The following is a 144,179-nucleotide window of genomic DNA, read 5'->3' as shown; positions in this document are numbered from 1 at the left end:
CACAGCATCTGCATTGGCCTAGTTTAGGTGAAGTTCCCCACCCCGACCCCAGATATAATCACATCTCAGTGGAGGAATATGTGTGTGTAAAAGCTGACATCACCAAACAGGAAATCAGAGACAGTGGGGTCGCAAAATTCCTTCTGAGGTCACACCCACACACACAATAGCACAGATCTGGGGATCAAGCCCTTCATCAAAACAGACTCTTGGGGATATGATTAAACAAACCATATCTAAAATTATAGCCGTGGCAAGAAGCAGAGGAATGTGGACAAGCTTCTCCAAGCTCAGCCAGGCAGTGAAGAGTCCACCCTAGAGCTTCCAGAAGGAAGGCAGTTCTGCAGAGCCATTTTGAACTTCTGACCTCCAAAACTGTAAGGCAATAAATTCGTGTTGTGTAAAGCCAAAAATTTGTGATAATTTGTTACAACAGCAATAAAAAATTAATACAGACGATATTTGAAACAGTGTATCAACCCAGTTTCCCTGCACATATTATTTTGCCTCTAACCTAATGGTGTAATCAATCATGAATTTCTAGAATTCAAAACTCCCTCACACCTAAAAACTTTATTTGCCTACACCTACAAACCCCTTTTCTTCAAATTAAGACTTCATGCTCTCTGAAACTTAGTTTTCCTCCTGTCTCTACGTGCCAATATCTGTTTCCACCTGAGTCTTATTCCATGCTAATCTCCTGGCTGGGGTTATAGCTCAGTGATAGGGCACACTTGCCTAACACCCTAAAAGCTAACAACGTGTGAGGCACTGGGTTCCTAATTCCTCTCTCCTATTTCTTTCTTAACTTTTAGTATGTCCTGTCCATAGGTCTAGAAATAGGATTAAATAATAATCACAGAAAGATTTACTGAGTCTTTTCTATAGTCCAGACATTAAGCCTTCATTTTAGCATTTAATCCTCTGAGTTTAAATTTTATGAGCAGGGGCAGATTTATTGTGAGACAAATGAACCCTAAAGTTCAGGGCATTCAATTGTACACTTTCGAAACACTGGATCCTAAATTTATATCCTATTTTTACATTCATATTTATTCCTTTTCTATAAGAGACCCCAAAATTATATGAGCTTCAGGGTTCTCCAAAACCAGGATCCATCCCTGCCTATGAGATAAATATTATTAGTATTAATTATTATTATTGTCATTATCATTACTACTGTTATTATTATTCCAATCTTACAAATATGAAAACTGAATAGTCTCAAGGTTTTACAACTTGCCTAATGTTATAAAACCAGTAAGTGGCATAGTAATAATCCAATCTGAATTTAGAGTCTAGACACTAATGTACCTATTACATTTTTCTGTCTCTTTGGGAATTTCTTACCTCAACATGCTCCTTCCTTGCCAGCTTCAGTTTTTTTAGTTAATATTCTATCTGTCTCTTTCATTTACTACCTGTACTTCCTTGCCTCCCACTTACTTTTCAACTTGCTATAATCTAATTTCTACCCCCACCACTCCATTAAAACTCTTAGCAAGGTCACTAATAGCCTCCAATAACAAAATCCAATGGATGCCTTTTTAGTCCCAATTGTGAACTCAAATTCTCTGAAAAGGTTGCATTTATATTAAAGATACCGTGAACTGCTTGACCTTGGCTGACTTGAACATTGTGATGATGGTGAGATAGAATGTTGCAGGTCCAGAGCCCAAAATCAAAATTATCTTGGGCTATCTTAATCCCTTGAACAGCCATTTGCCTTAACCTAGTTTTGTTTTCATGTTTTGGACACTGTGGTTTGAATCCAGGGACACTTTACCAATGAGCTATATCCCCGGCCCCTTTTATTTATTTATTTTTTATTTTGAGACAGGATCTCACTTATTGCTGAAGCTGGCTTTGAACTTGTGATCTTCCTGCCTCGGCCTCCTGCATAGCTGGAATCACAGGTGTGCACCACCACACCTGAGTGACTTAATGTTCTTATAACTAATAGACTTCTTTCTAATGCATCTCTGGACTCAGCAGAGCTCTAGCTTTCACCAATCCTAAAGCTATGAATGCTATAAGATAACATCTGAAACCTGTAGAAGAGCCTTCCCCACCTTGCTGTAGACTGCAAGATGTAGTCTACACGATGTCTTGACCAATGATTTGGTAAATGCATTGATGTACAACTTTTTTTTCTGTGACAATTAAAAAAAAATTCATGTAATCTCTTCCACAGTGGAACATGTGATTCAGGGTAACTTGAATTGATGTTCCCAAGCCATGGTCACTCAAATTTGATTCAGAAAAAAACTATTTTAAGGTCATTATTTCATATCAATTATTAATCATACTTGAATGTTCTATATACCACTTCTTCCCTTCTAAAGCTTTCTCTTTCCTTAATTAATGATTTCAAATGCTTCTTTTTAAAATTTATCTCTTCTTCCCTTTTATTAGTCCCACTCATTCTACTTTCAAAGATCAATGTGTTGGGGCAGGCCCAAAATGGCTATACTTAGGCTCTCTCCCAGAGGCTTCTAGCAGGCCATGTTGTTTTATATTATGTTTTTTAGTATGTAGCTAAGGCCCAGCTATGTTGTGTTTAGTATGTAGTCAAGGTCAGAAACACTCGGATTCAGTGCATGTACTCAAGGTCATAAACATTGCTTGTGAGCATGCACCCACTGATGTAACCTGTTGGTAGTGTGCCTTGTTTATTTGGACTATATATTAAAAGGGGGCTCTATAGAATTGAGGGGGGCAAAATGGAACTCGCTAGGGGCTGAAGCTGAAGTTGGAGACTGGAAGCTGTTGTCACCTCTGAATAAAGCATATCTACTATCATAAGTGTGTCTTGCTGCTTCTTCCACCTGCCAGGATCCTGAATCTGCTTTCTGGGCCTGGGCCTGGGCCTTGCACAGTGCAATGAAATGCATGAGATTCTCTCTTCAATTCTCTTCTCACTCCAAAAATTTCCTTGGAGCTCTTATTCTTTTGCCTACTGCTCTATGTAGACAGTAATGGTCATAAATTTCTCTCTCTATCCAAGTCATGTATCACAAACTACAGACCGAACTAGAAATGCAATTTTCTACTGGATTTCTCCATCTAGAGATCCCAACTCCCACAGTTATAATCTGTTCTTCTTTCTGCTTAATCCATCTGGTCAATCAAGCTAAACCCCAGCAACCATCACTGAATTTTCCCAATTCTTCATCTTCTGCATTTCATTCCCCCTTCTCCCACCCCATGATGATGGCTTTATCTCAGATTAGCAGTGTATCTGACATCATTCTTTATTTAAAAAAAAAAAAACTCTCTGACATTATTGGTCTATACTTCACCTCACCCCCAGTTTCCCCTCTTTTGTCTCTCTCTTTCTCTCTCTCTCTCTCTCTCTCTCTCTCTCTCTCTCTCCGCCCCCATACATACACACCCATATATGCATGAATTTAAGAAGTCAAATAGAAATATATTACATGAGACACAGCCATATTAGCACAATTCACAATAGCTAAACTGTAGAGCCAACCTAGATGCCCTTCAGTAGATAAATGGATAAAGAAAAAAGTGTGTCATATATACACAGTGGAATTTTACTCAGCAATAAAAGAGAATACAATCATGGCATTTGCAGGTAAATGGATGGTATTGGAGAAGACAATGCTAAGTGAAGTTAACCAATCCCCCCCAAAAACAAATACCCATTGTTTTCTCTGATATAAGGAGGCTGACTCATAATGGGGTAGAGAGGGAGAGCATGGGAGGAGTAGACGAACTCTAGGTAGGGCAGGGGGTGGGAGACAAAGGGAGGGGACAGGGGGTTAACAAGGATAGTGGAATGTGATAGATAGACACCATTATCCAAAGTACATGTATGAAGACACAAATTGGTGTCAACATACTTTATATACAAGAGATACGAAAAATTGTGCTGTATATGTGTAATAAGAATTGTAATGCATTCCGCTGTCATTTATTTTTCTTAATCAATAAAAAAAGAAATATATTACATGACAAAGATCTTCATTATCTGTCCCTAGCTACATTTTTTCTTAACCTCCTAGGTCTTTGTCTCAAAGTTTATACTATAACCATTCTGAATTTTTGTAGGTCTTAAACCATGTTGTTTTGTGTTTCTCATATACATGTCATTCTCTTGAGCCAGCTTCCCTTTCTATGGTCCCCCACACAAATCATTTGCAACCCAACATATGGCATTTCCCAAAAGCCTTCCTTCTCTTCTCACAAAGTAAAATTGATTTCCTTCCTCTATTGAGATGTTTTATTTTACTGTGCATATTTTGACTTCTACCATGAAATACAGGACCTTGAGCTTGGACTTCCCTGCTTCCAGAAGTGTAAGAAATAAATTTTTGTTGTTTATAAGCTATTTTGGTATTTTTTTAAAAGCAGTTCAAATGGACTAAGATGAGAAAATAATGATATGTTGCCTAAAAGAAACTCATTTTAGATACAAAGGCACAAATGGAACAAAAGTAAAAGTACAGAAAACACAGACCATATTAATACTAAATCAAAAGAAAGGTACAGTGACTGTATTAATATTAAATAAAGTAGACTTTAAACCAAAGAATATTACCAGAGATAAAGATTATTTCATCATCATAAATGTAGGAAGTCATTAGAGAACAACTCCTCTCTCAATGATTGACAGAGGAAATACAATATCAATAAGAGTAGAGAAGTCTGGAACAATATCAGAAACCAATTTGACTTAATGGATACACTTCATCCAACAATACAAGAATGCATGTCTTTTTCAAGTTCACAAGGAACACTTACCAGGATAGATCATATTCCATGCTGCATAACAAGTGTCAGTACATTTATAAGAGTTCAAGCCATACAAAGTTGTTTTAACACCTTAAATAAATGATATTAGTGTTACCGCTGTTGACCGGTTTAGAGTTCTTGCTCCCCGATGTTGAAGAATAACACCAAAGAAGCACGCCGAGGCAAGGTCAGAGTAGAAATTAGAAATTTATTAAAGGACAGAAGAAAAGACTTCTCCCGGAGGAAGAAGGGGACCCAAAAGGTGGAATCCAGTTAGCGGGCAATGTGTTCCCCTTTTTATAGGTTTGGTGATGGAATGTAGGTGGGAAGGGTTTGGGACAAAGGAATAATTTGGTCATTTCCGAGTCAAGTTTGCTGTTCATTAACATTTCTTTGGGATGAGCTATCTCCAAATCTGTTGGGGGCTGTATCCTGGGCTTCATTAACATTTCTTTGGGATGGGCTGTCTTCGAATCTGTTGGGGGATGTTCATTAACATTTCTTCCAGGTGGACTTTGGCCTAGGGCCTTTTCGGAACTTTATTAACACTCCATGAGTTGTCCTGTTTTCCCTGAGTCATTCCCAGCATGGCCTCCATTTTAGATTTCACTCGGTATTAGACCCGATTTACCTAACTACACTGACTACCTAACTTTAAATCTGGCTTCATTAGCATTTAGTAACATAAAGATACCTGGGGCAGGGGGGACATACGGGGGAAGGGGAGAACTGAAACGGGTCTTGAAAAAAATCAAAGGGGAAAATATATTTTGAGTTGAATGAAATCACAATATATAAAATTTTGTGAAATACAAGCAAGCCAGGAAAAAACAGTACTAAATGCCTATATTAGAAAAGGAGATCTTAAATCAACACTTTCAATTTCCATCAAAAAAAACAAATAAAATCCAAAATTAAAAATTAATAGAGAAATGACAATAATCAGACAGAAAGCAATGATCTAACAAACTAACATAAAGAGAAAATTAATAAACCCAGAACCTGGTTCTTTGAGAGGACACTAAAAATGAACGATTATTTAGCCATACTGATCAGAAAGAAGACACAATTTTCTAATATCAAGAATGAGAGAGGAAAATATGCCCTTTTTTATATAATTAAAAAGAGCTAGTCTCAAAAAAAAGAATAAAAGAGGAGACATCACTACAGACTTCAGAGAAAATAAAGGAATCATAAGGAAATTATATAATCATTTTTATGTCCATAAATTCAACAGTTTGCATGGAGTAGATAAATTTCTCTGAAAAACACAAACTACCAAAGCTCATTTAAGAAGACATCTTAAAAATAAATAATACCAATTTTTTTCAACCTCATCTAGAAAACTTTGGAGACAGTATATCCTAAGTTCTTCTTTCAGGCAGCATTGCTCTTTTACCAAAATCAAGTAAGAAAAGCGAAGATGATAGACCTCTGTGGTCCAGCCATCTGACCTCTGGGACTCAGGTAGGTGCCCAGGAAGCCAAGCATGTCACTTGGACCATGGAAGGGCTCCTTATCACACAGGAAGAACATTTTCCTGAGATTTAGGTGCATTTATATTCATCTTAATACAAAATGCTGAGCGTGGCAGGTATCTCTATGTTGTCTTCTAGAACAGGTAGTCCTGCTTCTTTTATCCACTGTCCCAGTTGAAATGTAGATATTTTGCTAAACATTGCCTCCAAGGTTTGGAATGGAAAAGGCTTTTGCTTTTGCTCCACCTTTCATATTCAACACACAGAGCAGCCCTTAGGGTGCAGTTATCCTGCTGACCTGTTCAAGAAGGAAAAAGCAATAAATAGGTGTCTTCTGCTGCAATTTGGTCAATTATCAAGAAACTGTTTTGCGGGGCTGGGGATGTGGCTCAAGCGGTAGCGCGCTCTCCTGGCATGCGTGCGGCCCGGGTTCGATCCTCAGCACCACATACCAACAAAGATGTTGTGTCTGCAGAGAACTAAAAAATAAATATTAAAAATTCTCTCTCTCTCTCTCTCTCCTCTCTCACTCTCTCTTTAAAAAAAAAAAAAAGAAACTGTTTTGCAAGCTGAAGACTGAAACAGATGCTTAGGTCATAGTATTTGTGCATTCTTTTCCTTTTGTTCTAAACAAGAAAACTAAATAAATGGCAACTGCGGATTGTTGGGTGCAGAGCAGGCTGAACTGTGTTGTCTTCAGGGCCGGCTGAACAGATGTTGGCTGCAAGATAGCCCACGCACTCAAACCCCCCTCTATCTGGTTTTTTATCACCTGTTTGTGTCAAGTCCTGCTCAAGGCTGAGCACTCAACCCCCCTTGAGCCAACAAGGCAGCTTGCAGACCCAGAGGCCCCATTAGATTTGGGCTATAAAAACTCCCTCCTGCCAGGCCCCCCTCTCTCTTGCTCTCTCTCTTCTCTCTCTCTCTCTCTCTCTGTCTCTCTCTCTGTCTCTCTCTCTCTCTCTCTTTCTTTTCTCTTTGTTGCACTGCTGCAATAAAGATCTTTTGGTTGCTCCGAGTGTTGTGGTCACTTTCCTTTCATTGGTGCCGAAACCTGGGAGAGGGTTAAAACCCACTTTTGGGTCCCTCTTCCTTCAGAAGTGCCACTCACCGGATGGCCTGAACCCAGGCCTGAACCCATTTTCTCGACTGCCAGACCTCCATCCACCCCTGACCTTCGATTGGTGAGTTTCCCCTTCCTGGAGTCCTAAACCCAATGGTGGTGTCAGGAGGATTTGACGGTTGATTGTTCCGCAAACCTCTTTGCCCACCTGCGGGGAGGAAAACACCCCACCACAGCCTTCAAGGCCACGGTGGCCCTCAGGGACTCCTTCCTAGGGCAGAATAGCCTTCTGGGTTCAAAATTATTCCCTTCCCTTCCCAGCTGGTAGTTACCAGCATAGGCTTTGTAGGTCTCCCTACAAAGATGGATGAGTCCTCCAGGGACACATAACAGAGAACTGAACATCACATCCCACCCAGACCTTCACCATATTGGTGGCTCTCCTAAAATCCTAGTCCTCAGACGCTTACCCTCCCCTTCCTCCCTCTTCCTCTGTCTCTCTCTTTCCCCTCTTTCGGGCCCTGGGAGTCTCCGGCCTCTCCAGGAGGGGTCCCAAAAAGAAAAGCCTTGGCCAAGGTCTCCCCACGGCTCCAGCTCCGTCCAGGATGAGAGCTTCGACTGTCAGGATTCGGTGATGACCAATCTCTGCAGCTCGAACCTGCCACTAAGGCACTCCTGATTTTTGGCTCTAGCGGGGACGCCCCTTTTGCCAATAAATCAGTTTCCTCCTTCTCTCTTATACTACGGTTGCATCTCCTTCCTTCTCCTCTATACCAAGTTTGTGTCCCCTTCCCTCCTCCTTATACTACTTTGCAACATGGGTAATGTGTCCTCTCTGCCAGTCGACTCTTCCTTACACTGCCTCTTGGATAACCTCAAAACCCTCTCCTTGACACCAGACATCAAATCCCCAAAATTGATCAAATATAGCACCCAGGCCTGACCTACTTATCCCTTAGACAACCAAAGCAGATGGCCCTCCTTTTGGGTCCCTGGATCCCTCTATTTTAAGGGATCTCTACAATTACTGTGTCGTTCAAAAAAATGGGTAAAAACTGCTATATCAAAGCTTTCTTCTTGCTTGTGCTCTCTGCACCTTTTGCAGACCTCTGCAAATTTTTCTAGCTTGCAAACCAACACCCACAACCACTGATCCCCAATCTTCTCCTCCTCTGGACTCATCCACTACTTTTGACCCTACTGATGAATTTCCACCCTATCATCCAGCTCAAATAGGTTCTCACCCTCAATCTTCTGCCCCAGCCCCTCCACTGTCTCCCCCACCTGAACAACCTGACTTCTCCTTTCCACCCACTAGATCAAAAACCTAAACAACCACCTTTCCTCAAACCATTGCCTCTTTTCTGAGGTAGCAGGTACTGAGGTAGCCCTCCACCCACTCACTCCTCTTTTCTTCTGTCAGTGCCCACACCAGGTCCCACCAGGTCCTCTTACCAGCTAACCCAAAGCTCAAATGAGCTGAGGAGAGCCTTTGGACCCCTATCAGAGATCTGGTGAAAATGGCCTTTAAAGTTGCTTTGTCATCACTGAAAACAGGTTACTAAGAATTGTCCCTTACAGACTTTTGGGGATATGCACTCCCATCCTCCCCTCTGCTCAAGTTTTCCTTGCTAGGGAAAATCCTGTTCTTTTACTTCACTCCTTCCTCATTCTCAGATCCACCGCAGCTGCTCTCAGCCCCGCCTTCCTGTCTTCCCCTCCTTACCCAGGCCAACAGAAAAGTCTTAACTGACCTTCTCCAGAAATCTTCACCATGGCTTATTTTAGGATTTTCAGCAAAAGAATCCCTATAAAAGAATTTAGTGTAGATAAACTTCCTATTTTCCTGTTGCCCTGTTTTACTTGGTCACTGGCTGGAAAAATCAGCACTCCAAAAGCTAGACACCCCCTTACTAGTTTTTCACAAAATATGTGAACAAGATCTCTGGCTTTGAGCTGGGCCTTCACAGAGAAGCCTACATGTCTAAGATAAGGAAGTTACCAACTGGGCTCCATGATAACAGCTGACAAGGCGGGGGGAGGGTGGAGGGAAGAGGAGAGAAAGGGGAAAAAAAGCTCTCCCTCTCCCAAGTGTCCTTGAAGGGTTAACTTGCCCAGAACAGAGGAAAAAACAACAACAACAACAAAAAAAAAAAGAAACCCTGCTTTTTGTGAACTTCTGCAGACTATGAACTTCTGAGCCCCTTCCCTTACATGTTGGGTACAAAACTCTGAAACAACCTAAACTTGGGGTTCAGGGGATTCATTGATTACAACAGAAGCAGTGCCCTCTGAATCCGATTGCAACCAAATAAGACTGTTTCCCTGTCTTCAGTGCTATCTTAGGTGCCTTGCCTTGTCCGTCCCTACAACAGTATAATTCTATATACTTAAACATTGTTCATGTTTTCATGAAATGGTCAACAGATGTGATTAACTGCGTGCTGCAAATAACAAAATATCTCTTATTAAAATGGAATAATTTGCCTAAATTCAGAAATTTACAAGGATTGTTTCAAAGTGTGAATAAAGAAGGAGTTAACAGATAGGAAAGAGAAATTAGAAGGTTCTAGGTATGGATTTAATAGAAGGAAAATGTGTTTCTGGATAAGAGAGTCTATTAAGTAAATAAGAGGGTTTAAGTAAGTGCTAAAGAAGGTCTGTATATACAACTATGGTTAAACAACAACTGTTATTTTGCAATATTGTAACATGTTATTTCTTTAAAAGCTAAACTTGATTAATATAAAAACATTAATAATAATTGTGGTACTATTACTCTTATTTGTATATTAAATGCGTTCATATTTTCCAGGTATATGTCATTAAGATAGAAGCTTAAAAAATTATTATATCAAGCTGGTGTTCTCCAAAAGGTTGCATGGTTATTTTAGGCTCTTAAAAATAACATATTGGAGATTTATTTATATCATTTAATGTTCTATAACTAGACCTGTTATCGATAAGATTAATATAAAGTTCTATACACTGGGTACAATTTAAATGTAATATACTGTATTACCTAGTATTCATGTGACATCAAGCAACAACATATATAAACTTTATAAAATGATATTTAAAAACAAAGATCAGCTTCAATACTAGAATAATTTACCTAAGATTTATAAATCTTAGCCTTACCTGAGATAAGGCTGTGCTTCCCATCTTATTACATGTCAGAATGACTCCAAAGTAGGCCAGACTTCAGCTAAAAGCCCAATACTCTTAATTTAGGGTGAAACTGACTTTGCTGGATGTTTATGATCAAGACTTAAAGTTAAATTAAAATGGCCAAGAAAACCAATATTTGGCCTCTGGCCCTCTGAGTCAGTCTGAATCCAGGGAACAGGGAACTTCTCTAAAGAGCTTTGCAACTCTGGGCCACATAACCCCCTGATCAAGGAGATTAATGAGACCACTGGATAATGAAAAGCCAATCAGTGCATTTGCTGTGAATAGGAGGGTCATTGGAGACAGGAGACATCCCTGATGCTTCCAAGAGAAGCCACATGGTCAAGCAAGACCTGGACCCATCCTAGTGCAAATGGCACTAGCAGAACTAAGAAGCTGCTCTCAAGTTCCCCCATGAGCGACCCCTATGGGAACTCCACTGACTCTTAACAATAGATAGAAACAAAGTCAATTTTGACCAGCTTGATCTTAAACACCAGGAAAACCAGTTAAGCCAAAACACAGTCATTCCTGGGGGGTAATAAAGGACAAGAACAGCTAGAAAAGAGGAGACAGCAACTAAGCCAACAGGCTCCATGGGGAATGTTCAGTCAGTATGGCCTTGGCTCCTCCCCCTCACAGGACCCCTATTAGTCCTCTCTATGTTTCTCCTAATAGGACCATGTCTATTAAATTGCCTACAGAAGTTCATGCAAGATCAGATAAACAAATTCACCAACAAGGTGATCAATCAACTACTTCTTTAAGACTACCAGCCCTGATGCCCAAGATGGACACCTACGACTCATGACCAACTCCTCTGGCTCCAGAGACACTGTGCCCATCTAAACCCCTCTCTAACCCCTTTTTCCAATTTTCACAACCCCTCTTTCACTTCCTAGGAATGAGAACTACTCTCCAGCACGTCCACTCTGCTTATTCTGTCTGCTCTACAGTATTCCCACAAGGAAGCATCAAACCTACCTAAACTCCCCCTGGTACCATGTCTCCCACCTCAAAAAGGCACTTGTTCCAAATGTCCAGTCCTGGACTTCCACCATGCCCACCAAACTCAAAATTTCTCACCAACCCTCTTCTTCTTTTACTAATCATTATTCTCTCTCAAGTTTTTATCTCAAACCACAGATACCGCTTCTACATCCAAGCGACATGACACCAGGATGACACCACCCACTCTCAGTTTATGGGTCAAGGCAATTGCCCTTCCACTGGCTGCAATTGGGCTGTTACCCTTAACATTACTGGATTCAACCAAGCCACCTCCAATACTTCCTACAGGACCAGTGGCTGATACCAAGAATCTCCTCCATCCAGGACTGGTTTGATGCCATCCAGGACTTGTGGCTTCAAGGAACTTTTATGGACTTTACCCCTACCACAGTAGTTGTCTGTGGCCACTGAATGTTATTTCTGGCTGCCCTGGTATTCTCAGACCTGTCCCCCGAACATTCCTCCACTTCCCCTTCTAGGTCCAACGCTGCCCACCATTAAGCAGGAAGTAGCCAGAGGACTTTACGCCGACACCCATGTCACTTAGAAAAACAAAAAGGGAGGAATGTTGGGTGCAGAGCAGGCTGAACTGTGTTGTCTGCAGGGCAGGCTGAACAGATGTTGGCTGCAAGATAGCCCATGCACTCAAACCCCCCTTTATCTGGTCCTTTATCACCTGTTTGTGTCAAGTTCCCGATCAAGGCTGAGCACTCAACCCCCCTTGGGCCAACAAGGCAGCTTGCAGACCCAGAGGCCCCATTAGATTTGGGCTATAAAAACTCCCTCCTGCCAGGCCCCCCTCTCTCTTGCTCTCTCTCTCTTCTCTCTCTCTCTTGCTCTCTCTCTCCTCTCTCTCTCTCTCTCTCTCTCTCTCTCTCTCTCTCTCTCTCTCTCTCTCTCTCCCTCTCTCCCTCCTTCTTTTCTCTTTGTTGCACTGCTGCAATAAAGATCTTTTGGTTGCTCCGAGTGTTGTGGTCACTTTCCTTTCACGGATTACTTCAGGGTTTTGTTTGTTTGGTTTTTAATCTCTTCCAATTTGGGCCACTATTATAATAAGCACTTTTGAGACTGCAGCAGGAAATTCCAAGTATTATTGTAATTTGAAAAGAAAAAGATGTTGGGGCTGGGGATGTGGCTCAACCCTAGAGCACTCTCCTAGCACATGCAAGGCCCTGGGTTCAATCCTCAGCACCATATAAAAATAAATAAATGAAATAAAGGTATTGTGTACAACTACAACTAAAAAAATAAATATTAAAAAAAGAAAAGAAAAAGATGTTAAAAAGTTACATATATCTATAAATCTTGGTTCATCTTGAGGCATAGATTTACTGGACATAAATAAAGGTCCAATTTTGTAGTTAACCCTTGATATGATAAAGAAGCAGAAAGACAAGATCTTCAGATTGATTTCACATCTGAATAGACCATCGGAGTTTCTGTTCAAATATACATTTTTACATGGACAAATCCTTTTTTTTTTTTGGATGAAAGGAGAAATTTTTCTCCTGGAGAAGGAAATCTATCGTTGAATTTTTCAAATTTTTTTTTTACTATTTTTAACTTTTTTTCATTCTACAGAAGGATCGGACTATGCAGCAGCTAACCCTATGAGGGCATGCTTACCTTTAGTTGAAAGAATGATAAAAGCAATTAACACAGTTTGAGTTCACTGATGGAACCCTATACACCTCCCTTAGATGAGAGGCTGTGGTATTACAGTTTTAGTCATCTTTTTTTGTGGAGTCATATGGCATATAAGACATGGTTGTCCATGTGGCCAAGGCTGGAAGACTAGTAGTATGAGTGGGTTTTTAGTTAAGAAGATGTGATGGACCCTATAGTACAATCTGTCTTCAAATTCATACATAGAGAACTGGAAGGAAAAAAAATGAGACGTTTCCATGTAATTCCTTTCCCCTAAGAAAAGAAACAAAAATGTCTTATGTTGCACCATCTGACTTTTGGGAATCTTATAAAACATAGTTCCACTTTTTTTTTTTTTTTTTTTTTTTATAAAAACACAACTCTTTTCCTTCAACCAAGATGGTTTCTTGGAACAATGTTCCCAATCATGTGGTTAGGTCATTGCAGATTTAGAAGAAATTCAGGATCTGAAAAAAAAGGAAGAGGTTTTGGGGGGTTTTGTTTGTTTGTTTGTTTTTGTTTTTACTACTAGGGATTGAGCCTGGGTGCTTAACCACTAAGCCACATCTCCAGCCATTTTAATTTTTTTTTTTTTTTTTTGGAGGTAGAGTCTTACTAAGTTGCTTAGGGCTTTGCTTAATTACTGAGGCTCGCTAATTTGCTGAGGCTGACCTCAAACTTGCAATCCTCCTACCTCAGCCTCCAAAGTTTCTCGGGTTAAAACACATGAACGACTAAACCTGTCCCTTTTTTTTTTCTTTAACAATTACATTATATGATGAACAAATTGTAGTGGAACACTGACCTTGCTTCCAAATAAACAGAAGACCACTGTATGAGATGTCATGCCTTCCCTAAGCAGCATGAAACTTTTGTTTATGATGTTTCGTAGAGAAAGAATTTTAAGCTTATTAGATGAAATTAAGAACAGATAGTATTAAATCATCTCTGTTTTCTGGAATTTTTACCCAAGGCCATGGGTTCTATGATGCTGGGAATACAGAGCAGATTTACCAAAAATTAAGAGTGAAAGAAATGGCCAAAACTGGGAAATGCTTAGCATTCTTATGATTAGATTAATGAGCCAATATGATTTGGAATAAAAGAGTCTTTTTCTAAAAAAAGATATTATGACGAAATAAACTTACAAACTAATATTTCTCATGAATTTATGTGCAAACATACTAAACAAATTGTAGCAAATTAAATCAATGTTATATTTAGAAGGATAATTTATCATGAAGAAGAAGAGTGTCCCACAAATGCAAAATTTGTGGAACATTCAAAAATCAATTAATGATTACATAATTTAAAATAGCCAGAAGAGAGGACTTCAAAAGGTTCTCATGACACAGGAATTATAAATGTTTTAGATAATGTATAACTTAAGTATACTTAAGTAATCAATACACAGTGAAAAAAAATGTACTAAAACATCACATTTACCCCACAAAGATAGGCAATTATTTTCTATCAATAAAAAAAGGTCAGCCTTGAGCCTGGGATTGTGGCTTCAGTGGTACAGCGCTTGCCTTGCAAGTATGAGGCACTGGGTTTGATTCTCAGCACCACATGAAAAAAAAATAAAAATAAAAACAAAACAAAGGTATTGTGCCCATCTTTAAAAAAAAAAAAATGTCAGCTTTGAGAGTAGTGCAGAGAATTCTTTGTCCTTTTCCCCAACAATATCTCAAACCTGTGAATGAGGTCAGAAGTTGTTTTTAAAAGAGAAAAAAAAATTAATTCCAAAGTTAAAAATAAAACTCTAATGGCATGTCATGAGATTAATAAGTTTACTCAAACTGACCCAATAGTCAGTCACATAGACTGAAACTTTCTTCCACAGTCCCCACTTGAAAGTAGCTTTGGAGAAGCTGAGAGATGTGAGGGAAACTGGTGGGTACTTCCAGAAGCTGCAAAGCAGGGAGGGAGTGCTAACAAGGGGGCCAGGAAGACCAGATCAAGCACAACAGAGAAATATGCACATATGTTATGTACACTTCAAAAGCTTGGCTACCGCCAGCTCCTCGTCTGATATTTTATTTCTATGTAGGCAGCAACCATCTTTCTCACTTCAGATTTGCCTGCCTTCGGAGCTGGAAAGTGAAACTATCCTTGAGATTGTGCTTGAGGAAGGAGAAGGCTAGAGAAGAGGGAAATCTAATTTCTAACTTCCTATAGGAATTGTGAACTGGACATTTGCTAATTGATTTAACTAATTCCTATTCAAATTATAATTATCTGACTCCTCAATAAAGTATAATATTCCTTGTTGAAAAGTCAATTAATGTGATTCATCATACTAAATAAAGAAAAACATATTAATCAATGTAGAAAAGAATTGAACAAAATGTTAAAAAGAAAAAAAAGAAGAAGAAGAAAATGTCTTGGTAACACAGTAATAAAATGGAACTTTTCTTAACCTAATACAAGCCATCAATAAGAAATCTACTGTTACATTCTAAGAACATTTACAAGAACATCATGAATATGCTCTAGTGATAAATCTGACAAAACGTGCGCAAGTCCAATACACTGAAAACCACATTAGCTGAGATAAATTAAAGAAGACCTCTTAAAAATAGATACATTCCATTTATGGATGAGAGACTCACTATGGTTAAGATGCCCATGATCAGAAAGTTGATGTATTGGCTTAATGCAATATCACTTGAAATTCCAGAAGGATCTTTTGTGGAAGCAATATGCTGATGCTAAAATTCATATGGAAATACAAGAAGTTAGAATAGCCAGAAAATTTTAGAAAAAGAAGAACAAAGTTGAAGAATTTCCACTACCTGACTTTAGAACTTCCTGTAAAACTATACTAATCATGAAAGTGTGACAATGGTACAAAATCAGATAGATCAATGAAACAGTCTAAAAATGAACCCACGTATACATGGGCAATTGGTTCTTAACAGTTTTGAAAGCAAATCTATGGACAGAAGTCTTACAAACTGTCTTATCAAAATGGCATTCATATGCCCATGTGACTTTGTCCATGCCCCCATTATATAAAAATAACTCCAAGTGGATAAAATATTTAATATAAAACCTAAAACTATAAGCATGGAATAACATCTATGTAACCTTGGGTTATATAAAGATTTTGTAGACATTACACCAAAACCATGATCCACAAAGTAAAAATATTGGTCAACCAGACTTCATCAAAATTTAGTCCTTCTGCTCTTGGGTAGATAGTATTTTAAAAGATGAAAAGAGCCACAGAACAAGAGAAAATATTTGCATGTCATGTGCCTGATAAGGATATATATATCCAGAAGACATAAAAACTCTCAAAACGCAATAATAAAAACCAGATAATCTACCAAAAAATGAGCAAAAGATTTGAACGTAAGTGTCCTCAAAGCCTTTACACAACATCGTAGGTCATTAAGGAAATGCCAATTAAAACCAAAATGAGATACCACTACATTTAGAAGATCTCAAATCAAAAAGACTATACCAAGTGTGGTTGTGGATGCAGAATAACTGGAACATTCACATATTGCCAGTGGAGTAATAAAATGGTTAAACTTGTTCTTGGCAGTTTCTTAAAAAGTTAAATATGCATATCGTATGATCCAGCCATTCTACTCCTAGGTATACGCCCAAGAGAAATGGAAACATATGTTCATGCAAAGACATATACATGAATATTCATAGTAACTTAATTTCCAAATGCTGTGTGAAATAAATCAGACTAAAAATAGCATATACTGTAGAATCCAATTTATATAAAATTCTAGAAAATGGAAGCCAATATATAGTTACAGAAAGCAGATTAGTTATTGCCCAGAATAGAGGGGAAACAGGAAGGAGAGAAAGAATACTCCAAAGGGGCACAGAATACTTTTGGGGTGATCCACGTGTGTGTGTGTGTGTGTGTGTGTGTTTGTGTGTGTATGTGAGCGTGTTTATATGTATATTAAAATTTACTTACAAATCATCGGGCTGGGGATATAGCTCAGTGGTAGAATACTTGCCTTCAAACATGAGGCCCTGGGTCTGTTCCCTAAGATGAAAAAAATAATAATAACAACAGTGTAAAAGTATATACTTTAGGGAAATTTATTATATTTCAATTAAGCCTCAATAAATATGTTTTTAAAAATGAGTAAAAACAAAATCCATGAGCATTATTAAAAATCCAAGTAAAAAACAATTGTTAACCAAAAAAATTGTGGAACTAGGTACCCATTGTAGACTGAGTACTATGCTAGTTACTCCTGAGGAATATAAAATTAGTAGAGTCCTGGCCGTTAATCACGTATCACAACCAAAATATTTACAAGGAAGCATATATTGGGTATCAAACACAAATTCTGCTAATTAACTTTCATTAGAGTTAACTATATATACATATACATGTAGATTTAAGGTATGGATAGATATAAACATTCCTGTGTAACAGAGAAATTACAAGGACATTCATTCCCACTTTAGAGTTCACTATAGTTCTTTTAAATAAAGATTTTTTTCCCATGCATTCAAATTCTATAACCATAAAGAAATCTGCAAACATTTCAGAAATCTACCTCTTAAATAAATAAATAAATGCATCGCCTTGTAAATATCATTATATACAGCAAAGCTTTTAAATCAGAGAAAGTTCCCTGAAATAGGTAAGTTTTAGCTGAATTTTTAAAGACTATTAAGACTAGAATGTAGAGGAGGACTTGGATAAATTATCCAGATGAATAAAATGGAAAGCAGAGGTACACTAGAGAGTTTGGCTTGAAGGCCATCAATTTAAAAATTTGTTTAAATAAGTTAATTTTTAAAACGTGCATACCTTACTTGGAGAAGCCATGGTTGAGAATCATTGGGTCTATTTCCACAAGAAATGTTGACCACCATTTGAGGAATTCACACTATAAGGTATTGATTTAACATTGGAGAACCATCTTATAAGCTTCACTATCCTGTACTCTCTCTTACCCGAACTCTCCCCACCCCCTTTAGTGACCTACCCTAAGCCAATCCCAGAAGAACACGACCCCTTGACTCTGGAAAGCTCCATGGTGCCATTGACCTAAACCAATCCCATGCTCTTCCCCACCTGCCTCGCTCTGATGCAAGTACCCCCAGCATATCCCACAACGCCACAACTCCAACTCCAAACCCCTGCCCCACAAAAGCTGAATACCTGAATATCTCCACTCTGTAGAGGGATGGCCTTGACTTGTCAACTTTGACAAATAAACCTTTGTATGGATCTCTGCCTGGTCTCCATCCTTTATTTCTCCCTTGCCCATCTCTCTCTTCCTCACTTTGCTTTCACACCCCAGCATCTCCCCCTCTGCCTGGCTCTCTGTCTCTCCTAGGGGCCTCACCTCCACCCCAGAGGCATTTCCTCCTGACCCTGAAGGAGAAAAGAAAAATGTCCACAGGCTACCAAGGGGAGAGTGGTAGTTGCACTACGTTTAATCTGGGAAAGTATTTCCTTCTAGCCAACAAGATGGCCTTCTGCCCACGTTCAAGGGGCCTGCTCAGGGAAGTTAACAGTGCATCTGCATTCAGTGAAGGTCTTGGAGGAGACCCAAATCACCACATTCGGCAGAGTTCCAGGAACTCCGAGAGGATGTACGTTCCAAACAGAGAGAAAGAACACAGAAATCAAGGCTTGAAGTGGAGCCCAGAAAGGAATCTAGTAACAGGAGGCATGAGTGGGGAAAATGAGCATTTTAAATTCAAGTTGCTTGGGAATTCTCAGAAACAAGATAGTCTGCATGGTTAAAGTTTGTGAAGTAAGCTTTTTACAGCATTCCTTTTTGTTCATTAAATGTTTGACTGTGACTCTGAAAAAGAGTGCTGACGAAGTCTTGCCTATGGAGGAGAACCCTGGCTGATTCAGGGTAATAAATAGTCCCATGTGTACATATACCAAAGTGGAATATTCAGAAGGAACATAATATTACCAACTAGAGGCTGCTTTCTAAGCACATATGTCACTTTAAAGTTACTACAATAACAATATGCAGCAATAAGGGACATCATTATTTTTCAACAGGTGGTGAATTGAAAAATGAAAAGAAAGCTCATTTTTAAAAAGTGAAGTCCACCAGGGAAATTCCGATGCACTGCAATATGGATGTACCTTGAGGACATTATTCTAAGGGAAATAAGGCAGCCACAAAAAAAGAAAATTTTGTGTGATTCCACTAAAATAAGGTATCTAGAGACAGAAAGTAGAATGGTGGTTGCCAGGACCAGAGGGGAAGAGGGGTTGGGGCATTGTTTAATGGTCCAGAGCTTCAGTTTTGTGAGTTAAAAAAATTCTGAAGAATAACTATATAGCAATGTGAATAAACTTAATGCCAAACTACACACTTTAAATTTGCTAAATTGTAAATTTCATGTTATATTATCTTATCATTTTTTAAAAAAAATTCTATAGAGAGGATGGGGAGTAAGTTTGTAAAGTAACCACACTCATCTGAAAAGCAGTTGCAGAAAGACAAAAGCAAACTTGAAAATCTGTGAGACTGGGGGTGTAGCTCAGCAGGTAGCCTACCCTGTTATATTCTTTTACATGTGTTATTGTTTCAAATTCTCAAAGTAAGCCTGAACATAGATACTCTTTTCCTGACTTTGAAAATGAGAAAAATTAGGGGCAGAGAGGACAGTTATGTTGCCTGAGTTCTCACAGTTGATCAACAGCAGAGGGAAACAACTGATTGCCTCTTCCTAGAAAATAAGAGATTCTTACAATGAAAGTTTGGAGCATTAAGGGAATAAGAGAGGAAAGACCTTCTGCCCTCCCCATTTTCACTTTTCTTTCTAACTTAACTGAATGCTGAGAAGAAATATAAAAACTAAGCCTAGCACTTATGGAGAAAATTGCAGGGGAAAAAAAAAAAAAACTTTGTTTCTTCATCAGCATAGGATTTAAGAACCTGACCAAAAAAGAATCTCCTGAAAATGGTGTCATGAGCCTGAATATGGAAAAAAAATAGCCTCCAGCAGAAAAAAACAATTAAGGTTGGCAGCCAGGGTTCACTTACATATGTTTAAATTTTCTTTTGATACGGAGTGTTTTAGTCAGAATGCAGATTAAATTGATTTCTGCCACTTAATAAATACTTTTTATATAATTTAACCAAGAAAATTGCATCAGGCAAGGACACAGGGGGAAATGGATAAAATGGTCAAACTGAAGAATTTGTAGAACATTTAATAAAGGGCTCTTTTTGACTGTGTAAGCAGGGTAGATGCAAACCATCAAGGATAGGTTAGTTCCTGGGGGCTAGTGACCCCAGGGCTTAACCACCCCAAAAGATTAACAAAGGAGTGAGCTACTAAAACTCAGAAAGAGGACTGCCTGATACTGTGGCTTTAGGCCATGGAATGAAGCCAGTTTCCAGTGACCCAGCAGGATGAGAGCCCAGAAACTGAATCTCCTAACCCTGGTCTCCTTTCTTTCTCTTTCCAATCTTTCGCCCGTGTCCCCATTGACCAATTCCTACTTCAAGGTTCCTAAGGCACAGAGAAAGGTAGAAAAGAGTGGAGAGTGAATTTAATAGGGCAAACAGAATGTGTCCAGTTATAGAGACTGGCTAAAAGTTTACAGGTCATATGCGAAAATAATTTTAAGGATCAATTAACACCTGAAGCAAATCCTCTAATTTTTTTAATAAAAATATATTAGACCTAGGCAGATGGCATACACCTGTAATCCCAGTGACTTGGGAGGCTGAGGCAGGAGGAGCGCAAGTTTCAGACCAGCCTCAGCAACTTTAGTGTCTCAAAATAAAAACTAAAAGGGGCTGGGAATGTAGCTATGTGGTAGAACACCCCAGGGTTCTATCTGCATTACAGCAAATTTTAAAAAGAAAGAAAGAAAGAAAGAAAGAAAGAAAGAAAGAAAGAAAGAAAGAAAGAAAGAAAGAAAGAAAGGAAGGAAGGAAGGAAGGAAGGAAGGAAGGAAGGAAGGAAGGAAGGAAGGAAGGAAGGAAGGAAGGAAGGAAGGAAGAAATACTGCTAAATGTTGAGAAATGTTGTATTAGTAAGGTTTTGCTATAATAATACTGCATCACAAACAGCTCCAAAAATTTCAGTGGCATATAATAATAAACTTTTTTTTCTACTCTTAAACTCTGCTTAGGATACACTTAACAAATCAGAGTGTAGCCTCAATCTGAAGGATAGATTCATGTGTGCTTCACATTCTAGAATTCAGGTTAAATGATCACTGATTACTGTGAGTGTGCATATGATAGGAGTACAAGGAGAAATATAGAAACCATGACATTTTGAAAACTTCTACCTGAAATTGGCATGCTCTCACTTCCACCCTATTCCAATGGGCCAGGGAAACCCTTTGACCAAGCCTAATTATTAATAGAGTAGAAAAGTCAAGGGAGAGGGTATTAGAATAAATATTTTCTGAACAGTTATTTACCTATTAATCTTAGTAAAATTGCTTCTGGAAATAAGTTTTACATAGAAGCACCCAATTATTGTCACTACAAGCAGATTTTACCTCATTAACTATTTTTATGTATACATTTTTTCTTAATAAATCTGCCTATTATTATATATCTTTGGCCAATCACATTTATCATTCACTTAAATGGAGGTAAGCACTGTCAACAGAAATATCAACCTGGACACTCATAGTTGTCTTTACATTCTGTTCTTTTGCCTCTCCAAATTATCTGGTAATATAGAACAAGATCTAGCGCCTAAAAAGCACTACAAGATTATACATTGTCCTCACTCAGTATTTCCACAATATTGCATCGTCTTTTCTAAATCATTAGCAGAAGAGATCAATTTTTAAAACATATTGATGATTTTCCAAGATTTTTATGTTCAATGTTTTCTCACTGCACATCTACAGTTAAAGTGTTTTTGCTCTACTAATTGATGCAAAAGAAAATCACAAAAAATCTTAGAAAGGATTTAAGCAATTACATTACTAAGCTTCTTACCTTGTTTAGGAATTCTTCTGCAGTGTGCCTGACAAAGGGTTGTCTCACCTCTGCTTAGATAGCTCTGGTAGCAGACATTAACCATCTAAGAGGGTCTCTTTGGGAGGCTCTGTTTGCTGGATTGTTACAGTCTGCTGGTTTTTTTGTTTTTTCCCCAGTTGATCTAAAATGTTCTCTTCTGCTCCCTCTAATTGTTCTTAGGAATTTTCTTGGGAGTAAGCGAAAGGGTGAAAGGTGCTCAGTATTTACAGCAGTCAGACTGTGTGTGACCCTCCCTGATCCTACTCCCATCTCTAACTAAGCATTCTAGACTTTGTCCCAGGGCTCTTTTGAGAAGTCCTCCCACATCATCCCTCTAAAACACTTCTTGTCTCCGTTGAACTCTTTTGGATTTTGTTGAGAAAAAAAATAGATTCAAAATAGACTTAATTCCATATTTTAAATACTAAGTGAATTCATGTTCACTATGCCTTCCTCAAACAGCCAATCTAAAACAGAGCCTTTTTAAAGCAGGTGTGCATAAATATATTTTGTCAGAGTATTTTGTTCTATGCCTTCAGGACACTTACCATGATGTATATCTCTACTTTTAATCGCTTTATTCTTATTTAATTTAAATTATATCAAACATTATTAAATGTACACTCAGTAACTTAATCATACATATAATATCTATCCCCCCCTACTGATCTATAAATCATGAGGGATCTATCTTAGCTACCACTTATTTCTTATTCTCAGCATAATGCCTGACATATGGTAGGTATTAATAAATGTTTGCTGACTAATTTAAAAGTGTCGAATAAAATGAAATTTTTATATAACCATAATTCAAGGAAGCAGAGCAGGGTGGTCTTTCTAGTTATAAAATGTTTCCTGGAAGAAATGAAGTTTAAGGTGAATTTAGAGAAAAACAAGTGTCCCGGATTGATGGGGGAGTGGAGGGGAGAGGCAGGGGCGGGGGGCGGGGGGCAGGGGGGAGACTGCTGAGCTCGCAGCAGCATATTACCTAGAAAGCTGGAGACAGGTAGCAGTTGACTAACAGTCATCTCCTTCCTAGGCACATGATTCAGGCTACACTGCCAAGCTCCCCTTCCCTTTAGGCAGCTCACCTGCCAAGTTCTCACTGGAGGGATGTGAGCATAAGTGTTGGTCACCACTTCTGAGCTTCTGTCCCACTGATTCCAACCAGATAGGGCTGTGACCCGGCCACAGCAATGCATATGGCAGCAAGATCGTAGGCGGTGGAGCCAGAGTTTGAAAGGAGGCCCAGTCACTTGTGAGAGTTCAGCATTCCTTGAAAGAGTCAGTTGCTCATACACACCCCACCCCCACCCACCCCCTTGCCTGCCACCACAATTTTTGTGTGACTTGTCTTTCAGCAGCATGGAACAAGAGTTGTGTTTTCTTTTGGTTTTGTTTGCTTTAAAGGGCAGAATGGGTGGGATTGGTCAATGATGACAGGTTGCCAGAAAGTATAATAGGGTCTGGAAAGTAAATTCCATAGAGGTGTATGTTTCCCATTTATGTATTGCATAAATATATTTATATGTAAATCTAAGAATACAAAAAAGTGCATTAGGCCATATACAAACCTGTGAACAGGGTGGAGGTAGAGAGTTTTGTACAAGAAGAAAAACAGGAACAGGGAAGACAAGTGAAAACAGTAAAATATATTTTTGAAAAAGAAGAACACTAAAAATCAACATTGCCCATGAGAGATGAGACAAAGACTGGACTTGGCTAAATTGGTTGCATAGGGGCTCAAAGTTGTTATATTTTTTTAAAAAAAGGAATGTGAACTTCTTTTGTAGCCACAGGCTTGTGAGGTCTGGGAATATCCATGTTATAAAATGAACATAAGATTTAAAGCCTCTGTGCAAATTGGGGTGGAGGGAATGAAGGTAAGTCCTCTATGGCAAAAAACAATGGCAGGTTGTCCCAAGCCATTCTAGAGGACACTATAGCAGTGTCTGATCCTTAAGAACAAGGAAAGGAAATGCTAACCAAGGCAGCTTTGATTAGAGATCTTGGAACAAAGCAGGTAGCCTATAGTAACTTCACTTTCTGACTGAAGACTTCTCCACCTCAGGTACTACACCTGTGTTAATATTATGGGCAGGAACACTTATCATTTGTATTATAACAAATGATGAAGCTGAGCCTTGAGAAATTTCAGCAACTCTCCTGAGATCACCCTCTCTGAATTTGGGCCTTTTACATAATTTCAGAGCCTGTGTTCTTCTCTCTATAGCATGATACATCTATACTAGGAATGTGAGATTCACATCTTGCATTTGTCCTGACAATGACATCTGTCTCATGCTCTATGGTAGTGCCACCTACATTTTATCTCGCTTTGTCTTAATTCAATGGGTCTCTGCGTTTCTTGATCCAGTTTACAGATCCTTAATTAAATCTTTTTGTCAGGTTCTGTGAACCTACACAATCTAGACACACACCATCTCTCTTGACCTCCTTTCTTTTCTCACTCCATTCCAGCCAATCTGACCTGCTGGTTATTTCTCAAAAATGACAATCATGCTCCTGCCCCAGAGCCTTTGCACATGCTTGTTCCTTTGTCTGGGATATTCTTCCATTAGCTATCTACTTGCCTTTGTTTTCCTCTTTCACAGTGAACCCTTTCCAGACCAATTTACTTAAAATTGCAATCTCCATAGATGATCTAACTTTCTAACCTTCTACCCTGTTTTATTTTCTTCTGTACCAACCATTACTTAATGTTTTATATTTATTTATTTTATGTGATTCCCCCTGAAAGGAATTTAAACTTTAAAGAGCAATGATTTTCTCCTTGTTCGTAAGTTCCAAGTACCTAAAATAGTAGCTGGAATACGGTAAGTATTCAGTGTATACCTATGGAACAAATGGAAAAACACACTGCTATTCTCCTTCCCAATCTTTTAGATCTGATGTTAATCATTCATAAGTCTTTTAATTCCAGTTGTGCATCTCATCCTACTATTCCTATAACTTCTAGAGATTGAAAATGGAGGAGAGAGGGCTGGGGATGAGGCTCAAGCGGTAGCGTGCTCGCCTGGCATGCGTGCGGCCCAGGTTCGATCCTCAGCACCACAAACAAACAAAGTGTTGTGTCCGCCGAAAAATAAAAAATAAATATTAAAAAATTCTCTCTCTCTCTCTTTCTCTCTCTCTCTCTCTCTTTAAAAAAAAAGAAAAGAAAATGGAGGAGAGGGGTTACAGGTGAAAAAAGTGATTCATTAACATTGTTGAAGAAATTGTTACTGTATAAATTGAAAAATATGTTTAATGTATGCTCAAACCTACACAAAAATGAATAGCTAATATACATAGCATATTTTTAAGTGGTGCAAAGCCACAGAAAATTGAATTTTGTCTTGTCACTAGAGGGGCACTATATAATATCTGTATTATAAAAATAAATCAAACAAATTTACAAGAAGGAAGATTTTAATAGACAAGTTTTGGGGATGTAGTTCTGTTAGAGCTTAGAGTGCTTGCTTAGTTTGCAAGTTCAACCTCCACTACCACACATGCGTATACACACACACACACACACACACACACACATTTTAGTAGACAAATGGGCAACATGTGACTAGCCAATATACATAATGGGTATACAACTTGTAAACAAATACAGAAGAAATCTTCAAGTTAACAGATAATGTAAATGAAAGCAATAATATGGTGTCATTGTTTTGACAACTATGTAACAATATATATAATAGTCATAAAAATGTTAAATGAAAAAACGTCAAAATTGAGCATTATATCTCACATTTATGAATACACAGGCAGTCATGAACAGGAAGGGAACTTGTAAGTTGAATAGAATTTGATCTGCTGGGTTTGTTCACATATTAAAATTTAAAGTTCACTTTATTATTATCCCTACTTTGAATTTTAGTATTTTGACATCTAAGGTCAATACTCACTGACCAGTTTTGGTTTTGTTGGTGTTGCTGTAAACTGAGAAACATTATTTTTTGTGTGTGTCTGTCACACAATGTTTTTTATTTTTATTTTTATTTTTATTTTTTTAGTTGTAGATGAACTCAGGGCCGCACACATGGGAGGCAAGCACTCTACCACTGAACTGCAACCCCAGCCCATACCCACAATGTTTTTTCCTTAAGGCATTAAGCTTTACAATTTTGAAAGACAGAATAGCACTGAATAATGCTAGCTATTACTAGTTAATTATTTCTCTTTCTCCTTCTCTCTCTCTCCTTCAATATTCAGCTTAAAATCCTCTTGATCAGGTTGAGTCTCTTTCCAAACATCCTTTTCAACCTTAACAGGAAGCACAGGGTCACTTAACAGGACTCTACCATTTTTAAATTATAGAAAATGTTCAGGTAATCAGAATCTGATCTCCAATAGCACCTTGGAGCCTGTCTAACCACAGAACACAACCAGGTAAGTCACAGTTTCTCCCAGTAGCAGAGCAGACTGGAAGAGGTGGGATCTGTAGCTAAACCACTAAGTGTAGGGGGCACGCAATGGAAGAACAGTCCTCAGCCTAAAGGCCAGGAAATTGAGTCAAAATATTCATTGAACACTATCCTGTTCTAGGTATTATACTAAGCCTAGAGCCAGAGTAGTAAATAAGACAAGTCGTTGCTTTAGAAGCTTCAAGGCAAAGACAAATATCAAGTAATAACAAGTGCTGTTAAGAACCCAGTGTCCCACGGGAGTTCACCGCCTGGCGAGCCTGTATTCTGATGACACGGTCACAGTCAGCAGATCACAGGGCTGTTCAGCCAGGGCTGTGGGATGGGTGGTGACACTGGCCACAGGGAACACAGAGCAGGTCTTACTCAGGTGCACACTCAGGTGTGCAGGGACTCTTCATTCAAGTACTCTGCCCCTGCACTACCTCTAGTGCAGGGGGGAACTAAGAGTAAGACAGCATGCCACATACTTAGGGGAGGGGCAGGAGATGAGCCATGTTCTACAATTGCAAATATTTCATCATCACTAGACCCTACAGTGGTTAAAGTTAGAGTGGCAAACTGGGACTAGAACTTGAAAACATGGTGGGCATGAGCCAGGTAATGCCTGCTATCTGTGGAGAGCTTCTCTCGCCCCTTTCTACCGATTCATAGCACCAAACCTGAGCCTCAGCAAGAGCCCAAACCCACATTCAGAAGGATTTATAACCATTTTAACCTTCATCTTTGTATCTCAGTGTTCTAACAAGAATAACCCTCTATATCCCCCTGCTCTCTCTCTTCCCCTGACTTTTAAGTTCAAACTCCAATAACATCTTTTCTATTGAATAAACATCCTAATATTTATTAACCTTCTCCCCCACCATGTTGAAAGGGAATGACAATATGATAAATACAGGGAGGAAAGGAGGAACAGATGCCAATAGTTTCATCTTAAGGCTGCTTGAACGTACATTCAAAAAAATAAAATAAAAACTAAGAGCTTAATCAGAGGCAAGAGTTTCATCCTACTACCACATGCCAGGTAGGAAAAGAAATGGAGGGTCTGGTCTGTATTCAGCTGTGTGTGCCTCTTGCAGAAACTCAAAGTTTCTGTTCAGTAACAGGTGCTAAGTCCTGTGGAGGTGTTTCCGTGGACTCTGGTTGGGGATGAGCATACTGCTGGCCAGTACGGCAGAGGCACCTCATTAGTGTGCCATAGTTTTATTTCCCCAGTTCACACTTCCAGGCTCAGCCATGATCAGCCACTTAGCCACGATAGCTGTGTTTAAAAGAGCCCCTTCCACGGTGTCCAACTAACTACTCCTTCCCCATGGAAGAATTTATATTCAAATTTCAGATACTTCGGGAACAAATATAAAGGCAAAAATATAATAAATGAGTTATCAGGTCTTTTTTCCTCTAGAAAACATCTAATATTCTTTTTTTTTTAAGTTGTCAATGAAGATTTACTTATTTATCCGTTCATTCATTCATTCATTCATTCATTCGTATGTGGTGCTGAGAATTGAATCCAGTGCCTCATGCTAGGCAAGTGCTCCACCCATGAGCTACAGCCCCAGCACAAGGCCTTGGTATTCTTTTCAGAGAAAAGCAGTGAGAAAGTTTGTCTTTTTCAGGGTAGTGACAATGTAGAATGGGCCCTGCAAATTCTATGGCACATATAACCCCACATAGGGAGAAACAGACAAATTACCTTTAGGCATGTGTGGAGTAGGAACATTCAGTTATGATTAGACGACTTCAGACTTCAGCAGAATCTCAAAACATGAATAATATTCTTCACTGTCTCTTAGGGAAGTCTTAGCCAACTCTAATGATAAAGTGAATCCCTCTTTAGATAGCAACTTATTCTTTATATAAGTCATTGTCTACGTGGCACTAGACTTCCTCAACAACATTACATCCAAGAAAACCTTTAGAAATACTCCAGTCCCAAAGCCAGTATTTTGGACCGACTCTCTCCAACACAGGATTAAAATGACTTCCAACTGTCTATTAACAGAACAGATAAATAATATCAGATAAATAAATAATAACTGAATATTCCTACTCCACACACATGTGGGATATCCAAAGGTGGAATACTGTATAACAATAAGTGTGAATGCGACATGAATGAATCTCTCAAAAAGAATGTTAAGAAGCCAAAGGTGAAAACATACACTGTGTGATTCTGTTTATAAGACATCCAAATATGGGAAAAAAACAATGTATAGTGTAAGAAGTCAGAGCAGTGGTTACCTCAATTGGAAGAGGGCACAAAGGAGATTTCTAGTATTCTGATATTATTCTGTGTTTTGACCTGGATCCTATAACATTTTGGAAAATTTCATTAAGCTGTACACTTGTGATTTGTACAATTTTTGAGACAAGGTCTTGCCATTTTGCCTAGGCTAGTTTCAAACTTGGGATCCTCCTGCTTCATCTCCCTGACTAGCTGGAATTATAGGTACCCACTTTGATTTATATAGTTTTAAATATGCATTTTCTGTGGTAGTCAGTTTTCCATTAGTGCAACAAATACCTAAAATAAATAAACCTTAAAAGAAAAAGAGTTTGTTTTGGCTCACAGTTTTAGTTCATGGTCAGGTGACCCCAGTGTCTCTGGGCCTATAGCAAGACATCACATCACAGTGGGAAATCATGGTAGAAGAAGCCCATTCAACTCATGACCTGAATGAAAGAGAGAGGAAGGGGCAGGGTTCCACGATTAAAGGGTTAACGTCATACCCCCAATGACATAAGACTTCCCACTAACACCCATCTCTTAAAGTTTCCACCAACTCCCAATAGCACCACTTTCAGGGACAAGTCTTTGGAGCCTTATGACTTTTACATGGGTCTTGCAGGGGAAATTCTGGATCCAAATTATAGCAGTATTAAATTCAGTTAAATAAGAATGCCTCAAAAGACTTCTCAAATGAAAGCGCCATTGATTCTTAAGGATAACCAGAAGTTTTCAGGTAAAAAAAAAAAATACATTCACAGGTCACTTTTCAACATATTCAGTGAAGGGCAGAATTCTGCATATCCCCTGGCCACAGCTGTAGTTTGTTCCTCTTTCCCAATTCCAGCTTACCCCAACTAGCCTTAACTCTGTATCTTTGAACCAGCTATCTCCTAGACCATGTGGGTACCATTCTGAGGCTAGAGAAGTTTTGGAGATGAGGGAGCATCCTTCCTTATACCAGTATTTCAGAGGAAGCTGACTCTTACCTGGTGGAACTTGCTAATATGTGATTGAGAGCCTACTCATCATCAAAGCACCTTCAAGATCTGAAAATACTGGTGTCTAATTATGATGTATAGACACCTCCAGAAGGCAGAAAGATTCAGCCATCCTCTTTGAAAAATTTTAATTTAAGCCAAAGGCTCAGGAGGCTGAGGAAGGAAATTGGCTAGTTTAAGGCCAACCTCAGTAATTTAGGGAGGCCCCCAAGCAATTTAGAAAGACACTTTCTCAAAATATAAAAGGGCTGGGGATGTGGCTCAGTAGGTAAGCTTTCCTGGGTTCACTCCTTAGTACCAAATCTGAAATCTTAGTTTAAGATTAAACTCAATCACCCAGAATTGCTAAGGTTTTATTCTATCCTTTAATCTTAAGGATCAGATCTTTTTGAAAGCCCCATAACCTAGAAATTCTGACCCTTCCCAATAATGTCAGCCTACAACCACTGGTTATATGGTACCTAAATTGGCAAGGGAAAATTGTGGTGCTTTGAAGAGAAAAAGAAGAGAAATAAAATGTATTCATCTCTTCTTTCCCCACAGGATTTTTAAAAATGTTAATCACATACAAGTTTTTAAACCCCCATTTGGTTTCCTAGGGAATAATTTAATTCTAAGGTAATAAGTACTTAGCTATTTCCTAGATCCATATTTAACAAAGGTATACAGCTACTTGAATATATTCATGTAGCATTTCTCTATAATAGAGTTCAAGGTTGCTGGGCATCATGCTACACATCTATAGCCCCAGCTACTCAGGAAGTTGAAGCAGGAGGATCACAAATTTAAGACAACTTGGGAACTTATCAAGACTCTCTCTCAAAATAAGATTAAAAAAAAGAAAGGCTATTCACACCTCATGTCTTCCTCAACTGATTTAAAGAAACAGTCTTTTTTTCCATTTCTAATATTGTCATCTTTGGAGCTTTTCACTTTTACATTTATAAACACATCTTATTCTCAGCCCAGTTAATTGAAATATTATAATATCTAATCATTAATTTTCATTTTTGCTTCATATATTTCTTCTAAAATGAACCACAACTTGCCTCATGCCTAAACCAAGCTATGTTCTTTCATCATTGGTAGCTGAATCATTGATACAATGTCTCTGGCAATCATTCTTGGGTCATTTATAGTCTCCAGTTACTTCCTGAAATTGGTACAGGAGATCTCTCCTCTTTTCCTCACAGATAATGGACTATAATGAAAGTACAAAATAGTTTTAAGGCATTCCCAATGGGAAACTTATGGCACAGAAATTTATGTTGCTTGCACACTGCTCTTGTGTTTGAAAAGAATTTAAAAGATTCATCTTATCATTATATTTGGCCTTAATATTATCTTCAATTAGTAGTGACCCTGTTTTTCCATTATTGTAGCAGTAAAAAAAAAATCTCCCTTTAAAATAATATATTTAAGGAAAAATTGTCATTAATTTAAAGAAAAATTAAGTAAATAATAGTGAAGATATCATGAGGATGTGATGAAAATTCTGATAATCAAATGACAAAATTTGAAAAGCATCACTATTTGGGAAAGACTTAAAACTAGTCTAAATCAGCAACAAGGAAATTGAAATACAGGAGTCATTTATTCTACTCTCTGGTATTTGTGGATACTTTTCCTGTGCTTTGGTTATGGTTCAGATGTTAAGTGTCCCCCAAATGCTCCTGTGTTGATGCAGGAATGTTTGGAGGTGAAATTACTGGATTGCAAGAGCTGTAACCTAATCAGTCCATCCTAGTTTGTGCTAGGTAGTAACTTTAAGCAGGTAGAGCGTGGCTGGAGAAAGTGGGTCACTAGGGGCTGCCCTGGAAGGGTTTATTTTTCCTGCCACCTCTTCCTCTTTTTTTCTGTTTCCTGCCCACTAGGAGCTAAGTAGTTCTCTTTTCCTACTGCCCTTCTGCCATGGTGCTCCACCTGTCCCAGGTCCGGAGCAATGGAGTCAGTCCACCATGAAATGAACCTCTGAAACCATGAGCCCAAATAAACTTTTCCTCTTCTAAGCTATTCTTGTCAGGGGTTTTGGTCCAGTAAAGAAAATATGATTAACACAGCCTCTTAAATACAGGAGGTCACAATGGCAAGGGACAAATCCATGCTTTCTTCTCTCCTTCAATCCAGTCAGTAGCTCACTTCACCTCCTCCTCCACTGGCTAGCTGTTGAAAGAGGAATTCTATCCCAGGGCTGGATTAGCCAGGGACTATGCTGACAGAAGCAATCTGAGCTTCCAGTCTTGTAAATACCATAAAACTGAACCAAACAAAGAAACAGACAAGCTGGCCAGGAATAGAGAGAATGGTAAAGTTTGCTCTTGGCAAAGTCAAGAGGAAAAGCTCACTTGGTGGATGGGGATTCCTGGGCCATGGGAAATACAAAGATCTGGCCCTCAAGGCTTAATAATAGGGCAGAATTTAGAAGAAGAAATTCATACTTTTGCTTAAAAACCATTGTTTAAACCAGAAATTGGAAAAATATTGTATTGACCTTCATCTGAAAATGAGGACAGAATAACTGACCTAACCAACACTAATTTATGTGCAGATTGCATGATAGAATACACATAAAACACCAAGTCATACTAGGTACTCGATAATGTACATGAAGCAGATTATAAGGATTTGAAACAATGAAAAAGTACACATAAAATTTCAGACACCAGGGAAATTATAAATTAGAGTAGAAAAACAAGACCAGAAGAGAAAAGTCTAATGTGAATATCCAGGCCAATAAGTCCTACACAAGTACTAATGTGTACTAAAGTATAAAATTAGCTCTGGGCTTCCTGGCAACCTAAAAAGAAATGTGGAAAATATTCAGTAACAAAATATTCATTCATTCTCCATGAGGGAAAAAAATACTAAATGCTCTTGGCAAATATATGTTTTTTGAGGGCATATCATTTCAACTGTTTAAGCTTTAATCACCTCACCTTTATAACAAGAAAAAATATTACCTGGCTTTCAGGGTAGATGTTGGAGTTTAAATGGAATAATGAATACTAAAATGTATTTCATAAACTTACTGTACTATGTAAATGTTACTTAATATTCTATATACCTTAATTTACACAATAGAGCAGTCTTCTCATATTTATGGGTATTCGTATAAATTACTGAGCTATATTATTTTACCATTAAAATACTAAGCATTCCAAGGCTGTGTATTTTGGACCTGGAATATATCCCCAAGTTCCACATGTTAAAAACTTGGTCCCCAGGATGGTGCTTTTGGGCAATAATGGAATTATTAAGAGATGGAGACTAGTGAGAGGACTTTGTGTCACTGGGAGCACGCCCTTGAAGGGGAATGGAATTCCAATCCTCTCCTTTTCTATTATTTTTTATGCTTCCTGGCCACAAAGAAAGTGGTCTTGCTCCACCCTGATGTGCTAATCATAGGCTCAAAAATATCAACCAATTATAGATAAAACCTCTTAAACTGAGCCAAAACAACTATTTTCTCCATATGAGTTGATTATCTCACATATTTATTGCAGTGAAAGAAAGCTAACTCACAAGCACTATTCTAATAATTAATGTATTCAACTATTACCCTCAATAGGTACTATCATATTCATTTTGATGAAGAAATGGGTAACAAAGAGTTTAGGTAATATTCCCAACATCACTCAGCTAAGAGTTGGAGGTGCTAACATTGATATCCAGGAAATGTAGACCCTGTATCCATGCTCTTTAACCATTCCTGTGCACACTTTCAACCAGGTATAAACTTCTTATGCTTACAGTACTTGCATAGCTATGAAAAATGCAAATCTATAAATTGGAATTAAGCCTAGCAATAAAACCAATGCATTTCTATTAAAAGCACTAATTTTATGTGGCATACAATATTGTTGCCTCATCAGTAATTATAGCATGAATCTGATACAGTTACAGTCAGGTTACTACCAGATACTATGAGAGAACAATTTCCCACTACTTTTTTCCACTTAAATTGTTGTAAACTACTTGTTCACACAGCTTGTTGTGATATTACACAGCCTCTGCTTAGGATAAATGGGTCATTTACATATTAGGTCTCTGATTCTTTTCTCATTGGATCTCGGGTTAAAGTAGAAATGCACTGTGCTAACTCAATTAGAAACACAAACACAAGCCTAAAATCTCCTGGGGGCTCTTGCTTACTCAGAGGTCATCTAGATGATTAAGGATATGCTTATATTGTTTTTAAAATTAGTATTAAAATGAAAATATAAATTCTCACATAAAGTTCACAGACACCATATCTCTAGTTTGAGAAGTCCACCACAATCTAGTCCTACAAAGGGAATAACCAGACAACCTCTCTTTAAAAAATGTTTTTTGCAGTGCTGATGACAGTACCCAGGCTTCATGCATGCTTGGCAAGCAATCTACCAATGAGAGCTATAATCCCCAGTCATCTCTCTGCAATGTAATAGGCAATGCTTTCCCAATCTATTGCCAAAGAGGTAGTACTGGAGCCCTCTGCCCCTGCTAGTGACAGCAAAGTCTCCAAGTACTGTCTATGTAAGGTTCTGTCCATTCCTACCATGTCACCCAGGGTTCTTTGGTCATCTTGAGATAGGGATTCCAGCTAGTCTGTGTCCTATTTTGATACTGACCACTGGGGAAAGATGAACATTAGGAGGGATTTGGCTATAATAAATCTGTTCTGCTGGTACCAAGTGTCACATGCTAGTCCAAAACCCTCAGAATGGCAGATGGTCTTTCTTAGGAGTTCTTTGGCCAACAGCTAATTCCCAGCTCCCACCTCTTAAATGTTGCCGCTCTCAGTGAACAATTAGTTCAGCCCTATGCATCAATTTCCCAAAGTGAAAGCTGGCCCAGAAGCATTGCTTCAGAATTGGTTCAAAACAGAAAAGAATTTGGCCTGTTTCCTTGTAAATACCTCCTAACTTATGGTTTGCAAATTGAGGTTTGATGTATGTGTTTTACAAATCTGTACAACAGACACAGAAAAAAACTATATTTTAAGACTTCAGTGATGACACTGAATATATTGCAACAAAGAGACCAAATTGTCCAGTATTTTAGCTTAAAATGAACTGCCATTCATTGACACAGATCTTGCTAGCAGTTTTGGGAGTGAAGTCTGGACCCTAAAATAGAGTGAAGCTAACTCACTTTCAGGATGACCGAAACCTGATCAGGGCCTCATTAACATTGTACACTAACTCCTGGATAAACAATCTCTTTAAAGAACCCTCAAAGAGGATAAATAGTGTCCATTGGCATTTACTGTTGCTAGCCAAAAGCAATAAGAAGTAAATGGTGGCAAGACAAAAATTAAGGTTGGTAATATTAAAAAATTATCAAGTAATATGGAAAAGTATCCACCACATCTATAGACTTGTTATTAAAAAGTGAATTTAAGGGAAGCAGATTTCATGATGATCCCTGAAGGTAAAGTCAATGATTTCCCTGATTTTTAAAACCCATTGTCCCAGGAAAGGTATTGAAATGTTTGAGGGTTTTTTGTTTGCTTGATTGGTTGTTTTGTTTTGTTTTGCAATGCAAGGTCTGAACCCAAGTATCATGCAGGACAGGCAAGCACTGTAAAAGTGAGCTACACCATTAGCCCAATATAATTATTAAAAATGCCATTTTCACTCTTGAAAATATCCTGGATTTTACTGTAAATTATCTGATGTCATTAAATGTGGCACCACCCCTGTTCCACCTGTTTTTCTCTGATACTTCAACTCCTTCATTCATTAGGAATTCCATATCTGCATTTTTACCCATTATGTATCTTTCCCCATGTGCCAAGTATTTCATGCTCCAGATTATTCAACATTCACCCCTGTGTCACTCCATTTATTCAGCTCAGACGGCCTTGGAAGCCAGAAAGCAAACTTATTATTCCACGTAAAGTTGTCTATATGTGTGCTAAGATTTCACAAATAATTTGAAACTACAGAGTGGGACAGTTTTCTAATGCCACTTGCAAAATCTCTGCCCTTTATCAAAGTTGAGTGCAATTGTGTTAATTATGTAATCACTCCTGTATGAGTTATTTTTGTGGCTGCTATTATATATACTTGTTCAGTTACATAATAGGGATCGCTGACTTGGCACCCTTTATTCTGAAAGTTTGCCAACCCAAAATAAGTACAGGAAAAAATATTAGAAAGAGATCCAGAATAATGGGATTCAAATAATTAGTATACTCTTTATTGCATATTTCCTTATTATCCAAATATCTGGTAATAAGTTTATTTCACTAAGTATCTGGAAAAATGAATATAATAGAAGAGAATAATATGCAAAAAAAGTAAGTCATTTAGACTCTAGTTACTTTTATAAATAAAAAGTTTGAAAGCTAGGTTTGGCATCAGTTAATATCTGCTGACTATAAATAGATAAAAAGATGTTTGTATTACTCACACACACACACACACACACACACACACACACACACACTAATGCTGTTTTCCACGGTTAAAATTTTGAAGTCATTCATCACTCTGGAGACCTAGCTTCTCAGGAACTGCTTCCCTTTTACTAGCTATCCTTACTGGCAACATAAAGGCCATGCTTTCCAGTGCGTGGGCCTGTAAGGTGTTAACCTAGCCAGACAGGAAAGCCTTATAAAAGCACATTTCTGTTAGGTATGCTGCTTCTCTGCACCACCTACTCTGAGCACCAAAATTTTGATTGCAATTGTCAGCTGAGGGCTATTCAGTCTCAAAATCTAGGTTAAAACAATGCTGAAAGTGTTCTTTTAGTGCAATACAGTACAACAACAATAGGGTTTGTTAAGAATAACTGACTAAATATTAAGAGCACAATAGACCACCTGTGTAGATTCTGACATCAATATCAATCTCATCTCCTTTCTCCCACGGAGGAATTATAAGAACCCTTAGCTAAATAGAGCAAAGGAAACTATTTATGATTTGATCCTATTAAACTCTTTTTCCTTTGTCATCCTAGGCCTGAATCACTTGCTGACTATCTTTTTGTTCCAGTAATGATTTACATTCAGTAACAGCAAACCATCTTTCTTGTATGGAAGCTTTAATGATATCCTACAGAAACATTTTCAGTTTCCTTTTCTGTAATTGTTTAAGATTCATAATTTAAGCAAGAGTCTTTACCAACAGGAGCTATTTTAATTCCTCTTACTTCATAAATCCATGCAATGATAAAATTTCAAGGTAAGGTTTGTCAATTTTTTGCACTTTTAATTGGTGCATTATAGTTGTACATAATGATGGGATTTTTGTTACATATCCCATCATGTGCACACAATCCTCCCACCCCCAACCCCAAATCCCTTTCCTGTGCAGATCTCTCTTTGATTTTCATGAGGTCCACCCCGCATCTTTCTTTTCCTTTTTCCTCTCCAGCTTCCTCATATAAGGGAAAACATAGGACACTTGACCTTTTAAGTTTTATTTATTTCACTTAACATAATGGTCTTTAGTTCTATCCATTTTCCTGCAAATGTTATAATTTCAGTTTTCTTTATGACTAAATAAAACTCCATTGTGTATATCTTGTGTATTTTCTTTACCCATTGATCCGTTGATGGATAGCTAGGCTGGTTCTATAGTTTGGCTCTTGTGAATTGTGCTGCTATAAACATGTATGCAAGTATCACTGCAGTATGCTGACTTTAATTCTTCAGGATAAATGCCAAGGAAAGGTCTAGCTGAAGCATACGGTGGTTCCATCCCTAGTCTTTTGAGGAAACTCCATACTAATTTCCATAGCAGTTGTACTACTTTACAGTTCCACCAACAGTGTAACAATGTTCCTTTTTCTCCACTTCCTCTCCAGTATTTATTATTATTTGTATTTTTTTAATTCCTTTTAGTTATACATGACAGTAGAGTATAATTTGATTTATTTATACAAACATGGTGTACATCTTATTCTAATTAGGATCTCAATCTTGTGGTTTTACATGGTGTAGAGATTCACTTTGGTGTATTCATATATGTACATATGAAAGGTAGGTCAGACTCATTCCACTGTCTTTCCTATTCTTCTGACCTCTCCCTTCCCTTCATCTACTTTGTCTAATCCATGGAACTTCTATTCTTCCCCTCCCCCGCCCCTTTGTGTGTTAGCATCCACATATGAGACAGAACATTCGACCTTTGGTTTTTGGGGATTAGTTTATTTTGCTTAGCATAATAGTCATTAGATCCATCCATTTTTTCCAGCAAATGTCATAAAATCATTCTTTTTATAGCTGATTAACGTCTATTGTGTATATGTATTCTTGAAGACTGCCATTCTGACTGGTGTGAGATGAAATCTCAGTGTAATTTTTTGGTTTGCTTTTCCCTAAAATGTTGAACATTTTAAAATACATTTGTTGGCTCTTTGTATTTCCTCTTTTGAGAAGTGTCTGTTTAATTTATTTTCCCATTTATTCATTGGATTATTTGATTTTTTTTGGTGTAAATTTTTTGAGTTCTTCAAATATTCAAATATTAATCCTCTGTTAGAAGAATAGCTAGCAAAGATTTTCTACCATTCCATAGGTGAAGAGAGAACCTCTGTTGAGAATATTGTTGGCTATAAGCTGGAATGTGACCCTATATTTTCTTCTAGAAGTTGCAGAGTTTCTGTTCTAATTCCTAGGTTTTTGATTCATTTTGAGTTGATTTCTGTGCAGGTGAGAGACAAGAGTCTAGTTTTTTGTTGTTGTTAGTTAGTTAGTTTGTTTTTAACGTATGAATAATCAGTTTCCTCAGCACCATTTATTTAAAAGACTATCTTTTAGGTGGAAGCAACAAGAGGAAGGAGTTCTATGTAGTCTTGATTTTTTTTATACAAAGAGAATAGACTGCTTATTGAACACTAGGTGCAGAATTCTCCCTTGTGTTTTTACTGATATGGTCTGTCTAGTACTTCTAGTACCAACCTAGAGTTTTGCTGCTTTAATCACTTGACGTCCACTAGTTTCACAACAGATCAGTTACCACACAGCCTAGAATTCTAATGAGCCAGACCAGTGTGACTAACTTAAGTGACAGCTGAGGTCACCCAAGATATAGGACTCATACACTGAAGTTAGATGACTGCTGCCAAGGAAGGCACATGGATAGTGTAAAATAAGAACATAAAGAGAAGAACGTGGAGAGGACAGTAATGTAACACGCATTTCTAGTCCTGAGTGGCAGCAACAGGATTACAGGGAAACCCAAAGATTAGAGAAGCACCACTTTTTTTTGTGGAAAAAGTGGGTAGTCATCTTAGTTTCTCGACATAATAGAGCATTTAGAAGAAAGAGAATATCAAATACTTTTAAAAAGAATTCTTTTACAATGTCTTTGTTCAAATTATCAAATCCTATCATTCTCTGTGTATATTTCGATAGCTTTAAGAGATAATGTATTTACAATAAAGTGCAATAATCTTCATGTTCATAAATAATCTTTATGTTTAATAATCTTTATTTACAATAAAGTAAATAATAAAGTGCAATCATCTATGTTCAGTTCAAGAATTCTCACATATGATATGTGTATATCATGACATATATTTACATATACACATATGAAACCACAACCCAGATCAAGACCCAGAAGATTTTGTGTGTGTGTGTGTGAAATTCATTTTTTAATTTTTTTTTTTTTTAGTTGTCAATGGGCCTTTATTTAATTTATTTATATGTGGTGCTAAGAGTCAAACCTCACACATGCTAGGCAAGTGCTCCACCACTGAGCTACAACCCCAGCCCCCTAGAAGATTTCTTATTTCCCATAAGGTTCCCCTGTTCCCCTTCTAATACTACTCAGCAATTAAAAAGTAGCAGACTGAGGTGGGAGTGTAGTTCAAAGGTAGAGTGTTTTCCTAGCTTTTGCAAGGCCTTTGGTTCAATCCTCAGCATTGCCAAAAAAAAAAAAAAGATAGTTCAGAGAAAATACTTTGAAGATTTACTCACGCTGATTTTATTATGAATTACTTTTAGCTATGAAGAATAGACACCACTGGGCTGGGGTGTAGCTCACTGGTAGAGTGCCTGCCTTGCACGTGTGAGGCATTGGGTTCAATCCTTAGCACCTCAAAAAAATAAAGTAAAGGTATTGTGTCCATCTACAATTAGTCGTTCTTCTTTACTCTCATGTAAGAAAAACCTAGAGGTAGGCCATGGCAGGCCCTCATGGAGGCTCCACATTATCTGTTTTCTGTTTCTCCCCTTAGTCATGAACTCTCTCCTTGGTAGTCACAGTATAGCACCTGGCTCCACCCAGGTGTGGGATCCCCCCCCCCCCCCCAACTCCCCAATTCAAACAGGAAGAAAGGTGAGGAAAGAAAGGCAGGGCCTGATGAGTCAACCCTCTCTAATGCGTGCTTGGAAGTCCCACCAAATGATTCCTGCTCCATCTCACTGGTTAAAATTGTGTCATATGACACAGTTTTGGGTGGTGAAACTAAAATAAAATGGACAAGAAAGAAAGGGAGGAAGGATATTGGTTAGTCAGCAGGCAGTCTTGGCCACACCAATGATCACAAACTGCTCCATGAATGACCTTTCTTGGAAATGCCACCTTGCTTGTAATGTATAAACCTTACAATGAATAAATGCAATCTAAACCCATCCCACAATAGATAATGAGTTCTGTTAAAAAAAAAAATACACTTACCATCTCTGATAAAGACACTAAAACATTTAGAAAATAATGAAATATTAAAGTATAACTTTTTATTCTTAAGAAGGAAAATATGGGAAAAATCATAAGGGTAAAATTAATAGGATTTGCCCAAGACCTTGCAAAATTTAACAATACATTAATTCCTTAGGGCCCACAAGTAAAAAGTTGGCCATTTCCAAATTGTAATTGTTCAGAATGATCAGGATTAGGAACTTTGATTTAAGCTAAGAATATTTTTTTTTCTAGAATCATCTGAATGGAACTAAAATCTACAGATCTACAATCCCTTATCCACAATTATGAATACCAAAAATCTTTAAAAACTGAAAGTGTTTTGGCAAGTTTCAGTAGTCTGTTTAGTGGCAAAAGCCTACTTGAATTGATAGAGGTGGGGCAATTATAAACTTTAATATAACTGGCCATATGTATTTCACAGCAAAAACATTAATAAATCTGTGGAGTCTGTACCCTATTACGTTTTTAAAAATAAAAAAATTTGATTAAAAATATTACATTTTATACATGCTAAACAAAGTTCAACATTTTAAAGCTAGAATTTAACATAATTAATTGGAGTAAAAACTTTTTTTACTCTTTTGAAGAAGAAAAAAAAGTTGTTCTGAACTACAAATATCTTCTCTCACTTCACTATTCTGTGAGATTAAAGATCTTCTGAACTAAACTAATTTGTTCACAATTTGATGTGTTTGGAGATTCCTGTTACTATCAAAGGTCATTCGCGGAATATGTGTCATTGATTTGACCTAAATTTCAATTTTTTTCTAACTTTGATCTAAGAAACTGAATATGTTGTTTCTGCTCATGTACACACAGAATTTGGTTTGCTAAAAGCCAGATACCAAATTGAAAACGGGGAAAAAAGTTTTTACTACAATTATGTTAAATTCTAGTTTTAATAATATCTTACATCATTTGTAAAAACTGTTGAGCTTTGTTCAACATGTCCAAAATATAAGAATTTTTAATTAAAAAAATACCAAAATCAGCACTATTAAAGGGAAGCAGAAAATTGAGGCAAATAGCTGCCTGAATTCCTCCTCCTTTTCCTTTCTCTAGTAATATAGATGGTCTTTGAGATTTGTTTCTCATTCATAGTTTTTATGAACTAAGTCATAACAGTTAGTTATGTGGAAGAAATGTGGATTTTAAAAATACCAAAACTCTGTGATGTCCCTCTGTAAATTAAAAAATTAGCACTGATTTTTTTTTTCTTTCTCTCTACTTTGCCACAGCTTCTCTGGACATTATCATCAGCAAAACCTTTGAAATCTCAAATTCTAATGTTTTACTTTGTAATTCACTTGCTCAGATAGTGGCTCCTTTCTATGGCTTGCGGTCCTTTTCAGAGTCTCACTCCTATCTACATTTCTGCCTTCATCTGATGCAATTCTCCTTTTTTCTTGACATGCTGTGGCCACATTGGCCTCATTTCTTTTCCTGGACAAAGCCAATCTCCACCTGCCTCAGGGCCTTAACACACATTGCAAATTTTTCCCAGACTCCTGTTTATCAGGTATTTTTCAAGTTCCGTTCTTTTACATGCTTAGAGTTAAGTATAAGTGTCACCTGCTTAGAGGCAACTTCCTTACCACCTTATTTAGACATTTCTCTCCTCGATATTTTCTAAAATTGTTCTGTTTCCTTAATAGTATTCAGCATAATTTTCAATTATACATTCCTTTTGCTTGCTATTTGTCTGTCTCCCCTCTAGATTATAAAATTCCACGAGGAAGGAGATAAATCATCTGCTTGTTCATTAGAATATATGTAGCGCCAAGCCCTATGTAGGCATGGTACAATACTAAGTTTTGAAGAACTGTGAGAATAAATGACACAAAATCATTTCTCCTGTGTCTTTCTGTGATAGTTTTTAAAAACATTTCACTCTACATTGTATCTTTTCAAAAACAAAACAAAACAAAAAACTTAAAAAAAAATCAAATCATGTGTATCATAAATATGGTCTCAAAAACGCCAAAGAAATTATCCCATAGGAAAGTATATCATTAGAAATATACATATTGCTCAAAATATACAGGATGATCTAATATGTGGATAATAAAAGTATTTATATGTATGTATAAATATATGAATTTATGTATCTAGATGTTTTGCTTACTATTACTGTTCATCAAATATAACTGAATCCAAGTCTACTTGTGTTATCTACTTTGGATGACAGCAGATCAAGCACAGTACATAGAGCCAGAAAGGGGGTCAGGTCTCATTCTATCTGACTTGGCCTGGGCCCCATGGCTGTAGGTGACACCTCTCTAAACACATAGTGATTTCTACTTTCTGGTTTACCTGGATGGGCTCTGTTTATTATAGTCATTCTACAATTAATAATATGTCCCCCATTTCACCCTCAAAGTATCCTGTTGAACATGATGAATTGTGTAAATGATATAGCCACCCCAGCTTTAAGAATGCTACTTACCAATTAAATGCTAGGCAGGAATATCAGACAATATCAGGCAAATCGTGTGTGTGTGTGTGTGTGTGTGTGTGTGTGTGTGTGTGTGAGAGAGAGAGAGAGAGAGAGAGAGAGAGAGAGAGAGAGAGAATGTGTGTGTGAGAGAGAGACGTCCTGAAGAATGGACCCCCCCCCCCTTTGTTTTTGTTTTGTTTTATTTTGTTTGACATCAGGGATTGAGCCCAGGGGCACCTAACCACTGAGTCACATCCCCAGCCCTTTTTCTTTTCTTTCTTTCCTTTTTTTTTTTTTTTTTTTTTGAATTCAGAGGTCCTGGACCATTGAGCCACATCCCCAGCCATATCTGAGGCTGGCTTTGAACTCGTGATCCTCCAGCCTCAGCCTCCCTAGCTGCTGGGATTACAGGCATGCACCCCCACTCCTGGCCCTTTTTCATTTTAATCAGGGTCAAGTCTTCTGCTCATTAGAAATTTGGTTGGCAAAAAATTTTATACCCAATGTGTTCAGATCATACACATATGCAGTACTTGACACATTTTGATATTTTCTGACTTTTGTGACTTTACATTTACAATCATAATGTTGTATTCGTTTAACATTCATTTCTTTTAGACTTTGCCTTTATTTAAAAGGCCCGTTGCAGCCTCTAAATACCTGACTCTGCTCACGACCAAGACACACAGCATCAAATTTCCCAGCCCACTTAATTTGAAAGCCTGCCAAGATAGGTGAAAGACCTTATAAATATGTAAAGCAGGAAGTTCAAATTACAGTCAAGTAAATCTCTAGTGATTGATCTTTTCAAAACAATAAAAAAATAAAAAAGAAAAAAGAAAAGAAAAAGAAACTAATAAAAAGCAGCAAACCCCCCTACCAAAGATTTGCCCCGAGTTCAGAGTCGACAATGTACTTTTAGTACTGTATTTATTTTGGAATTTTACCACTTCCTGGAGGCCGGGAGGAGGCACAGTGGGAGGATCCAAAAAAACTCAGTACCACAGCCATTTTGTTTGTAAGGCAGAGTGGTAGAATTCTGTCAGCCAGAAAAGGTTTTTGAAACACAAATTGTAAGCGCGGGGAGAGAGGGAGTATGCCTATTGTATCTAATTTAACCACTAAAGTCATTATTTTTATTTACTTTTTTTTTTTTTTTGTACAAATGGTAACTATTATGGCTAACAAATCTTTTTTTTTTTTTTTTTTTTCCCGAATTATTAAAGCTCTCAGGAAGGAGCTGAAGGAGTGATGAATTTGGTGCGAGGATGACTGGCCTCTTTACCTACCTGGGTGTCCAATCAAACCTATTTTGATGGGAAGAGTTGCTAAATGGCCATGTTTGTATCCAGATTATACATAGGTGGTTTTTTTTTTTTTTTTTTTTTTTTTTGAAACCATCCACCAATTTGCTTAAGACCAACAATTCTCTTCCATCCAAACCCACATTGCAATCCAGACGAGAGTGTTCCTGGAGATGTGCAGAGGAGGGCATTTTCCCGAGCTAACCGGCCGTCATGGGGGCTATTGTTTTGCAGTGTCACTTAATAGCGAGCTTCGACTTTTGTCATTCGGGTGGCTGTGCTTTTAAAAGCCCAGTGTAAAATGGCACACACACTGCATTTTTTTTCCGAGCTGCAGGAGGCGGGGGCCGCGGGGGATAGTGCAGACTGTAGGGACACTGCCCTCCCAGCCAATCAGCGCGCGCCTGCTTGCCATCGCAAAGTTGTTAACCCCAGAGTCTTCTGGCTGCCGCTGCCTCCTCGGCTTTTAATCTTCTGTGGATATTTCTCCGATTTTTCCCAAACGCCCACAGATCCTGGGGGAAGCCACCCCGTTCAGCCACCGACCATGGAAGAAAGTCTGACTTTTTATTTTCCAAATATTTTAAAGATGTTTGAAGATCCATATGCTGCCTGGAAGCTGTTTTTTCTAGAGACCCAAGTCTCCTGCCTATATTGTTACAATTTTTTTTCAAGAACTGGTTTCTTCCTTGCCTCCACTAATGGTAAGTTTGTCATTTTAAACATTTCTGTGATTAAATCTTTGAAGGAGCCACCAGATTAAAAAGGATTTTCATTGTGTTTCTTCTCCCCAAACCCAATCTTTGTATTTTTTTTCTTTAGCTTTGATCTCTGCACGTTCTACCTAATCTTGTGTGGTTAATTTTTACCAAAAGAAAAAAAAATTAGTTTTTTTTTCATTGTTAAAGCTAAATATGTATAATGGAAATTATGCTTTAATTGCTGGGAACTACAGGGGAACTCAGATATTTCAAGATGGACTTGTTTTGTGCCAGCAATGTTGGTAATGCCAAATATGTGCATATCCTCTTTATAAAAATTATGTATTACCTAATTTGTCCAGAACTATATTATCAGCAAACTGTGGATGTAGTTTAAAAAAAAATATAAAAGGCCTATTTTGGTTCTCCTGATGGATTACTTGAATGCAAACTACAGAAAAGCTGCCCTTGGTTTAATGAAGGTGGAGATTGACATAACCGGGTTTATATTAAGTTATGGCTGTTACTAAATAGTGGTTCTTTTATTTGCTGATCAGATCGAAACTTGTAGTCTATGATGTTATTTCTTGGAAGCTCTTCATTAGGAAATCTTTGGAAATCTATCTTGTTTTCCTCCAAAAAGGGTACATTTGGGAGACATTTTGTGATTTTGGGCATTTTTCTAATTTTTTTTTTTTCTTTTTGCACACGGTGGGAGATCTTTTTTGTTTTGCATTGATCTGTGTTGGTGGCGCTGTAGTGCTCCTTAACAATTTATGTCAGTTTCACTAAAAGAAAAAAGGAAGGAAAAAAAGAGGTGGGGCAAGATTTTATCTGTTATCTTATTCCTTTATTTTCTTAAAGAAAGTTCAGTTTGGTCAGTGGATCTATTTGGTTATGTTATTTAAATGTTTTCTGTGAACTGTGAACTAGGGTGAGAGCAGACATGTCGTCACAACCAGTCCAGGGGACATGAGGGACGGCATGCAGTTTGCAGTTGTGTTTTATCTGATCTTATTGATTATCTCTATATCAGCTTCTTCAATAATAAGGTGTCAGGAACATTTTTATATTTTCCTTGTATTATAAAATTATACGTGTCTTTTCATGTAACAGAATGTTTGAGTTTTAGTTCCCTGAACGTTGTAAAAGTTGATTTTCGTTTTGAACCAAGGGATTTCTCAAATAACTATTCTGAGTCTCTCCTGAGCATTTTCTAGTAGTTTGCCATGTAATAATGCTGACATTGTTGCTTATTTGCTTGATTTTGAAATGATACTTCAATTGAATTTACGTAAACCCTTGTTTTAAAAAGAGCAAATGTTTTGGAATAATTTTTTTAAGAATATGTGCACAAGGATTTTTAACTTTTAAAATATTCCTGTTCCCATGTCTAAATTCAGGATAATATCTTTTCCATCTTTGTTCTTATTGGGAGTTATCTCATTAGAAAAATGTGGCATTTAGGCCCAAAGCCTCCCAAGAACAAAAAATGTGTTACAGTATGGCATAGATTTTACTGGTCTCAGTAAACATTTTAGTTGTTTATGAAGATAGTAAGTATGCCCTTAGTTCAAAAAGAAAGTGGGGGAATCAGTGATTATACCTTGAACCATATTATTTTGTCAAATAAAATAAAAACAACTGAAATAGTACTCTAGATCACCTTCTCCATATGACTGAATAGATTATTTCTTCAAAGAGTGAAAATTTGAGGAATTAAATGTCTTTATTCATATTTGAAACAATATACATGCTCTTCTCATTATTTAATCATTTAACAGTTTGAAGTAAAAGTGTGTTGAAAAGACTAGAAATAGTATTTCTTATCATCTGTGTACCTCTTTCCTTGAACTTCAAAAATAATTATGTTACTCCTCTATTTTGTTTATACTCTGCTATAAAGATTTGAAAATGTTCCCTGTTACATTTTATCTCTTTATAGAATGTAAATGTCACTTCAAGACCGGTTTTTGAAAATTATAGATTCTTGATAGGATGAAATATTGCAGGTGTAAATATATTATCTAACCTGGTTAAGCTGGAGAGTTTAGTTCCCTGAAGTTGATCTACTGAATAAAATATACTTTCCTACACATTTATTGCTAAAATATTCTGTTATTCAGAATGGTCATATTTTTTCATTTTATTTAATCTCTGAAAACTAAAAATGCTTACATGAGGCAGCCCCCCTTTTAAAAAACAAACTGATACCATGAAGTCCATATGCTCTTTGTTCTCCTACATCATTGACTATTACATCATTGATTATGAAGTAACCATTATAGTGAAACCTTCACTTTTAAAAATCATCCATAGTTATATATATTAAAGATAATCTTCATATGTGACTTTTATATCACTATGCAAGTAAGGAGGCTTAAATCCAGAAGGCAAAAACAATGCACTATTTTATATTATTCTCCATTTTAAAATCCACCTGTGCTTCATTTTAGCTCTTGATTCTTTGGAACATTAATTCTTTTTTTAATTGGTAACATTTAGATTGACATTTAGTCCATGAGTTTAGTGTGATTTTGATTAGAATTATAAAAACCAATTACATTTTTAGTCATTAAAAATAAAACCTTTATTAATTAAATAGAGTCTATAGAGAACCAACTCAATCTTTCAGGGTAGCAGTTGCTAGACCATGGACAATAAAAAAATCATATTTAAAAAAAATCCTCAAATGTCATTTTGGTCAACAAGTACACACTTATTTATTTCTTATACAACGTTTTATCAGTCATAGTAGCAAGTAGCAGAATTGACTATATTGAAATGTCATGTCATTTTTTTCATCCTGCCCAGCCCTCTGCTGGAGGGAGGGGTTGGTAAAGAGTGGAGTGGCCAAAAAACAGGTTGCAGAAAGAAAAAAGAAATGACGCCAAAGAATTTTTAAATCGAATTCTAAATAATAAACCTCAGAAAATAGAATTTTAAATTAGGTAGCTCGGTCAGTAATAAAAAATAAACTGAAAATTATATTAAGACTTAATGTAATGAACAATATAATTTCCTAATTTATATACCTATATTCATGAGTATTGCTAAATATTAAGGAAATTTCAGGTTAGCCAAACCTATTAGGTAACAGGTAATGGCGGGATGAGGTAACAAAGAAAAAAACACTTAAGAGACATTAAGATGATTTAACACAAAATGCTGAAAATGTGAGCCAGGACTGATCTAATCTTACCTTGGCATGAACTTTTTCAGTAGAAGGAAAAATAAAAAATTTTACCCTTTCAAAAACAAGTTAAATACAGATCTGAAATTGTATTTGCTTCCAATTTTATTCATTTCTTGTGTGTATTTCCTACTTCTCTGCTCTTTCCTGGACACATTGTTGCTTTCCATAAGACTATGCAGATATCCTAGAATCCCCAGCATGGTTTTGCAAAGGAAGAGGAAAATAACATACAAAATGGTGTTTGTGCTATGACTTTCTTGTTGATCTTTCCAAAATGATTCTCAAAGGGAGAATCTAAAGGGAAAGTTAAGCAAAGATAATGATTTCATTCTGAGAAAAATAAAAACATGCTTTATACTTTATTTGTTCGACATTTATCTTTATTTGGGTGTTTGTTCTAGATCTACTCCTCCTCCCACTTATTGTGTGATGTTTTAAGATGCTGGGTTACAAGGTTAAGGGGAAAAAAAAAGAAAGAAGGATGCCTACCCACAGGCAGTTCATAACCCAGTATGGTTCAAAGTTCTAAAGATACTTTAAATCTAAGGGCTTTGATGTGTTGGGTTCCATAAGGGAATAAAGGCCAGGTAAGATTTCTGTAGAGGATAGGTTGTTTCAAATTTAAATCTGTTTACATAGGGTTTCACCAGTGTCCTTCCATTGAAGGACCTAATTTGTGCATCTGAGAGTCATAAACTGAGTCGGGGAGAGGGGAGTTCTCATGTTTAATTCACAGTCCAAATAAACACTACATAAAGAAATGGTTACCCAATGCAAATTCCTATTGCAAAATGAGAGAGAGAATATTGGCTTATTTGAAAAATTTCGAGGATCACTCTGGCAATAGGAGTTTGGGGCATACCTCTCTGAGGACCATTTGATGAACACTGTTTAATTTCTATTTATTTATTTATTTATTTAGGTACTGGGAATCAAACCCAGAACCTTGTATATGCTAAGGATATGCTCTACCAGTGAACTATACCCTCAGTCCTTTCTTTAATGTACATTTTGTTCAGATTGCCATACAATAAGCATCCAAGTAAATATAAACTATGAAGATAAAACAGGGAAATACAATTAGTATTGAAGGATTATATTAGAAATAAAATATTTTTATTTTGAAATATTCTATAATAATTTATGATTATATGTACATAATAGAAACTTTTAAGATGGATTTTTAAGAAGTAATTTATTAACTCAATAGACATTAAACTAATGGTTAATTAATTAAGCATATCAGGTATGGAGCAGGAAACCAAGACCATTATTTCTATAAAGAAGAATTGAAGGAGAAGAAACTATTTTTTAAGGATTCTATATATGTGATTTAAGATGACCTCAGGAATAAAGTCCCAGGTTGTTATGTGTTATACTGTTTAGTTTGTTTTCATACTAACATAAAATTCATTGATAGTGATATAAAAAGTAAAGACATTTATTATTTCAACTAAAGTAGTAATTAGGAGGCAAGCCAGTTCTAGATTTATCTTAGTAGCTCAACAATTATGCAGTTCCTCATTAGATTCCATTATTTTACACCATGTCAGTGATATCTTTCCTCATAGTCACAAAATGGCTACTGCAGATCCAGGCATCATACAGTGATATTGCAATTTTAGAAATGAGGAGTTTCTCTTATTCATCTTTTTTTTAAGGGAAGAAATCCTTTTCCAGAAACCCTACAACATAATGGTGTTTTAGAACTCATTGACCAGATTCACAGGACATGCTCAAATCTAAACCAATCACCGTAAGGAAAATGAAATTACCATGTTTGGTTTGGCTAAGGAAGAACACTTGGAAAGGTGGAACACCTGCTGGGTATCTGATGTTCAATATGGTTAGCTCTTATTTACTTTGTATAAACTTTAACAGCTTTGTATAAACATTCTTGCCTGATGAAACATTGAGATGTCTTTTCATAGTGATCAGGCTAGTCACAGGTTGGGTAATGTAAAAAGCAACAAAACAACAACATTTAATTAGAGCTTGTTATGTTCTAGTCTGTGGCCTAAATGCCACCTCTATTTATTTCTTAAATCCTCACACACAGGAAAAGGGATAGGACAATTATTCCCATTTTACAGATAAGGGAACAGAGACTGGCACAACTGAGCCTTGGCCCACGTTACATAGTAGATGAAAAACCTGGTGTTTGAACCTGGGAAGTCTGAGATCAGATCTTGCATTCTTACCTCCTCTTCTCCCTGTCACATGAGGTACTTACAAATTTGTATTTTGTAAATTAATGCATTTTAAATGCACCATATGATATTACTGCTAAATCCTCCAGTGAATTTATTCATTATTTTATAAATCTAATAATCTTTTCATGGAATGAGTAAGTAGTGTTCCTCCTAGTTTATCTGTGTTTGCATCTGAAATTTTGTAAGTTGAGTTGACTTAAATATACATATACTTCATCTCATCTGTTCAGTAACATCTCAGGAAATTCAGAAGCTAAATTTTTACAAATTATAAATTTCTGAAATTAAATGCAAAAGTATCCAACAGGTTCGTCAAATCCTTGATGAAGTAGGTTAAATTCATGATTCTTAACATTAGATCCAAATAGAATATTGACTTGCACTTCATAATTTGTAAGGCCAATTTTATGTTTCAGTCTTTATCAACTTTGGGATATGAGGGAGCTTTTCCCCCTGGGCATTTTGGGGGGTCTTACTACACTCTAGATCAGTGGATCTCAATCTTTAGCGTGCATGGGAATTGCCTGGAGACCTTATTAAAACACAGGTTGCTCCCCTGGTTCTAGAGTTCCTGGTTCAGAAGGTCTGTGGGGACAGGTGAGAATTTGCATTTTTAAGAGTTGCATAGGCCATTGTGCATATTGCTGCAAATCATATCATGTTAAGTGAAATAAGCCTAACTCAAAAAGACAAATTTTATGTTTTCTCTCATGTGTAGAATTTAGGGAATAATAATTTAAAAAGGACATAAAAATAGAAGGGGAACTAATGAGGAAGGGTCATAGGGAGCATAAATACAATCAAAGTACATCATATGCATGTATGAAAATATCACACAGAAAGCCATAATTTTTTTTGCAATTAATTTGCACCAATAATTGATAATAAATAGTGTTTTTAAGTCAAGTTCACAGATACTGCTAGTCCAAGGCCCACTCTTGGAGAATATAGCTCTAGAGAATCAGATAGTATCTGCCATAATGAATATATTTCAGTATTCATACCACATTTGAGATTTATTTGCCAACAATTCATGTAGGTTTTTGTTTTTAACTTAAAAAAAAAAAAAGGAATGGCGGGTGGGATTCTTAACCATTTTGGGTCTGGAATGCTGCCTGGTTCTAAAAGCTTTTTTTTTTTTTGCATAACTGGGGATTGAACCCAGGACTTTGTGCATGCTAGGCAAGTACTCTACAATCCCCAGCCTAGAGACTTTTTCTTGCTCTCGTAAAGTCTTTTAAGTTGAAAAAAATGAAAATTAAAAAGCAATCCATAATTTACAAGTTATTTTTAAAAGTAAGTAAACATATGATTTAGTTTTGCTAAATAGAAGCTCCATCTGAAAAGGACTTCTGTATCTGAGTCATTTTGCTGTTTTTTTTTTTTTTTTCCCCTCAAGATTTTATCCCACCAACTACTGATGTCCCACATTCATCAACAGGACATGGCTCTGATGAGACTGAGGAAGGGAGGCTGCCATGCCCATGACCTATATTTAGCTTTGAAACACGGGCCACTGCCACAACCCACTGGAAACTCTCCATCTTCCAAGACAGATCACAACCCTCAATTGAAAAACACTAGAATATGCCAAGGAGTGAAGAGGGCTCTTTCCAAGAGTGTAATTGCTTCTCTGCTCCATTATTAACCCTGTGAAACTTAAATATTTTTAGTTCTGAAGGCCTTCGCTCATTTTTCAGTAAATAAATTGTCAACATGAATGAGGGAAAACCCAGCAAATTCAGTGTTCTTATGTTTCTCTATAAGCCAATACAAGCTTCAAGCTATATTTCCACACTACTGGAGTTCTTGTCAAGAAACTGGTATGTACCCCCAAAGAGGTATGAGTAGCAAGTTTGGGCTGGTGTCTGCACCTATTTAATAACAAAAGAATCAGTCAGCACCTATTTAATAATAGACTCATATAAAGTGGCCTAAAATTCCAAAACTTTTTTTTTCTTTTTTTTTAAGAGAGAGAGAGAGAGAGAGAGAGAGAGAGAGAGAGAGAGAGAGAGAGAGAGAGAGAGAGAGAGAGAGAGAGAGAGAGAGAGAGAGAATTTTAATATTTTATTTTTTAGTTATCGGCAGACACAACATCTTTGTTTGTATGTGGTGCTGAGGATCGAACCCGGGCCGCACGCATGCCAGGCGAGCGCGCTGCTGCTTGAGCCACATGCCCAGCCCCCCAAAACTTTTGTTTTCCAGTGCAGTAATCATTTGCCACATGTGGCTAAATGTTTTTAAATTTGAATTCATTTAAAATTTAGAGTTCAGTTTCTCAGTCTCACTCACCACATTTCACCAGGCTGGTGGCTACCATATTGAGCAGCACAGGATTATGGAATGTGTCTGTGATTGCAGAAAGTTCTATTGGGTAACATTCACCTAGAATGGCCCTGAGTCCTTCTGAAGTGGGTAGGCTCACATTCTTGCACCAGTGGTTCTCATCTCTGCCTGTGTATGTGTATGAATTTATTCATATTTTATGGTGCTGGAACTCAGACCCACAGCCTAATGCATGCTAGGCAAACACTTTACTACTGACCACACCCACCCCTTCTGCCTGCACATAAAATCACCCAGAAACTTAAAAACAAAATGCCTGTTCTCCACCCCAGGAGATTCTGATTTATAAGTGGTCTGGATAGTTTTGGCATAAGTGTTTTTAAAACGCTGTCCTTGAAATTCTAATCTGCAGCTAGAGCTAAGAATAGCTGAATGATATAATAGATTAATGACAATTGAAGCTAAGCATTAGTACAAATTTGGGGAGAGAGGGTCAGTAGACATGTGCTTCTATTTCGTATCCCTGTCTTTCAAAAGCTGCAATTCATCTCCTAGGAAGTGAGTGAGGTCCAAAACTAAGTAGAGAATAACTGGCTGGGCACAGTAGCACATACCTGTACTTCCAGAAGCTCAGGAGGCTGATACAGGAGGATCCCAAGTTCAAGACAGCCTCAGCAATTTAGCAAGGACCTAAGCAACTTTGTGAGACACTGTCTTAAATTAAAAAATAAAATTTGGGCCAATGTTGTGGCTCAGTGGCAGAGCGCTTGCCTAGCATGCATGAGGCACTGAGTCCAATTCCCGGCACCACATAAAAATAAACAAATAAAATAAAGATATTGAAGGTATTGTGTCCATCTACAACTAAAAAAAAAATTAAAAAAAAATAAAACATAAAAATTGAAAAGGTCTGGAGATGTAGCTCAATGGTAAATTGCCCCTAAGTTAAATCCCTAGTACCCTCCTTCTCTCTCTCTCTCTCTCTCTCTCTCTCTCTCTCTCTCTCTCTCTCTCTCCTACTAGGCCCCCCCTCTTGAAGTCTCTCTCTCTCTCTATCTCTAGAGATAGAGAGAGAGAGACAGAGAGAGAGAATGAATATAACTGGACAATCAAAACCAGTAGGTGGAGTGAAGCAATAAAAGAAATGCCTAATAATGAAAGAAAAACAATCCTATAACTTCTGTTTGATTATAAGTTATTTGATGGTCCCTACAGTGAGTCTTGAGCTGGGATATAGCTTAGTTGATAGAGTGCTTGCCTCACATGCACAATCCCCAGCACCACAAAAAAAAAAAAAAAAAAAAAAAAAAAAAGTGAGTCTTATATATTGAAGGGCTACTCTAAAGTTAATTTGAGGTTTGTTTTTTGTTTTGTGTGGTGCTGGGGATCGAATCCAGGGCTTTGTGCATGCAAGACAGGCACTCTACCAACTGAATTTGAGTTTTTGAAGAAATAATATAATTTTTTAAAATTTTCATATTCAAAGGCATTGTATTTTTAAATTGAGTTTCTGGCTCTTGCCATATTTCTAAATCTTGCAAGTTTTAGAAGCCATAGACCTTTTAAATAATAATGTGGTTTAATTGATAGCATTACTTAATTAAACACTTCCCAACTTTTTATATTGAATTCATAAATTTACTTTATACAGTTGCCTTCTTTGGTACTTAGGAAAATTTTTCAAGAAATTAAGAAAATTTTATATATCTAAGAAATTTAACTTCTACACATGATGATTTCTGGGTTCTCTTTAATGTTCCAATATCATGCATAAACTTAATTAGAAGGTCTACTTAAAAGTCTCATGGGCTGACCTCTTACTCCATTCAATCAAGTGTTCTTAAACAGTACAATTACTTAAAATTTTCTTTAAAAAGTATTTACTGTGCTTTCTACTGTACACTTCAAATTTTGCTGAAGTTAAAGTATACTTACCTGAAAGGAAAACAGTTTTGTCCTCTCAAACAATGTTGAGTGCTGCCTCCCCAAAGTGAATTTTTTGGTCTGCCTTCTCATCTTGATGAGCAGTTTGGGCTTGAAACCCCAACCAGGTCCTTGTCTCAGATACTGCTGAGATGTGCTGAGACTTATTTTTATTCATTGTATTTTTTGTTTAAAAGGTATTCTCAAGGTCTGTTTGACTTAGATATTATGTCGTATCTTTACCTATTTTCAAGTCAGGTTAGAATCAACATTCAGCCACACAGGTGAGTACAGTAAATAACAAATATTTGGATTTTTCATCTTTTAATCTTTCAGAATATGTAACTTTTTTTTAAGTCTAAATGTGAAGAACTTTGAACTTGGCAAAACGCTGTATTCCTTTACATTTGGTCTTGTGGGAAGATCAGCTCTTAAAGATGCTAGAAGGCCTCTGATCTCCCTCTTGGCCTTGTGAGACAGTGTGGTCACAATTTCCAAGATTCCTCTGTTGAAGAAAGTTTTTCAGCATCTAGAATAGCTGACCAGAAGTCCCTCCATACACATTCCCATTGAAGACATTATGAAAACACTTCAGGTTCACAGCTTTGGAACAACGTCCTTGTTTTTCTCTTTACTTGTTGTATAACCTTGGGCCAATTACTTAATTGTCAAGACCTTTGATTTAAAAAAAAAAAAAAGGTGATGTTACTTACCTCACATGACTATTTGAGAATATAATAAGTTAATATATCTCAACATATGCTTTATACTCATTTTTTCATAGATACTCCTGACTTCAGAAATCTCAATACACCTTATGCAGTGTGAAAATGTGTTCTCTTTCTGACACTATAACAAATACCTGAGATAATTAACTTACAAAGAGAAAAGGTTTGTTTGGGCTAACAGGTTTGGAGATTCTAGTTGATGATTAGGTAGATCCATTGCTTTTAGGCTTCTAGTGGAGGTGCTGGATGGCATTGGCAGGGAGCACGTAGCAAAGTAAAGCTGCTTACCTATGGCCAGGAAGCAAAACAGAATGAAGAAAGGGCTAGGGTTCCATGATCCCTATCTAGGGCATGTCCCTCATGGCCATAGACCACCTACTAGGCCCCACCTCTTCAAGTCTCTACCACCTCCCAATAGTGCCAGGCTGGGGAGCAAAGCTTTAACACGTGAACCTTCAATGGCCACTTAAGACTCAAACTATAGCACATGGCAATTAAAAGATCACCCCAGGCCTGGGGATGGAGGTCAGGGGTCGAGTACTTGCCTAGCTAGCATTAATGACACATGGGTTTAATCCTAGTACCAACCAAAAAAAAAAAAAAAAAAAAAGCATCCATTCAGGTATATGCATTTTGCAGTATTAAAGAGGTTTCCTAGACTGGTTCATTCTTTTCTCCAGTTATTGACTCTATTAAAAGTCAATAACTCAGATAACTTTCTTTATTATCTCCTTTTCACTCGTTAAAAAAAAAAAACTTTATTGAACTTATACCACATAAAAAACAAATAACATGCTGAGCCTTAAAGGATTCATTAAAGTGAACAGAGAAGAGGAGATTTGGGGAAGGGAGGCAGATTTTGACTGGAGCCTTGGAGGATGGGTGGACTTTCCACACATAGAACTTCAGAAAAGATATCCCAAGTGGAGAAAGCAGTGTGAGAAAAGGCAAGGAGGGGAAAACAGGAGACATATGGAGACAGCTGGCACTCCAGTGTGAGCAGAGTAAGCAAGGATGTGAACCAGAATGGGGAGGGTTTGGAATCTCAAGTCAGGGAATCTGGAAGTCACTCAGCATTCCTAGAACAGGAGCTCAAATGCTTGGGCTGCCTGGCCAGAAAATTCTGGAAGGATAACTAGGAAGGAACTGCCTCTTTCTGATATTAATCTGTCAACCCATTGGCCTCTTAGAGGAAAACTCCTGCCTTCTGAATCTCTGGCCAGGTAGGTTTTGATGGGGAGAAGAAAGAAGTAGGAGTTTAGGACAATTTTCTGTAAGTGTGGACATTGGACAGCAGGGGGCAGCACGAGGGCACCAAAAACTTCAAACAGTGTAAATTTGCTTCTGTAACATTTCTTGACAACTGTTTGTTTACATTTATAAAGCAGCTTATGTTAATAACAGTATTCTTTCCCCCAAAATGAATAGAAATTAATAGAGAAAATAAAAATAACAGCTACACTGTTATTAGATTAACTAGTGGCCGAATGCTTTGCTATTTATTTGAAAGGATAGAAACAGTTGTGTGTTTATTATTTTCTTTCAAACGAACAGGAATTCAGAGTTCAATACAAAAGCCTCCATTTCTATAGAAAACATAGCTTTATATGATTTTAAGATTTGGCATTTCTTAAAAGTGCACTTGTTCAGCTATATTGTGCTAAAGGAACTAGTGAAAAAATGGGGAACTCTTTAAAATAAAATTATAGTTAAATATTGAATTGGAATTTCAATATACACTTTATTTGACATGGAAAATTCATGGGATTTAAAATTTAGGGGTTTGTGATTATGAAATCCTTTGGACTTTCAAATGAAAAAATATTAGTTTCTAAATTCAAAGCTATTACACTACATTTAATCAGATTTTTTTTCCTGGTAAAATTCACCTCCCCCTAACCTGTTTAGGTGTTTGAATGCTTAGTGATATTAAAAGTGGAAAACCAGAAGTTTTCACAAAGATTTTTATTTAAGCTCTAGAACTGCCCATTGTAAGTGCTACATTAAACCCACTTGAAATCTCTCTCTTTCGGTTTCCCTCTCTTTTTCTCTCTTTCATTTTCACTCTTCCCCTCTCACTCGCTCTCTCTCAGAAGATGTCATCATACAGCTTCATACTCTGCACCATTAGGAAAAAACCTCTATTTGGCTTCATGATTCTTTCAGTGGCCATCATACATGTTCTGCAGTTTGTGATCAGTGTATGGATTGGCCTTTGTGTGCTGGTCTCTGTTACCGAGTTTCACTTTATAGAAAGACTTCCATCTGTGTATATTGATACGCTTCATATTTATCACTTTAACTAGGCAAATAAACTGATGACTATTCCATAATTATTGAATATGGATTCAATTATTAATCAGAAAATATTGATCTGAAACAATAAGTTTTTTTTTGTTGTTGTCTTTAAGTTATACATGACAGTGGATTGTATTTTGGCAGAATATACATACAAAAAGTATAACTTATTCTATTATGTTCCCACTCTTCTGGTCACACATCATGTGGATCAGTTTTTGACTTAAGCTAATTAACATGAAAATGAGTTCTTCAAACCATTTCATCTCTTTCATCGAAAGAGATGAAAATACTTTGTAAAGTAAATTTATGAAACATATTTTAATAACTAAATTGATAATTTTGAGAATATAGAGATATCAAATTATACCTTTCAGACCACAGTATACAAATAGGGTGCTCCCTGTTTGTGTTTATGGGAACTAAGTTTATTAAGGTCAATAACATCTTTTTCTTTTGTATGATTCATAATATGATTCTTGCACAAAGGTGAGAGCAAATAAACAAAAGAAGGTTAGGAAAACTTATAAAAGCATATGAAACATAATCAAGTTTTTAAAATTTAGATTTAAATGGACTCTTCATATGTCTGTCACATGTTTTGAATTGTTAAATTGGTTAAAGCTTTACTATTGTTGTTGCTTTTGGCATTTTTCCTCAGTGCCTAAACAATAGTATTGTGTTAATTATTTTCTAAATTTATTACATAGATATTCCCTGTATGTTTCCAGGGAGAATATCGCACTAATTGCAGATATTTTATTTCTAAGCAATTATTTTGATCATTTTGACTTCAGCCTTTATTTTGAAGTTGACTCTTTCTTGTTTTCCAGTTTTAATGATATATTTACAAGCTACATGGATTTCTCAAATCACAATTGACCATACTTAAGGCAAAGCTACTTACTAACCATCCTTTAAGGGCTGAGTGGGTTTGGGGGGGGCGTGTAGCTTATGGGTAAAGTGGGTATTTAGTAGTAGAACCCCCCCCCCCAAAAGAATCTTTCAAGTGTTAGTGTTACTAATTACCAATGGACCATTATCTCTTTGACTCAGGCATTGAAATTACACTCCCTAGGACATATCTCCCAACATTTTATTTGCTCTTAAGTGTTCCCTATACTACGTAAATGTATAGTTAGGAAATACTAAAGGCATAGTTTCTTTAGAAATCACATATTTCAATTTTTTCTCAGTTTTTTACATTTAAAAAACTTCATTTATCTCCATTTTTTTTTTTTCTGCCAACTGGGAGAAAATAAACATAACAATAAAGTTGTAGGGTTGAGGGGCTGGGAGTGTATAGCTCAGTGATAGAGCACTTGCTTAGCATGTGTGAAGCACTAGGTTTAATCCTCAGCACCACATAAAAATAAATAAAAATAAAATGAAGGTATTGTGTCCATCTATAACTTTAAAAAAATTAAAGTTGCAGAGTTGAAAACAGTTGGAAAGCAGCAAGTTTAGTCTCTCTCTCTTTTTTTTTTTTTTCTAAATTGAAGAGAGGGAGGCCAAGATTAAGATCAAGTTGGTTGGTGGTAGATCCAGGATAGGAACTTACATCTTTTAAAATTAAAATTAAAAGATGCTTGTGGATTACTTTCACATAGGTAAGGTAGCCCAGCATAGATTTTTTTTTTTAGATCATTGATGACTTTATTATAAAATCATCACATGACTTAGAAAGCTTTCTGCTTCTTAAAAATTATCTTTAAAACCAACATGAGGAGGAAATACCTAAAACTAGACGCTATAAAATTGTTTTTATTCCTACTGAGAATTGGTAGAATTTTAAGAAAGATCATTATACAAAGCCTCGCTCAAAATTAATGTGGAAGAGCCATTGCTTTTTGAGCAGACCACAAATGTTTAGTTATTTGCAAAAGCACAGATATTGGAACAACTCAAGGAAACAAAGGCAAACGGAGTTTTATTAAAGATAGAAGAGAAACTAGATGTGGGAAGAACACATGTAAAACCTGGTGTGAAGAAGCAAGTGCGGATGTGTGTGTGCACTGATACTTTTCTGAAAGGAAGCGATTTGAGAAATTATTAAAGAAGGGACACTTGCTAGGGATGTAGCTTAGTTGTAGAGAGCTTGCTTAGCCTGAATGAGATCCTGGGTTCCCTTCCTAGCACCAAGATTAAAGAAAAGAGTGAGGGAAGGAAGAAGAGAAAAAAGGGAAAGAGAGGAGACCAGAGGAGAGGAGGAAGGAAGGGGCAAAGAACACTTTGTAAATTTAGAATATTATTTTTTGTTTTAAAGGCTTGGGTTTTAAATGTTTTCTTCAAGGGAAAGAAGGACTGAACAGCCAATGTAAACCCAGTTTGGCATGTATGTTAACGTGAAGATACTTGGGACCTGGTTTAGCTGACTTCCACCCTTCTCTCCTTAATCTTTAAGAAAAATATTCAGTTTTGGAGGGATTAATAATAATAATGATTTCTAATACTTACTAAAATCTTACTATGACAGATACTGATGATATCTTAAAAGACCTGATGTATTTAATGAGATAATATGTGTAAAGCACCTACTCCAAAGTAATATCTCAGTAAGTTTGGTTATGTGATGATTTATCTCTATTCCAAATTATACCTGGAGGTAATATTATCTCCGTGTTACAGGGGAGGAAGCTAAAACTCATAGATGGTAAGAATTTTCTTCAAATATACAGTGGTAGGAGGGAGTTGAGATTCACACCCACAGCATATTGTACTTCAGAGCCAAACTTTTAGCTACTACATTACACTACATCTTTTGGGCATTTATTTTCTTAAGACTGCTGCATATCTTCTGCTAGCAGCATTTACTGCTGCTTTAGAAATGGGAGACATTTTCAGCAGAGACAATTCAGGAAGAAAGTGTTTTTATTTATTTTTCTGTTCTATAGTCAGTGATAAGAGGCTTCTTGTTGAAACATTTTTATTAGTAAAAATTATAATTCTGGTAAATTTATTCCAACATAAGGCAAATTTATCACAGATTCCCTGACCTTTAATATACTTTAGAGAATGTACAGAACATTCTCTAAAGTATATTAAAGAAATATGGCAAAATGCATCAAAAGGAATGAAAAACATGACTATTAAAAAGTAAATAAGATGAGTGAATTTTGGTTTTGTCTCAGAGATACCTATGTAAGGAAATGTGCGGAGGGGCCCTAATCGAGCAATAAATCTTCTTTGATTTACTACATGAGTGGAACAGGGTCATGGAGGATGTGTGACATTCCCTACCTCTGTAATGAAATTGAAATAAAACTATTCTTCCTTACATTTGGAAATTCCAAAGATTTTCCACCATTATATCTCCTCTGTTCTTCCATAAGGCCTGAGAGGGAAGAGAACAAGTGTTTTTTACACAGTATGTAGTTAAGGCCCAGAAAGTGAACCATTTCTATAGGGTCATACAGCTGGTAAAGGGTAGATGTCAAATTGGGATCCGGATCTTCAAACTTGGAAGCCAGTGTTCCATGCAGTACCTCATACCACTCTCACTACACTGTGTGGCTGCTTTGAATGCAAATTGTTACTTATCATCTGACTGTTTTTATTCAAAGCACTCACCCTGAGGCAAACAATAGCAACCTGTGCCAAGGGGCCCTAAACTCCTGGGGAGCTTGCTTGACCAGATCTGGAGATGGAGCAGAGCAGTCACTGAACACCCATTTGATGATGATAATCATTTGCTAATGAAGTGAAAAGAGGCAATACATTTCCTTGTGGATGTAAACATACAGATGATCTAAAACTAAATGGAAACCAAAATATTCTGAAGATGAATAATATATATTTTTTTAGTTTTATAAAATCTTTCAGGTCCTTGGTTTCATTTGAGGATTTCTCTTTTTCCTTAGCTAAAGTTTTGAAGCATTTACAAACAATATTATGCTTTATACCTTACATACATACAAAAAAAAAAAATGCTCAAGACTAGGGATGTAGTTGAGTGTAGGACACTTCTCTTGGGATCCTGGGCCACAAGGGAAACAAAACAAAACAAAACAAAGCAAAAAAAAAAAAAAAAAAAAAAAAAAAAAAAAAAAAGTAGGAAAAAGTAAAGCTCAGAAAACAAAAATGATCTGTTGAAAGGAATAAAGTACAAATAACATTAAAAAATAGCTTGTTTTTATTGAGCATGACTTTTTTTTTTAATCAGGCTTTTTCATGCTCTATTCATTAATTATTTCATTAAGTCCTTGTAACAACTTACCATTCTTATTTTATGAATGGGGAAACTACAGCTCCAAGAACTTTAATTAGAATCAAAACATCTTTAATCAAAGTTCAACATGTTCTTTTCATTAGAGAAGTTTTGGGAATGAAGTAAGGTTAAATATTTTTAGATAATTTGGTGTTAAACAGGAAATATATTGCCAAGGTTTAGCAATCTGCTCAATGCGAGCTGCCTCTCAGAATTTAGTTCAGTTTTATATTTAAATGTCTCTTTTACATTGTTTTTTAGCAGGGTAGAAATCTTAATGGCAATAAATATAGTACTCTACATTTATTAGATCTTTAGACTTCTTCAAGGTTTAGATAAACAATTTGATTAGAAAAATCTTCTGTTTCCTTAAATTCTTTTGACTAGAATTTTCCAAAATGTGCTCTTATAGAATGAAAGGTATCAATTAATCATACATATAAAAGGGGTTCCATGTTTAGATAAATTTGAAAAATAATGTGCTAAGCATCAGTAAATGGCAGGACTTCTCTGAGCCAATACCTATCCTCATGAGCTTATACCTATCTTAAGAAGGAAGATATAATAGGTAGTATTTCCCTAACTTATTAAATTGATTGATTGGTTGACTGATTGATGTGGTGTGGGAGATCAAACCCAGGGCCTTGCATCTGCCAGATAAGCACTCTACCACCAATCTACATCCCCAGTCCTTACTAGTTTTATATATTACTCTTTATATAATTTCCATCTCAGAACATGTGGGATTAGTGTTATATGAAATATACTTATGGAAAATGCTAAATGAATATCAGGAAGAAATACTCATTTTTAAAACCTAGGTTTTTGCCAACTACTCAGATGGATAATAAAGTAGCCAATATTTATTTGTGTAGATTTGACACAATCATTATTCAGAGAACAGGTAAAACACGTCTCTTAAACCATGAAAATTTAAATCATTTTTATTTTTAAAATTATATCAAAATTATAAGTGTTGTTTATAATAAAAGTCAGTATTCCTTAAGAGAACAATGTATAAGTAAATTATGGTACATACACAGGAGAAGTATCTGTCAAAAAATATTCTTAGGGCTGGGGTTGTGGCTCAGTGGTAGAACACTCACCTAGCATGCATGAGACACTGGGTTCGATCCTCAGCACCACATAAAGATAAAAAATAAAGATATTGTTTCCACCTAAAACTAAAAAAAAAATGTTTAAAAAATATTCTTAGAAGAATATTTAATGAGATAGGAACATACTCAAATGATATTGAGAAGTAAAGGCCACAAAATAGAATATATATAATATTTATCCTGGTATTATAAAATAAGCACATAGAAAAAAGCAAAAATAAAAGCTAAGAAAGCCAGAAAACACTGACAGAAATGAAAATATCAAAATGTAAACCCTATGAATGAATCAATTAAACCCAAAATGTATCATCACATCCAAACACAAACTTCTTGTTTTGGTTTTTGGCTTTATGAGTCTCATGTTTGGGAACTTTCATTCAGAAGAATGTTAAGACAAGAATGCGGCTCATACCTTTGTCAGTAACTCAGAGACACAACAGTGGGTCTTTGGGTGCATTAGCTTCTGCAACTATAAATATACAAGTATGTTTTACTGTATCACCAGGATGATGGAGAGACTCATGAATTACTGAAATGTATTCTCATTTAATGTGGGAGGTGCTGATGAGAGTAGCCACTCTGCCTTCCTGGCTGGGTCCTGAAGCTAAACCCATCTTTACCCTCAAGGTAGTCTTACTTCTCTAAACAAGCATCTACAAAATTACCATGGGAGGTTACTGGAAAATCACTTCAAATTTGTACTTGACATTGATGTGCCAGGTAAATGATTGACTCCTCCAGTTCACCTCTGGATGCTTCAATCTATCTTCTGCCCTATGTAATCTATCTTACATCCTATGTAAATGTGGCTTGCTATGATCTTCAACGACCTCATTCTTTTTGCTTCTCCTTGTTGGTCCTTGAAATGCTGACCTTACTTGGATTGTGTCCAAGCTTCCCCCCAGCCTCTTTTCTCTGGCTGTCTCCTGGATGAGAGTGCTCCCTGGGGCTCTGTTCTCCAGGCCCTCCTCCTCTCACTGCTTGAGTCATTTTCACACCTATAATCTCACTCCATGGTTTGAAATGATCACTTTCTCTTCCCTGATCTGCAAGGAAGAACCAGATTCGGAATGCTCAACTAAGCAGTGGATACAGTGTTACTCAAAAGATCAGTGAAAATAAACACAGTGAGAGGAAACATTTTATTTCACCAATACTGGCTTATTTGATGGTAAGAAAGATAATTCTGTGTCCCAAGTTTCTTTGCCCCAAGCAAAACTAGAAATAATTTCCTTCCTTGGGACATAGAAGCAACAGTCCAGTATAATCTTTCCGTCAATCTTCCTTTGTCTGCCACCCATTGATAAATTTGACTTAAATCTTTCAATTTAAATTTTTGTTATTACCAGGTTTTTTTCTTGTTCCTAAATTTCATTCCTTCACCCCTATGTACCATTTATATCATACAGGTTCATATATTTATGTCTTAGTAAAACTAATGTTCAAGTAGCATGCTCCATCTACCCACAATGAGTAGGCATCTAAAGGTCATTCTGTGATTTGCTTTCTTCTCATCTTCTCTCCCTTCCTGCCTTCCTCCCATTCTCCCACTATTTTCATCCTTTTGCTCCTCAGAACCTTGTTCTTGCACTTGATCTATATCCAGCATTGCCAGTCAGTGGTTTAATGGGTTAACAGTAATCTAATATAATTCAATTTTAAAAGCACACTATCAAATATTTTTAAAATATGTATGGTTTAATTCTTAAATTTCTAATTTTTCTAAGATGGACTTTTATTCTTCTGGAAAATTATTGTGATGTATGACATAAAGAGACAACAAAATAATTTCTCCATTATTATTGTTCAAGGTCAAGTTCCCAGTGGTTTTCTATTTATTCTGCCTACCACTCTTCAATTGTATCTGGTAGTACCCTCATTAAAATGCCATTACTTCAGGGGTCTCAATTATCTGCCTGCATGATGAGGGAAAGATCAGATGATTTATAAGGATTAAAGTAGTCAAGTCTTAAAAATAGTCAAACTTATCCAATTACCCTTTGGGATTGGAAGGTTATTCTAAATTTTGGCAAAGTCCTTACTGTCATCAGAATAAATTTTCTTTAACTTTAGGGTTTACATCACACAATGAGATGTACTATATGTCTCTCTCTCTCTCTCTCTCTCTCTCTCTCTCTCTCTCTCTCTCTCTCTCTTAATTCCAATATTGCAGAAACCATTTTATAGATTTTTAAAAATTCATTCTCAAAGTTTAGGTCTTGCATATTTCTTTCTCTTTTTTCCCCTTTCATTTATTTATTGTTTGGTTAATATTTATATTGAAGATGAAGTTAAACTGAAAAACACTTTGAATCCATCCTGCCACAGTTTGCTGGATTGATAACTTACTTGCCCATTATTCTTTTTAAGTTAGAGACAGATTATTTTAACGTATATATTGAATGATTATATTTTATATCAAATGTCATTCCTAAGTATTATGTACACTAATCCATCTATAAATCACAGTATAAAGAAATCAGTATCAGTTGTGCAAATACTGTTTTTGTTAAATATATTGCCATGCAAATTGTAATATTTTGTTAGATGAAAAAAAATACAATAAAGGGCTTCCAGTTTCCTAGCTGTTATGTTGCAAAAATTATTTACTATCATTTCTTTATATAACTTATGAATATAAAAAATACAGAAAAAATGATTACTTTGAGTGAAATGGACTAATTAGTATTACTACTTTTTGCACAGTGCTTTCAATTCTAGCATTCTACCACTTTTTATTGTTGAGATTGTTCTGTAGTCATTAATTTCACATTTTCCCAATTAAATATAAACACAGTATATTACTCTGTGAAATAATAAGACATCATGTCTTATTATTTCTCTGAGGTTGCATAGTTCTGAATAAACATTCAGTAAATATTTCTTGAATGCTTAAAGGAATGAGGAACCTAGATTCCAGCTACCAAAACCGGTATTATGGTTTTTAATCTTGTAGTCTCATCAAAGGAAACTTAACTCTGAGCAACCGTATCCATTCTTGCCCTCATTCCTTCTTGCCTTAAAGGAAGAGGGTCCTAAAGTTAATCCATTAAAATGATTTTTGCTTTTACTACAAACATGCCCACATCACTCCCACCTAAGAATTTGACCCAGATAACCACCCTTTGTCTGTCACCGTCTCTCTGTACTCCCTTCTTTGACAAGCCCCTCAAAATCTCTCTCCCTTCTCACATTATGTTCTGTCTTCTGACTTCATTTTAATCAGGTTTCTTAGGCTCCCTCTGGATTCTCATCTCAGCAATGCCCTTCCTCAGTTTCCTGAATATAGGCAGATCACACAACCTCTCTAAACCCAACAAGACATACATAATTGGGCTGGCATGAAAATAAATGAAATAAGGCAAAGTTCTTCTGCATCTCCTAGCATGTAGTGAGTGCTCAATGAATAGTAGGTATTACTCTCACTGATCGAAAGTTTAGTAATCGGATATCAGCGATGAGGAAGTTTCTTGTAGGTTTGGGAATTATTTTGAATTCATCTAATTGTTCCCTTGTTCTTCAGATTAGGGAATTAGAGCCCAGGCAGATTAAATAGTCAGTATTTCATTGAAGAGGTGATATCTGGGTTGGATTTTGAAGGATAATAACAGTAGCTTACATCTACTGAGTACTCACTGTGGGCAGGAACCATTCTAAATGCCTTTCATGGATTGTTTTATTTAATCTCCAAGACATTCCTGTAAAATAGGAGTTCAGTAGCTACAAGTAGATGGGTTATAGTCTACTATAACAGAGGAGAGAAAAGAACGAATAAAAATCAGGAAGCAGGGAAAATGTGTTGATTTCTGAAGATGTTGATGAGATGAACTGAACATCTAAAGACTTAAGCAATAAAGAGAGATGATGCTGGAGAGAGTAAGGCAAAATTATAGGAGGACTTTAATTTGAATTTGGCTTTACTAATAGGAAAATAAATAAATAACAGTTATAATATATGCTTGGGGAAAGGGAGATACTGAATAAAAGTAGGGTTTGAGGTATACTGATTTGGTGACATGCACTATGAAGCCCTGCTAAGGGCTGTGTACTGGGTTCTTCATATAAAAACAAATCACATTTCATTAGGATAACATGGTACATAATTATTATTACCATTAAGACTATGTCTCTACTTTCTTATCCTACTCTGTCCACTCAAATTCTTACCTGTTTCATCATACAACAGCATTTTTGTTGAAGTATCCTACTGAACTCTGGCCATCTAAAACTCTCCATCCTCAGTGCCACCTGCCAGTTGCTCCTCCCTCCAGCTGGATCATACAGTTGTGTTTTCTCCCTTTTCTCCTACTCTTTCATTCCTGTTACTAGCTGGAATCTTTGCCATCTTTCAGAACCAAATTTCATGCTGCCTTCTCTATAATGTCTGATCCATTCATCTGGAACTTCCAGAGCGCTGCATTTCACTACATTGCTTGTCATTTGATTAACTGGCTATCCATTTACCAGTACCTTATTTGTATCCCTTGCAATGACAGTACTGTGTACTTCGCTATCATACAATTGTGACATGAACTGAAACTGTTTAAACATTGCAATTCCTTTTTATGCATATTTCCTTTTGAGGAAAGGTTAGTATACTTGGGGTTAACCCTAGTATACATTCTTGCAGCGTTGAGAATATTAAGTCACTATTGTTGGGACACTTAGAAAAAGGAAACTTTAAGTTGGAAATAGAAAGGAAAGTTAAAAATAGAGCAGGATTAACTATTTTTTCAAGGAATGTTTGGGTTATATAAAGAAAGTTGAAGAAAATTAAATCTGAATCTTTATAGCTATACTCCTGCCCTTTAGGAGGGAAAGACATGTACTGGATATAGGACAGACTTGAGGCTCAAGCCTCTGGGTCCTTGGAAACTTAGAAGGAACTGGGAATGGGAAATCTAGGGCAATGAGTAGAGATTTAAGGGGAAAGAGAATGTCCCTTTGCTAGTATATGATCTGCAAAAGATCTACTGAATTTGTAAGCATATCTCTGAACTTACCACAGAGGATGATTTGAGAATTTCTAGAAAACAAGGGATTTATTTGTAGAGTGTCCATTATTAACAACTGTTCAAACATTATGTTTTCCCAGGAATACCTTTTCTTCTACCATTTAATTCCCATTACTAGTGGATTCTTTGCCATCTTTCAGAACCAAATGTGAAACAGTTTTCTGCATGCTGTTATTTTAGTGAAGTTTAAAAAAAAATCACTTCCTTGGTTCACTCATGACTTAAGACCCTGTTTTGTCCTATAAAATCCAAGTTCCTTAATCATAAATTCCACTACTAGGATTTTCAGGAATCTAATATTGTAGGTTGGAGAGGGCTGTTATTGTATTGTTATAATTAGCCAGTATTTTCAGAATGGTTAAATCTGGCTAAATAGGTGTCATATTCCACATTAAAGCTGGGAGGTTCCCAGAATGTGACATGCACTCTCTGCTCTGAGGTCTTTGCTACTGTCCTTGCCTAAGATATCTTTCTTCCCTTCATATTTTGCTACATTAACCCATACTTATCCCACATAATTTGACTCAGATATCTTCTCCTCCAAAAAGTCTTCCCTGAATACTTTATTAGAATCACTTCCCTGGATTGGACACCACTCCAGTCTATTCCCAGTCTATTCATCAAAACACCCCTCTGCTTGTGGCAATTAGAATTCACCTGTATTGCTCCCCACTGTGTGAGCTCCTCCAGGAGTCCTGTGGTTGACAAGTCAGCAGCAACACACTAAGAAGTCTATAAGGACTCTAAATGTTTGCTCATTGAGTGAATAAATAAATGCATGGTCTCCATGTAGCAAAGGTAGGTTTAAGTTCCTCTGCCTTATAGAGGTGAATTTTCAATATTGGAATTTTAGAATAATCTTGGAGAACAGCAATCTACCTCTTTATCATCCCCCCACCTGGTGAAGTGTAGTAAAGTATGCTAGAATTTCCCCAAGTGTGCTGTTACAGCACACTTGGTAATAAGGGTGATAATTAATGGCACCTAGAAACCAACCTGGAAGATAGCAGTTTGCCTGTATGTCCTAAGCTAATAACACCTCATATGAAAACCAGTATTTAACGATTATTTTTACTACGTAGCCTTTAGCAGGAAAAGCGGACAATTTTTTTCTTTTTTTCTGGGTGAACATTTGAAATTTTGCTGCCAAACTTATTAAACCCACTGGAAGGAGATCTCTGGATACCCATTTTCATATGTAATATGAACCAAATAAATGTTAGTAATCTATCATATCATCTAATCTCTCATAATAATTCAGCCTTTCCTTATGTGGGGAGTCGGGGGGATTGGCGAGTGCATTACAGGTTTTATAAGATTAAATTTTATCAAGCTGTTCAGAGAATAGATGACAAGTGTGAATCCGTGGCTAGGTCGAAACAGCATTTGCTTCCAATACAAACACCAAGTAGATATAAAGAACTCGCTCTAGAATTGAAGGCCGTGCTTCAAATGTTTTCTCTAAAGATTACATCGTATCCTTTGCATCAGTTACAATAAAATAGTATACATGAATAGTTAAAATGTAAAACTGGAGGGGAAAAAATTACTTTGGAGCGGAATTAGAATAGCATTTATAATGAGCGGGGTGGGTGGGAACCTGACCAATGATCAAATGTCATGGATACTTAAATGATACTATAAAATGATCCAAAGTTTCATGACATAAAAATAATTGCTGCTAAAAAGTTTACCCAGAGTAACGTTTTGCCCTTGATTTCGTTTGCATTTTTATTTTAAAGTCCTAAATTGCCGCGATCAGTAGGATGTGGGCAGCGCCTCCGGAGCGCCCCTCGGACGCCCGGCGACGGCGGCCTCGACCCCTCGAAGCACCAGGCAGGGATGACACCGGTGCCCGAGCCCGGGACTCCGGGGCAAAAGCACCGCCGAACAGCTCTCCCCCGCTGCCGTTCGAAAAGCCGGCGTGCGGGTGGAGACAGTTTTCCGACACCTTCGCGGGTCAGAAAACGGCGCTGGGAGGGAGCGAGCGTGAGCGAGCAGCTTGAGCGCTGGAGGGCGAGCGGTACCCGCAGGCCGGCTCCCGGCGTCCGAGCGCCCGCCAGCGCCGCCGCCCCCTAGGCCTGCCGCCCCCCGGCCGGCGGAGGGCGGGGGCCGCGGCAGCCCGGCGCGGGGAGCTAGGTGGCGGGCGCCGGGGGTTGGCGGGACGCGCGCTCCGTGCCGGCGCCGGCCTCGAGCCCGCGCTCCCCCCCCCCGCGTGCCCGCGCCGCTGCGCGATGCAGTGTGGGGAATGGCTGGGGTTGGCTGAAGAGCGCACAGTGGAGTTTTAATGTCCGCCATGTTGGCCATGGCGTATTGAAGAGAGCGAGCGAGAGAGGAGCGGAGCGGCACAGCCTCCCACCCTCCCGGCTGGTGTTAGTGCCCGGACGGCGGGTTTTGCGCTCCGCCCCTCAAGTCCCCGGCAGCGGTACGCGAGTGGGGACCGAACCCCCGGTTCTCCATGATCCCGCTGGCCGGGGCCGTTTCCCCAGAGCGGAGAGGTATCTGCTGCGCCTGAGATGAGTAAACTGTCGTTTCGGGCGCGGGCGCTAGACGCCTCGAAGCCGTTGCCGGTTTTCCGCTGTGAGGATCTGCCCGACCTGCACGAATACGCCTCGATAAACCGGGCCGTGCCGCAGATGCCCACCGGAATGGAGAAGGAAGAGGAGTCGGTACGTGTTAACTCCCCTGTCCGACCCACCGCCAGGCCCCGCTCCTCTGCTGCCTGCGGCGGCGGCGGAGCAGCAGACCCACACAAAATGGCCGCCATCTTCTCTTCGCCGCCGACTCTCGGTCGCCGGCCGGGCCTTTACCCTGCCTTCCCCGGCCTAGACCCCCGGCCGTCGCGGCCCGGCGGGCCCTCCTCGAAGGCCACCCGCCGACCCCGGTCACTTGTACCCGGGCCCCGCGGAGTTCGGGGGCCCGAAAGGCACAAAGGGGTCACGTGACAAGGCTGCCGGCAGCCATTTTGTGGTCTCAGTTCTTGGGTTGGGCCTTGTGCATCCGGAGAGGGGAACAGGCTGGGTGGCGGTGGGGGTGCGGCGAGCCGGGAACCGCGGGCCCGCCTGCAGCTTTTCCGCGGCCCGCTGGGCGGCGCTCTAGGGCCATTGTGGCCTCCGCGCCGCTGCCCGCGCCCAGGAGCGCAGTTCTGCGCACCGGCGGGGAGTTTCACTTCCCGGAGGCCTGGACAGCGTGTTGGGCTCTGTGCAACCCCACGTGGAGCCTCAGAGGGCCGGGCCAGGCGGACTGCAGGCATTTGAGGCTGGTGTCCTCTCCCTGAATGAGATGTCGAGATGCTCCGTGTTTGCCCAGACGACTTAACTTTCATAGAAAACTTACTATTTGCAGTATCCTCTTTCTGGAACGTGTGCATGCAATCCCTGTGCCAGTTAGTCGGAGGATAGTAAACGACTATCCCTGACTTTTTCTTTGATCCTGAAAAATATGTTGCAGATTTGTTTGGACTAAGTGGCTCTTCCAAAGCCCTGCAACTTTATTATTTTTTATCTGTAAAATAAATTTAATTTCGCCTGCTTTCAGATATCTCAAAGGGAGGGAAAAGGTCTGATTTAAGTAAATGTCGAAGACCAAAGAGGGTCCTTTTTAATTCATAACGGGACTTAAGTGAATTCGTTCAGAGATCTTAACATTGAGATGTCTAAATTGGGTGGGTTTTAATATTTAAATGACTTTACAGCTAATTGACAGTCATAGCTATGGCTTTACCTTGTTGTGGAAGTTGGGTTCAGACACAAGGATAATAGAATCTTCCTCTCATTTCCCCCAGATCCTTGACAGTATAACTTGATGACTTCTAATCCTAAGGAATTGCATACCTTGGTTTTCAGGTACAGCCATTTAAACAGGGTGCAGTGTATTGACAGTTCAAGGAAGTCAAGGATTCGCGTGGACTTGTGTGCTACAAATTTGTTGTGGAAAATTGTACTGTAATACTTCTATTGGTTTTGTAAGAATTTTTAATGTAGAAACTATGCTCTGTAATGTTATCTTTGAAAATAAAACTCTTTAAACTCTTTGGGTTGGTTAACCTTTTAAAATAAAATAGTTGTGACAGTCAAATGTTACTTTTTGAGAGTAGCATCCAACTTTACAGATAAGTTAAGTGTATGTAGTAGTTGAGATTGTCTAGTGTAGTACTGACTTTCAGCACATTACCTATGAGAATCGTACCTTTTATTTTACTTGTATGATCTTAGAGTAGAATGGTGCCATTTGTTTATTTTTAAATAAGTGATTTGTTTTTTTAAAATTAAAGTACTTGTGACTGCAGAATCTTGTCTTTTGGTTTTATTTTTGTTTCTCTTTATAATTTTAACAGATAATAACTTTTAAGTTAGGGAGTTGGTGTTACCTTGCCCTGGAAATTAATTTGTAGTTCTTGTTTTGCAGCCAAGGAATGGGAGAACCTGATTAAAGCAAGACAGCAATACAGAATGCTTTAGAACTTTAGTTAAGTCTTGCTTCTATGAATATTTTGGAGAGTCCCAAGAGCTACAACCTAAAATGAGAGCAGAGTTCAACTGAAGTATCATGCGTGTTAAATTTTGCAGATAATTTTTGCTCACTGAAGTACAGTAGCTATCACTAGGTCATAGCATGTGGATCCCCCATTTTTGAGGGTCATAGGGATTTTTTTCTTCTGTCATGCTGTCTTTTTCCATCACCTGTTTAAAAAGTTTTCACTTCACAACCAACCAACCAAAACTGTGTATGATCAGTGAAGCTGAATAGGTACTAAACTTAATAGAAGAATGTAAAAAGTTCCCGGTAAACAAACTGCTCTACAATCCTGTGGTTTCATGTCCTTAGTGGTAGGTCATATAAATCACAATTTTGAAAGAAGCATGTTATGCATTGTTGAAAATGTATAGTAAACATAAAGGTAATTGAATTCTAAGTAAACCTTAGGAAAAAAAAAACTGTACATAGTTTACTGAAAGTACTTCTTATTTATAAAGAGGAAAGGTTAATTAAAACAGACTTCTGTTTTTCACATATTGATTATGCCTTCTATTAGCTCCCCATAGCCTAGAACCTGAATTGACTGTTTAGCTTAGCAAAAGTGCATATTCTTCCTTTGGTCGTGAAAATGGGGGCGGATTTAGATGAGGATAGTTTTTTACATACCACTTTATTAATAAAAAGCATTTAATTATTGGAATACATCTGCAAAATTGTCATGTGAAATATACCTAATAATTATAATTTGTGGTGAATTTAGTACAAATCTTTAACATATGAAAAGGATTTAATAATTTATACTCCCATTTAGCTTATTTTAATCAAAGCTGACAACATTGGTCTAAATAGTCATGCTTGTTAATTTTAAAGAAAACAGTTTTAAGTAAAATCCCTCATCCATCTTCCCGGCCCATGGCCTTTTGGAAATGAAAAACATTACTCAACTTTAGAACTTATTTTTATTATTGTAGTAGAATTGAAAAATAACTAGATTATAAGCAATTGAAGGACTTACCTGGATCCTGATGTTAGGGTGCAAATATTTAAATTCATTCAATGAAGTAAGTTGTAAGTTGCTAATCCAAAAGATAATTTGATGAAAACCTGGTATTAATGAATTACAGGTACAAATTTTAAATGATTGAGAAACAGTGGACCATCATCACCTCTATGAAATAAATGAGTCCCTTTGAGTATTGAACAAAAAGTTAAGTTGGAGGCAGATGTCCCATTATAATTTATCATTTCTAACTTCATAAAGTTAATTTTATTATCTTTATGCTATTTATTGCCACAGTTTTACATTTATTTGAAAGGATGTGCATTGCTAAAAAGATTAGACCTATGAGATTTGTTTTGTTTTGCTTTGTTTTTTGGTATTGGTACTTGAATCCAGAGGGCTTTACCAATGAGATACATCCCCAACCCATTTCATTTTTTATTTTGAGATAGATTCTCACTAAGTTGCTTAGGGTCTAAATTGCTGAAGCTGGTCTTGAACTTGCCATCCTCCTGCCTCAACCACCTGAGTCACTAGGATCACAGATGTTCACAACTACGCCCAGCTTCAGATTTTTTTAAATTGACTTATTTTGATTAAAATTGGAGCTTTAAGTTAAATCCTCCATTATGATAATACCACTTTGGGATACATCTTAAAAAGTTCTTTTTAAAGTGTTGTTTAACAAATTGGAGTGACTTATGCTCAATGTAACATTTTTCACTGGGTTGTATTGGGTGTATGTTTCCATTTGTGAGGAATAGAGACTTATGATATTTGATGTATTTGAGATGTGAAGTATGATATCAACCAATTCAGAAGCAGGGTCTAGCTATCAAAATGTGACAGCTTACCTTTATAAGGTTCTAACTGGACAAGATAGGCTTACACTCCTACCTTTTGTCTCCTTCATTACTGGCCCAGTATACAGTGTTATTGAGTCCAAGTTAAGGACTTTATAAAGTTGATAGGAGGTTTCTTTTTGTTTTGCTTTTATGAGGGCTAAAGTGGCAATGTGCACATATTCCAAAATTTTTTAAATTTTTATGAAAATCTACTTTTTCAGTTTCATAGAAGCAAGTTTAAATTGCTTTAAGTGATAAGCTTGAAAGTTTGATTTCTTATTTTTAAAAGAAACTTTTTTTTTAACCTTTAATATTCTAAATCGCAGTTTTTAGCTCTTCCATCTGGAGCTATAAAGATCCGTCCAGATTTCTCTGTTCTGTCCACTCTCTTGGAAGTGAAGAGAAATATCTGAAATCTCAGTTATAGTAGAAGGAACGTTTAACAAAGAACCTACAGATACTTTGGATTAGAAAGGAATTGAGAGTATTTAGGATTTTTGCTTTAAAGAACAAACAGTCCAGATAAAGCCAAAGATAACAGAAATGACAATCTGACTTCAACTTTTTACTTGTCTAAGATATTTTTGAGTAGAAGTTCCTAAGCTGGGATTGGTTCTGAGGGTTATGGGGACAATAGTTCTGGAAGTTGGTGGATCGCACAATGTGCATATAAAATTTTGTGATATATTTTTCTAGAGGGAACATTCATACTTGTCCCTCAAGCAAACAGTAATGGGCCAGGTCAGAAAGCTCAAGAGTTAAGATAGTCTGTCCTAGAAATTTCAAATGGAGTTCTTTTGGTTTTGTCTCAATCTGACAGTAACTAGAAACAGGATAATTGAAATATTTTAAAAAGTATAGGCAACACAGGAAGACACTGAAGACTTAACTATAAAAGGGACCTCTTGAGAATCTAAATGTGTAGGTACCTAAAGTATTAGTATTAACTTCCATTTCAGTATATAGTTTAATATTTCAAATTATTTAGGCTTTGCTTTCTTAGCAATAATAAAAATTAATGGGCTTATGTATTTAAAGGTGTTTTGTGGGTATTCATGATCACTAGTGGAATTTTTAATTTTCTCTCACCTCAATAAAATTTAAAAGCATCATTTAATACAGAGTAGTAAGCAAAGGATAAAAAGCTGTGTTTAAAGGTTCATCATTCTGGGGGTAGAATTAAATAGTCTGCCAACCAATCTTATTATTTTATTAAAAACAGACTGAGTTTGTGTTTTACATTTTTCATTTTACTATGTCCTGATATTTAAGTAGTAAACAGACACAGAAGCCATAAAGACACACATATGACAGTGTTTTTTAAGTACTTTCTAAGAGTTCAAGAGTCCTGTTTGTATATATTAAAATGTGGATCCTGACTACATTTATTACACAATTTCCTGGAAAATTAAGAAAATTTAATTAACATTATTTTAAAGGGAACAATATTATGGAATAATTGTATAGTTTGTGATTCTACCTTTTAGAAATAGAGAACCCATAAGGTAATGATAATTTTATATTGTACTTCTGGAATAAAATGAATTGTGAGGGATTGGGAATGTAGCTCAGTGGTAGAGTGCTTGCCTAGCATGCATTCAAGGCCTGGGTTAAGTCCCCAGTATTGGGGGGGGGGGTTCTAAGTACAAAAGTGGACGAAAGCATGAAATATTTTAAAGACAGAACTACAAATTTTAGGGAACTCAATAAGAACTCAAAGTTTTAAACAATTTGATAGTATTGCTTAGTGTGTTTATAAATTGTTTATCGAGTTTCCTAACTCAAAACCAATGATTTCTATAGACATCATCTTTTGAGTTATTACAGTATTTTAAACTTAGTGGACATCCAACTTTAAATGCATTTAATGAATTTCATCCACCAGCCCTGCTGTTGTAGATAGATGAAAAACAAATTTGGTGACCTTAATAAATATTTGACACATTATCTGCATCTTAGCTTTGGTGAATGCAGAAATGATGAGTTATTTTGAAGACGTAATGAAGGTTATCTTTTAAATGTTTGGTGTTTGGTTCAACTGGGCATTTTGGCACACACTATATCCCCAGCAATTCCAGAGGCTGCAGCAGGAAAATTTTCAGTTCAAGGCCAGCTCCGGCAATTGAGCAAGACACTGTCTCAAATTTAAAAAGGAAATTGGTTCAATTTTGATGCATTCTTCCGTAGCTTTCTGAATTTTGCTATGAATTTTAAAAATTATTTTTTTTCATTTGTGACGAATTATCAAAGCAAATTATTTTAATTGAATTCCCTTCAGTATTAGCAAGTACCAGCTGAATAAATAAGATGTGGCCTTTGAGTAAATCCAGGTACAAAGATAACCCAAAGTTTCAACTGTCATATGGATGACATATAGTTGTTTTACATTATAATTATATTATATATGTAAAAGAAAAATAACTCTTGAGAAGCAATTATTAATTGAAAAAAAATCAAACTGGGATTTATGAGACATACGTCCTAGTCTAGCCTCTCATGTTGTGTAGGTATACATACATGTTTCCTCAAACCCAAATTTTCTTTATTCAAAAATGAAGAAATGGTTTTATCTCTATTGCAGTCAGCCTATTGTGTTGATACTTGTCTTTTCAAATGTGTGTTACGTGCTTATTTAAAATAAGTCTTTAAATCTTTAGTGGTTTCCCTTGCATGTTATATGAACACAATTTACAAAGAAGTAAAGATAGTCTAGGTGCATGGGTAACTGGTTCCAATTTAGTCTTTGGAAGCTCTGGGATTTACAAGTGGATGCAGTAGCAGTATTGTAAAGATTTTGAGTTTAGAGATGGAACTCTGTAGTGATGGTTACAGGTTGATGGTTTACCTGTAAGATAATAGTGTGTGGAGGTGAAATAAAATATAAATATAGCTAGTTGAAGACTAAAGTAAAAATTTCATCATTATTCTAATAACTGAGGGGGGAGATTTGAGTGAGGTACATTGTGTAAGAAACACATAAATACGTTTTTTATTGATTTTGGTAGCAAATGTTTATTGCTTGTGATACTGTTACAAGCCCTGTGGATACACCAGTGAATAAAGAGGGATTGTTTCATGGATTTTACATTACAGACTTTGGGCTCAGAAGGTAGAAATTTTTTTTATCTACTTTGTTAACTGATGTTTTTAGCACCTGAAATAATGCCTGGTACATGGTAAATGTTCAATATTTGTTTAGTTGAATAACTGAGTTCTAATGGAAGAATATAGACCAAAAAAAGAAAGAAAAAAATAAAGAAAGAAATGGATAAAAGTATGTGGCAGTAGAACAAGAAGTACATAATTTCAGATAGATGAAAGAGGAGGATTTATTTTGCATTGGAGGTAAAGGCAAATTTACCTGAGACTAAAATGTTTGGAATAAGCCCAACATTAATACCTGTTAACATGGATGGAGAAAGTTCTAGGCAGAGAGCCTGAGGTAGGAACAAAAGAAAGTCCAATGTGAGTAGAGCAAAGTGAGGAAGGGGATGGTTATTATGCCATGAGGACCCACAGGCATTCAGGGGATACCAATCAGACAGGCTACCATAACAAACTAGCATTGCTTGGAAATGAAGTAAGCCATTAGTTTGAGGTAAAGGAGTGATAGGTTCTAACATTTTTTAAAAGATCACTCTACCATGTGGGAAATGAGTCATATTAGATAAGAATGATGGCCTTAAGAAGAATGGTAAAGGTACAAATTAAGAGAATTAGATGGGTTTGAGATCCTTTTGATGGTACAACCAACAGAATTTGCTTGATGGATTTGGATATACTGATGTGTTCAGAGATGGAGAGAAAGAATCAAGGATGAATCCCTGAGATTTAACTTGAGCAAGTGGATAGATGATTGGGTTACTTTCTGAGATAGGGAAAAATTAGAGGAGGGATGTTATACAAAAGGTGGAAGACTTTAGTTTGAAAAGCCTATTACTTGTTCAAATGTAGCTGAGTTGTGAGAATGTTGTACATTAGAGCAATTTGTGCTTAAGAGTATGATTTGGAAGTCATTATCATACGGTTGGTAATTTACACTGTGCTCTATAGCTCAGGTAGAGGAGGAAAATGAAGCTAAAAGTGTCTCAAGAAAGAAGGACATTGGTTAGCTGTGTCCACTGAGCAGATGAGTACTGGAAAGTGGTTGTTTAATTTGATTAGTTATATGCCATTGGCCTGTAACAGTGGAATGGTGGAAATTTCCCTGAGTCTGGCTGATGGCTGATCTGAGCCTATATGGAAACTTAACAGGTCTCTGAAAGGGAGAAAGGAGGGGTGGGGTGGGGGAGGACAGTTCTGGCAGGTCACAGGGCTGGAAATGTTACATCCCCACTTTCCAGAATAGAAAGGGCTGGTATTACACAAAGCATCAAATGAGAGTCCTCAGAAGGGTTATTCTCCAAGAATAGAGTCAAGTTAGTGCTAAACTAAATACTTCTGGACTTGTCTTAATAAAGATTGAACAGGAAACTCAAAACAATCTAAATTTCAAATAGCTTGTGTCCCAGAACAAATACCAAAAACAAAAAACAAAAACAAAAAAAATGGCTAGCAATAAGCCTTATAACAGAATTAGTAAATTAAAATGTTAAAAAGGTTAAAAAGAATCTACCATAACTAGTGTAAAAGAATAGAACTAGTATAATAGAACCATTTAAAAGGATGAAATAATTCCATCCCCTCTCTGATTCAAGGACTTTGTTCTAATAACTATTTCCTGTCTCTCCTGGATCAGTTTTATGGAGGGATCTAATTAGGGAAGAAATACTTTTTTTCCCTTTTGAAAAGAAGGAAGTTGTATGAGAAAAAAATGCATAGTAGTTTGTTGGAGTTGGTAATGAGAGGACAGAATGGTTTATCTTATGATTCTACTTCTCTATGAAGTAGGAGGTGAGGTCATCACCTGAGAGTGAGAACGGAACCTTAAGAGACAGGAAGGTAGGTGTGGGAAAGCTAACTTTACTAGAGAAAGGAGTAGAATTGATGAATGTGTTGAAGGTATAGTATTTGTGATTATTTAGAAATCAGACCAGTCAGCTTATTTGGGCAGTTGAATGAAGATCAGGAGTTCAACTTGATTTCCAGCACAAAGTAGGGCTCATCTAGGGTTGAGCAAGTACAAAGGAGGAATCCAAGGATGAAGACAAAAGTATTTATGGGGTAGATTATTGTGATGGACCATGGAATCTAAACTGGGTAAGCAGGGAAAGAAGGCATCATGGAGATAATGAGTAGTAGAAGATTGACGTAGGACTCTCATAGGATTAGAAGGCTCAGGGGAGTCATTTCTTAGAGTAAGGGTGTTAGAATAAGTTAGACAAGTCAGGAGGGTGGGTGGTGGTTACATGCTTGAGTTAAGATTTCAGAGGTGGTACAATTATTAGTGAAGGCAAGATTTACAGTGTAACCACAGGAGTGATGGCAAAGATGGAGTAGAAGAGATCAGTGTGGGTGTGAAGGTTATGATATTAGATGATTATTCAAATGGATATTATTGTAAAGAATGGATACCAGGGGGTCTGGAGTGTTAGCTCAATGGTAGAGTGCTTGCCTAGCATGTGTGAGGCACTGGGTTCAATCCTCAGCACCATGTAAAAATAAAGGCATTGTCCATATACAACTTTTAAAAAAAATAAATAAAGGATACCAGAAGTGTGGGGTTTGAGAAGATGGTGAGCTCAGTGACTGTGACCCAGAGACTGCAAATGACAACTTGGGAAGAAAGTGATGGTATTGGTTTATAAGGGGTTATATATATTTTTTTCTAATGACAATGGAAGAAATTATATAGAACCAGCAGTGGGAAGCAAGGAAGATGAATGCTTAACACATCTATTAGTTTGGCGGATATAGGAAGAAAAAAGCTATGAGGAGATTCATAGTGTTTATGGGAGACTACCAGCCTTTAGGTAGAGTAAATAGATGGGGAAATATTGAAAGCAGTGATATTTTTGTTTCACAGAACAGAGTGTAAGAGTTTGGGAATGGGGAAGAGTGAAAGATAGAGATCAGATTGGTGATAAGAGCCAGGCAATCCTGTTACATCTCAAGAGTGGTAATGATTATGAAAAATGATGGAATTTATACACCTGACCTCAAGTGAACGAACAGTTTAAGATACCTGAACTCTGAGCTGTAAGAAATAATCCTGTAGCTAGAGATGGTGTGAAATTCTAAAGGGAGGGCAGGTCCACTGGGGAGAAACTGGTGGTCCTTTGAACTCTAGGGAATATCTGCCCTGCTGCTCAGTTGATTAAATATTGTTACAAAAATGAATTTTTGTATAGCACACCTGTTTTACCGCTTGGGAAATGGATTTAAAGGTTGTTTGGAACACCAGAGACCTTTGCTTATTTCTCTACAGTGGTTCTTATTGAGGGCTATACTGTTCTTCCACTCTGGAAACATTCTGTAAATTTGTGAGTGCACTTTTGATTTTCATAAGTATTGAAGGTTGTCAGTGGCAAATAGCAGGAAAGGGCTTATAGTTATACAAGTTCCACTGTGCATTAAAAACAGTTGCATAAAAGGAAGAATTGCCAGTGTGACTTCTGACTATCCCACAAAATATTCCAGTAGATGAAATTCCACTTATAAATTAATTGAGTCTAGGACCTAATTTCATTTTTACAAATGAAGATTTTTTAAAAAGTTTTACATACACTAAAATTTTCAGGAATTTACATTACTATGTAAAAGTACATAGTAAGAGAATAATGTACTTTTTTGTTCAGAACTTCTGCAGGAATTATTTCATCAACATCACCACCATTTGTGGTGTTTAAATAGCCATAGTGAATATCTGTAAAACATATGTTATTTTTAGCTGTTAAGTTCACAGTGAATTCTCTTGTAAGCATCTGTGAGAACCTCATTTTGTCTTCCTGGGTCACCCAAGAATTTACAATTAAAATGCATTTTATGTTACTTTCCCATTTTTTTCCTTCTCTATTTTATAAGTAGGTCCTTGAATTTATTATTTGAACAATGCTTGTATAGGTAGGATAATGAAGGAATTTGAAAAGAGTGAGCAAATGGAGTCTGAAAGGTCTGAGAATAGCTGCTTTATTGGGTTCAAAACATGAGCTATGGAGTTAGGCTCAGTTAAAATTCTGGTTGTGCTACTTGCTTTTTAAGTATGGTGCTCATGTAGTAAGTGCTCAGATCTTTTAAACTTATTTTAATTTTGCTTTTAATCCTTAAAGGATTGAACTGGTGGTGGGTTTTTTTTTAGTATTGGGGATTGAACCCAGGGGAGCTTAACTACTGAGCCACATCTCTAGCCCTAATATTTGGAGCAGGATTTTACTGTTGCTTAGGGCCTCACTAAATTGCTGAAGCTGGCTTTGAACTTGTGAAATTCCTGCCTCAGCTTCCTGAGCCATTGGGATTACAGGTGTGCACCATCACATCCAGCTTAAACTTTTTTTTTTTTTTAATATTTTACTTTTTAGTTGTAGTTGGACACAATACCTTTATTTTATTTATTTTTATGTGGGGCTGAAGATTGAACCCAGGGCCTTGCACGTGCTAGGTGAATGCTCTACCGCTGAGCCACAACCTCCACATGGAACTGTTTTGTTTTTTTTTTTTTTAAAGAGAGAATTTTTAAATATTTATTTATTTATTTATTTAGTTTTAGTTTTCAGTGGACACAATATCTTTATTTTATTTATTTTTTATGTGGTGCTGAGGATCGAACCCAGTGCCCCTCGCATGCCAGGCGAGCACTTACCACTTGAGCCACATCCCCAGCCCATGGAACTGTTTTTTAAAAAGGTTAAGTTTCAACAAATTTTCATCATAACATGATATTTGACTATAGAGTGTCACAATATGAGTAGATACTGATTTTATGTATCATTTAGTGGGACATAAGGTATTGAAAAACATGGCATTTTGTGGACCAGAGAGTTGGTTCATATGGATTGTTTTCTCAGATATACTCTTGGTTTCCAGTGGTATGCAAAGGATATAGAAAATGTTTTGAAGACTGTTGGCTGCAGGTGTGTATGTGTCGTGTGTGGGGTGGGGGGGTTCTACACCTTTTAGTAAGGGCTGAACATTTGTGTAAGGGCTGTACATTTGTGTAATTTTTAAGTTTTTGAGATTACTCTGACACTTAATATATTTAAATCTAAGAATTCCTATTCAAGTGTTAGAATTCCCTCTTAAGAAGGTTTATAATTGCTTCTTTTGTTTTCCTATTTTTAGTTTTCACAACTCCCAACTCCCTCCAAGTTTTCAGGATGATCTTTCTAAAATAAATTTGGTTGTTACGTTGATATATGAAATCCTTAAATTGTTTATTTTTTTCTCATAGGTTAAAATACAGAAACTCCTTAATAGGATTTACTGGGCCCTGCATGATGTGGTTTCTGACTCTATTTTCAGTGTTTTTCCCTTTTTTCTGTGTAAACCTGTTTTAGTTATTAGCGCTACATAACATTATCCCCAAATTTAGTAGCTAAACCAGCAAATACTATTTCACAGTTTCTGAAAGCTAGGAATCTTTGAGTGACTTATCTTTGTGATACTGGCCCAGAGTCTTTCACTCTTGCCTAGGGTTGCAGTCTTCTAAAGGCTTGACTGGGTTTGGAGAAGGCGCTTCCAGGTTCATTCACTTGGTGCAAGCCTCAATTCCTTGCTGGCCAAAGTCCTCTGTTTATCATTACATGGGCTTTTCACTGATTATCATGATGTCCTTATATCTGACTTCTTCCAGAACAACAGATCCAAAAAAAAAAAGGAAAAACAGACAAATAAGTTCCTTGATTGAGTCTCAGTTCCTAGGTATAATTAACGCATAGCTCTCAGCTTTGCCCTTTGGGCTTTTGGTTCCGACTTCTGACCCCCCCCCCCAAAAAAAATAAAAGTAGCACGTGTTTGCAGCTGAGTGCTTTTCTTAGCTTACTTCTGTCCCACATTTTGGGCTCATTTTTATTTTCTGCTGGCTCTTGTCTTTTGAGTTCAGTATACTATAATTCTTCTAAAATTTTTGTGCATTTTCTGTGAATTTTTAGAGGTCTATCCATTAGTTGAAACCATATGTATAAATTCTTTTACTTGTGATTTTTTTTACTAAGCTTTGCTGAGAGAACACTCTTAAACTTCCGCAATGCCCTATTGTTTGGTTAAGAGAATCTGTGAAGCACATAGTTCTCTTGAGCAGGCTGTCTGTCTAACAGTACTGTGAGGCACCCCCCCTTTTTTTTTTTGTAATCTTTCTGAGGTCTTAAAAAAATTTAACAGTTGCAGCTGTTTGTGGTGGCACAAGCCTGTAAACCTGGCAGCTCTGGAGGATTGCAAGTTCAAAGCCAGCCTCAGCAACTCATTAAGGCCCCAAGAACTTAGCAAGACCCTGTCTGAAAATAAAAAAGGGCTGTGGATGTAGCTCAGTGGCTAAATGCCCCTGTATTCAGTCCCTAGAACCAAAAACAAAACAAAAAGATTGTACAGTTACTCCCTTGACTTACTTTATGCACCATGCTTTTGGGGCCTTGAATTTTATCTTGACTCAGGGTCAATTTCTAAATTTTAGCATATTTTGTAGTCTAGGGAGATTGCAAATTTTCTTTAAAAATTCTTGATTTAGCTTATTTTCATTTTTCACTGTATATAGCAGAAAAAACAAGGCAGCACTTGTAATTGTGGTTGAAAATTCTCCTTAGTCGCTCAGTTCATTAGGTAAAGTTTCCACTTTTCACATAATTTAATGGTATCAGTTTTATTAAATTTTGTGTCTCTTCCTAACAGGGGATTTGCCTTTCTCCGATTCACTTTCTATCCCTACCTCAGCCACATGGAACACCATGAGCTTCTTTATCAATGCCCATTGTCTGGTTCCAAGGCCATTCTCATATTTTAGTTTTTGTTATGGTGATGGGAACTCACTATCAACATATGTACAGTTACACAACTATCCAAAATTTAGCATCTCAAAATAACTGTATTCTCAGTTTTTGAGGATCAGGAATTCAGGAGCAGCTTTATTGGATAGTTCTGGCATAGGTTCAGAAATGCTCTTCAGGGTTGCCAACCCTGCTTCTACATTTTACTTACTCTCAATGTTGGCTGGAGGCTTCTGTTCTCATCACACAGGCCTCACAACATCTGTCTTTCCCAAGAGCAAGTGACTGAAGAAAGGAGTGCCCAAGACAAAATCTGCAATCTTTATAACCTAATCTTTGAAAAGACATACCTTCACTTCTGCCTTATGCTATTCATCATGGCCCAACCCATTGGTATAGTGCATAGGGAAACTACCTGAAAGTATGAATATCAAAAGGCATTTGTCACTGGGTACTGCCTTGGAGACTGGCTACTACAGACCCTGTTAGTGAACTGAACTATTGCTATACTTGATGTTTTTGTTGTTGTTGTTGAGCATGCTCTTTCTCATCTCTGTCTTTGCTTAAACGCTGTTCCTCTTTACCCCAGTTGCTTTTTCTTTTTCCTTTTTTATATTCACTCAGAAAGCCGCTTTACTGTCAGCTCTTCCCAAGCCCCATTACAGCTCCTGAACTTTAGAAAACCAAGTTAATTTATATGGTTATTATATAAGCCCTTTGAAAATAAAAGCATTGCTCTTTAAAGTTTAATATTATAGTGACACAAATGTTTCTTTAAACATCAGGCATTTAGTGATAACTATGTCTTCTAAAATGGTAATCAAATACCTGTTTGTCTTTGAGTTTTTGGAGTGAAGATAATGAAATAGGATTTAAATCATGTCTTTTGGGAAGGAAATGAGTTGGTATTAATAAACTAAAATTTTAAGCCAGAGAAAATTTCATGACCTTTTCACAAAAGTACCTGTTGAATATTGTGTTAATGTATGAGATGACTCATGTATGAAATATTTGTGAACTTAAATTTTCAAATTATAATGCTGACTTTCCCTATGCATTGTGGGGTCTACAAACATATCTTTTCCTTCAGGCGGTTTATAATTCAGATGGCAAATAAAGACTGTCTGAGGTTTTTTGTTTTGTGTTTTTAACTGTTGTAAAGATCAAAAAGATTTATTTTCACTTTGAATAGTTTGTATGTTACCACTTAGTCTAATAAAACTGTGTAAGCCAACTACTAATAATTAGTGCCTGAAAAGTAATCTTTTTTTAACCATTTAAATATAAGTAAAATAAATCAGGTAAAATAAAAATCAATTATATTACTCTTAATTTGTGTTCTATGTTAATGTTCTTTTCTCTGATCTGACAGGTTTGAAAATGAAAATTTTGGTTGCAGTTACCTTATTACCTTCTTTGAGGTTTCATTTTCATCTATCATAGTGGCACATGAGAATTCTGTATAAATTTTCCTTTTGTAAATTTTTTCTTTGAAATACAATTCCACTCAAATATAAGGTTTGTTTCCTTATTTTTCTGTATGCCAGGGAATTTTATAGAATTAACTCCCTAAATATATATTGTCCTTGATTCATTTGTCTTGGATTTTTCTGTACACTAATACTAATGTAAAATATCCATGAAGATTTTTTTATTTTTTGAAACCAGGGATTGAATCCTGGGGTGTTTAAACCATTGAGCCACATCCCCAGCCCATTTTATTTTGAGACAGGGGTCTCACTAAATTCCTGGGATTGGCCTTGAATTTGCAATCCTCCTAACTCAGCCTCACAAGTATTTGGGATTACAGGCATATGCCACCATGTCCAGCTAAATCCATGGAGTTTTATTTCATCTTTTGCTTGAACTTCTATGCTGTGATATGTATAATAGACATGACTTCAGAAATTCCTTATAATTTTTGTAGTGATGAAATAAACAGTTTTCACTAAGCCTTATCAATTGGGAAATAATGGAATGTAATCTAATTTTTATTAAAAGAAATGGCATAAAACAAGATGACCACTCATTCTTAATATACATATGTCTTCTAAAAAGCTTGCTGTGGCTAGGTACACACTTTTAATCCCAATAATTGAGGAGACTGAAGCAGGAGGATTGCAAATTTCTAAGCATTGAAACATTGCTCCCCTATAGGTTAGGTTATTAATCAATCTCCCAGGAATCCTTCAGATCCCAGCACTAAATCATTTAGTTGTCCATTCCTTATGAAAACTGAGCAACTTATATTCTCTATGAAAAAGTAAAAAATGTTGGGAATGTAGCTCAGTGGTAGAGCAACCTTGTGTTTAATCCCCAGTGCCACAGAAAATAAAAGGATTGCTGGGGTTTTTTGGTTTCTTTCTTTTTCTTTTTTTCTTTTTTTTTTTTTTTTTTTTGATATGAGGGGATTGAACTCAGGGGCACTCAACTACTGAGCCACATCTCCAGCCCTGTTGGTATTTTATTTAAAGACAGTCTCACTGAGTTGATTAGCACCTTGCTTTTGATGAGGTTGGCTTTGAACTCATGATCCTCTTGCCTCAGCCTCCCAAGCCACTAGGATTACAGGCATGCACTATCTTATCTTGCCTGGCTGCTGGGGCTTTTTAGAGATGTTGTGATAAAAATTCTGTTCATAATGTATTCAGATTTACCGTATATCTCAGTGAAAAAGAGAACTAGGATAAAATTTTAGATAGGCTGGTAAGAGTTTAAAACAAATAAAAATTAAAATTGCAGTATAATGGTATTTTTATTTGCTAAGTATTTCATGTTATTATCTCCATTACTACTTCGCTAATTTAAGGTACTATCATCTCTTGCCTAAATTTAAATAATCCTTGCAAGAGTGCAGTTGCTACCTCTCCAGTATTAACACAACCAGTGGTCCTTTGAAAACAAATCTTATTGTGTCATTCTTGCTAAAACCTTTTCCCTTTGTTTTCAAGTGGGAAGTATACTGGACTTTCTGTGATCTGTCCTCTACCTCTTTCCCTCCCTACCTCTTTTTATTTCCTCCAAAGCCTTCAAGTTTCCTTCAGCCTTAGGATCAATTCTTATTTATTTCTGTGTATTAGAAACTGATCCCCTGAGTTAGTTTAGTAATCTCCCAGAAGTCCTTCAGATCCTAGCTCAGGATCACTCCTTTAGTTGTCCATTATTAGTTGTCTATTGTGGATTCTCATCTTTCATAGGAATTAGTATTGTAAATTTCATTTTTATTTAGGTAGTTATTTGATGATAGTCTTTTACTGTAGAACTCTAAGCTCCAAGTACTCTAGCATTGAAATTAAATGCCTCTATTACCAAATGAATGACTGGATTGGCCTATTGTCTATTTGTTCACCTAACTCAGTGCTATCTTTAGAGATTAAGACCATTATTCCTATTGTAATTTAGGATTACATGAAGATAATGATTCTGTCATATGGTTACTGTGTGATTGGACAACTTTCTTAACCACTTAACCTTCCTTTTATACCACTTACCCTCATTTTTATCACTTAACAGAGGGAATTTGAATCAGGCAGTCTATAACCTTGCCTCTGACTTGAATGTTCAGTGGGTTTAAGGGTTTCCTTGAATGTGTTGGAAAGGTCAGACTGTAAACATATAATCCCCCAATCTTAGTGACTTTGTGGCAGATGTATTTCTGGTACTACATTGTACTTTAGGTTGACTTGGGGGTTGGGTTCTGTTCTACATTGTCTCACGCCTGCCAGGATTCATACTGACAGGGCAGCCTCCATCCTGAACATTGCCGTAGTAGAGGAAAGACAGTCCTGGTAAATCTCCTATCATGTGTCAGCTATTAAAATGCTCTGATCTTGGGGCTGGAGTTGTAGCTCAGCGGTAGAGTGTTTGCCTCATACATGTGAGCCACTGGGTTCAATTCCTAGCACCAGATATAAATAAGCAAATAAAATAAAGATCTATCAACAACTAAAAAATATTTTTTAAAAAATGCTCTGGTGAGAATTTCACTAGAAAAAGTAATTTCACTAGAAAAAGTTCCACCTAATTGTAGAGGTACCAAAAGGTACAGTCCTAGCATATGACCAAAAGGCAGAAACAAAAATACTTGGCAAACAATACTAATGACATATCTTATCTTTCTGGTTGACCAAAGATTTGGTTTACCCTTCTCATAAACAAAATACACTCCTCTCCTCCCCGGTAAAATCAACTCAAAATCCCAATTAATGACAGTATCAAACTTGAAGTCTCAGGATTTCCAGGTGATACATTTTATTCTGTATATCAGATCTGGAAATTTATGAATGAAAATATTATCTACAACTCTTCTACCCCAGTGTACACTGGAGTAATAGGAATAGGATATCTATAATAAATACTTTCTTCTGTATAAAGGAAGATTGAGAGCTGCATTGATCGATAACAATTTAAAAGGCCACCAAGCTGCCATTACAAGGGCGGCCCCCACCCCTGGGTATGGGGAATATTCTTATTTAGGCATTAAGTCTGCCCTCCTGGAGAGGCTACCCAGTCCACTGTGTGTGCGTGGGGGCAGGGGACACTATTGTATTGGTAGTAATATCTAGATCTTCCTTTTTCCATCATCTCAGAGCCTAATCTGAAATAGCCTGTGGAAAATGTGCCCTTTTGGGAAGCTAAAACACTTTATAACCTGCTTTTTGCCTATAAAAAATTGAAGACATAAACATACTATTTAAATCAATCAAGATTTTGGTCTTTGGTTTGTTCATTGGCAGCATAGCTTAGACTAATGTGCTAACGATTCAGCTCAGTGTACTAGTATTCTTTTGTCTTTTCTCCTAATGCTGTTATTGTGAACCTACTGAACTTTTGCTGGAAGAGCTAGATGCTTAGTGTCTGTGTCACTGTCTCTGTCTCTCCTCCCTTTCTTGTAATATCAAACTCAGAACACCAATTCATCATTTTAATGTTCAGTTTTTTTTTTTTACCTCCTTCCCTAGGGTTATACATTTTTAAAAGTTATCATGACTGACTTTACCAAATAATTTGCACTGCATTGCGTGGTTTGCCATCCTTCTTAGCTTCTGAAAGGGTTCCTTGTGTCCTGATCTTCAAACCAATGGCCTATATTTTAGTTATTCATTTTTCAGTTTGTTTTCTTGTTATGAAAGTACTCCACTTCTGAATACTAATTTTTATTTATTAGCCAAAGCCAGATTATGCTGGGATTAAAAAATAGACTCAAAGTCTTCAGTGGTGTATTGATATCAGAAGTTTTTTCTTGCTCATGTCACATTTGGGTTCATCATCATGGGTCAGCTGGGGAACCACGCTTATACCACAGTTAACATCTCCAAAGTGATGATTCATAATTTTGAATGCTTTGAAAGATTTCACATCTTTCACCAGCAATTAAATGCTCTGGTCCACATGTAATATGGGTCACTTTGATTTAATTCATTGACCAGAATCAGTTTTATAGCTTCACCCAACCATAGGCGAGCCAGAAAGTAGAATTGTTCCATAAATATTTGAATACACTTTCAGTATTCATCTTTGTGTATTGGGGTAGGAAAGATGAGATGTTGTAGATTTTATGCTATAATTCCTTGCATTTTTGGCTGTGTGCTAACTGTCCTCTTGTTTTTAGAGAGCCTTTGTGAAGAGAAATTAGAAGTGTATCTTTTCTTTTTCTTTTGTACTGGGGAATGAACCCAGAGGTGCTTTACACACTGAGTTATATACCCAGCAATTTTTATTATTATTCTGAGACTCGGTCTCTAAATTGCTGAGGCTGGTCTCAAACTTGTGATCCTCCTGCCTCAGTCTCCCAAGTCATAGGAATTGCATGTATCTACCAGTGCACCCGACTCTCAGCAGTATATTTTAAGTGGGCCATGTATTATCTGTTTGTTTTTAATCTATTCTGTCCTATATAATGTATTCTGACCATGATTTGATTAGGTTTTAATATAAGTATCAATAACCATTTCCTTACTAGCAGGCATGCTGATTTGGTTTGATAAATATCAGACTGAAATAAACTCCTAATTCAGTACTGGTATTGTAACTACAGTCCTCTGCTACCATTTATTATTGGAAAATTAATTTGCCCTCAAAAGGTTAAAAAAAAATTGGCACTGTCTGCCACAAGTTGTTTCTTTGAGTTGAAATGAGATGTGATTACTTGTTTCTTGTTTAGACCTGAAGATTCATTCTGACCAAATTTAAGGTAGCTCCTAAGATGATTCAGACTTACATGATTTACTTAATATTTTTGTGAGAAACTTGTCTTAAATATTATCTGGAATCTTTATTTATTTGAGGTAGTTCATTTCTTTTTGCTAGAAATAGGGAAGGAATTTTTGTGATGTCTATATGAATCTAAGGACCTTTGCAAGAAGAAATGTAATTGCCCTTTTATGGCTTTAAATACCAACTAAAGAGATAGTGATTTAAATGTATTAGGATTAGATCTACAACTGCTGTAGGTATGTTGTTCAAGTTTTGCAAACATTCACCTCTTCCTCTCCTGATCAAAATCATTACGTATTTTGTCCTGTTTCCATGGGGAAGAGGTTACAGGATTTATTTCAGAAGCAAAGTTTCTAAATGTTTCTGAGTTTTCTCATCCATTTGGGATGACTTGTAGGGTATAACAACACTGACATGAATTGCTGACATTAACTTCCAACTTGATCAGGAAAGATGTGAGGACAAGACTTCCTGATGGTTTTTATGCATTTTTTTCTCTTTTTGTTTTATGTTTTAAAGTGAGTAGAAAGACCTCATTCTCATGTAAAACCTAATGTTACTACTGTAGTCTCTAACTAACTTGCATTTGTCTCAAAAAATTCTTAAATTCTGTAGTGGAATTTGATAATTTTTAGAGGTTGACAGTTATTTTGTTCAGTGATAGTCTGCTAATAAAAATTAAATGGAAGTTCTTAAATTTATTATATGTTTTGTACATATATAATTATATATAAATTTCAAATATATTCTTCAAATATTAGGTATTGTGCTGACTTTATGTATATTTCTTAATCTGTCCTTACAATGATAATTAACTGATTGTACTAAAAAGAAAATTGAAGTTTAGGGAAATCAGTACATAATTAGTAAATGGTAGAATTGGGATTCCAATGTAAGTTTCTGATCAGAGTGTGTGATGTTAAATAGGATACTTTTATATGTCTTTCTGTTTTATAGAGCGTTCAAATATAGTCTCAGAAACTTTTCTATGCACCATGTTTATATTTTAAAAAAAGAATTTATGTTACCAAATAACATTAAGCAAATTAGAATAATTTGAAATTATGATTTGAAAACAAAACATCTACTGTGTTAATTAGAAGAGAGGATGAGTTTGAGCAAATGAAAAACAAAGTTTTTGAGACTATCAGAGCCCATTTTATGATCACTATATAAAGATACTACTTCTATTACAAATATCCCAGGGTTTCATGGTTTTATTGAAACCAGGAGACTTAATGAAAGTTAAGAAAGAAAAAAAAATTATGTAAAGTTATTTTCAGTTGCATTCTGAATTTAATAAGTATGCTGTATGAACTATCACTTTTTCCTATATTATAGTTTTCCACTCATCTTAAACCTATACTAATCTTAGCATTCATACAAACCTTAATGGTTTGATTTTAGTTGGATAAAACAAAGTATGTAATAAAATAATTGTTACAATAGCTAAATCATGCTTATACCATTGATTGGAAAACAAAATAGATAAATCAGGGGTTTTTTGTTTGTTTGTTTGGGTTTTTGATAGAACAGGGCACGTTCAAATTTGGTCTATTTTAATACTGTGTTTCAACTTAGTTTATCATATAAGTCCTTTCATGTAACTGGACTGGCTTTCTTGTGTCTTAATTTTCCCAGTGTTATCCTTTATATCCAGGATGCCTGAATATTACCAGCAGTTGAGCCTTATGAGTTCTTATCAAGTAGAAGTACTCCAAAGAGAATCCTGACAGGAGTTAGCAAATCCGCTCTTTTTTCCTTAAGTTGACTATAGCTTCCCAGTGGTCCTTGTACCATGATACTATAGATCACCTCTTCAGCTGTTTAAAGTCCTTTTTGCTTCTCTCTTAGTATTCTGTACCAACCAGAACTCAGCCCTAGATGGGGAAAGCAAAAGAAGACAAGGAGGAGGAATTAAACCACAGTAGAAAGACCATGGGGTTCTGGAGTCAGACCTCAATCCAAATTCTACTTCTACCACCTCGGGCAAGTGACTTAATCTTACTGAGCTCCACTTTCCCTATAAAATGGGGGATAGTTCTAAATAGTACTAAATATTCAGGGTGAAGATTAAGTATTTTAATGTAGGGTTAAATATAATGATAAAATTTTTAACTAATAAATGACATTTCTCTCTTTTATGTAAGAATCAGATAGTAAATATTTTAGGCCTTACAGTCTGTCAGAACTACTCAATTTTAGCTCTTTCTGGTGTAGAGCAAAAGCAGTTATGGAAATATTTAAGCGATTGAACATAGCTGTGCTCCTGTAAAATTATTTACAAAAACAGATAGTAGGCTGAATTTGAACCCCAGGGTATAGTTCGCCCAACCTCTAATTTATATTCTTGTCCATAAAAGTTATTTGCAGTGTCAGTCAAAACAGACCCCCTTTTGAAAAAACTGTAAAATATGTCATTATGAGTTCAACAGTACCAGGGGTCACAAGGTTTGTGTTTCCCAAAATTGATAAAAGTCTGTAGAAGAGAATGCTTATCATAATTTTTACTCCTGTAAATTAAAAACTGGGACCCACGAAACATTTAAAAATATCACACAGTGATCTAATGAATGGTTAAGAAATATGATTTTTGTGTGTGAGAGAGAGCATGTGTCCTGGGTATTGAACCTGGAAGCTCTTTACCATTGAGCTATAGCCCCCAGACCTTTTCTTTTTATTTGGAGACAGGGTCTCACCAATTTCCCAAGGCTGGCCTTGAACTCATAATTCTCCTGCCTCAGCCTAGTGAATTTTGGTGTAATGTAAAATATATGAGGATTGTTCTATAAAGAAGTTATTCAGCGTTGTTTATCCCTCTATTTGTGCATTTGCCAAAATTGTTTAGGCATAGAAATTCTCATATAACCTAATGTCTCTGAAACTATTGTTAAGAAGGTGCTGTTCTGAAACTATCTAGTTTAGATAGGGTCAGAAATATTCACTGATGTGAAGATCATGCAGTTATTTGGAAACAATTATGAAAGAAGTACTTTTATCTCTTACCTGTGGAATCTATTGTTTTTTTCTTTTTGCTCTTACCTCGTGAAAAAATAAACTATTTTTTTTCAATTTCAGAAAATTTTAAAGAAAAGGAATACTGTATAGAATACTGAACACCCTTTATGAAGATACACCTATTTTGAACTCTTTGCCCCATTTGCTTTATTGCTCTCTTTCTCTTCCTCCTTCCCTCCTGCCTTCCCCACCCCAATTCAGTCCTCTCTCACATACACTCATTCTTTTTCTTTCTCCCTTTGTGTGTGTGACACACACACACCATTTTTTTTTAAAACCGTTTGAGAGTACATAACCTAAAGGGTTGCTGCCTATATTGTATCATCATGGCCTGTATCTGTAAATATTTATTTCAAGGGATGGTTAGTCTTTTTATCATGTGTATTAAAGAATACATTTTTTAATAGAGTGATTCTATGTTAGCTTTGTCTTGGCCATATTCTTAAAATAGAAAAATGACAAATTATAGCTCTGCCAGGACTACATTTGGTCTAATCCAGAGAATATGTTTTTAAGTGTTTGAAGGACTCTGCCACAGGAATCTTGATAGCACCAGGCAAGATATCTTACACAAAGTATTGTTCAATTTTTTTCAGTGTAGTTACTGTTTTTCCCTTACAACAAATAAGCAATCTATGGCCAGTCTATGTGTTTTGAGACTTAAAATAGGAAACTTATTAAGAGCACTTGCTCTGGAGTAATGCTTATGAATCCAGCTAATGTTAAGAACCTGGGCAAGTTTACAATTTCTGTGAAATGGGGTTGATAGTTGCTATATTTTAAGGTTGCTATGAACTTTAAATGAAAAAATGAAATAAGGTATGTGTTACTCAGATCTGGCATGTAATAAATGGCCAGTGTTGTTAGCAATTACTATTTTAGTTCTGGGAATATGGATAATAGACTTAATAAACTCTGCGGGTTCGCAAATCAAAGCTGACAGAATTCACAAAATCATTTCCTCCAAGTTGATTAATACTTTGCCCAAGATGATTGATTTTCCTTTTAAAAAAAATCTTGTTATTAAACTTGGTCGGTCTTGTTTTTTTCTTTCTATACCTGTTATTCCTGCCCTTTCTGAAATGTGTGAGGCATGTAGTTTGGGAGCATGAAATCACTATCACCGAATTTTTTTCTGGATTCTGACTTGGCTTAATTTTTTACTTCATAAAGATTTCAACTGAATACGAATGTAGATACTTTTAAAGTCACCTCTGCTTCTGTATTACCACTGTGATAGTACTCCATAGTAGTTGTTGAAGATTTTTTAAAAGAATGGTATGTACTCAAGTCAAATTATAAAGAATAGAGAAGGTTGTAGATGAATTTAAAGACAGGGAGTATACGGGTGGGGTTTTGAAGTTTAGAGTAGAAAGTGGTAAAGTATTGACTAGAAGAATGAGCTAGAGATAGATCATAAAGGGCCCTGTTTGTTGTGCCAAGAAAGCTGGAATTTCAACAGGAAAGCAATAGAGAGCCAAGGATTAAGTATGAGGGTGATGTATTCAGACTGTTTTAACAACAAAACAGCTTTTGGGGCCTTTTTAAAGTTGATTTTTAAATTTAATTTTTAGGGAAACCTTCCAGTTGGATTGTAACTTTTCCAAAAATAAAATGAGACTATTGTTTTACTCTCTTTTCCTTGACTAGCCAAATATCAAATGAGCATGTAGGTGCTTAATAAGCACAGCACAAACAACCCAAGTTTAGAGGGATGTAAGGACTACAAATAAGAGACATAAGAAATTAAGAATCAAAATTAAACTTAATTTTGCTTAGGCTGTTTGGAATGTGCTACTTAGTAACTAATAAGTCCTGACTATTTTGCAAAGAAAGTAGCAAATTGAAAAATAGGTTACACTAAAATGAAATTTTAAAACTGGGCTATTTTAGGTCTGGGGTTGTTGCTCAGTGGAAGAGCACTTGCCTGGTACATGACTGGGTTCAATCCTCATCACTACATAAAAATAAATAAAATAAAGATATTGTGTCCATCTACAACTAAAAATTAAAACTGCTATTTTACCTGTACCTTAGCAAAGGTCTTCCTTTATTATTTCATATTCTAAAAAATAATTTCAGAATATTGGGCTTTTAGTAGGAGGATAGATAGAGAGCAATAGTCTTAGAGGGTTTTTTTTATTATTTATTTCTTGTGGAAAATAATATTAAATTGCTACAATTGCCAAGTGTTCTGTCTATTCAGCTATTTTGACTATTCACCCTGAATTATTTATTTGTTTCTTTGTTTGCCTTTATGAAATTTTTATCTTAGTTTTTTATGAAGTCTGTTTCGAATCATAGTCGTTTCTGGACCTTAAGTAAGTGATGCATATAATTCATTGCTCATTTATTCAACAAGTGTTTATTTGATACTTGAATGTGTTAGGCATGATTCTATACCTGGAATAAAGTGAATTTAAAAAATCAAGCTCCTGACTTCATGAATCTTATACTGTGATGAAAGGAAACTGATAATAAATGAAAATCCAAGTGGTCTATAAGGAGGTGATAGTTCCTGTAGAGGAAAATAAAGCAGGATAGTGGAACAGGGTATTCTGGGATTGAGAGGGGAGAAGGATCCTTTCTTTTTTTTCTTTTTTCTTTTCTTTTTTTTTTTTTTTAAGACTTTATTACAAAAATTGTCAGATGTTCAGTAAAGTTTCAGGAATTTTATAGTGACCACCCACACATACTACTCCACTATTTAGATTCTACCATTATTAACATTTTATTATGTTTGTCCTATTACCCATCTCTCCATCTCTCGGTTTATCTTATTTTTAAAATGCATTTTCAAGTAATTGAACATCAGCTCATGTTTCCTTAAGTACTACATATGCATATGTTCAAGAAAAGTTTAGCATTTGTTTACCGATTTTACCCTTTTTGAGGTCAGCAATTAAATTCACAAATAGTATATGTTAGCTGAATTTTAGCAAAATCATATATTTGTATAACCCAGCCCCTCATCAAGATACAGAACATTATCATTATTCCAGAAAACTCCTTCATTCCACTTTTTAGTCAGTTCTATCTCTGTTCCCCAGAGGCATCTACTATTATGAATTATTTCCACCATAGATTAATCTTGGTGTTTTAGAACATCACATAAATGGACTTAAGTATATACTTTTGTGTGCAGCTATTTGTACATATTGTAATTAAAAAAAAAAGATTAGGTGTTGCATGTATAAGTAATTTGTTCCTCTTATTGATGGAGGACTCTGACTATCCTGTTGATGGACATTTGAATGTGTACAGTTGAGGCTATTTTGAATAAAACTTTATACATCCTTACCCCCAGATATTTTTGTGAGCTTGTGTTTTCATTTCTCTTAGGTAAATACTTAAGAGTAAAATTGCTGGGACATATGGATTATATATGTTTGGTTTTATAAAATCTGCTTTGTCTTTTTCTCATTGACAGTGTATTGTGTTCTAGTTATTCCAAATCCTCACTGTCATTGATATTGTCGGCTTTTTCTGTTTTAACCATTCTGGTGAGTGTATAGTGGAAAGATTTTAAAAGAATGACTTTTGACCAAAAAGTTTAAGGGAAAAGCTATTTCTTTCACAGTTGACAAACAGCAAGGATTCCTGTATGACTATAGCAGAGTGAGTGAAGAGCAGAATAGTAAAGGAACTCAGGGAGATAGCAATGAAAAGGGAATTGTAAATCATGTGGAACCTTAAGGACTTTGGCATTTATTCTGAGTGAAATGGGAAATAATTGGAATATTTGAGTAAAGGAATGACATGATCTAACTTGTAATTAACAGAACTAATCTAACTAGAGAAAGGGTCTAATTAGGAGGGTATTATAATGAGCCAGGCAAGAGTTCATTATATAGATGAAGAACAACTAGGGAGCACTTGCCAAAACAATGTTCCTTTCCTGAATAGAGTTAATGTTTTAGTTCTTGGAAATATCATTTGAAAACAACCCAGAAGAGAAAATTATTCAGCTCAGACCTTTTCATTGTTAGCAGTGGAGTCTAGCTCAATATGTATAAACAATCAGATTTAAACCTCTTAAATCTTAAATAACTTTTTTAATGGAATTAGTTATCACTTCTTATTTATGCATAAGGGTTATATTATTACTGCTTGTAATAAGCTGTTTTTAACTTGGTGACTGAAAAAAGGTCTAAATGTCTAATTGTCATAATGGCTATGTTAAAGTCATTATTCACTTTAAAAATTTAACAAATTATAGTATAATTGTTTTGGAAACTGTGATATAATCTTGAATAGCTCGTTTTAGTTTTGTAATATTTAATACTGAAAAAGTAGAAATGACTTTTTTAATGTTTTTTTATTTAGGTTGGTCCTTATCTTTCTTTATGATGTTTTATAAGATATTAAGCACTGGCAATAAGCCAAAATATTATACTAGATGCTGAGTAGATTACAAAGATATTTTTATTTAGTCCTCAAATATTTACTTTAAAAGAATACATCTTTTGAAGGAAAAGATAGAACAGTAAGTTAGACATAACTTCTAATTTTAAAAAGCTTACATTTTAGAGATCAGTGAGTAATTATCACAATCTTCTAAATATAAAATACATTACTGTAGCAGCACGAATCAGGGAGAGATCCTACCTCAGAGAAATAAAGATAATTTTAAGATTGATTTGGAAGAAGAGTGGGAATTAACCTATGGTGGGGTGAAAGCAAGAATGATGTTTTAGGATTTCCCAAATATTAGTGATTAACGCCTCTTTAAAGCCAGTTAATAACTCTTTTGCAATTACTACTCCTGCCTTTAATAGACCATAAAAAGCTACCTGAAAAGGCAGTGTGGTTTCATGGAGTAAGCAAAAATAACTGAGAGGAATAAAAGGGAAAAAAAGGTATAAGAAAAACTACATTTATTATGCACATAATAAAAATACATGGCAGGTAATTTGCTGGGCTTGGAGTAAGATAAGGAATCTAAATCTAAAATGCATACTTGGTTCTTTGCCACTAAAGGCTAAATTGCCATTGCATTAGGCAGACTGAAGGAACAAAAGTGAGTGTGTTTGGTCAATGCCATAGTAGCAAGGTTCATGGAGATTGACAATGTGCATCTGAACTTTCTCAAGGTCATTGCTTAGTCATTTCTTTTTTCTTTTTTTTTTTTTTTTTTTGCTTAGTCATTTCTGATGTGCTTTTTATTTTTTAAGTTATAGGCTTTTAAAAAATTTGTTAAATCATAAATTGTTTCTCTAATTCCATTCTTAAAGATTGTATGTTAATCAATTAATCAATTTAAGAATTCCTTAAATGATTTTATTTGCTTTGTTCTGTAAAATCAGGCTGGTTTGAGATTAAACTTGTTATTTTATGAAAAATTGAAGTTGATCATAGTATTTTGGTAATTAACTCTGGAAGTACAACTGAGCCTAATTACTGAAAATATTGTATAATATAAATAAGCTACCCCCAAAGTATCATAAACTAATAAATGTTTTTCAAATCACTCTTCCCTTTTCTTAAAGCAATTTTTTACCTAATTCTTATTCCCACAGACATTAGCCTACATGTCATTTTCTGCACTAGTGAAAGATATACCAGCCCCAAAACTATTTCCTATAGATTTTCCTATTTCCATAATGCATTATTCTTTTCCTTCGTAGCACTTTAATTTTTACACTTTACCTCCCTACTGCAGTGTAAACACATAAGGCATATTTATTTTACTTACCATGTGTCCCCAGTCACCAAGTTAGCACACTCAATAAACATATACTTCTTAATTAATAAACAAAGTTAAGCCCAGATGTTCTGCTTTATATCTCTAGCTTTCTTTCTATACCACCACTTCTTAACTGTATTATAAAAGTTTTGTATGAGCTATAATAATGAATAATTCTTTTTTAATGAATAATTGTTCTGTGTTCATGGATATAGACTATTAAAACCTTTATTAGACTACCTGTTGGGGATGCTAGCCTATGCAGAGCAAAAATAGATTGCTTTAAAACTTTCACTGATAGGTACTGTGTTCAAGGAACTTCTGAACTTTTTATATAATTGTATTTTAGAGTTGTATCATTGTAGGTATTTGATCAAGGCATTCAGTAAATAATTAAGTATAGAGCATATATTCTAATTGATTTGTTACTTGGCTTTATAATTTACAAAAACAATCCCATTTTTCACTTAAAATTGAATGTTGTTTCATGGAAATAAATGTATATAGATTTAGATTTTTGAAATATTTTCTTTACCTGAAAAGCTACACATATAATGAATGTAAAGTATATCATTTAGAAATTATCATTGTTTTAGAATCATTTAGTGAAATAAATTCAGATTTTTGTGTGTGTTTTAAAAAAAAAGTACTGCAAGTATCTTTTAGAAAATATGAGAAATAAAAGTATGAAAGAGTAAGTTTCAAAAGTGTGCCACCCAAAGGTACACTGTTAATCTTTTGATGTTATACTTTGAAATTATATGTGTGTGTATGTATGTATGTATGTATATTTATGTGGGTGTACATATACCCGTGCATGCATATATATTCATTTAAGCACCATGATCTGTCCCGGTACCATTTCAGAGTAGTGATATTATAGCAGAAAGCAAATTAGACAAAAATTTCTTTCATGGTGCTTAGATTGGAAGTAAGGGAACAGGTAGGTGATGACAGTAAACACATCAACTATACAGCATATTATAAGATTAAGTGCAATGAAAAAAATAAAGCAAAGAAGGGAATAAAAGTAAAAAGTGGATTAGTTTATGTATGTGTGTGCTTTTAGACCTTTTCTACATATTAGATATGTTCAGTTGTGTCTTTAAAATATTAAATGTCCTTAGCATACAATTTTCAGATTAGCCCTTTTTACTTAGAGAATTATCAATGTCATTAAATATTGTTCTTCTTAACCATATGTGTGTATGTGTATGAGGAAATCCTTTACATGACACCTAAGAGTGCATGATAAACCCCATGTAGAAGCAGTTAACAATTATCCCACCTCACTATTCTCCAGCTACCCTGATATTTGGTCTCCTCCCTTTCTCATAAACTTAGTACTTTGGGAGGAAGTAAATATGAATTGTATAGGGTAATAGTTATCCCAGTTGTTGAGACTTTTTAAAAACAGAATAACTTAACCATTTTTGCTGTGTATTGTATACATCTAGGACCCTTAGAATTAGAACCCTCTTGTTTGTTTTTTCATTATAAATTTTTTCAAATTTGTATAAAAGTTAACAATACAATGAACATCTCCATACCACCCACCTACATTCTACAGTGGTTAATATTTTGCAGTTTTTTTTCTTCTATGAATCCTGCAAGTTTTATGGAACTGTTAGAAAGTATGTTGCATATATTATGATACCTTTCCACTATATACCATATATAAAGGGGAAGTATTTTCTTGACTGTTGAAGATATGAGCAAGTTATTTATGTGAGATGTACTATACAACATAAAACCACACATAAGATTTTTAAAGCATTGTAATATTGATAAGCAAAAATTTTATTTTATAGTTGTGAAAAATGGATATATAAACGTAAGAAGTTAATTTTTACAGAATATTGTTCACACACAATGCCATAAATGATAACTACGTCTATGTAAAACTTTTATTTCATTAATAGGGGAAAGATAGCCATCATCTACCAGGTATTGGGTACTTATTATATCTTAGGCATTTTTTCTTAACCACAATCCCATATGGTATGCATGTAATGTACATTTATAGATAATAAAACTGCCCTGGGAGAGAATTAATTTTTCACAAGTCCCAAAGTCATGGACCTAGTAGACTGTAGAACCATTTTTTAAATCCAGGGTATTATTTACAGAAGTCATGTTCTTAACCACATAAAAATAAAAACACTATTACTCTTTAATAGGATCATACATATATTCATACACATATATTTTAGAAGAATATATGCACTCTTAACTGGGACTACCTAGGAAGACTGGAACTTTTCATACTGTTGGAATGTTTTTCATCAGCGATACATTTATATAATACGAAGGTACCTATAATTGTTTAATAAAGTATATGCCAAAATTCAGTGTTGATATAACTGGGTGAGAACAATATTTTCATGGCAGCTGGTAGTAGTATCAAACTAATAAAACCTTTCTGGAAGGTAACAACCCAAATTTAAGCATCTGTTATACTAAATATTTTACTCACATTTATCTTACTTAAAATCTCCAACCAACTCTGTAGATTGCATTTATCTCCCACTGGAGGAAACAGTTTTAGAAGACTGAAGCTTCTTGCCAGGAGTCAGTTTGTTTCAGTGCTGGAGTTAGATTCTAATCCATGCCGCCTGAGTCTAGGTCTAGGGCACAACTCTGCTGCTGTCCAGGAAAGGCTCTGGACCAGGATTTTAATCTGTGTCAATTTCATAAACTAAAAATGGAGAAGATAATAATTTCTATCCGTCTTTGAAAAGATTGTATTAGTTGATTTGTTTAAAAGAAAATTCTAGATTTACAAAGTACTGTATGAATAGATTTGAATCAATAAAATAATTTTTATACACAGCTTGCTTTCTTCATGTAGTAAGTTCAGATATTTTCTTTCATCTCAGTTTTAGTAAACTTTTAAAAAATCTTTATAATTCCATTTGGTGTAGTACCTTTTAAGTAAAGGTGCAGAGAAAATGAGGAGTCAAGTGTTTGTAGCAAAATCTTCTCATTTCTACTTAAAATGTTTATACTATTAGTTGTATTGTTAACACCCATGCTTTCAAGACCTACTACTGAAATAGTAAAAACAAATGAGCAAACACCTCTGTATGACTGTATTTTCTATTTGCTGCTCCTTAAATACATAAACTTACATTATTTTCCCCTCTTTTTAGGAACATCATCTTCAGCGGGCTATTTCAGCACAGCAGGTGTATGGCGAGAAGAGGGATAACATGGTTATACCAGTCCCAGAGGCAGAGAGTAATATTGCTTACTATGAATCTATATATCCTGGGGAATTTAAGATGCCAAAGCAGCTCATTCACATACAGCGTAAGTAGTTACTTTTTTTAATGATTGTTATTTTTTCATATTTATATAACTTCACAGATACCTGCTGACTAACATCAACTTGAGAGTTATTAGATCGCATTTTCTCCTTTTAAAATGGTGTTTGAGATATCTGACCAAAAATTATTAGCATTTTTCATCATAGACTTTCAGTTTCATTCCACTATGGGATCTTAGGCTGCTTTAGACAAATAGGATTAAGAATATGCCTCAGAATGGAAATAGTTTTCTTTCTTTTCAGAATTAATAATATTAAAAGTGTTAACTCTTAAGATTTAGCAAATTTTTCCTATAAAGGATCAGATATAAAAAATACTTTAGGCTTGGGGGATCATTCATTCTCTGGCACAACTATTCATCTCTGCTATTGTAGAGAGCTATAGAGAATACATAAACATGGGGGCTGGGGATGTGGCTCAAGTGGTAGCGCGCTCGCCAAAAAAAAAAAAAAAAGAGAATACATAAACAGATGAACATGTCTGTGTTTCGATAAAACTTTATCCATAAAAATAGGTGGCGGGCGAGAGTAGGCATATGGGCCGTAGTTTGCTAAGCTCTGGTCTGTGTTTTCTGCTAGCAGAGTGATATGTTAGTTTTTAAAATTTTAATGTTCTACTTGGGAGTTTGTTTCACTTGGTATTGTTAGTTTTTTCCAGTAGAAATTGGTCCTTTAATAGCTACCATATTTGGTGATGATGAACAGAGTTTGTAGCCTTATATATTTATATGTCTTAATATATTACTATATCTTTATTTTAGGGTTTTTATGGTTTTTTTTTTAATCCATGTAAGCACATTGAGAACCAGTTTTAACTAATTCTTAACTCATTAGCTAGTTTTCTGCTTCTTTTAACCTTTTCCCTATATGATTCAGTTTTTTCTGTCCCAGATTAAAAACACTAATTTCACAGTTTTTTAAATATAAAAGCAAGAAGTAGTCCATTTTGGCTTTTATTTATTAACATTCTGATATTTTTTTAACTTGTGATTTTTTTTTTCATCATTAACTCTTTGGCCTAATATTATTCATTTCCTTTAAAAGAAGAATTTCTCTAATTCACTAGGGGTTTCTTTAGAGTAAGCCACAAGCAGTTTGTGTTTAGTTGTGCACTCTTGTTTAATTACATTTAAGACATAGACACAGGGTCTGGTGGCATGTACCTGTAGTCCCAGATACTCAGGAGGATGAAGAGGGAGGTAACTTGAGCCCAGGAGTTCACAACTTGAGTAACACAGGGAGACCTTGTCTCAAAACAGATCACAACAACAAAATGAAAAAAGAGACAACATATTAAATTCTGACTGTATAATTATGAATTATCTTGGGAGTCTTTTATAGCCCCTCCTTTTTTTTCCTTAATTGCATGCCTTTAATTTTTTTTCTTATCTTATTATAATGGCATGCACTTTAGTACTATTTGAATAATGAGAGTAATGGGAGCTTAAAAATAAGAGTGGCAAGATAACTAATATCTTTGCCTCATTTCTACTATTAGAAGGGAATAATTCAATGTCATTATAAATATGAAGTTAGCTCTAGTTTTTTCTTTTTTTTAAATTTGTTCTAATTAGTTATACATGTTAGTAGAATGTATTTTGACACATTCGTTATACACAAATGGAGCACACCTTCTCATTCTCTGGCTGTGAATGGTTCAGAGAGCTGTAGGATTTATTTATTTATTTATTTATTTATTTATTTATTTATTTTTATGTGATGCTGAGGATTGAACCCAGTGCCTCACACATGCTAGACAAGTGCTCTATCACTGAGCCACAACCCCAGCCCCTGTAGGTTTTTTTAATGTGGTTTTTTATGAAGTTGAAGTTCCCCCTAGTTCTCATACTGAGAATTTTTATCATGAATGGATGTTGAATTTTTTCTGCATGCTCTTTTAGCAACAATTGATATCCTGTGGTTTTTTCTTTTTCTTCTTCCTCAGCCTGTTAATATGGTAAGTTACACTTACTGATTTTCAAATATTGGACTACACTTCCATATTTGGAATATATCTTATATTTTTATGATTTTTTTTTTAGTTGTAGATGGACATAATACTTTTATTTATTGTTATGTGGTGCTGAGGATTGAACCTAGTGCCTCATACGTACAATGCAAGCAGCACTCTACCCCTGAGCTACAATCCCAGCCCCTCTGACATTTTTTCTGATACGTTGTTGGATAGAATTTTTGCTACCAAGGATTTTTGCATCTCAGTTTATGAATAGTGTTAGTATCTATCTTGTCTGGTTTCAGCATCAGTAATACCGGCATTATAAAAGGAGCTGGAAAGTGTTCTTTCTCTTGTTTTCTAGAAGAAATTGTATAAAAATGGTGTTAATTTTTAAATATTGGTATTAGTTTTTGTTTTTTAATTTTTAGTTGTAGTTAGACATAATGCCTTTTTTGTTTGTTTATTTTTATGTGATGCTGAGGACCAAACCAGTGCCTCACACGAGCTAGTCAAGCCCCCTGCCACTGAGGCTACAACCCCAGCCCTGAATTAGTTTTTAATATACTAAAATAAGGAAAAGCTATAGTGCAAATTTTTACAAAGGTAAAATTAAATACAGGCTTCTAGGTGTTCTAGTAAGTTGTTCTTGAATTCTATAGGAACTCTATATGTATAGTGTATATGTGTAATTCTTTAGGAACTTTACTTAAACAAATGAACTGGTTCATTTCAAGTACCCCAATTTCCAATTTGCTCCTAAACTAATGTTACACAAGCTTAGAGTTTTTAAATAGATAATTTGTATTCCCTGAAAAAACTATGATTAAATATGTTTGGGAATTTGCATATTTTATTCCCCTCCCAACACCCAGAGTCATATTCATATTAGTGCTGTTTTATAGCTCTTACAGTCTTGAGATATTCAATTTATTTAACTTTTAATCCATCATTTTTCAGATCTCTTTATTATATGTTGTGTATCAACATTTCATCAAACATTATTTGGAAAATTTTACCCCTATTATTGTCTTTACCAATAATGTTCGCATCAAAACTGGTGTGAGAAATTCCTCCTTAGCCTCAGGGATTATATTCTGTCCCTAATCCACATTTTGTGCTATTTTTTGAACCCAGATATCCTTTTACTATTTGTATCTTGCATTTTAAGAATGCTATTTAGAGTTTTAGACATACCCACCCAATGTACTCTTTAGTTTGACCCATAAAAGGCACTGTTAATAGACATTCATATCATTATACCTCTATTATTAGACTCTAAATATAGTAAATCCTCCTTATTTATAATAAAGTTTCAGTTACTCATGATCACCCATGATCTGAAAATATTAAGTGGGAAATTCCAGAAATAAACAGTTCATGAGTTTTAAATTATAGTTCATCCTTCCTGAGACATAAAGTGTTCCTTTTTCTAACGTATCCACACTGTGTATACTACCCCTTCATTAGCCATTCATAGTTAACTAGGTTATCAAAACAGCTGTCACAGCATCTGCTTTTGTTCAAGTAACCTTAATTTTATTTGATAAAAAAGCCCCAAGGAAAAGCAATGATGCCAGATATGCCAAAGAGAAGATATAAAGTACTTCCTTTAAGTGAAAAGGTGAAAGTTCTCTCAACTTAAAAAATCACATACTGTGGTTGCTAAGATTATGGTAAGAATGAATCTTCTGTCTACAAAATTATGAAGAAGGAAGAAGAAATTCATACTAGCTTTGCTATTGCATCTCACACTGCAAAAGTTAGGGCCACAGTGCTTGATAAGTACTTAGTTGAGTTGGAAAAGACATTAATTATATGGTTTATTCAAGTTTTAGGCATCCCCTAGGGGCCATCTTCCACATTTTATTTCCTCATAAAAATATCTAACCGATTTTTATATACTTTGTGTTCTTTTCCCTTAGACTTATATAACAGATTTACATCTGTGAATCACATCTAATACTGGTTGGTTTTGCTTTTTCTTTTGTGGTTTTAGGGATTGAACTGAGGAACTAGTATGTACATGCTAGCCAAGCACTCTACCATTAAGCTACAACACCCTCAGCATGTTGTTGTTGTTGTTGTTTTTAATTATACATACATCTGGGTTTATCGGTATTTTAAAGAGTCATTTCTATTATTTAACAACAATTGACTAGGTAGGTCTCGTTTTAATTGACAGAACCTAATTAGGTTTTTATCATCCCTTTCTTTTCATTAACGAGTCCAGAAAGTCTACAGCAATACTATTTCAAAGGCAATGGTAAATATTGCTGCATCTTTATCAGCTCAGGTTGAGCTATAGTTGGAAGCTGCAGGTTCACCTAATGCTAAATTATACATTAAGATTATCCTAGGGGCTGGGGATGTGGCTCAAGCGGTAGCGCGCTCGCCTGGCATGCGTGAGGCCTGGTTCGATCCTCAGCACCACATACAAACAAAGATGTTGTATCCGCCGAAAACTAAAAAATAATTATTAAAAAAATTCTCCCTCCCTCCCTCCCTCCCTCTCTCTCTCTCTCTCTCTCTCTAAAAAAAAAAAGATTATCCTAAAGTAAATTTTTTTATGAGAGCTTTTAGTCTAAAGCAGATCTTTACATGTTAGCTTTGCTATAGGATTTTAATATTCTCTAACAAGTAGCCTCATGTTTATTATTTTAGAAAATCCTCTTGCAAAGGTAAGAGGACTTTGTCATATCCTTTCAATGGAAAAGACTTGAGCTCCCTGATAGATGTGATAGAAATCTTACTTTCTAGTCTTGCTTCAGTTGCCTGATATGTAGAATGTGATTTGTCATTGATAATATAAGTTATATCAGGAATATGTTGTTGCTGTTTAATGTAAAAATAAAGGTGATGCTAAATAAGCTTTTTCAGTTTTTATGAATAGTTAAATTTTGTGATTGTGATTTGATCTAAAGAAAAATAAATTTTATGTGGAGGATACCAAAGTATATTGTATAGATGAGATCCTAAAAATATTCAAAATACAAATGCTAGAAGGCAGAAGAACATTGGTAGTTAGTCTCTGTGAGTTTGGCTTTCTGGAATATCTGAATTAGCCCTCTGTAGTAGAACTTTTCATCATGACAGACATATTCTATAATCTTTGGTGTTTAGTACAGAATAGCCACTAGGCACATTAGATATTTAGCACTAAATTTTACATAATTAAATACAAATTCAATTAGTTACATATAGCTTAGGGTTACCATATGGGACAACACAGATCAGAATTAATTTGGTTAGGAACAAAAAGAATCAAGTGTTTTTAACCTAACAGTTTCAGTCTCCTTAAAGATTTCCAAAAGCGTGTTCATGTATAGTTGCAAACAAAATGAAATTATGGAAAATCATTGGAGTGCCTATTGCTGTGACATGGATTCAGAGAGACTAATATCTAGAGATTTTTATAGGGTCTGAATATCTACTTACTTAAATCAGGAATGTTAAATAAGTGGTATAGGTCAAAACAGAAAATAAAACAGTTTAATAATACATTTAATTCTTCATGTATATACTGGATTCCTCTGGGTCAATTACTATGTTAAGCTTGAAGCATGATGGTTGGTATTTGGTAGCCAAATATTTTCCTCTTAATCTATCACAGACTTTACTAATGGATGACTGGTTTTTCATAACATTAGAATACTATTAATTTTCAAGCAGAGGTGACATACAAGAGGAAACATGTTACTTTATTTCCACTTGGTGATGTGGAGATAAAAAGAGCACATATGCTTCCCCTTAAAAGAGATCAGTCACATTTTAATAGGGGAGGTACATACTTAACAAGTAGATTATAAAGTATATACAGAAAATGGTATGATAGAAAGAAAGTGATCTGGAGCATATTTTTTAACCTGTGTGCCATAACTTTTAGGTACATGTCTGAATTGCCTGTAATTTATATAACATAGTGTGTACACTTTTATACAACCTATTTTTCTGGTGTGAGGCTTCGTAGTTTCTACTAAGTGAAGTTAGGAATCACTTATTGGGTGAAGGACAGTCAAGAAAGGATTCCAAAGGAGTGATGTTTGACTGAATATTAAAAACATTAAATAGGCATTGTCGTATTTTGTGGGTAGTCAGAAAACAGCTAATGTAAAAGCCCAAAGTCATCAAATAGCGCACTCTATGAAATATATAAATTTTGACATTACTGGTTCATAAAGTACAGAAGACATTAGAGAGACTAGGTAAAAAGAACCTCATGCCATTTTAGTATATGAGTATTTAGACTCTAAGGGAGAAGGAATTGACCAAGAGAAGGACAACAAATATTTTGATATCACACTATTTAATATTTTTGCTTATATCCATATCAACCTAGCTTAATTTGGATAAATAATTGAATGGCAAGTGATTCTTGATGACAGATCTGTGAAATAAACCTCACATTTCCATTGTCATGATAGTGATTCTCAAGGAGAATAAGTCTCCTTGGCAGGAATGCACTCACTGTCACTGTTATTGGTAGTGGGTTTTAACACTTCATCTTTAACTACCAGTCTCTAAGCTTTTGGTAAAGTAGTTTAATGATCTGTAAGATAGGACTTAAAAATAATGACATAATGACCTTATTATTTTATATTATGGAAAACTATATGAAATTGCTAAGTTGTGATTTTTGAGCTACAAAAATGGCATTTCCACATGGTACTACCAGACACATTTAATAATCCATTGATGTTTTTAGTAAAGGACTTCTAGTTTACTTGCTTTTAGAGTGGGTGGAAGGTATCCTATTCACTGTCTTCTATCATTTTTATCTGTATTTGTAGTAAAGATGAATATGAATAATATATCTGTGAGCTTAGATTGTTTGTGGCTCTGAAGCAAAATCTAAAAGTCTTTTTTCCTTAGAAAATCCAGGTCTTGCTTTTATCCAGACATCTGTGAGAGGTTTTTGTTGATGAATTCACACAGTAAATGATTGTTTATGGTTTCTTCTGTCAGCTTTTAGTTTGGATGCTGAACAGCCTGATTATGATTTGGATTCTGAAGATGAAGTATTTGTGAATAAATTAAAAAAGAAAATGGACATCTGTCCACTGCAATTTGAGGAAATGATTGACCGTCTAGAAAAAGGCAGTGGTCAGCAGGTACAATTCCATTTACATATAATGTATGTATGTATTGTGTAAATGTCTATATTATATGGAAATTGCATGATACTGAAGGGAGCTAAGAGAGCAGGCTTTGATGTTTAAAGGTATGAATTCATATCTCATCTCTGCCTATTATTAACCTGTATAATCTTGAGCAATATCTTTAAATTTCTCTATGCCTCAGTTTCCTCATCCATAATGTAGACGATAAATTTCATTGTATTATTGTGAAAATTAGATAAAATAATGAGTGTGCTTAGAGCACCTAGCTCAGTGTATAAGGTACAATATGTAAGTTTGCTATTGTATAATACAATATACATTTTTGAGTATTGTCATTTAAATTGAGAAATAACAATTTTGAACCCTATATATTATATGAAAATGACACAGTGGTTTTATATTTAGCCAGTCAGTCTACAGGAAGCCAAACTACTGCTAAAAGAAGATGATGAACTAATTAGAGAAGTTTATGAATACTGGATTAAAAAAAGAAAAAACTGTCGAGGGCCATCTCTTATCCCATCAGTAAAACAAGAAAAGCGAGATGGTTCCAGCACAAATGATCCTTATGTGGCTTTTAGAAGACGCACTGAAAAAATGCAGACTCGAAAAGTAAGTGACTTTGGATTTTTTTTTCTTTAAATCTATAAAAATTATTTATAGTAATTAATCTCAGTTTTCTTTGATTTAATTTTTGTTAAATGCAACTCTTTACAATTATAATGAAAGATATAATTGAAAATAAGTTGACTTTAAGATTTACTGTATAGCTGTTACTGGTATATTTTAATGTTAATACCCTTAAAAATCTTATACAAAATTGATTTCCTGGTGTTCCATTCTGTCTTCCAATGTCTTTAAATTCCAATTCACCCTTCAAATATATACATTCTTAAGTATCAATAACTTGGCTCACAGTGCTACTAATTAGGAGTATTATTGACATTAAACAAGCAACTTTAATATTTGCAGAATCGCAAAAATGATGAAGCCTCTTATGAAAAAATGCTTAAGCTGCGTCGAGATCTAAGTCGGGCTGTTACTATTCTAGAAATGATAAAAAGAAGAGAAAAGAGTAAAAGGGAGCTATTGCACTTAACACTGGAAATTATGGAAAAGAGGTAAAGTACATTTTAATAGTACTAAGAAGTATGGTAGCAGTAGCATTTTGGTATATTAAGTTAATTTATTTCCTGAGCAATTATCTGTAATTACAGAATATCTACTTTTAATAATAGAAACTGTTTAAATGTGTGGTGTGATACCAAGCTTGTATAATTTTACATGTATTCCTGTCTTTTTAAAGTGACTGGGCTCACTAACTGAAATGTATCAGATATTTCCATTTTGAAATCTCTTTCATTTGTTCTTACTTGTTGTGTATAGGGCTTTGAGAGAGAGAACATTTTTGTATTTTGTGGGTTTTGTTTTATTCACTTGATATAGTACTAATTATTTATTTGTATGTATACACACACTTTTTAAATAATTGGATTTTGTTTGTTTTTGTACTGGGGATTGAACCCAGGGCCTTGTGCATGCTAGACAAGTAGTACTTCACCAACTGAGCTATTTCCCTAGCCCATTAAATAATTGATGGTTTTCATAAAAAAGTAAAGAAAAGAAGGGGGAATGGCAGTGAGGTACACAACAAAAACTTCAAGTCTGATTGCCATATTTCTCAGTAAGAAAATCACTGTTTAATTTTTCTGAAAGAAATCACAAGAAATTTGGTTTTTAGTACAGACAGTTACAATTAGTAGGAAATTTTCAACACCGTTTTATGCATTAATTTCTACTTTTCTACCAGTCTTTCACCAAAATTGTTAAGGCAGGATTCCAAGTATTCTCTTTTTTCCAGTGTCATTATGTGTCAAGAAAAAGCTATGAGACAAAAAAAGTAGAAGGAAGAAACAAAAGGATTATTTATCTTTAATTTTAATAGACATTCAGCAAATAGTTCAGGTTTAACTAGACTTAATTACCTATGTCCAATTGATGTTTATAATTATATTTCAGTTATTAATAGTCATAAGGATTTATACTTTCAAAAGTAACTTTTTTAAACTTTCTTTTCCTCCCAGCTTTATTTAGGTATAATTGAAAAGTAAAGATTGTACATTTTTGTATGTTGATCAGAGGGTATGAAGTTGTGGTCATAAAACAAATAAGTTCTGAAGACCTAATGTACAGAATAGTTAATAACAATGTATTGTATTCTTGAAATTTGCTTCAAGGAAATCAGACCCCCCTACGTACTGTGTGTGAGGTGATAGATATGTTAATTAGCTTCATCATAGTAATCATTTCACAGTATGTATATTTATCAAAACATCACATGCTCTTCGAATATCATTGTTTTAAACTTTGTTTTTTATCATTTCAGGTATAATTTGGGTGACTACAATGGAGAGATCATGTCTGAGGTTATGGCACAGAGACAGCCAATGAAACCTACTTATGCCATCCCCATCATCCCTATTACTAATAGCAGTCAGTTTAAACATCAGGAAGTAATGGATGTGAAGGAGTTTAAAGTTAATAAGGTGATTAAACTTTTTTGTGATATAGTATCAGATAATGGGATGATATTTTATCATTAGAATGAGAATAAAAAGTCAAAACACAACTGGGCACACTGGTGCAAACCTGTAATCCCAGCACCCCAGGAGGCTGAGCCAGGAGGATCAGGAGTTCAAAGCCAGCCTCAACAAAAGCAAGACACTAAGCAATTGAATGAGACCCTCTCTCTCAATAAAATAGGGTTGTGGATGTGGCTTACAGTCTAGTGCCCCTGAATTCAGTTCCCGTACCCCCCTCCCAGAAAAGTAAAAGCACATAAAAAAAAAAACCCTACCATGAAGTATGCTGCTTATTAAGAAAGCAGAAATTTGTAATTAAAACTTTATTTTTATTTTGGTTATTTCCTTATAAAGGTAGAGTTTATTACTATATATCTGATAAAAGGAGTATTTTACTAGTAGTAGGATTATCAGGTATTGAAGTAATATAAATAAAATATAAAGGGTTAGAGACAAATATGTGAAATTTATCTTTTGTGAACACATCTGTACGTAAGCAAAATAAAAAGTGATAATTCAGGTGTATCTCTTTAATAGTTTGTAATATAGATAGTACATCTAAAAAGTGAGGGTAATACAAGAATTTTTCCTTTTACTTATATAAAGATATGATCCATGGACATTAAAATTTTATACTTAATCTAAATTTTATGTTCCACTTTTATAATTTAACTATGCCTTTAAAATTGAATGGCTATTTTTCTACTTTTAGTATTTTAAATCTATGGTTCCCCTATCTGACTCTCCTGTGTGGTTTTCCTCTACTTGAATCCAGTGTTAGTTACCCTTCAGTTATATTTCCAGATTAAACTCTTTATTTAATTCTGATGTTACTTTTCTCTCTATGTGCCAGAAATATGAGCCCTCACGCTTGCAGGTACTTTAAATTCCTCTAAATTAAGACAGAATTCTTAAAGGGACTGTTTCATTATCTTGATCATTTTATTATATGGTGTTTGGATCCCAAATTTTATTGAATAAGATCAAGCTTTTTAATTATCTTTTAAAGAAAAATGGTAGCTAATAATGTAGTCATTACAGGAGACCATTTATAATAACTTCTGAATAATGTTTTGTTTTGCAGTTAGCTTTCAATTAAGTCTTTCTTCTCAGTACAACAGTAGTAATTGAAGAAAGATACTTTATGATTGAGTAGTTAATTTTTTCCAGTAAACTATAATGCCATAAATTACATAAGAATTAATATGAATTCTTAATATGTTTACATACCATAATTCTTGCCATGACCTTTTTCTTCTTAATATGTTTGCCTCTAATTTTCCTTACTGTTGCCTATATGTCAAATTCATACTTATCTTAACGTTTGCCATCATCTAACATACATATTTCTAACATGCACTGTGTTCTGTCAACTTAGTCTTGCCTCTGTTTTATCCTGGTGTTTCCCTTATTTAATGATTTTTTATATCTTTGTCTTCTGGCACTGCTCAAAATCTAACACTCCAGAAAGACTTGTTATTGTTCAGGTAGCAAGTCCTTAATTTTTATGTTTATTACTCTTCAAAATTATAATTTTATGTACTACTTTCTTAACCATTATCTGTAGTTTGCTTTGTGTTTGGGTAAAGTTGTTTTTATTATTATTTTTCCTATATTGATTTGTTATTGCTTGAGACCAGGGCCTATATATCACCCCCACTCTCCAGAATTTTCATAGAAAATTAAAAAAAATTATCGGAGCCAGTGGCAAATACTGGAGAACTTCTGTTCTTTCGTTTTACTTTCTTTGAAACAAAATGATATATAGAACTATGTTGGATTGTACAATATACTCATGCTTTCACAGAGATCAACTTCTTTACAATGTAAGATGACCAGACATAAAAGTCTTACCTTATGAATATGAACACCTTCATCAGAGCAATAAGCTTCTTTTTTTTAATTTCCAAAAAACTGAAGTTTTGTAGAACATGGTTTCTAGTATATAATTAATTCACATCTTTGTTGCAGCAAGATAAAACTGATCTTATCCGACCGAAACGGAAATACGAAAAGAAGCCCAAAGTCTTACCATCGTCTGCTGCTGCTACTCCTCAACAGACGAGTCCTGCACTGCCAGTCTTTAATGCTAAAGATTTAAATCAGTATGACTTTCCCAGCTCAGATGAAGAACCTCTCTCCCAGGTAAAAATATGCGAATGTCTCTATTAACATAGGAGAGGAATGTAGAAAGTCACATGTTTAACCTGTTTCATTTATTTTGTATTTAAAGGTTTTGTCTGGCTCTTCGGAAGCTGAGGAAGAAAATGATCCTGATGGTCCTTTTGCTTTCCGTAGGAAAGCAGGCTGTCAGTACTATGCTGTAAGTTTCAGACCTTATTTGTAAATAACATTCTATTTGCATTTAACTCATGAATTAAAATAATTTGGACTTTCTTTTAGCCTCACTTAGACCAAACTGGCAACTGGCCTTGGACTAGTCCTAAGGATGGAGGATTAGGGGATGTGCGATACAGATACTGCTTGACTACTCTCACCGTACCCCAAAGGTGTATTGGATTTGCACGAAGACGGGTTGGGCGCGGTGGAAGGTAAGGTATTTCAGCATTCCCAGTATAGAGATATTTTAGACAGTAATCAAATTCAGAGTTTAAAGTAAGACAGTCATTCTAAACAGCTTACCAGTTACTATTTGCTGTTCTTAACTGATTTGTTGACTGAAATATTTTTGCCTCTGCTATTCGTTTCCTATACAACCATAGCTCACACAATGTATAACTCTTAATGAATCCCAAATGAATTTCCTTTTCTTCCCAAGATGGAATACCTCAGTTAAATTATCAAGGGATAGAATTCTAAGAAAAGGGAATGGATGAATATAAATAAATCCTTATTGCACATACTGTATTAAGCTAAACAAGACTATAAAAAAATGTTGGGTTCTGGGAGAAGGGACTTAAATAGGCCCAAAATTGTCATGTTAACTAAGATAATGGTTTGTCTAACTTTTTAACTAAAAGAATCCATATGTGACCCAATCTTTACATCCCAGTTTGTCAGAATTTAATTTTTCTTCCTACATAGTCTAAAGGCCTTTATATGAGTTGTTTGTATGAGGAAAGGAAAGGAATTGCAGAGTCGCTGAAAACAAAGATAAATAAAATTTTTGGTTGAAAACCAATTTGAAAAATAGAAACTGTGTCAAATAGAAACTGAGATTTTTGAGCCTGATGTGCCTATAATCCCAGCAACTCTGGAGGTTGAGGCAGGTAGCTTTAGCAACCTAACAAGGCCCTAAGCAACTTAGCAAGATCCTGTCTCAAAACAAAAAATTTATGAAAGGTAGCCGGGGTATGGCTAAGGATGTGTCTCAGTAGTTAAGTACCTCTGGTTTAGTCCACAGTGCTCCTCTCCCCCCAAAAAAAGAAAAAAATGAGATTTTGGCCTAAAAGAGCCAAAAACTGAAATAATCAACTTTATAGTATGATTTTAAGTACTTAGTATGCTTTTATTCCATTTTTTTTAAGTTGAGAAAGAAAGAAAAATCTTTTTTATATAACCTCTGAATTGCAATTTTAAGTAAACATTACATGTCTTGTTTTTAATAGGGTCTTACTGGACAGAGCTTATTCAGAATATGACAGTATGTTTCGCCATCTGGATTTGGAAATGCTTTCCTCACCACAACATTCTCCAGTCAATCAGTTTGCCAATACCTCAGAAACAAATACCTCGGACAAATCTTTCTCTAAAGACCTCAGTCAGATACTAGTCAATATCAAATCATGTAGATGGCGGCATTTTAGGCCTCGGACACCATCCCTACATGACAGTGACAATGATGAACTCTCCAATAGAAAATTATATAGGAGTATAAATCGAACAGGAACAGCACAACCTGGGACCCAGACATGCAGTACCTCCACGCAAAGTAAAAGTAGCAGTGGTTCAGCACACTTTGGTATGTTTATATGTGATGTACATTTCTGTAGATGGGCTTGTTCATTTTGGGGGGGTATATGGTCTGTTGTAATAAGTACTTTTTTGAATCCTGTTCAGTCATACTATTGCTGTAGTCCCTAGGTGTTTGCTTTCATTTACCCACACATACAAAGGTGATTTGTTACTACTGAATGTGTGATATTTGTTTCCTGAATGAAGTCTGTGAACCACAACATTCATCAGTCATTTTCAGTTAATATGAAAAGAAAATGGAGCCTACTTGTTAACTTTTTTATGCTTGAATACTTCTAGTTTTTTATTTTAGTCTGCTTAACTGTAACGATGAATAGACAATAGGTATGTGTAACTTACATGCTGACACAATAATAATTTAGAAAACTATGAGAAACAAACTATATTTTCAGAAAAAAATATTTAAGCTAAAGGATTATTTTAGTATTTAAAATTTTTTTCCATAATATTGACTTTATTATTATTCCTATATTGTGAAATGTACGTAAAATAAATGCTTTCTACTTAAAATATTCCTTTAAACTTAGCTTTCTATTTTATTGTTATTATTTTTTAACTATTTTTTTAGTTGTAGATGGACAGCATGCCTTTATTTTATTTGTTTACTTTTATGCAGTGCTGAGGATTAAACCCAGTGCCTCACATGTGTTAGGCAACCACTCTGCCACTGAGCTACAGCCCTAGCCTCTATTATTATTATTTAAAATATAGTTTAGTTGTAGGTGTCAATGGATCTTGTTAGGCGAGCACTCTACCACTGAGCTACATCCCAGCCCTTAGCCTTCTATTTATAGATTATAGAAATAAACTGTTAAAAGCATGTCACTACAACTTTTTAAGGAATTTAAATACAGATTTTTGAAAGTATTATAAAGGTCTTTATTCCCTAATCTTCTGTTAAGGTTACACTTTATAAATATAAGCATTTGCTCTTATTTTTGAAGTCCTCAAGAAAATGTTCCAAAAACTAATTTTCTTTGGTTACAAAGAAGTACTTTCATGAAATGGGAGTCTTTCAGCTCATGAGAAAACTTATTACATTTCAGAAATCAACTAGAAAATAAACAGCTTTTCTGAGGCCTAACATTATTTACAATTCCATTAATTTTAGTGTCTTTATCACAAAAAGCCAGGTTTTATCTGCTGTATAGGCTTAAAAACAAAATGAAAAACTTCCAATATGAAGACTTACATACATTGTGAGTATGGAGATTTTAAAAGTATAAACTTATAATAGTGTCTGATAATTAACCTTTTTGAGCTGTATAAAATCCTTTGATTCTTCTCAAATAACTGTTTCATCAGTCCACATCTACTTTACTCCCTAAAATAGAGAAATGAACTTATATATTCTAAAGATTTTATTATGATCTTTTTCATGTAGGTTATTTTAGGTTCTACTTACATAGGCATATGAATGTCAATTGTAAAACTTTCTTGACATTTAAAATGTGAACATTACCAAAATGAGCTGAAAAAAAATTTTAGTGACCTCATAGTTGTTGTTGTTAATCATTTCTTTTCCCCTAGATATCTATTTTGTTTCTTGAAAGATGGAGGCATCTTTTCCTATCAGTACTACTTTTCAATTTTCTCTTAAATTTTGCCAGATTTTTCTATATAGAATAGATGTCTACAGACTACTACTATAGGTTAACAATATTTATTCTTTCATATTTGTGAATATCCCAGAGACCTAAAGCTTTTCTTTTTACACTCTGAATTACAATTAAGTTGTATCTAATGTGTATTTGAGATAAGTGAATTCCAAGTATTGGTCCCTGGAGAAAAGAACTAAAATTTAGCAGTTTACATGTTATACCTACCTATAAAGCTTTTCTGATGAATGTGGGTTCTCCAGAGTGAGCCTAGAATGGGAGAAGAGAATTTCTTTGCTGTTTTCTTACAGTGTTCCAATTTTCTGCTTTATTCATAGATTAAAAATCTCTCCTCATATTTTATATCATTGTAGTTTTAAAAAAGAATGTTTTTCATACAGCATGGTCCCCAGGCAGAAACCACATTTCTTCATCTGGGACTTAAAGAAACCCCAAAACCCTGATGTGATCTGATGCTAGATAAAACACTGTGTTTAGTTTATTGAAAGAGGAGTTTGACGTACTCCCAAGGAATTTTCAAGGCTTAATTTTGACTGTACTGACTTACCCATCATATCATATATGAATCCCTTAATATACTTCCCTGCTGCTTAAGCCAAATATGTGGATTATTATTTTAGTCATCTTTTGATTATCCAGTTATAAATATTAAGATTTATACTTATGTGATGACACTAGTGATGCTTTCTGGTCCGACTCCTTTTAATCATGTTTGAGGTCTTCTTTACTCTCATTTAAAAAAAATTTTTTTTGGAGCGCGCACGGGGGGCGGGTAGTTGCATATGGACAGCATGCCTTTATTTTATCTGTTTATTTGGTGCTAAGGATCAAACCCAGTGCCTCACACATGCTAGGCAAGCGCTTTGCCACTGAGCTACAGCCCCAGCCCATCTCATTTTTAAATAGAAAATTCTAAATGAAGATATCAGCAGACCATTCATTTTAGTGAAGTGCATAAATTTTAACACACCAACTTTTATAAACTCTGTTTCAATTACTCAGAATCTGTTTTGCTTTCTCCACATGACTCAGATGTTAGGTAGCCTTCTAATCCAGGTGTTATTGAGTACATGGTCCTCTGCATACTATATAGCAGAATAGCACAGTGTTGAGGAAATTAGAAAGACCTAAATGTATATTTAGGATTTCTAGGACTAGGTTTTGTATTTAAATTGCCTTTTTAAAAAAAATTACTTAAATAACATATTATCTATTTTTTTTAATATACAGTAATACCTTTGAAAATTTAGTGTTTTTTCAGTGACTCAGTATTCATTTCTGTGTGTTTGAGTTTGGGAGATATCAAATAAAAACATTAATATATTTCATACCTAGAGGGAATTCTTCTTAAGGCTCCTAATATAATTCAGAAAAACTGAAATGAGAAGATGACATTTAAACCAGAATGATCAAGTTCAGGATTTTAATTCCTAGTTTCCAATAAAATTTCAGCAGCACTGTAAATAATTTTTCTAAGCTCACATATCTATACTCCAGATCTGATTTGTTCTCATAAGAGAAGATCTATGACTAGAATCTTGTTTTAAATCTCAGTAGGTATAACTTAACCACTTAAGTGTGTAACAGATATTTTACTATGGAAAAGGAACTGTAGATTTGAGCACTAAACACTTTTAATCACTATATTTTGTAACTCTGCAGGACCTTAATTGTTATTCCAGTGTTTCAAAATTATATATTTTTCACAGTAGACAATAGATAATAGTGTACAGCATAATGAGCAGAGTGAAGCAGGGCATGTATAAAATGCACTAGTAGTTCTTCTACAGTTGTACAGCAACATTAAAGAAATGTCACACTAAGAGCAATATTTACTAATAATTTTCATGTTCAGGTCAACCACAGTCAAATGTGTTCATAGTTTGCCACTAAGTGAATGACAACAAACTTTGGGTTTCAAATTGGATTTCTAAAGGGCTGAAAAGGGCTCATGAACCTTATCAATTTAAGCTCATTAATTATGGGATCTTACTTTAGTAAACTACCTGGATTCATTTCACTTTATATTTATTTATTTGAAGTTACCTTTTTCTTATATTAAAATAATTTTCTGCCTGTTTACTGCTCAAAGAAATTTCTAATTCAGCAGTATCTTTTAAAATAGGCTTTGGGGGTTTTGTTTGTCTCTATCAAAGTATATCTTTTGATAATCTAGACTCCATCTTCCCTAACTGAATTTTGAAATTATTTCTTTTTCTTTTTTTATTTTTTAAATATTTGTTTTAGTTGTAGGTGGACACAATAACCTTTATTTCATTTTTATGTGGTGCTGAGGATGGAATCCAGTGCCTCACATGTGCTAGACGAGAGCTCTACCACTGAGCCACAACCACAGCTTCTGAAATTTTCTTTCTTTCTAAGCACCTGTCACCCTTCCCACCAACCCCTTTAGAGCATTTTAATAGAGCTGCTCCAGTTATAGGAGTATGACTACTAAGCAATAGGTGCTGCTGGGCCATATCTTGGTTTCGTAAAGTCAGGTGATTTCACACAAATTCCTTCCCAGAAAATTAGGCTACCAAAAAAAAAAAAAAAAAAAAAAAAAAGGTTTCTATCTTTGTGAATTTCTAATAAGGGAAAAGTTCATCTTTCTAAATCAAATTATTTTAGGTTGAGTGATCTTGGTTAGAAAGTTTGTCCATATAGTGAACCAAAAGTTGTCTCCTTAAATTTAAACCTACAGGTTTGTGTTTTACCTGTGGAAGCATCTGAGTGAGTATGCTTGCTCTCCAACATCATATTGCCCTTCGAATATGAAAGTCTTGGCATGCTTCCTTCCCTAGTCCTAATCCCCAGTTATACATCCTCAGCTTTTAATTGTAGCCTGCACATGACTGTTCTTTCCTATCTAGAGTCTTGTCAGGTGCTCTACATGAGATGATTTTTAAATTACTTGACTCACACTGTTGGTACATAAAAGTTTACTTCTTAAAAATAATATTAAACCTAAAACAGAATTTTTGTCTATTTGTTTTTAAATTAAAAGTGTTGATTGATTTGATGGGGATTTTTTGTTTTTCTCTTCCCCTACTGAATATCTGTTTGATCGCATAAATTTCTTGATCTCTAATATGAGATTATATGAGGAAATTACTAAGAGTTTCTCCTGATCTCAGTCTTTTGTTTGTTTCTTTGTTTGATACTGTGAAAGTGTTCTATTTCTAGATTTGGTCTTATGTCCGTAATAACCCTATTTGTGTGAATTATATATTTGACCTCCACACCAATATCTGGAGGCAAGTGTGCAACAAAATTTTCTACCTTGATACTTCAGTGAGACTTAGGGCAGTATGGTCATTTTTGCTTTTCATTTAGCATTTAATTAGATGGGAGATGATGGTACCAGGGATTGAACTCAGGAGCACTTAAACACTGAGCCATATCCTTAGCCCTATTTTGTATTTTATTTAAAGACAGGGTCTCACTGCGTTGCCTAGTACCTCGATTTTGCTAAGGCTGGCTTTGAACTCTCACTCCTCCTGCCTTAGCTTCCTGAGCTGCTGGTATTACAGGTGTGCGCCACCATGCCCAGAACAATTAGATTTTTGAATTATAACAACTGAGCACTTATTGATTTTCTGTAGCCATAATAATATAAAACCCAGTTCAGATCATATTTGCCCAACTTTATTATTTTACCATTATCCAATTTTTTTCTACTCAGTCAAACATCCTTCTTTTGGCTTGGAATTTTATTTTTCAGGAAAAAAAAAGTAAAATCTTAGTATCTCATATAGCTGAAAAGAACCTAATGATCTCCTAATTTAATCTCTTTCACATTTAAATGAAGATACTGAGTCACAAAACAAATACCTTGCTCAAAAATACTCAGCCAATTATGGTGGAGCTGGGGGCTACAAATATCTATGTATATTGGCCCCTAAAACAGTGTTGTTTATGACCTTCCCTACCAGCCTCTGTGTTGCTGTTTCTTTTAGACCATTTAGCAAAAACATTAGTCAAAATTTTATAACTAGACTCTATAGACAATGTAGCAATATCTAAGAAATAGACTAACAGTGATCTAAAATGTTGTGTAATTTGTGATTGTTGCTTGCATTTTTATTTCTAAACCCATATTAGGAGGAAGTTAACAGTTGTTTAAAAAAACGAAATTAAAAAAAAAAATAAATAAATAAAAAAAACGAAATTCATCAAATTCCCAAGATTCATTAAGATATTAATTTAAATAGAACAAGAATGTTTGGAATATTTATTCTGTATTGATTTCCAAGTAATTATCACTAAATTTTTAAATAAAAAACAAACATTTTCAAGAATTTCAAGAATACTTTCTTTCATGTAAAGTTTGTATGAAGGTTTTTAGTGAATGCTAAATTACTGTTTTTCTAGATAAGTAATGACTTGATCTTCCAGAAACATTTCAAAGTATAAGGATAAATACTATGTAAATTACGAACATTCTTTCAGGGCAGCATTAACCTGTGTAGAGTCTCTTCAAGTTTTGACCCTGTTATATGGAAATGGTCATGTTGATGAAGGTTACTTTTCTACCAGTGTTCATCTAACATCTATAAATCTTCTGTAGACTTCAGGTCTGTAAATTACAGTATAATAGGAAAGGAATTAATCAAAGGACAAATTTGTAACAGACATAAAATAAGAAAACCAACAGTAGACTTTTTAGAACAAGAAATTACTTTTTTGCTCTTGTAGCCCAAGAATTTAGTTCAGCTCAAGTACAAAAGCCTGGTTAGACATGAATAACTGATGAGTCTTCCTTGAATTCTATTTCATGATTTTCTGATCCATTCAAAATATTATGGAATTTGTTACCTAAACATTTTCTAGTTGTATCAGACAGAAACAGTATCCTGGGGTATAGCTAGAGATTCTTTGAGTTATAAGTAAAAACTATAAAAATTGATGAAGTGATATTTTAACTAAATTATTAGCAGTTAAACAACAAATTAGGTGAAGTATTTTGTAAACATCAAACTTTAGATTGAGGATTTGCATGATTTATAGATTCCCTTGTACCAGGGATGCATGATAACCTCTTTTTGTTTTGTTTACTCAGACATGACAGGCTTCTTAAAGAAGCCTTTAAAGTTAGGTGTATTGTGATTGTATGTGCTTTTTTTTTTTTTCTTTTTTTAATTGGCAAAAAAAATTTAAAAAAGAAAAAGGTTTCCTTTTAAAAAACTGCACACACTTTTTGGGGGGGTAATAAATGAACATTTTTTTGTTTGTTTTTTTTAGAACTGAGCTCTCCATAGACAAACATAAGTAGCATAACACAGTGTCTTTCCTCAGACATCATTCTGTACAGTAAATCAACATAAACAACTCCGTTCTTATTGACTGGATTTTTTCCAGGTGGGTTAATTGGGTGGGGAAAATTAATTAACCTTAACATTGGAACCTCTTTTCTTCCTGTTAAACTTAAAAGAATGGGTTCTTTAAAAAAAAAAAAAAAGGAAATAAACCAAAACCTTACCTTTCATGTAGAGGAAATCTTTGTAATGACTAAAATTAGAAAATATATAGAAGTTAGAATTTATACACAAAACTAGTAGGGATCATCTGAAAGCATTGGAAGGTAATGTAGATAAAATAGAAACCAAATGGTAATTAGATTTCTTTTCAATTTCAGTGCAAAGTTGAATTCCAAATCTATGGATTAAAAAAGCTGATATGACTTTTCTACACTGTCTAACACAAGCGTCACAGCTTTACAAAAATAATGGCGTTGAAACTTGGGAAGTGAGCAGTTCTCTTTCCTATGTTTATATCAGGAAGCTTAACTTTCTTTTTCTTTAAATAAAAGCCATTCTCATTAAATGTGGTAGCAAAAATGCTGAAATTTTCATTTGGAAGTGATCTTTAACAGGATCATGAGCCTTTATCAAATGCTTTAATTTTGCACAAAAACTTTTTTAACATTGGATTTATTTTAGTATTGTAAGATGTATATAATTCCTTGTACATTTTTATAAAGTGTGTCCTCGTTTTATGTTCAGCATTTACAGCCGAACAATACCAGCAACACCAACAGCAACTGGCACTAATGCAGAAACAGCAGCTTGCACAAATTCAGCAACAGCAAGCAAATAGTAATTCCTCCACCAACACTTCACAGGTGAGGGATTTGTCTGTCTTATGATTATCCCTCATTGTTTCCCACCAGAGTTCATCTCTAATTACCAACTGTTGTCATAGAACCTTGCATCTAACCAGCAGAAAAGTGGCTTTCGCCTGAATATACAGGGTTTAGAAAGAACATTTCAGGTGAGTATGGAAGCTATTGCCTCTGCTCCCTATTTAAAAAAGTAAAAAGCATAGTTAAATGAAATGGAGACAATGTCTACGAGTCTGACCTGTAGTCTATTAATGTGCCTCTTTGATATATAACCCTACTCAGTTCATTATCTTAGGCCTTTTAATTATTAAGACTTTAAAATGTTATACCAAAATGACCTCTTTTACTCTTGAAAGAGATCACTCTCTGAAGCCTAAAGCATGATAAATATTTGCAGTTTAGACACATTTAATGCTAAAAGGCCGAGATTCCAATCTCTTTAAGTATTGTTCAGGAAACTTTATTGTTAAAAATTCAACAAGCCTCTCAATTTTTAGGTTAAATAATGATGTCATTATTTCCTACCTCCATTTCTTAGCGGGTAGTTATCTTATAATCCCAAACGTGCCTTTGGTTGTGTGTGGGAGTGTGTGTTAGCTGAAAAGATGTTTACATATTCATTCATTTATTATGTGTATTTGCAAATCACTGAAATGTTGTAGTGGCATATTTATTGTCCAGCATTTTGGGTTGGAAGTTTGTTATTCCCTCATTATAAAAAGGCATTTTGGTAATTGACTTGTTACATATATATTATTGCATAAAATCAAAATTCTTAACCCTTGAGTTAGACAAACTTTTCATTCCTTGAATGTATGACTATCAAGAGATAGAAATTTCAGTGGTTTGCCATTTTTGTTTAGAATCAAATGGATTTTGGTAGACCTTTGTAGCTTTAATATTAATTTGAGACTAAGTTATACTGATTAGATTTCTTTTGCATTTTCTTTCTAGGGTTTTGTTTCTAAGACTTTGGATTCTGCTAGTGCTCAATTTGCTGCTTCTGCTTTGATGACATCAGAACAACTGATGGGATTCAAGATGAAGGATGATGTGGTGCTTGGAATTGGGGTGAATGGTGTCCTTCCAGCCTCAGGTAAGGATAAAGACATTTAAATGTTGGTTTTGATTATATTTGTAACATTTGTAATACAAGCCACAAGTTGCATATTGTTTAGAAACTTCTTTCTTTTTCTCTCCAGGAGTATACAAGGGCTTACACCTCAGTAGTACTACGCCAACAGCACTTGTACATACAAGTTCATCAGCAGCAGGTTCAACTTTGTTACAGCCTTCAAATATTACACAGAATTCAGGTTCCCACAGTACACTGAGTCATCAAGTAACTGCTGCCAATTCTGCAACAACTCAGGTTCTGATTGGGAACAAGATTCGATTAACTGTACCTTCATCAGTTGCCCCTGTAAACGCTATTGCCCCCATAAATGCACGACATATACCTAGGACTTTAAGTGCTGTTCCATCATCTGCCTTAAAGCTGGCTGCCGCAGCAAACTGTCAAGTTTCTAAAGTCCCATCTTCATCCTCTGTAGATTCAGTTCCAAGGTGAGCAGTTGTTTTAAGCCTAAACTTTTTACCTGTTTCTCTGTTTGCTCTTTGCCTTTTATATGTTATAAATGTATAGACGGGGGCTGGGGATATAGCTCCTTGCTTCTCATGCACAAGGCCCTGGGTTCAATCCGCAGCACCACAAAAAAAGGAAAGAAAAAAAAAAGTATAGATGAAGCAGGGCCTAGTGGTATACACCTATAATCTCAATCAGGAGACTGAGGAAGGAGGATCATAAGTTCAAGACCAGCCTCAGCAACTTAATGAGCATCTGTCTCAAAATAAAAAATTAAAAGGGCTGGGGTGTAGCTAAATGGTAAAGTGACCCTGGGTTCAGTCACTAGTAACCCCTGCCCCCCTTCTCCCCCCCCCAAAAAAAAAGCATATAGATGATAATTGATTCAGGGACTAAGCAGATGAGTGTTGTAATTCAATATTAATGAAGAAATTGAACTGAATGGTATAGTGAATATTGCATATGTGATTTGAATACCCCTTCCTTAGGATAATAATAGCTTGTAATGCTCTCACTTTTCTTTCTCCTTTTGATGTTCTCTTTAAAATGTTCCTTATGTATATGATTTATTTCCATAGCTTCTTGTGTAAATAGTTAGAATCAACAGAACCTACCACCACTAGAATACTAAACTGCTCTTAATGATGATTTAGAGAATATACTCCAGATCAATTTTTAATCAAACTATTATTTCCTGTGCTCATTTTTCTTCTTGAGTTTCAATATTTTGGGATTTTTGCTCAAAACTCTGTTTAAAATATTAATGGTAATTAAAATCTTATTGTTTACAAGGTTATTAGAGGAAAAACAAAAAGAGACAAGAGGTTTTGGTCAGTTAAAAAATAAGCTTTAAAGTTTCAAAAGTTAATGTAGGAAAAATTGTTCCTACAGGTATCTTAAAGCATTTTGTGCTTATCAGGTGTATAGATGATGGATGTAATTTCAATACAAAGAGAAATCGTTTCACTTCAGGGGAGTTCTGGGAATGTCCTTCAAAGTATGATACTATATCAGGAAAGAAGAAAGAGCATTTCAGTTAGGTGGAATGGGAAACGAAAATACTAAGTTGGGAAAGTGTTTAGTGGTTAATAAGTAAATTCTCCCAGAGGTTTGGGAATGTTAGTGGTTGATGTTGGAATGGCAGGGAAAGGCTAGACTGTGGAGCATTTTGAATGCCAGGTGGATATTTGACTTCCTAGAGCAAAGTTTTGTAGCAACAGGCTATAGTCTTTAGTTTCCAAACTCACGTATATCCCTGTCTGTTCTAAATTAAAACAGTAGTCATTGCCTATTGAATACCAATTCATTTTTACTGGGTCTAGTCAAAGTATAATCAGTCAAGTATAGTTCACACACACACACACACACACACACGTATGTATGTATGTATGTATGAAGCTTTTTATATCTCTGTCCCTTTGTTTAAAAGTAGGAAACAGATCTGGCAGATACTCGGCCTTTGTAAAATTAGAAAACTAGTGTTCTGATTATTACTAGCTCAGTAGCTGTCCTGCTCAACAGCATGTATTAGGATGTTGACTTAAAGTCCTAATATGATAGTCATGTTTATTCCTACTTTCATATAAGAGGAAAGTGAAACTATAGTCACCTAAACTTGGGAATTCTTTGTGTGTTATTAACATCTAGATTACTTGGGTGCCATGACAGTTTTATTGGTGATATAGTTGTCCCTGGGATTTATAATTGACATCAGCCTGATTTCTGACTGCATATTCTTGATAATAAACTATAATGATGCATATTCCTTTCTCTGCTGTCTTATCCCAATAATCATTTCTTCTTGTTATTAAAAATAAACTTTTTATTGGGAAGATAATCTTTATCTGTAGCAAATAAGTAATTGATTGAACTTTGTTTTAACAGGGAAAATCATGAATCAGAAAAGCCAGCACTGAACAACATAGCAGACAATACAGTGGCAATGGAGGTGACGTAGCTTCCTCAGGAGTGGAACTGCAGCCTGGGGACTTGATTAGGTGCTATGCATCAGTAGCATTTTGAATGCAAGGGATGATGGAATGCAGCACATGCGTTTCTGTGGCAGCTGTGGGGACTTAACAGCAATGCTCATCTCTCATGCTTCAATTTTTCTTTTCTTACTGTTAATAGGAAAAAAAATCAACATCTGTAAATTAAGAATACAGCAATTATCTGTACAGTACTGCATATTTGTAATACCCTTGTATATATGTTACTTGAATACAGAAATGTTCATTTGTGATGCTTTGCACTTGGGGGTGGGGGGTGGGGGGAAAATAAATTGCAACAAAGAGTGTGAGATGTGAGATTGTATAGAGATGAAGTGTCATCACATCATGTGCATGGTGCGGAACCTGCTGTTTTATCTATTTATTGTGCCGTGTTTACAGTTTTTTGTACACTGTACCTTCATTGGTTCCTGTGCTGTAGTAAATGTGTTAGGTAGCTGTGGACTCCTTGGTATTTTGTAAATGGTATAACATAACTTGGTTCCCCTCTGGGTCCTTGAGTTTTCTGTGTATCATGTGAAAAAAAAAATGGTGACATACATACAGAATTTTACAAAAAAAAAAAAAAAAAAAGGCATCAGTTTTTTTAAAATGGGGAATGTACTGTTAAATGGGGATCTTCCTGGTCTACTATCATTAGGACAAGTAACAAGCTAAAAATGAAGTCTCTTGAATCTTCCCATCCCCACTTGGCCCACAGAGCTGTGGGTGGTTTCTGGTACTTAAAGCACTAATGTTATTTTGCTGCTCTACAAACAGCCCAGTAGTCCCATTTCCTTCCACACCAAAAAGTGTTAAATCAAGTATGCAAATGGAGTCCTTACAACTGGAGTTTATGTTGTCTTGCCCTTTTTTTAGCACAAAAAAAAATTGTACTTTTTTATTGTCGAATTGTTTAAAAGACTTCATTCTTTACTTGTTCTTACAAAAAGGATATAAGGGAGAAGAATGCAGTAATTGCTGTACGTGTATCATCATTCCAGTTTCTAAAAACAGCCAGCCAGCTTTTTTTCCTTTTAAGATTCTCCAGAAGGCTGCAAGGCCAGAACCACAAATATCGGGTGCCTTCCTTTGGAAATTTTTGACCTCTCTTCTGTGAAGAGAATGGTACTTAACAGACTACTACTAGTGCTTTGTCAGTACCGAAGTCTGAATGCCCAGTCCAATGGCATACATTATCCTTAAGGTTTTTAATCCCACCTGGAAAAATTGTGATAGAATTCTCACAAAATAAACCCAGGGCATTACATGTTGACAAACTAATGTGTAGTGGTCTTTTGCTTTTATTTTCAACCTGAGAACTTTTGTGTGACTTTGATTACAATCATTCAGTAGTTTGGGGGGTGGGGTGGAAGTGGGGAGTGATAACTTCAAATCCACTAAGGACTATTGTAGGCTCAGTGAACAGTGAAAAGAGAAAAAAATCCCTGCCTTTGTGAAGCTTATAATCTAATTGGACAACAGAAATTAATAAAATGTAAGATGTATTATAATAAGTATTATCAAGTCCCCAGTGAAGCAAGGAAGAAAAAAAGCAGTGCCACATGAGCTAAAGGTTGCAGTCTTTCATACAGTGGTCAAGAAAGAGCTCACAAGTGCTCTTGACCACAGACACAAAGATAAGGAAAAATGTTCCAGGCAGAGAGAAAAAAGTACAAAGATCCAGAGGTAGGAGTGTGCCCTATATGCTAAAAGAACATCAGTAGAGTCTCCATTAGATATCCAGATGTGTCTAGTAAGTAGTAGTACATGAAAGTATGGAGTTTGGAAGAAAGGTTTACCTGGAGATAAAAACCTGAGAGTCATATTCACAGTTGAAGTTTATGGCCATGAATTTGGGTGAGATCACCCAAGAGAGGAGAATCAACTCTAAATTATAGTTGTCAATGATGGAGTGTTATAGAGTCGTTTTTATGTTTAAAAGAATCCCTTGCCAGAAAGGTGTGGATTTCCAACATGGATAACTAATTTTGCTTGTACTGCTCTACAATTTTAAAGAGAAAATATTAAAAAATTGCCATTCAGGCCTAGTAGCTAGTCAGTATGACAAAATATAAAATGTAAACTGCTGGTTTTAATGTACTTAATAATAATTGAGATTAGGAGTAAAATTTCTGAAGTGACATCCCACAGAGAACAAAGCTTGGATCCCCAGTTTCTGTATAGTGTTCCTGCTGTCCACAGGCAAGTTTACAAATAGATAAGGAACAAGAAAATGAGTCCACATTGGGATTGAGTGACAGGCTAGTGACAATGAGCATCCATGTATCTCCTACTCCAATTTGACCACACCACCTCAGATGCAAAGAAAAAAATGAATATCATGTATATTTCAAAATAAGGAAATTTCCTCTATTTTTCCCATATATTTTGTTGCCATATACTTGACTACCAGCGTTATAACAGTCTGCAGTAAAAGGTTTGATACAAAAGAGCAATTTCAACACAAAAACCTTAGGGAAAGTAGGAAATAGATCATCAGGAAAACCTGAAGCCTTGTTGAAACTACTACTTACCATTTATAATGTAACAAGCCCTATGCATAATCATCTCATTTAGTCCTCATAGTAACACACTTAAAAAGGTACTAGTTTATCACCATATTACAGTTGAGACTCACACAAGGTCATATAGTGATTAATAGTCCAGGATTTGAACTCATATCTGCTAGACTCCAAAGGCACTGCAGTTTTTCTACCATTACTTTGTGGATAAACAAATTGAACATAGCTTCCATAGTAACTTTCTGTCCCATTGTGTTCATAACAAAATGGATACTAATTCCTTCACCCTGGCATTGTTATGTTTCTGTCCATTTCATGAGCAGAAACTCAAAATCCTCCCCAAGGAGGATTTTATATCTTTTGTTTATACCTTTTACCTAGGTATAAATTTCATTTTTCCAAAAAGACTATTACATAAACTTTTCTGAACTACAAATTTATTTTTTACATTAGTGTTAATGTGTAACATGTTAGTAATGCTTAGAAGAGCGGATCTACTTTATATATCTATCATTCTACTTAAGAATTCTTTCAACAAAAGAGTTTAAGTTTGAAAACAACAGCAATAGGGAATGAATAGACATGGCATATTGATCCAACAAATGTATTTATTTAACTGTGCCCAGGCAGTGTTGCAATTATTGTGAACATAGTCGTCATCAAAGTCCCTGCCTCCATGTAGCTTGCATTCTAGTAGGATATGTACTGAATGATAGGCTAGGCAAAACTAACATTAGATAAGATATCTAACTGAATCATCTCACTTGGGATTTTGAAAATAAATGTTAACACTTGTTCAGCCCTGGAAATTATTTATGAAATGTATATTGAAAGAACTAGATGACAGTTCCAGTATATTCTGAACAAATAGTTGCAAAAGCAAATTTCTCAGAGGCTAATATGAAATGGTACATTTTTAAAAGAATCCAATCTTAGAGAATGATCTGCCCTACCTTTGTAGTTTAAAAACCAAGGGACAGGGATAGTGCTTGCTTCGCCAGCATATATACTGAAATTGAAACAATACAGAGAAGATTAGCATGGCCCTTGCGCAAAAATGACACGCAAATTTGTAAAGCGTTCCATATTTTTTGATATGAGGATGCTGTCTCACAATGACGATGGGCGGGGAGAAGCATGGAAGGAATGGAGGAACTTCAGATAGGGCAAAGGGAAGGGAGGGATACTGGAGGTAGGAAAGACAAATGAGACATTATTACCCTAAGTACATGTATGAAGACATGAATGGTATGAAAATACTTTGTGTACAGAGACTTGAAAAATTGTGCTCTATATGTAACATGAAATGAATTGCATTATCTAAATAAAATACAAAATAGAACTGGGGATGTAGCTCAGTGGTTGAGTGCTCCTGAGTTCAATCCCTGGTACCAAGACAACCAACAACAAAAAAAAAAGCACAAGAGGGCTCTTATTTAGGATCATTGGTATTAGAGAACACTGGTGTTTACTGAAGGCTTTAGTTCTAACCACATATATTATTAGTTTCTGAGAGTCTTAAAACTACAGAAATATATTTTCTCATAGTTCTAGAAGCCAGAATTCCGAAATCAATATCACTGAGTTGAAACGAAGTTGTTCATCCCCTTTGGAGCTTCTAAGGGCAATTTGTTCCTTGCCTTTTCAGTTCCTGGTGGTTGCATGGTTATCCTTGTGTATGAATGCATCTCTCAAATCTCTGTCTTCACATTGCCTTCTCTGCATCTCAAAATTCCCTCTGCCTTTTCTCCTATGAAATATTGGATTGCATCCAGGGCCCACCTGGAAGTCCCCTCTACTTTTCTGCAGCCCTACTATCAGCTAAAGTTTATTGAAAACTTATTAATGCCAGTTCTGTCCACAGATCTTTACATTATTTCCTGTAATTCTCACAATCAAGGCTGTTGTGTATCGTTGTATAGGTTATTCTTCTATGACCTATGTGGTCCCATGTAAATGATGCTCTTCTCCTATATTCACAAATGAAAGATCAGACTTAGAGGAATCAAGTCCATGGAAGTATCTGATGAAATATACATTTGTTGGATCAGTGTACTATTTGTCTATTCATTCCCCTATTTTTGTTGTTATTTTCAAAATATTTTTAAATAATAGAATCCCTTTTTGAAAGATTCATATACAGAACATCAGTATATTGAGTAGATAAAAGCAGATTTGCTCTATTAGACATTATTAAAGAGTATTACTTTCTCATCCAAACCAACTAAAAAACTGAATAATATGAAGGGAGGAAAAAAAAAAACGATTTGTGTTAGCTTTTTGTCACTGTAAGCAAAAGATCGACAAGAACAATTTAAAGGAGGAAAAGTTTGTTTTGGCTCCCAGTTTCGAGGTTTAGTTCTTGGTCATTGGACTCCATACTTTGGGCCCAAGGTAAGGCAGAAAGAATATGGCAGAAAGGCATAGGAGGAAACCTGTTCAGTTCATGAGAACCAGGAAGCAAAGAGCAAGTGTGCAAGGAGCCCAGAAAACTGTGATTCCCCAAGGGTACACCCCCAGTGACCTCCGTCCTCCAGCCACACCCTACCTACCTACCTACAGTTACCACCCATTCATCCATTCAAATTATCAACCTATCAAATGGATCAAACCACTGATTAGTTATAGTTCCCATAATCTGATTATTTTACCTCTGCACATTCCTGCATTGTCTCACAGGAGCTTTTAGGGGACGTCCTATATCTAACATTGCTAGGTTTTGAACGTGGCCCCTCCAAAATTTAGCTGTTACCAAAGTGATAGCATAACTGTACAATCTTTCACAGGTTATTAGGCCATGAAGGCTTGCTCCTCCCATGAGAATGGGATTAAGGCTCTTATAAGAGGTTTCACACAGCATGTGGCTACTTTATTCTGCCCTTCTACCATGTGAGGACACAGCATTCCTCTCAGCTAGAGGACACAGCCCTCACCAGACAACTAAACCTGCCAGCATCTTAATCTTGACTTGCCAGCCTCCAGAACTGTGAATAATAGATTTCTGTTCTTATATAAATTATCCAGTTTCAAGTAGTTTGTGATAGTAGTATGAAGAGAACTAAGATGCCCATCTTAACAAAGGATGAAAAAAGGATGTAACATGTTAACACTAACCAAAAGAAATCTAGAATGGATATATTAGTATCAGATAAAGTAGATTCCAAAGCAAGGAACATTACTAGAGATTAAAGAAGGTCATTTCATAATGATAAAAGGATCATTTTATCAAGAAGACATAATGCTAAACATTTATGTACCTAATTACACAAATTCAAAATATATGGAAAAAAAAGCCCTAATGGAATTGAAAGGAGAAACAGGCAAATCCACACAATTGCAAATTTTAATAAACTTAACAAATGGAGAGAAAATCATTGAGGACTCAACAGTATCAACCACTGTGTTTTGACATTTATAGAGCACCATCCAACAACGGCAGAATATACATTTGCTTCAAATGCACAAGACACAGTAACCAAGATATACTGTGGTACATAGTACAAGTCTCAATGAATTTTAAAGGATTAAATCATACAGAGTATCTTTTCTGAACATAATGAAATTAAATTAGGATTATAAATAGAGGTCTAGAAAATTCTCAAATATTTGGAAACAAAATACAAACTCCTAAATATCATATTAGTAAAAGAAATCAGTAAACATTTTTAATTAAATGTAAATTGAAGCACAAATATCAAAAGTTGTGAAATATAGCTAAAATAGTGCTCATAGGGAAATTTATAGAAAAAAGTAAAAATATAAAAATTAAGAAATCAATGACCTAGCTTTCTACCTCCTTAATAAGCTAAAATAAGAAGTGCAAATTAAATCCAAAGTAGTGGAAATAAGATCAAAATAAAAATCAGTGGAAAATTTAAATGAAATAACAGAGAAAATCAATGGAACCAAAAGCTAGTTCTCTCAGTAGATCATGAAGATTGATACACTTATAGCTGACTAATTAGAATAGAGTCTACTGAAATTAAAATTTAAAAAATGTTAAATATTGTAATAATAAATTTGACAAAAATCTCTTCAAAGACACAAATTAATAATGCTCCATCCAGAAGAAATAGATTTTTAATTATAAGGGGGAGAAAAATGAACTACAGACCAATGTGCCCATAAACATCAATACAAAGAAATCCAAAATTTTTAGCAAACCAATTGCAATAATATATACTAAGGACAGCACATCATCAAAAATGAGAATCCCTTCCAAAATGACTGTGTGAAACATCTAGATGACTAATGCCTGAGATATGTACATAGCTTGCCTGTGACCCAGAAGTGGCAATGGAAGGGAGCCACAATTGTCCTTATACTTCTAAGAGTGTGCATACAGCTTAGATGGAGCCAGAACTGTAGAGATTCTTCATCCAAAGACAAAGAACGAAGTTCTGTATTAACAGTCAAAGATCAGACAGAGCAATGTATACTCCAGCATGTGCAATGTGTGATCAAATGACAACTGAGACCAGGCATGTCTGGTTCAAATACTAGCTACCACTGACTAACTGTCTGAGTTAACCCTTCTAAACATCAGTATCTTCTCTAAAATGAGGAAAATAATAATACTTATATTGTTCATTATTGTGAGGGTTAAATAAAAGCATGCAAGTAAAGAATTCACTCAGGCCAGTGTTAAAAAACAAACAAAAAACAACCATAATGTCTTCCTCCATAAAAGGAATTTCATGTGGAGAGATAATGTTTGGATGGGGACCAAACACAGCTTAATATTTATTGTGTTTTTTTGCCAAATAAGTTGACATGGATGTCTATATATCCTTCATTTCCTGTTCTTTTATCACTATGAGAAATTAAGTGATTCTTCCAGTTTATTGAGGCTCAAGTTGCGGAAGGGCAATAGACGTGAAAAGTCCAACCAACAGCATGCTGCAGCCTGTTTACCATGGCTCTTGAGAACAAATTGTTAAATTTTCAGGAATTTTACAAATTGGTAAGCAGTTGTTATTCCCCCCCACCCCCCTTTCTTAAATTTAAATTTTAAATTTATTCTAATTAGTTATACATGACAGCAGAATGCATTTCAGTTGATTGTATACAAATGGAGCAATAACTTTTCATTTCTCTGGTTGTACGTGTCATTTTTTAAAAAGAAGTAAATTACATAAACTTACAGTAAAATGAATTACTGGAAGTCCTAGTCAAGGTAATCTGGAAAGAAAAAGAAACAAAATGCATCCAATTTAGGAATAAAAAGGAAAATCGTCTGTACTTGCTGATAACATGATTTTGTATATAGAAAACTTAAAAGATGCTACAGGGGTGGGCAGGGAGCCAGTTAGCACTAATAAATTCAGCAAAGTTGCAAGATACAAAATCAACACACACAAAAAAATCTGTTGTGTTTCTATGAACCGAGAATGGATAATATGAAAAGGGATTACAAACACAATCCCATTTTTAATAGCACCCCCCCAAAAATACTTAGGAATAAACTTAACCAAGGACATCATAGCATTATACACTAAAAACTGTAAAACATTACCAGAAAAAATTATTCAAGTCACAAATAGAAAGACAAGTCTTGTTCATGAACAAGAATCAATGGATGACCTACTATCATTAAGATGTCAACACTATACAAAGTGATGCACAACTTTAACAAAAATACCAATAACAACCTTTGCAAAAATAGAAATAAATCTCAAGGGGCCCTAAATAGCCAAAACAATCTTAACAAAGAACCCATTTGGAAAACTCACATTTCTGATTTCAAAGCTTACTACAAAGTAACAATCATCAAAACAGTATAAAATATCATTTGTATATATAAATATATTCCATTATTACACTGTTCAGTTTTGTATATAAAAAGAATTCCAATTGGATCAAAGATCTAGATGTAAAACCCAAAACTATAAAACTCTTAGAAGAAAACATAAGCGGACAGTTTCTTTGATTTGGCACAATTTCTTAGAAATCAAATCAAAGGTGCAGGCAATAAAAGAAAAATAAATTGGACTACATAAAAAAATAAGTTTCCATGCATCAAAGGACACAATCAACAGTTAAAAAGAAACTAACAAAATGGGAGAAGACATTTGCCTTAGGGTCAATATGTAAATATCTCATATATCTGATAAATACTTAAGATCCAGAAGTTATAAAGAACTCCTATAACTCAACATCATCATTAACAACAAAATAACCCAATTTTTAAAAATGGGCAAAAGACCCTAATAGACATTTCTCTAAAGAAGACATGGCAAAAACATACGAAAAGATGCTCAACACATTCCTATCAATGGAGAAATACAAATCAAAGCCACCCACAATGAAATATTGCCTTGCACCCATTAGAATTGCCACTACTTTTTTTTTTTTTAAAGCAGACATAAAGAAGATGAAATAAGTTTTAGTGGGGATGGAGAAAACTGGAAGACTTCTATACATTGGTGGGAATGTAAAATGACATCACTGCTATGGAAAACGGTATGGCAGTCATTCAAAAACTTAAAAATAGATTTATCATAAAAAATAGGCAAGTCCCCCTGCAGGTAGAAGGTGTCAGAGGCAGGGGCCGAGAAACAAGGTTCCTGGGGACACTGGGCTGCATGTTTGGCTACCCCACTACTGGCAAAGGCAATGATTTTCAGTCCATGTTACCCTCCAGCCATGCTCAGCCTGCCCATGGTTACCCCACAGCTCCACTGGGACTCAAGCAGAGCACAGTGAGCCAAAGGATCACCTAAAACTCAGGCTTCCAGCATCAATCTCTTGGCCATTTCTTGTAGGGGAACACCAATACCCACAAGGAAGTTGATGATAAGACAAAGCAGTACCTAGGGAGAGGTCTTCTTTCCCCTGATCAAATGCCTAATGATATGGGAACTGGAGAATGGCTGGTGGCAAACAATGCCTAAAAGATGGTTTTCCAAGGACATTATTACAAGTTGAAGCTCTAAACAAAACCTGTGACCTGGATCTAATCATAAGTTTGAGCATTCCATTTGAAATACTTGAAGATTCTCTCAGCTGACCTTGGATTCACTGTCCCAGTGAAAATGTATGCAATCTGAACTTGATTCACCTCATGAACATGGGATTAATGACATCTGGTGGACTTCTGTACTTCTCTTTCCAGCTCAGCATTCAGTGACATCATGTTGATAGTGTGAAGGGAGTATTTACCCCTACACACACAGAAAAAGAAAAAAAAAGATTGTTTGTTTTGGAGAATTGGTTGTTAAACATTCACCAGCACACCACATAAATTTAAATTTGGGTCCTCTCTGCCACTGAACAACAAGCTAATCCCTTCCCCCCCTCCCAAGCACTTTTGATTTTCTGTTCACTGGCTTCTTTCAGAGCAAAAAGCTTGGAAGAAGGGAAGTGTGTTGCCTTTTCATTGCTGTGGCAAAATACCTGAGAAAAACAACGTAAAGGAAAAATATTATTTTGGCTCCTGGTTTCAGACTACAGTAAGCTGGCTCCATGGCTTTAAGCCTGAGGTGAAACAAAAGATCATGGTGGAAGGTCCTGGCAGAGGAAAGTTGCTTAGCTTATGGCATCCAGGAAGGAGAGAGGGGGGGGGGGAGGGTGGGAAGAGAAAGAAAGTCCAGGGACAAGAGATACCCTTCAGTAGCATATTCCTACTTCCTCCAATTAGCCCCCACCTTCTATAGTTTCTAGCACCTCCTATTAAAACCATCAAATTATGAATCCATCAATGGATTTATCCACTGATGAGGTTAGAGCCCCCATGATCCAATCATTTCCCCAAAGCCTTACCTCTATACATTCTATGCTGGGGACCAAGCCTTCAACACATGAGTCTTTGGGGGCATGTTCCAGATACAAATGAAAAAAGGAAGTAAAAAGAATCACAAAGACCTAGTGGCGGAAGTGTGCCAAGCCTGCAGGTCTGTGTTGGAGACTTGACATAGGTGATGTGTTGCTCACAGAACTGTCCTTTTCACCCAGGATAGCTCAGACCAAACCCCTTGTACTGAAGTCCCCAGGCCTGGTCCCCACCTACCCACCCTGCATCTCCAGGCAAACATTTCTCTTGAATAATTAGAAAAGTGGCCCCAAATTGGCAGCTCTGGAATTCATCCTAATCAGAGGGGGAAAGATCCAGATCTCTGAGGCCGTAAGTGGTACAAGGGCTAATTAAACATTCTAGGACTCTTTCTGCAAGCGTTTGCTCAATTTGGTGACTTCAGTAAGCACTTGGTGGAAGGAAGACATCACGGGTACCCCCTAGTGGCAAACGATGGGAAAATGCAAAACCGCAAGGCTGTTCAGAAGAGGTGGAAAATCAAAGGGCACTTTAGGTGAAAAGGCAAAGGCGGAAACAGGGCGTGCTTTGCTTCGCCTTGTGTTATGAAGGTGGGTAGGGTTCGGGTAGGCAAAGATAGACTGACTGCCTCTAGAAATGTCACCCCGTGAATGTTATGCTTCCAAAAAGAGTTTTCAAAAAATAGAGACAGTTCGTCCTTGCAGAAGGAGAGATCACAGCAGGTGTTTATAATGCTCTGCCAGACACTCTTGAACATGGTTTCTCAGAGCCTGGTCCTCTGATTAACCGTATCGGAATCCCCTGGCTTGCTAGTAAATCACCCATTCTCTAACTATCACCAAACCCTACAGAATAAGTTTCTCTGGGAGTGAACATGTAAAATAAGCTCCTCAGGTGAGTCTTAACACTATTTGAGAACAATGTGAATTCAAATAAGTGTAAGGAGTCCAAATTATCATTGTTGTGATAGGTGTCTTTCACTGAATGTCCCTTAAGAAATCTGTCCCAGATCAGAGGCTGATGTCACAGGACTACTAAACATAATGTGTGATTCTGAATGGATCATGGTCCAGAGAAAAAACATTAGTGGGAAAATTGGAAAAATGACTGAAGGTTAATAGTGTTGTTTCAATGCCAACTTCCTTGTTTTAGATAATTGATCTATGATTATATCTATCATGTTAACACTTAGGGAAGCTGGATGAAGGTTCTCTGGGAATTATTTGTACTCTATTTTATGCAACTTTTCTCTTCCTCATCCTCTTTTTTTTTTTTTTTTTTTTTTTTTGGTGCTGGGATTGAACCTGGGACTCTACCCATAAAGCTACATCTCTAGCCCCCTTTCCAACTTTTTTGCACATACAAAATTATTTCAAAATAAAAAATGTTAAACTAAAAGAAAAATAATAAGTCTCCCATTTGGTAAGTACCTGGCAACTAGTTGAGAAAATGCAGATCCTCTGCAAACCCCCCAAGAACACTAATCTAGAATCTGCACTATAACATGATCATCAGGTGATTCATAAACTCACTCTAGTTTGAGGAAACCAAACTTTACTCAGGTAACTTCATTGATCCTCTGACAGCACTGCAATTCAGACAGTGTTATCCTCATTTTACTGATGTGAGAACTGAAACACAGAATTATCACTTGCTCTGTGACCCATGAGCAAATAAGTAGAGCTTATTTGAATCCAAAAGCATATGTGTAAGTGACTCTGAAATCCCTTGCATTAGTCAGCTTTCCATTACTATAACAAATACCTGAGATAATCAGCTTATAAAGAGAAAGGGTTATAATTTTGGCTCACAGTTTCAGTCCACACTGGGTTGACCCTGGTGCTTTGGGCCTATGGTAAGGCAGCATGTCATGGAAGGAAGTGCATGGTGGAGAAAGACACTCATCTCATGGCTGCTAGGAAGCAAAGAGAAAGGAAGAAGAATGACTGAGCCCCAATGACCAGAAGATCTCCCACTAGGCTCCGCCTCTTGAAGATCCTACCACTTTCCCAAAATACCATGGGCTAGGGACCTGGCTTTTAACACCGTCTTTTGGAGGATATATAAGATCCATACGATAGCAGCTGTTCTCTTAGTTTACATATTATGCTGCCTGTGATCTGGCTGCAGATATAAAGTTTACTATTACATGCCAGACTAGGACTTATTTTTCTAGGCCCTGTTTTCTGGCTTCCTGCCTGAAGGTGGAAAGATGTGTTTGAGAGAACACTGCACTGTGAGATTAGAGTCAAAGTTCAATACAGACCCTTCCATTTCACTCTATTCATTGAGGTTGCCTGGGCTTCTCAGGGATTCAGGATCCTCATCTGCAGAGTAAATAGCAGGACAGACACACTGCATGGACAGTCCCCTCCAGCTACAGAGTCCATTTCAGTTAACTTCAGGTCATATTTACTCAGGTTCTGCAGGTATTTAAGGTGGGGAGATTAGGTCTCCCTTATGTGCCTTCATCTAAGCCTACCAAAGTTGATTTTCAGACCCTAAGGAGTAAGTGCCATTTCTCTCTCCTTTTCCCTTTTCCCTCCTTATATCCTAATGCCTCAAGCCATTCTCTCAAAGTTCGGGACCTTTATTTCAGGCCAGTAGGACTATACTCTGCACTAGGAGCTTGGATGAGAAAGCCCTGAATCAACAGATCCCCATCACAGTGTGAGCTGAAGCAGCTTGCAGAGATGGTACTCCCAGAAACCTGCACAGCCCAATGTGATCCTGAAGAAACAGCGCTCAAGTGATAGAATCCAGACATGACTTAGAGCTGGTGAGAGATTCTTCCCCAGCCCTCTGGGTGTCATCACACACATCTGTTGCTATTCAGAGCTAACCCTTGCAGGCAGAAGCTGCCAGGTCATTTATAGGATTGCATAAAGCCGAAGAGGGAGAGCCGTTACAGCCACACCCAGTCCTGACCACACGTCGGGCAGCTACTCTGAGATAAGCCTGGTGAAAGGTCTGAGCTTCACGTCAGTTCAGAGTTGATCCTTCAGAAGGTTTAGGTGCAAAAATTGTCTTCCTCTGAGTCCTTTCCTTGTTGCAACTGTATTATATTGGTGTTGGCAGTAGGGAAGAGAAATTGAAATAGAAAGAATGAAGTGAAAATGAGAGACAAGTCCTTAAAGACCCCATGGACCTGGGGGTTATGGAGACAAAGACCCCTCAAGTCTCCCTAGCACCGAGGGTTTCACTTCTCTTAGTCAGCCCTCCCCTGGGGGGTGGTTATTGAGAAACCTCGTATTTTTAGAACTGTGGTTCCCAAAGGGAATGGGAATAGCTATTAGAAACACCAGAGGAGCTTTTTAAATAGACACCTACAGCAGCAGTTCTCAAGCTAAGAGTCAGGCAAGGTGATTTTCACAGGTGTGGGCTGACTCCAGGGATATGTGTTTTAAATAAGTATTCAGGCGATTCAGCGGAGAGACATCTGAAGTCCTTTTCAAACTTTAATGAACATTCCTAGGTATTTTGTTAAAATGCACCTTCTGATTCAGTGAGTCTGGGCTGAGGGTGAAGAAGGTGTATTTCTAACAAACAGAATATGCTAATGCAGCTAGTAGAAGAGTTGTGCTCCAAGGAGCAGGGTTGCCTGGTCTCAAGTCCATTTTAGTTGTGTACCCTGCTTCCAGTGTCTTCTAATATTGTTATATAAGGTTTAAATATGAAGTGTCCCCCCAAAGCTCATGTGTGAGACAATGCAAAAATTTTTAGAGGTAAAGATGATTAGATTATAAGAGGTGTAATAATGGGTTTATCCACTGGCATGGATTAATTGGGTGGTAACTGTAGGCAGGTACAGCATGACTGGAGGAAGAAAGTCACTGGGGGGCTAACCTTAGGGTTTATATTTTGTCATTGATGGAACAGAGCTCTCTGATTCCTTACTATCTTGTCCTGAGCTGCTTTCCTCTGCCACAGACTTCTGCCATGATGTTCTGCCTCACCTCAGGCACAGAGCTGTGTATGGAGGTGGCTGACCATAAACTGAACCTCTGAAATTATGAGCCAAAATAAACCTTTTCTCCCTTATGTTGTTCTTGTAGGGTCTCTTGGCCACAGCAACACAAAAGTTGACTAAAACACATGTGCTTTGGTGTTATAAAGCTTCCTGAGTTATCAAAATGACAACTTGATCTAGGGAAGATACAACTTGTATATCCCTCTTCCTGCTAAAAAAAATAAATAAAATATTGTGTGATTGCTTGAGCTTAGATAAAATTGTGGAAGACAACAAAACCTAACTAACTCTTGCTAGTCAGCTAAGAATTAGTCTATTTTTGAAAGCTGTGTAAAATTCAATAGAAAGTCTGCTGGGACCAGGTGTTTTCCTGTCTTGGGAGACAAAACTGCTAATTCAGGCTCCAGCTGCAAGTACTTTTTTTCCCCCTCACTCTTTCCCTCTGTGTGTTTGGTTGGGGAGAGGGTTGGGGGAGTACTTTCAGTGACAGCAGAGCTCTAGACCTCATTTAAAAGAACTTAAAATGTTCTCCACTTTGTTATCTGCTGAACCCTGTGCATTCCAAAGCCCCAGCTCAGAAGGACGTTTTCATCATGCCTGTGGCAAAGTGATGGACAGGTGACACTTTGGCTTAGAATGATCCTCAAGGTCACAGCGGATTTCCAAGGCAAGTTCATTTAACATGGGGTACGCTGGCAAGGAAATTTCAATGTGTCATTCCTACTTGGCAATAGCCCTCAGCAAAATATATACAAAACAATATTTACCAGTTTATCCACTTTTCAGTGTAAGATTTCAATGGCAATAAGTATGTTCACATTGTTGTGCAGCCACCACCACTACCAACCTTCAGAAATTTTCATCATCTTAAACTGGAACTCTAGACCTACTAAAAAATAATGCCCCTTTCTCCCTCCCTCACAACCCCTGGTAACCACTGTTCTACCTGCTGTGTTTACAAAGTTGACTATTCCAATTTCCTCATACGGTTTAGCTTACGTGGCTGTAACAAAATACCATAGACATTGATTTTCCCGAGGCTGAAAGTTCTGGAGGTTGTGAGTCTGAGAGCAGGATTCCAGCATAGTAGGTTTCTGGTGAGGGCTCTTTCTGATTGTAGACTGTTACCTTCTCACTGTATCCCTACATGGCAGAGTGCAAGTAAGAGTTCTGTGGTGTCTCTTATAAGGACACTAATCATATTGGCTCAGGGCCCCATGCTTATGACCTCATTTAACCTTAATTACCTCCATAAAGGCCTTATCATGTTGGGGTTTGAGGCTTCGACCTATGAATTTGTGGGGGGACACAATTCAGTTCATATCATCGTATGAGAGGAGCCACACAGTATTTGTCCTTTTTTGTTTGGCTAATCCCACTTCGTATGGTTTCAGGGTCCATCCAGGTTAGAGGCTGAATAGCCTTCCATTGTGGATATAGACCACATTTTGTTTCTATTCATTCACTGATGAATCTTTGGATCATTTTCACATTTTGTCTATTCTCAATATTGCTGTTATGAATATTGGTACATACATATTTGTTTAGGTCCATGCTCCTAATTCTTGTGTGTATATATCTAGAAGTGAAATTGCTGGATCAAATGGTGATTCGATGTTTAATCTTTTGAGGAACCACCATATGTCCCTCAGACTCTTGGCCATAGGCACATGTTGGCATGTGGTTCCAAGGTCCCATCACACTACCTCAACCCAGGGCTGATCCTGTTAGAATAATAAAGGGAGGATTTCATCTTTCCTTCTCTGAAATGTGTTCAGCATCTCTAATATTTCCTCTGTGCTTCAGGTCCCCAGAGCTGCTGTGGTAGACCCACTGCCTTTTCTCCCCCAGGGATGCTGAGCAGACTCAGGAAAGAATCATCAAATTCCTGGGGCTGAGATCTGAGCAGGTGACAAAGGCCTGGAACAGAAGTAAGACTTTCAGACTCCAGAAGACAGTCAACTGATTCTGGGGCTCCTCTCCCTTCGGCCATCTGTGTGCAGGTCTTTCTCAGCAGTGTTCTGAAGTGGTTGTTTGGAATCTGTCCCCTGGTCTCTTCGAGATCTTTAAGGAGACACCTAGTTACATGCTGGTGGTTTTATTTTGATTTAAACATGTGTTTCTTATTTGAAATGCAACACAGCACTGTCTCAAAAGTGGAAACCCACAATAAGTTTGAACCAGTGATTCTGCTTCTTGCTCCTGTGCACAAGAATATTGTGCAGTGTTGTTCATCACCAAACCTGTCAGCTTTTCCTTTGTTTTTTCTGGATTTTGTCTTTGTGAGGAGAGATATTTTTTTCCTCTCCAGAATTGTGTATGTCTTTCTCCATTATTTTTTCACAGCTATTTAACCAGTTTGGAATTTGTTTAGTGTTAAGGGAAGATTTATTTTCAAATTGATAACCAAATGTTCCATATGATGTATTGAATGAGCCATATTTTCCTCAGATCTGAAGCACTATCTTTATCACATACTAAATTCCCTCAGGTACATAGATATGAAATGAGAAGTAGAGGAGAATCCTGTCTATTTTAAGTTGGAAGTTTCAGTATAAATCGTGTGTGTGTGTGTGTGTGTGTGTGTGTGTGTTTTCTAGCTCCATCTATAGAAAGGATCTAAAAACAACAATATTCCAGAATATTGAATGCATCTAATGCCCCACTCTTGGTTTCTAAATACCATTGCTCATTAAAAAGAATTGTGGATCCTTGGAGAAATTAGAAGTCCTATGGCTGATCTCAGAGCCCAAGG

At 35.9% G+C, this 144,179-nt stretch overlaps 1 protein-coding gene and 1 non-coding gene across 4 annotated transcripts; both read left to right on the top strand.

Annotated features, from left to right (window-relative positions):
- Window positions 1-70,067: 70,067 nt before the first annotated feature.
- Window positions 70,068-127,771, top strand: Epc1 (enhancer of polycomb 1). 3 transcript variants are annotated; one of them, XM_026405171.2, is made up of 15 exons: window positions 70,068-70,493; window positions 102,075-102,234; window positions 109,170-109,315; window positions 109,730-109,936; window positions 110,297-110,445; window positions 111,711-111,870; window positions 113,878-114,051; window positions 114,140-114,229; window positions 114,310-114,458; window positions 115,476-115,828; window positions 123,467-123,585; window positions 123,666-123,734; window positions 124,540-124,681; window positions 124,788-125,151; window positions 127,055-127,771. In XM_026405171.2, exons 1-15 carry the CDS (start codon window positions 70,341-70,343, stop codon window positions 127,125-127,127), a joined length of 2,508 nt encoding a protein of 835 aa, XP_026260956.1. In that variant the 5' UTR covers window positions 70,068-70,340; the 3' UTR covers window positions 127,128-127,771. The 3 variants fall into 3 exon arrangements, with proteins under 3 accessions (XP_026260956.1, XP_026260957.1, XP_077658597.1); XM_026405172.2 differs by lacking the exon at window positions 123,666-123,734; XM_077802471.1 differs by lacking the exons at window positions 123,467-123,585; window positions 124,540-124,681; window positions 124,788-125,151; window positions 127,055-127,771 and having other exon boundaries at window positions 123,634-123,729.
- Window positions 127,772-130,668: 2,897 nt separating this feature from the next.
- On the top strand, window positions 130,669-130,775 carry LOC113194193 (U6 spliceosomal RNA). Its single transcript, XR_003302246.1, has one exon. It is a non-coding gene; the product is annotated as a U6 spliceosomal RNA (small nuclear RNA).
- The last annotated feature ends 13,404 nt before the right edge of the window (window positions 130,776-144,179 follow it).

The sequence above is a fragment of the Urocitellus parryii genome, chromosome 9 (genome assembly GCF_045843805.1).
Source record: "Urocitellus parryii isolate mUroPar1 chromosome 9, mUroPar1.hap1, whole genome shotgun sequence".
NCBI classification, from domain to species: domain Eukaryota; kingdom Metazoa; phylum Chordata; class Mammalia; order Rodentia; family Sciuridae; genus Urocitellus; species Urocitellus parryii.
The sequence above is the reverse complement of the archived record's forward strand: the minus strand, read 5'-3'. Positions and strand labels throughout refer to the sequence as shown.

Excerpts from the sequence above, each read along its gene's own strand:
- Epc1 (XM_026405171.2), top strand. The coding sequence starts at position 70,341 with ATGAGTAAACTGTCGTTTCGGGCGCGGGCGCTAGACGCCTCGAAGCCG. Across the intron at positions 110,446-111,710 it reads CTGGAAATTATGGAAAAGAG|GTATAATTTGGGTGACTACA; the intron begins GTAAAGTACATT and ends TTATCATTTCAG. Across the intron at positions 114,230-114,309 it reads CAGGCTGTCAGTACTATGCT|CCTCACTTAGACCAAACTGG; the intron begins GTAAGTTTCAGA and ends ACTTTCTTTTAG.